This window comes from Strix uralensis, chromosome 23, assembly GCF_047716275.1.
Source record: "Strix uralensis isolate ZFMK-TIS-50842 chromosome 23, bStrUra1, whole genome shotgun sequence".
Classification (NCBI taxonomy): Eukaryota; Metazoa; Chordata; class Aves; order Strigiformes; family Strigidae; genus Strix; species Strix uralensis.
In genome coordinates this window covers 8910033-9047665 of record NC_133994.1, presented here as the reverse complement: position 1 = coordinate 9047665, position 137633 = coordinate 8910033, and the positions used below count along the sequence as shown (strand labels likewise).

The 137633-nt window shown below is 51.6% G+C and overlaps 8 protein-coding genes and 1 long non-coding RNA gene across 17 annotated transcripts; 4 read left to right on the top strand and 5 right to left on the bottom strand.

Annotated features, from left to right (window-relative positions):
- Nucleotides 1–24527: 24527 nt before the first annotated feature.
- Nucleotides 24528–53430, bottom strand: CDC42 (cell division cycle 42). Of its 4 annotated transcripts, none has more exons than XM_074892987.1 (7): nucleotides 53352–53396; nucleotides 40558–40639; nucleotides 39930–40072; nucleotides 34572–34644; nucleotides 32012–32121; nucleotides 31707–31904; nucleotides 24528–25955 (listed from the first exon to the last, which is right to left on the bottom strand). In XM_074892987.1, the coding sequence occupies exons 3-7, from the start codon at nucleotides 40032–40034 to the stop codon at nucleotides 25866–25868; spliced, it is 576 nt and encodes a 191-aa protein (XP_074749088.1). In that variant the 5' UTR covers nucleotides 40035–40072; nucleotides 40558–40639; nucleotides 53352–53396; the 3' UTR covers nucleotides 24528–25865. The 4 variants fall into 4 exon arrangements, with proteins under 4 accessions (XP_074749088.1, XP_074749089.1, XP_074749087.1 ...); XM_074892988.1 differs by lacking the exon at nucleotides 40558–40639 and adding an exon at nucleotides 48887–49129 and having other exon boundaries at nucleotides 53352–53371; XM_074892986.1 differs by lacking the exon at nucleotides 40558–40639 and having other exon boundaries at nucleotides 53352–53430.
- A 5114-nt stretch (nucleotides 53431–58544) lies between these two features.
- On the bottom strand, nucleotides 58545–62260 carry C23H1orf50 (chromosome 23 C1orf50 homolog). Its single transcript, XM_074892985.1, has 4 exons — nucleotides 62102–62260; nucleotides 61066–61152; nucleotides 59733–59864; nucleotides 58545–59066 (listed from the first exon to the last, which is right to left on the bottom strand). The coding sequence occupies exons 1-4, from the start codon at nucleotides 62258–62260 to the stop codon at nucleotides 58884–58886; spliced, it is 561 nt and encodes a 186-aa protein (XP_074749086.1). The 3' UTR covers nucleotides 58545–58883.
- Nucleotides 62261–62432: 172 nt separating this feature from the next.
- Nucleotides 62433–70181, top strand: P3H1 (prolyl 3-hydroxylase 1). Its single transcript, XM_074892984.1, has 15 exons — nucleotides 62433–62911; nucleotides 63393–63545; nucleotides 63774–63963; nucleotides 64427–64558; nucleotides 66081–66220; nucleotides 66942–67031; nucleotides 67141–67193; nucleotides 67541–67662; nucleotides 67834–67961; nucleotides 68067–68162; nucleotides 68290–68440; nucleotides 68948–69065; nucleotides 69277–69352; nucleotides 69476–69616; nucleotides 69697–70181. The coding sequence occupies exons 1-15, from the start codon at nucleotides 62456–62458 to the stop codon at nucleotides 69820–69822; spliced, it is 2172 nt and encodes a 723-aa protein (XP_074749085.1). The 5' UTR covers nucleotides 62433–62455; the 3' UTR covers nucleotides 69823–70181.
- A 2386-nt stretch (nucleotides 70182–72567) lies between these two features.
- On the top strand, nucleotides 72568–77521 carry CLDN19 (claudin 19). 3 transcript variants are annotated; one of them, XR_012632073.1, is made up of 6 exons: nucleotides 72568–72790; nucleotides 74039–74203; nucleotides 75136–75223; nucleotides 75657–75803; nucleotides 76674–76792; nucleotides 77135–77521. XR_012632073.1 is itself a non-coding variant. In XM_074893165.1 (5 exons), exons 1-5 carry the CDS (start codon nucleotides 72568–72570, stop codon nucleotides 77184–77186), a joined length of 675 nt encoding a protein of 224 aa, XP_074749266.1. In that variant the 3' UTR covers nucleotides 77187–77521. The 3 variants fall into 3 exon arrangements, 2 of the variants coding, with proteins under 2 accessions (XP_074749266.1, XP_074749267.1); XM_074893165.1 differs by lacking the exon at nucleotides 76674–76792; XM_074893166.1 differs by having other exon boundaries at nucleotides 76674–77521.
- Nucleotides 77522–82772: 5251 nt separating this feature from the next.
- LOC141954031 (claudin-16-like) lies at nucleotides 82773–85911 on the top strand. Its single transcript, XM_074893105.1, has 5 exons — nucleotides 82773–82886; nucleotides 83191–83293; nucleotides 84760–84924; nucleotides 85076–85267; nucleotides 85820–85911. The coding sequence occupies exons 1-5, from the start codon at nucleotides 82773–82775 to the stop codon at nucleotides 85909–85911; spliced, it is 666 nt and encodes a 221-aa protein (XP_074749206.1).
- A 2570-nt stretch (nucleotides 85912–88481) lies between these two features.
- YBX1 (Y-box binding protein 1) lies at nucleotides 88482–98407 on the bottom strand. Of its 2 annotated transcripts, none has more exons than XM_074892685.1 (8): nucleotides 98096–98407; nucleotides 97678–97741; nucleotides 94026–94059; nucleotides 91857–91946; nucleotides 91332–91634; nucleotides 90900–90982; nucleotides 90528–90805; nucleotides 88482–88865 (listed from the first exon to the last, which is right to left on the bottom strand). In XM_074892685.1, the coding sequence occupies exons 1-7, from the start codon at nucleotides 98250–98252 to the stop codon at nucleotides 90559–90561; spliced, it is 978 nt and encodes a 325-aa protein (XP_074748786.1). In that variant the 5' UTR covers nucleotides 98253–98407; the 3' UTR covers nucleotides 88482–88865; nucleotides 90528–90558. The 2 variants fall into 2 exon arrangements, with proteins under 2 accessions (XP_074748786.1, XP_074748787.1); XM_074892686.1 differs by having other exon boundaries at nucleotides 90528–90793; nucleotides 98096–98404.
- Nucleotides 98408–99771: 1364 nt separating this feature from the next.
- LOC141953850 (peptidyl-prolyl cis-trans isomerase H) lies at nucleotides 99772–114285 on the bottom strand. 3 transcript variants are annotated; one of them, XR_012632022.1, is made up of 11 exons: nucleotides 114184–114285; nucleotides 113654–113718; nucleotides 113002–113025; nucleotides 112451–112495; nucleotides 111970–112012; nucleotides 109286–109378; nucleotides 107639–107726; nucleotides 106833–106873; nucleotides 104770–104856; nucleotides 102630–102764; nucleotides 99774–101952 (listed from the first exon to the last, which is right to left on the bottom strand). XR_012632022.1 is itself a non-coding variant. In XM_074892738.1 (10 exons), exons 1-9 carry the CDS (start codon nucleotides 114247–114249, stop codon nucleotides 104788–104790), a joined length of 534 nt encoding a protein of 177 aa, XP_074748839.1. In that variant the 5' UTR covers nucleotides 114250–114285; the 3' UTR covers nucleotides 99772–102764; nucleotides 104770–104787. The 3 variants fall into 3 exon arrangements, 2 of the variants coding, with proteins under 2 accessions (XP_074748839.1, XP_074748838.1); XM_074892738.1 differs by having other exon boundaries at nucleotides 99772–102764; XM_074892737.1 differs by lacking the exons at nucleotides 99774–101952; nucleotides 102630–102764 and adding an exon at nucleotides 102976–103177.
- Nucleotides 114286–125578: 11293 nt separating this feature from the next.
- Nucleotides 125579–129973, bottom strand: LOC141953930 (ankyrin repeat domain-containing protein 26-like). Its single transcript, XM_074892876.1, has 7 exons — nucleotides 129810–129973; nucleotides 129462–129622; nucleotides 128937–129025; nucleotides 128188–128700; nucleotides 127338–127490; nucleotides 126263–126439; nucleotides 125579–125910 (listed from the first exon to the last, which is right to left on the bottom strand). Exons 1-7 carry the CDS (start codon nucleotides 129971–129973, stop codon nucleotides 125782–125784), a joined length of 1386 nt encoding a protein of 461 aa, XP_074748977.1. The 3' UTR covers nucleotides 125579–125781.
- Nucleotides 129974–132585: 2612 nt separating this feature from the next.
- LOC141953882 (uncharacterized) lies at nucleotides 132586–134548 on the top strand. The gene is made up of 3 exons (XR_012632029.1): nucleotides 132586–132771; nucleotides 133688–133864; nucleotides 134217–134548. It is a non-coding gene; the product is annotated as an uncharacterized LOC141953882 (long non-coding RNA).
- The last annotated feature ends 3085 nt before the right edge of the window (nucleotides 134549–137633 follow it).

Sequence of the window (137633 nt, the reverse complement as noted above, 5' to 3'; positions counted from 1 at the left end):
CAGGCGCTCTCCTCCTCGTCTCTTGCAGGTATGCCCAGGATGTTTCTGCAGCCTCAGGGGTCCCAGAGATGCGGCCACAGAGAAACCCCATCCTTGTGCCTGTGCTTGGACCTCAGGAGCCACGAGCTCCCCTAGGCTGGCCTCCTCACCTGGCAAGACATTCCTCCCCCCATCCCAACTCTGACCATTAATATTTCCTCAAGCGCATGAGCAAGGCACGTCGTTGGCTGGGTGAGTCTTCACACCACTGCAGATCCCCAACCTGCCCTGGGTAACGGCTCAACACCAGCCACACGGTCCAAAGCAGCTAAATCATACATCAGAGGTCCTCTCCTTCCAGATTTCCACCAGCCACAAGGGAAAGCACAAATTGCAAGCCTTAATTAGAATCAGTTGCTCAGCAGTGCAAGAAAAAAAAAAAAAAAAACACAACACCCAAAACGCCTCAGCGGCTGTTGAGCCCACTTGTCCCTCCCGGCTCTCTGGTTTAGGATTGTTGTTGCACTGTCACAGCTTTGCTCCCGTAACTGCAGCCACACAAAGCAGAGGCAAGACAGCATAGAAACATCCATGTGAGCTCCTCCACACGCACACCACAAGCGAGAGCTGTTACAGCAAGGCATAACAAGAAGCAACAGCCTGACTCTTCAGATGTCCCAGTCTCCCTGAACTGGGTGGTAGCCAAGCCTAGTCCATTGAGAACGTGTCACCACTGCCTCCAGCCCTTTCCAAAAGAAGGCTATTAAGCAGGGTTGCAAAGCAGGCAACATAACCTCCCTTCATAAATGACTAATGGTGTACAAACCAGGAACCGAAACCACAACAGCTGGTCACCTCTGTCACCTGCCTTATCATCCCCAGGTGCCCAGAAGGTGGTCTCACAGAGACATGCACCCTTTGCAAGAACAGCACCACTGCTCACGAGGCAAGAGCTCAGCAGAACTGTGACTTCTTCCCCACACCATAAGCCATCAGCTTCTCCAGTTCCCATCCTTCAGTCTGCAAGATGGTTTCAGCTACATGCATGTACAAGCATTGCTTTGCTGGTCCAGAAACAAGAGAGGCACAGTCTGCTCCCACCACATGTCAAGGAACTGTCAGGAAAATTGCCGTGGCCAGGAAAAGATGTAGGACACCAGAAGTGCTACCGCATCTTCCCTCTTATCTACAGTTTCCACCAAAGAAACCTGAGACTCAGCACCTGACAAAGCAAGCAAGTTACAGACTCAAAACCTCAACTTTTCTGAAGGAGAGAAAGTTGGTGTATGGAAGTTTATCAGCAAATGGCTCTTGAACCCAAGAATTAGAAATGAAAAAGGGAGTTTTCAGGCTGCTTCTGAAAAAGATAGTTCAGGCACCCTGTTGTACTGCAGAAAGTTGCTTGCTGAGCTACTGTCCAGGAAGTTGTGCAGAAAATTAAATGTGGCAGCATTATAGATGCCTTCAAACTTGAAGCTTGGCTATAAAACAAAATGTCCAAGAAAGACCACAGAAATACAGAACACGTTCAGAGCAGTGCCGAGGGTCAAGGCACTGTGGTTTATATGCAGCTCAGCTAAAAGAGTGAAAAAATCTGGAATTCTGCAAAAAAAGGAACATCAATATTCATGTTGCCTCACAGAATTACCAGGGGTAACAGACCCTGCACAGACAAACTGAGGCCAACCACAGGGTGACCGTCAGCTTGCAGCCACTTCCAAGGACACCATGAAGATATTCTGGAGTCTCTATCTGCAGCAGGATATTTAACTTATTTTGCATGGTAACAACCCTCTCCAGGCTCATGGGGGGGTAGAAGAAATGCATCTCAGAAGGCTTCATGGTGCAGCTTTCAATTCTAGAGCAAAGTCCTCTCTCTAGAAAGTCAGAGGCAGGTGAACTCAAGCACTTCATTTTTTACTTCATTTACTTCATCAGCAACGAGCCACACTTCCTTCCACCTGGTTTGCTTTGTTTTGGAGCAAAAGGCAGCCTTGTTCCAAGTCCATCAGTAGACCTCACTAGATCTAAAGTAATAAAGACAAGTGGGGAATGAGCATGGAAGAGGACACCTTGCAGCTCCAGGGCTGCCTCTCACATACATGGAAGCTGGTGTGATGGTCCCACATCTTTACTGTTTCATCAAAGCCAAGAGAAGGAGGACACCAGGTCTGGATGCAAAGCAGGATGAATGAGTAACCAACCGGACAAAAGGAGGAAGAAAACACACAACCCACGGCACAGCAGGAAGATGGATACTCTGAAGGGGACTGGGACCACAAGGGGGACAGACAGGACCCCCAGAAAGCTGTTAAGAAAACTGAACTTTGAGACAAACATGGGGAAAGGCAGAACAGGCACAGTGAAACGGCAGCAGTGGCAGCCCTGCAGATAGCTCATTCGGGACTTGGCCTGGGACAAGTGCTCTGCTCTCTGTGGCCAGCTGGAAAATCTGCAGCCGTTTCATTTCCACCAAGAAACCTGGAACATCTGGGAGGGGCTCAGGACTGAATTAGATGCAAAATAAATCAGTCCTTTGTGTATTTTTTTTCTCAATAAAGTCACTTCGCGATCTCTGTTTTCCACGTGCCACAGCTAGGAAAAGTCAGGCTGATAAAGCAGCACCCTGGAGTCCTTGCTCTGGGTTGCCAGCAGATTCAGGAAGTCAAAGCATCAATTGCACTCCACGCTTGGGCTTTTTCCTTTTACCTTCTCTTGGTTAGAAAAGGCTGGTGCATATTGTTGTACCTGCAAACCACACAGAGGTCTGAACACAATCCTGGTCTCCTTGGCGAGTGCCAAAGGCACGGAAGCCCTGATAAGAGAGGGCAGTCATGCAAGGGGAGGGACAAAGATGTGGCTGAGGAGGAAAATGGAGATTTTGGAGCTGGGGAGCCTGTCCAGACAGAAGGCCCAGGACAGAGGCAGTGGTGGAGGTGCTGCAACTTCCCCAAGCCCTCTCTGAATTTCTCCAGCTAGCATGAGCTGGAAACCTCCCAGAACCGGGCAAACAGCCCGGGAGAAGCTGAGCTCTGGACTAGTGAGGATGATGCCAGCAAAGCAGATGAAGACAAGGTTGTAAAAGCCAGTTAAGAGTGAGGGCAGTGGGACAAATCTACTTGAAATCTTCCTGCACGGCTCTGGCACAGTTTTACAAGCAGCCCTTTGGAGGTGCCCAGGTTCTCCCAGCAGAGCAGTTTCCCAGCTACATCTCCTGCATCTTCCCATGGTTCCAAGACCCACCTGCCCGTGTGCTTCCGCATGAAGAAGATCCCCCAATGCTATGGAGGCAAGAGCAGAAGTAGATGCTCGGTTGGGTAGGTGGAGAGGAGTTGTTTTTCGCTGCTGGAGAAAGTGCTCAGCCCGTTGGAGATTTGGGGGGAACCCAGTTCTGCCACGGGGTCGAGCACACACAGCCCAGCGCACCGGAGGAGGAGGGGAAGGATCCCGGCACTCGGTCAGGGATGGTCCTGTGCATTTCACAGGTCATTTGAGCACAACGGCCATTTCCAGGGATGTTCTCGGGCACGGTAACAGACTCTGCATATGTTTTTCCAGCCAAAACTCGCTCGGGAGGGTCTGTTCTGCGCCCTGATACAGCAGAGGCCCTGAGCTTAATTCTGAAAGTACAATGAAAATCCCCTCTAATAAACAAATTCACAATGCTCCTAATAATGCCAACCCATTTTTTTTCCTTTGTAGCAACCAATGGGGAAGCCACCTCAAGCTGTTTTTTCCCCCATCCTATTTCTGTCTCCATCTCCCATTTCCTTCTATCCAATATTACCTTCCAAATTCCAGCTCTGATCCTCGGATAATTCGAACATATTGCATTGCTTTACAAACTGTGTTATTTTATCCCTTTCACCTGCCACTTTTCTTTTAGATAAACACTCATAACTCCCAACATATCACTTTAACTCTTTGACCGTCACTGGAAATTGAACCAGCCAAGACTTTCACAGGGGAAATTCTTTCCTCTCCTTTTCTTCTCTGTTTTGTGCGTTAAGCCAAGCAAAATCTCACCTGCCTTAGCACTGTCTTCAGATCATTTTCCTTAAGCTCTGCCTAATAATTTCACCAACTTCTAGGGTTATTGTATCTGTCCAAGCCAGCCTTGTGGTGTAAAGCTGTCTTAATCACAGCTCCTTGTTGAGGGCTACTTATTTCCTGCCCCAACCATCACCTCTCTGAATTTGAAGACCCTGAGCGGTGCACAGGATACTAGATTTAGATACAGGCATGCCCCCAGCAAAGCAGGCAGCTGACATGTCTCACATCCATTTCCCATCCCAGTGCAATGGGCATGGACAGCACCATGAGCCGGAGCTGAGCAAAACGCTCCCAAACAAGGAGCATATTCCTGGTGCTCCTTCCATATCACTGCCAGAACTCAAAGTCCAGCCCTGCCTTGTCCTTGCTGTTGGACCTGAGCTCAGAATTACTCCAACATCACCTTTTGTACATCAACAGCGTCCTGCTGAGCCAGAAACAAGCCATGCTGGAGCTGGGGAACAACAAAAACATGAGGCAAAGGGAAAAACTTGTAAGCTAGAAATCTCTTTTTCCCCTACAAACAAAGATCAGGAGCATTCCATTCATCATTCTCACATGCATCACGCAGGGATCCCTGTTCAGTTCCTTAGGCTTAGCTCTGCCTGCCCTCCTCAGGACCCAGATCCACCTCCTGCAATCATGGGATCAGCTAAACCACCATCCTTCAAAACATCTGATCCCCTCAGTCTTCCCAACATTAACTGCCCTAAAAATCTGTTGTCCTTCCCCAGACTTCTTTCTTCAGGACACTGGACCAAAGGGGTCGTTGGTTGAAGTCTGCTAAGACAGGGGTTTTGCAGGGACACCAGTCGCCTTGCACAGAGTCCCTGCATGGCTCAGAGCTGGTCAGAACCAGCATCGAACGTCTCCCTCTTCACCCTGCAGCAGCTGGACCCACACCGAGTCCTGCTGAAAATCCCACCTTGGCCAAGTGCTCCTCACGGCTGCACCACCGTGGCCAGCAGCCCGGGCCTCTGCCTCCCACGTGCCTCACCACCACCGTGTCCTCAGTTTGGGTGTCATCCCAGCCCAGAGCAGCTACGGGAACATGTCTTGCATGGCGCAGGTGAGGTGGTGTGAAGAGAAGCTACTTGGAGCACAACTTTCTTGCTCTCATGAGAAGGTATCTCCTGGTATTTACCAGCGGATGCAGTGTTGTCATCTTTGTGCAGAGCCACCTTCATCATCCTTCAGACACCATTTTGAGGGCAAATGATCACAACAGGAGGGTCTTGGGAGGTCCTACGCTAATGCAGACTGACATCCCGGCCCCAGCGCTCCACCATGGAGCCCACACATTACATCCCCTTCCCATCAGCACCGCTCAAAACCAGAACTCAGGAGCCACCAGTGGGACCAGATGGAGTAAAGCTCTGCCACGAGGGATAGCTGGTTGGAAACACCTCATGGTTCAGGGGGGACCCCCACAGCCCTCCAAAACCTGCTGCTGGCTCCCTTGCCATGAGCCTCAAAAGGCTGCCGGGAGGCGCCTGGGTTAACAGGGCTGCTCCACAGAGATCCAACCCGCTCAGCTCGGGGTCACAGCCTATCTGTGTCGCAATGTCTCTCTGAGTCATCCGTTTCCTCCCAGTCACCGAAAATGGCCTCAAAGTTTGCACAGATGGTGCTTAATCCCCGTTTGGACAATGGGCGTTTGGGTTTTTTAAACGACAATTACTAAATGAAAGCAGGGGGAGGGAGGGGAGGCAGCAAGGGGTGGGAGAGGGCACAGGCAGGACTGCAGGATGGAGGCCAATGGCACAGCGAGCCGGGCACTGCTCGGCCTCCAGCAGGGATGCAGGTGCAGGACAGGTAGCCTGGTTTAGCCCAGAGAGGCTCAAAACAACAGTCAATGCTGAACGTCAGAGCAACGAGGACCAGGGGACCATGTCCACCCCAGGGACCTTAGCCTGCCTGTGGCTTTCTGTCCTTGACCTGGCCTAGAGCCCTCTCCCTGCACAGCACCCTGGGGGTGCCATGGGTCATGAAAGATGGTGATAGAGTTGGTGGCTCCTTCCTAAGGCCAGGAGAGCATCTGGCAGCACCTCCTCCTGCCCTAGATCCCCCCAGCTCTGGGAAAGGACATTCCTCCCCACCACAGACAGACAGCTGATGCTGTGGTGAATTCTGCTGCCTCAGAGAGTGATGCTGAATGACACCGTGTCCAGCCTGCAAAGGGAAATGCTCAGCACCCTACGACATGCACCCAGGGCTTTGGTGCTGACATGGCTGGAGGACCCAGAAACGCTCTGCACAACATGCAGGGTGGTGCTTTCAAGGTCTCTCCTCTCCTGCCTGCACTCGGCTGGACTCACATCAAGGTGGGGGAACCAGAGCCCTTTGCAGCACCATGCCAGCCCCAAAGCTATGGCAGGACCAGGTACAGCACAGGTTTAGGGATGGAAGGGGTCAGCCCATGCTTGAGCAAGCGGGAAGCCCTTCTACAGGGCAAAATCCTCCTTTCCCACCACTTGGAGCACTGGGGGATTTGCATGAGAGCAAAACTGGGCTGAGACAGGGCAAAGTCAGCAGGGCTCAGCATGGGGATTCGGGGCAGGGAAAGCCTCTTCCCTGCCAATTCCCCCTCTCCAGCCCAGAGGAGATGATGGGGGGCAGGGAAGGGGGTTGCTCTTTCCCCACCAAAAGCAGAGCATCGCATCTCAGTCCTGGGACCCCCAAGCAGCTGGGTCACGGCCGAAAAACCTCCGCTTCCTGTGGGTTAAGTGAGGCTGATAGAGCCAGGAGAGGGGAGATATCGAGGTCTCCAGAGCCCCGAGCAAAGCAGCACAGGGCCAGCTTTCCTCCCCGGCTGCGCTCACTGTCCCCGTCACGCGTCCACGTCCGTTTGACAGAGCCCTGCACTTCAGAAGCAATTAGCAGCCGAGTTGAACTAATTCCCTGCGTGGTGGGTCCAACACAAACAGCGCATGCTGGCCTGCGCCCCACACCTCCGCGCACATTCACCTCTGTTTCAGAGGGCCAGGGTGTCCCTGCCAAGAGCAACACAAATAACCCGCTGCTTCTCCAGGTTAAGAGGCAGCCCTGGAGGGCTGGAGCTTGGTGGCCGGGGCCATGCACACTGCTGCCGGCTCCTAAGCCAGCAGAAAAGCAGCCTCTGTTAACAGCTCGGGTCAGGACGGAGGCAAGCAACAAGGATTTGTGTATGTGGTCCTTGTCCCGGGGGGCCTGGGGGGGAGAGGCGTGAGGTCTGGGGGCGGGTGGCAAGGGAGTCTCGAAGCAGGGAATGGGAGAGGGGGGTTTCGGGGCAGAGGGGAGAAGGTACTTGCAAACAGCACCTGCGGGGTGTTTGTCAGCCCCTCAGAGGCTCCAGCAGCTGAAATAACAACTTGGGGAAGGCGGGGGGGAAATGCTGCTGGGCCCCCCCTCACCCCAGCACCGATCCCTGCTGCTGGGCTCGGGCACTGCTGGGATGCAGGTCGATGGGTCACCGTGGGGATCGCCTGATCCATTCTGGAGCCAGGGATGTTCCTCGGCTTGGTGACAGCCCCTGGCAGGGTTTTGGGACTCACCCCAGGGCTCCTGCTTCTGTTTGAACCTCACGATGCTGCAGCACAAGCAGGGTTGCCAGGCTTTTCTGAGGCATGTGGTGATTTCGGGTTCAACATGTTTGCAGAGTTAAAATCGGTCCCCGTCTCTCCAAGGAGAGAATGCAGGACACGTCTCATGACAACAAAAGGACCCAGGCTGCTCTCCAGGAGACAAACCCACTGATGGCTGGAGAGGGAGATGGCAGCAAATCCTCCCCCTTGGCATGCCAGCATGCATCGGGCCAGCTCTGCTCGGAGCCCTTTGGCACAGGGCACCAGACAGTCGCTGCCAGCCCAGGATGCCACCCACACAGCCCCGAGCAGGTCAGGGCTGCCCACCTTGTGCAAGCACGCTGAGACAGCCCCAGGGCAGCACACAAGGAGACGTGTTGGGAGTGGTGCAGGAGAGCAGCCGGTGGCATTATGGCAGCGCTGAGCACCACACCGTGTCTTGCTGGAGGTCAGCATGTACTGGGGACCCCAGGTGGCATCAGAGAGGCTGTGACCCCCATGTGCCAGGTCCTCCTCGCTGCTCCTGTAGTTGGGGGCGTATTTCTCCCACCCATCATCCATGCCAGGACATGGCTCAGATCACACTGGAGGCACCCACCGGAGGAGAGGAGGTGACACCTGCATCACCAAGCAGCAGCCCCAAGTCCACATCTCCCAGCCAGAGACAAACCCCTGCCTCTGCGGGGTCCCTTCAAGTACACTCAGGCAGGGGCTTGGCTGCCCATCCTGCCCGTGGTCCCCCAACCAGCCCCACGGACAGCAGAGGGAGGGGTGACCACATTCCCCCCCGCAGAAGCCAGGCTCACACAGGGGCCTGGCCTCTCTGAGTCCCAGCACGCACTCTAAGAGTCCCTTTGGCCCGCAGACGCTCCGTCCTCTGCTGCAAGCGAAGGTTTGTCCAGCTCCGGCTCTGTCCAGCCCCTGTTGCAACGCGCGGCCAGAGATCCACTCCAGCAGAGCAATGCCTGGCTCTGGACATGTTCCCACACACGCTGCAAAATCACAGCCGCTGCCCCAAGCAGGCAATGAAGAGGTCCCAGGGTCAAGCTATTAAGCCTCCTATCTGTTTAAACCCTTAAGCTGTCCTGTGATCTTGGCCAGGCATCCCCGTGCCGCAGCCCATGGTGGGGAGGGAGAGGGGGGTTCAGCAAACGATGCCTCGTGCAAGCGCCCCAAGGAGCCAAGGACTGGGGGCTGCCAGGACTGGGGGGGGAGTGGCAGGAGGCGGAGGGCTTGGGGGGCTGCCAGCGGGCTGGGAAGGCCCCTCAGCACAAAGCAGCCCCTTTTCCACCTCTGCCCAGCCCTTGGGCTCCTTTCCACCATGCCTGCGTGCGCCCAGCAGCTTCCAGCCCCTGAATGCATCTGCAAAGCCGTAGGAGAGGAAAACGTGAGGGGGCCAGGGCAGAGGCTGGCGGATGGATGGGGCGGATGGATGCAGGTTTTGGCCTCAGTGGAGAGCCAGGCAGCTGTACCTGGCAGGACCAGGCTGTTCTGGGGCACTCACCCCAGGCAGCAGGGCTTGGCCCGCTGCTCAGTGGCTCCTCTGTGTATTCCGCTGCTCCGCTGTACCCAGTGGCTAAGGATTCGGTTGCTGCCACATCCCCAGGGTCTCGTCCTCAGCAGGGTGGGCCAGAGGAGGAAAGAAGCCATAAAATGTGAAGCATGCCCTGAGCCAGCTACCAGTCCAGTGCCAGCTCATTTTGGGAATGTTGTGGAGGCAGGAAAACTCCTAGGACATCTACCCACCAGATCTCCAATCTACCCCTGCAAGGTCTTCAGGGACAAGTAAGGAGCCACAGAGGGACAAACACCCAAAAGCCAGGAATGAACAGAGCCTGCCCTGCAAGCTCCAGCCCAGCTGGGTCTGACCCGCCACGCTCTGCTGCCAGCAGTGCGGCCAAGCAGACTCTACCCAGTGTCACCAAACCCACAGATAGGACACACCAAGCATATTGCCACCCACCGATGTCCCTTGAAACCAGGGACCTGCTGCACCCACTGCCCAGGAAAGCATGGATGAACCAATGCTTCCATTTTGTCTTGGCTCCCCAGCTGCCAGCACCACCCCAAAACAGAGGAGACCTGCCCAGACAACTCCAAGATGCCAATAAACAGCCATTCAGCCAACATACAGCCAGGTCTCAGCCTCTGGCGTTGGCTGGGGTGTGGGTCTCTGGTACTTCAAGCTCTGACAGCACCCGGAGTGACCAAAATGATTCTTTTTGTTGCTGCAGCAACATCATGACAGATGTAAGTGCTTGTTCTGTCCGTGTGTGTGCTTCCAACCAGCCTTCAGGAGGGAAGCAGGCAAGGAGCCAGAGCTGGCAAGCTAAGCTAGCAGGTTCAGGGGCTTTTTGGACAGAATGGTGTCAAAAGACTGACAGACCCAGCTGCATACCAGAGCCTGGGACTCTGAGCTGCTCCCAGAAATGAAAACACAGTGATGCAGACCTTCCTAAACCAGCACCCCAGTCCCAAGACGTTCCCATGGGTCATCAGAGCCAGCAGAAGCTCCTCCAGCATGGTTTGTTCTCACAGAATGACAGAATCACTCAGGTTGAGTCCAACCCTCAGCCCGACTCTACAAAGTTCTCCCCTACCCCACATCCCCCAACAGCTCATCCAAACGACCCTGAAACACATCCAGGGATGGGGACTCCACCCCCTCCCTGGGCAGCCTATTCCACTCTCTGACCATTCTTTCTCTCAAAATTTTTTTCCTCATGTCCAGTCTGAACCTCCCCTGTTGCAGTTTAAAGCCGTTTCCTCTTGTTCTGTCACTAATCCCCTGGGAGAAGAGACCAGCACCAACCTCTCTACAACGTCCTTTCAGGGAGCTGCAGAGAGTGATGAGGTCTCCCCTCAGCCTTCTCCTCCTCACACTGAACAGTCCCAGCTCCTTCAATCGCTCCTTATAGGATGTATAGGATATATAGGATATATATATTTATATTCTCATGTTCCCCCCTTACTCATCCTCATTCTCCAGGACTCCAGGATCCCAGTGTTGGTCTTCAGATACAGACATCATCCATGGAAAGATGCAGGATCGCTTGGGTACCCGCTAGAGAGCCTTAGTCCCCTCAGCTTTCTTGGGGTGTCTTGGGGGGGAGCCGCTGAGAGCAGGGGTCTGGTGACGAACACAGCACATGGAGCCTCCTCTACAACTCCAGCCGTGGCGGGACCCCCAGGCTGCACTGTGCTCCCTCCAGCCTGACATTTGCTAACTCCACCCAAGCCAGTAATAAACCGCATCTGGCACAAATGGGGAATAATACGGCTGTAGCTCTTGGGCTTCATTATCTGCACATGATTACATCTCCCCCCTTGAAGGCAGGGGGCAGGCAAGGAAGGGACTGGAAACCCAGCTTCGCTCACAAGGCCTGCGCAGAGCAAGCCTGGAGGAAGTCCTGGGCTCTGGGGTTGGGCTGGGCCTCCTGGCAGGCAAGGCAAGGTGGGAGCCAGGCTCACCCGCACCTCCAACAAGCAACAGCTGCCCTGAGCACCACCACACCGGCCATGCACCTCTACGAGCACACATACGAGTCCCTCCACAGATGGAGAGCTGGGAAAGGGTGAACAGCACTGCTGGGTGACTCAAAGTGATTTCAGAGACTGCAGCCACCTCAGAGGTGCCCAGGGCAGAGACGGACAGTGCTCCATCCCCCTTCCAATCCCACCACGCTGAGGCAGTGCCCTGAGGCTCTGCACTTCAGGAAGAGTGGCCAAAACCTGAGCCAACCTCCCCCAGCACCCTGCTCCGCATAGCTGGGATGTCCATGACCAGATCCCCTGCTCCCTTTTCACAGAGTCACAGAATCATTCAGGTTGGAAAAGCCCCTTGGGATCATCGAGTCCAACCCTCAGCCCGACTCTACAAAGTTCTCCCCTACACCACATCCCCCAACAGCTCATCCAAACGGCCCTTAAACACACCCAGGGATGGGGACTCCACCCCCTCCCTGGGCAGCCTATTCCACTCTCTGACCACTCTTTTGGTGAAAATTTTTTCCTAATGTCCAGTCTTTTGCAGGCTGACTCCCACACAGGACACAAGCAGCGGGTTGAGCGAGCACCACACTCATTTTGCAGTGTGCTGTGCTAATTTTTAAACACCACAAGAGTAAATTGAACCTTTTGCAGAGCTGGAGCTGACCACGTAAACTCAGTTATCTTTAGCAACCAAACCTGCAATCTCCCCAGAGAATGAAATCAGGTCTGTTAGACCAGGACTATTGTTTTCGAACCCAAATTGCTGTCGGTCACAGGAGGGGAGAGGGGGCAGAGATTGAGATAGTTCATTGTCTGGGTGGGTTTGTTAGAAACAATTTGACAGATTAACCCACCCTGGAGCCAGGCGAGTGAAACTAGAAGGGAGCAGACACTTATAATGAGTGAGGTCGAGGCAGGAATCAAATTCCAGGTGCTCTCCCTGCAAAGCCTGCACCATGCAGCGGGGCAGGGACCCTGCCGCAGGGGTCTGAGGAAGGACTAGGGTACAAAGTAGGTGCCGCAGCATCACACTAAGGCTTTCCTGGATTCACAGACAAGTTCATCACTGAAGGGCAACGCATGCACTCCATGCATGCCCTGCTAGCACTGTGGACACATCACACAGCCAGACCCTTCCTGTTTCTCCCAGGGTTAGAAGTGCATCTGAACACCCACCTCAGTCTCAGCAGGCAGCCCCAGGGCAAATCATCCCCCATCACGTCTCCAGACAGGGCTGGGGAGCAGGACAGGCTTGATCAGGGCACAGGGTCAAAGCTCACATTTACAAAAGCTCCCTCGAGCAACACAGTCCCATCTTCAAAAGTGATACTGCTTTCTAGGCACAGCAGCTGAGCTCTGGCCAGACACCACGGCCAGATTTTCAAAGATATTTCAGCCTCTCAAGATACAGATTAAAGTCTTGGGAGGGTTTTCAGAGGCAGTTCTCTGGGCAGTTCAGTACCTGCATCCATCAAGCTCCCAAATTACTCAAGCATCTTGAAGAAGTCTCCCTTGGCAGCCACATCCCCAGGTTCTCTGGGCTGCTGGTAGCAGCTCTTCCATATCACGAGACATGCCAGCCCAGCAGACTCAAGCTTCCTTACTTTCAGGAAGCAAAAGATGCTCTCACTGTTTCACTGAACCCTCAAAAAAAAAGTCCCAGCCCACAAACCTGAGCAGCATCTTCACTTCACGCCAAGAACATGAGAAGGTCCAGAGGCCAAAGCTGGGAGGAGGCATCAGCCTGGTGGCAGTGTCCTCCCTGGGAGAAGTTTTCCCCATCCCCCTTGGCAATTTTGTTCACCAAAGAGGCCAAGCCACCCCAGGTTCACCAGGGTTAAGACATTAAGGGACAGAGAGCAGCCCTGAAGGCACATCTACAAAGAGGGATGGGGTGTCTGGGCAGCATCACAGCTGGTACAAGCTTCTACAAACCCCAGATCAGGGCACCCAAGAGGGGCTCAGCCCTTTCTGCCCACTGTCCTGTCTCCATGCAGAAACCACCCCGTGGAGACACAATTTCAGGGCAAAGAGGCGCTTAGGATGAGCTTTCCCCGCAGCCAGGGAGATGCAGGGAAACCCAGGCTGCTCAACACAGCCCATCAGTGGAAACAAACTCCCCCACCAAACCCCCTCGCGCCTCTCCTCTTCCTCCCGATCCTCTCTAAACCAGGGCTGGGTTCATCCGGAGGAAGCCAAAACCAACAGAGCCGAGGCTGCTCTCTGCAGTCCGGCAGCAGTCGGAGCCCAGCTGGACGCTGCTAATTCAGCCACGCTCTGTTGATGGCAGAGCCCCGGCGCAGTTGTAAACAGCTCAGCAGTTTGTACACTCTCCAGTATTGATGTTATACAAAGGAGCTGGAAATGTAAATGATTGCACTAGACCTACAGCCGGTGGCTGCTGGTGCAGACGGCCCCCAAGAAAAAAAAAAAAGTATCTCCAGCCCACTCCTTGGCACTGCAAACAGTGGCCTGACTCTGGCCAGGAGCGGAGGAGCAAAGCTTTTACGTGTTTGCCATCTAGTGGGCTTGGGAAAGCCTGCACAGAGGTGCTGCCCTGCAGTGCGAAGCCTGGCCAGCGTGCAGGACTGGACCAAAATCTCTGCGATTTGGCCAAGACGGGGCTGTTTGGTCACCCCTCAGCCCACCGATGCTTTGCAATGGTGTCAAGGCAGGGCAGTGGACCAGGACCTTGCAAAGCATCCTGCTGATGAGACCCCAGCTCTGGAGCCAACACATCCTGGGACAAGGCAACAGCCATCAGAGCAAGAGGTCTGTACCTACGTGGTAGAAGCCTGAAAATCCACCCCAGGACAGCTGAGGTGGCCACATCCCATGAAAGCAAGGATGGCACCTGCACTACATCTGCTTCACCTGTTCACAGAAAAGGCTAAATGTTATTTTTAGTAATAATGTTTTCATTTTTTCTATCAGTGGTTTCAAGGGAAAAGGGTTTAACATTCCCACTGTGCTCCCAGCCAGCCTGGCCACCAGCTCAATTAAAAATCATTTGGGCTGCGTGGACCCAGATAGGCCTGCTGGCCCACAGCCCACTGCACCATCTTTAGGATCATAAAGAAAAGGGGACATAAAAAGAAAGAAAAACACATGATACTATGTAACAGCACTAACAAGTAAACCGTTTTCATTTTCATCCAAATAATAATTCCTAAGGAGGAAAAAGTTTGTTCAGCTGTAGATAAGGTTGAGCAAACATAACACTAATCACTTTTACTTCGCCTCTTGGAAAAGACATTACAAGAGTGTCACATTTGGGGGAAAAAAAAAAACAAAAAACCAAACAACAAACCACAACAGTACCGACTCTCAGCCTCTGGGAAAGCTCTGAAGAACTGGTGCCACTTCACTCCCACTGCTAGAGGGGTTTCAAAGTCTCGCTGTAACCCCGAGCAAGCAGCCAGCTCTCCCCACGCCTGCTCAGGAGGCTGCAGCAAGGCCAGCCCAGCTTCGGCAGCACATTTTCCCCCTCCAAAAGGCTTCAAGGACAGTGACCCCAGGGGAATCAGGGACACAACTGCTGGCAGATACTATGGCACGCCGAGATGTCTGCAAGAAGGCTTGAACACACGGGATCTGCTGCCTGGCCCCATCTCCTGATGTTACGTGCCAGCATCTCTCCATGCTGCTCCATAAACAGGTTCCCCCCTCCAGGGAAGGGGAGACCTAATAAGAGACAGCTCAAAGGGACAGAAGGCAAATTGGGGGCGAGGGGAAGAGGAAAGGAAGCTGCGGAGAGAGGGATAGACGGAAAGGGAGAAATTGCAGAGGGTATGAGACAGGTGGAAGGGTTTAGAGGTACAACAGAGAAGAGGAACAGGGTTAGAGGATACTGGGAAGACACGTGGGGAACCAAGACACGGCAGAAGACTGTCAGTGGAAGAGGGAAATCAGCAGCTTTCCCCTCCTCTCCTCCAGCCTCCCAGGGACAGTTCATTGCAGGGCAGGGCTCACCTGGGATTAACTGGAGCAGTGACACCCCCTTTGGAAACACCAGGCTTGTCCTAAACTGCTCCTTTCAGGTCACCAAAAATTTGCCAACTAGCCCACAAGGAGCAGGAGATAATCACCCACATAAAAGGGGATACCTTACCCACCCCTGCGATCCCATAACTAACCCAGATATAACATCCCCACAGGATCCACTCACACCAGAGGCCAGGCTTGCACCACCTCCCTCAGACCCCCGTGCCCCAAGCCCCCTCCAGCTTCACCCACAGCTCTGGCAATGGTGCCACAGGCACCCCACAGGAAAACTGAAAGCCTCCATGTCCCAGACACTTGATTTGATCCCAAGGAAAGCCACCGTAAGCGGAGGAATGGGACAGCACCGTGGCTGACAGGACACCACTGTGAGGTTAGCTGCACAGGCTGGAAGAAGCCCTGTGCTGAGCAGCAGTGAGAAATTCCAGATTATTTCTTGCAGCCAGCTCAGTCCCCACGCAGTCCCCTACTGCACGTAGGTGACAAATTACCATCTTTGTTATTTGAGCACATACCAAATCAGGGTGATCAGTATTTGTCAAATAAGGGAAGAAAAAATAGATTGCGCAAAACATCTCAAGGTTTATTTTAACAGGGCTTTAAATATCAGTCAGTCCCAGGTTCATAAGCACCTCTTGGGACGGTTGGCCCTGGTTTGCTGTAAAAGACTTATTTTTCTTTTTTTCCTCCTTTTTTCTTTTCATTAATTCAAAGGAAATTAAAAAAAAAAAAGCCTCCAGGGGCAGCAATAAGGATGCCTATCCCATTGGAGGACAAACACTGAGCAATGCCAGCTCCACAGTATAGCAATGACTTCTTAATGACTTATCTTGTGCTTGCCCTCACCTCCATGTGAGCCCAACACAGGCAGCAAAGCCTAAACCCCTACCTGTACACGGAAGGCAACACTCCTCAACCCCCAAGCAACGATGGGGCCAGCCTTGCTTCACCCTGCACCAGCGTGCAGAGCTCCTAGGAGATGCCAGCTTGCACCACGGATGCTCTTCACACCAGGCAGAGCAGAGACTGGCACCAGCCTTCACAGCTGCTGGTCTCCCACCAGCGTCAGGTGTACTCACAGTGTTCATGGAGTTCGGGTACCAACAGCAGATCCAGTGCAGCAGCCCAGATTTGAGATAAACACACAGCTGGCCATCCTCAGAAGAGGTTGGTGGGCTCATTTCTTTGCCCTCAAATCTGAAAATCACCACAAGTGCTCCCCAGTCCTGTAAAAATTGTGCCTACAGCAAGCGATACCTGCCTGGCTTACCCTGAGAGCTCCTGATGCGGAACACGAGTGGAGAAATGCAGTCGTGGAAAAGGCTTTTTCTTGTGCTTCAGAGCCAGATCTTTGGGTGCTAGAAAGCTGTGATTGCTGCTACACGCTCTGGTGAACTAGACTGAATGAAGGCAGTGCAATACAGGACAAGCTTCAGAGCTACCCACAAGAAAATCCTGATGGTGAGCAAAGGGTTTAATGCCACAGCAGTTACGCCCACAGAGCAGGAGCCACGAGTGTCCCGTTCCTGTCACACAGCAATGCAGTGTGCCTGGGGAGCTGAGCAGACCCCTTCCTCCCCAGGTCCTGACCCAGGGCCAGGACAAATTCATAATTGAATCAATACTCGTTAGCTCACCCTCCGCTGGCACAGAGGCCTCCTAAGCAGGGATGTGCCATAACCACCTCCTGAGCTGCCAAGTATCCCCTGCTGTCGGTGACAACCTCAGCAGCCACCTGCACATCCCAACATTGCCACCACTCGGGATGAAGGCGGAGATGTGCTCCAGGGTGGGCCGGCCAACATCTCTTAAAACCAAACTTTGAATAAAACCAGAGAGCAGCAACCACATAACTGTACCACAGCCTCAGCTCCCACCCGCTTGCCCTTCTGACTCCTCCTGCTTCTGCTTTTCAGAAAGCAGAACAGCTCTTCCTCCACAGCCACTGTCACCCAGGCACAGAGTGCACCCGAGACCTGGCCCTCCTCGCAGGAAACAAGGAGTAGCCTCTTGGTCGCCAGCACGATGCCTCAGCAGTTTCTAAAATTGGTGCCCAAGTCAGACACTGCCCAGGAGAAGGGAAGGAGCCAGAGCATGTTTACAGGGCCAGCTTTTCACACACCGTTAGCTCCTACAGAGGATTCAAGCACCCCCTTCACCCAGCACAGCCCTGCACCTCCACTGCACACACAGAGCCCGCACAGGGCCCGAAAGAAGGAGCTGACAGCGCTGGCTGGGCTGAAACACTCCTCGAGGGCCAGAGCAGTCACTTACCTCGCTCGGGAGCCGTCCGTTCAACTGCTGCAGGAAGGTGCTCATGGCCAGCTGCCAACTGCCGTTGGGTGTTTCTGGTTTTGCCCACGTTAGCCCCGCATTTTAAAGGAATTGCTTCTTATCCTATGCTGGCCTTTGGATGTAAGGAAGGTACACAGCCCAGAACTGGGACAGGCAGCAAACAACTCAGAAACCATCAAGAAAGAGTAGCGCACCCCGCTGAGAGCTCCGAGAAGTGTGTTGCGCTGTGCTGGCACCTCAAGTTCCCCTTGGGTACCAAATTGTGAAAGGTGGGAGTGAGGAGATTTGGGAAACAAATGACCAAGCCAGGACTAGCCACAGAGCAGGAGTGCAGGACTTTTTGAAGGCTCCCACCTGATGGGAAGGGGAAGAGAAACACCTTCAAACCAGCAAAGCATCATGAAGGAGGGGGCAAGATACCTACCTGCTTCACTGCTGCTGCAGCTCTTGGCAAGGGACCCTCCCCACTTACCTGATGCTCCCAAAACATTCAGGAAGGGCCAAGAGCTGCGAGTTTCCCCTGGGTAAACTCCCTGTAGCGTAACCATGTCACCAGGCACACAGGGAGGTCACATCTATGTGAGAAATAGCACCTAGACTCTAGCTCTCGTGCTAAATTCAAGGAAGATGTATGCAGCACTCTGCTTACTACCCATCCATCCTTCCAGGGTGGTATTGCAGATAAAGTAACCATTTCCCTCTGCATGTGAGAGAGAAATCCCCTCCCCATGCAGTCACAGGTATGCTTTGGTGAGCACTATCACCCCAAAATAAGAGCTGTTGATGTCCTCCCACATGTTGAGTTGTTGACAGGTTTTCAGCATCCCAGGCTTGTACAGAAACCACTTTGATTCAGGAAAGAGGAGCCAGACTTTTCAGCAGCAACCTTTGCAACTCCGCTGGGATGTCAGCACAGTACCTGCAGATGCCCTAACACCTTCATACAGCTCGGCCACTGTAACTGCTACCAGGGAAGTATCAGCCAACAGGCAGACACACCACACAAACCCGCACAGAGTTTGTCCAGCTCCAACCAGTATCTGCAGTGAACGTACAGATGGGGCCACTACTCTCCTTGTACTGTGGGGTGTGGGCTTTTTGCCCATACACTTACAACTACATCTTTCACATGGGCAGTTCTTTAGCTTGAGAGGGGCAGCAAATAGACACACAGGAGGAGCAAGCAGATGCACACACACACATTCCATATGGGCTACCCAACCCTCCGAGTCCCAATTTCTTCAGAACCAAGCAAAAAGCTGGAAATTCGAAGCTATCAGAAGGGAGTATTTTCACACATGCAAAAAGCCTAAGTCGGGAATGTGAGATGTAGAATTGAACTAGACATTTATCATTCACACAGTTTATCCCAGCACAAATACTGATGGCAAGGGATTAAAGGTGATTGTAAACCTGTGCTTCAGAGCTCAAGCCCATCTCTTATCAGAGAGCCCATGAAGAAGCTGCTCCAAGGCCTTTAGCCTACATTTTCCTGCTCCAGTACTCCACCTCACCCTGAAACATCCAGCCACCACCCATGCAGATACCAAGCTGTGTGATCCTTACAGCTGATTCGTTTCGTCCCTCATCAGGCTTTATTAGCAGCACACATGACCCGGGTACCGCTGCAGGCCACCCTGGAGGCCCAGAAGGCTGCTGGAGTCCAGCCCACCATGTCCCACCCTGCGGGCTCCTGCTCCAAGCGTGGCTCAGCTCCGGAAGCTCCCTGGGTGTGGTGCGGGGAGCGCTCAGTCCAATTTGCTGCAGAGGCTCTTACGAGCAGCTGACGTCAATAATGCAGGCTGACTTTCCATCTCAGTCCTTCGGTCCGAAACCACCAGAGGGCAGCTTGAAATGTAACCATTTACAGGCTTGGTCACATTAAATCTTCCATTTCTGAGCAGTGAAACCTGCTTGCCCAGCTACTGCCCCACAGTAACTTAAGAGACACCCCACCACAGGCTCTCAGCCCTTCCAGTGGGCTTCAGGTGCGATGAGATGACTGCTCAAGTCTCAGGGAAGCCCTCTTCTCTGCTGCAAAGCAGTCCCAGTGGCCTGTCAGCACATCTGGCAGAGGGTCTGTGGTGATTTGGTCCTTAGCAGTATGCTCTCAAGGCTGACCTTGACAATTCAGACCCAAAACCTCCTTGGGGTAAGGAAAAGACTTAAGTAATTTCTAGGGACCACTAGATTAGGGGTGACCAGACAAATACCCTGCCATTGTTACTCTCAAGCTCCAACAAAGCTGAGAAGCAGGCAGAGGGCAGCAGCACCAGGTGAGGTCTAAGAAAAATACAGAATCCATCCCCAAGAGAGTCCTCAGAATCAGACAGGAGCCCTGCTGCAGCATCAGGAGTTAGTGTCACTCCCCTGCCCCTCATCCAGGCTTCTCTGTCTGAGCTAAAGCCAATTTATTTTTTCTCTAGGCTTTTTATCCTGGTCTAAGCCCATGATAAATGGTATTTTTGTCTCACCTCACTATAGCGAGGAGTTGGTCAGTTGGCACCAGCTTACAAGGGAAGGAGAGGGAGGAGGTCCAGGACCTGGCAGTGTTTATGACGGGGCAGCAGGATCTCTAGTTAAGATAACCTCGCAGCTGAGCTCAAGCCTGTGCCCTGCTACCAGTTTCTTGTGCAATCCTGGACAAGTCATTTAGGGCAGGAGTTCACAGGAGAACTCCAGCCAACCAATGACTCCCCGCTCATGGTTTCTTTTTTCCCAGGCTGGGTTTCAGGAACTGATTCAGCTCACAAAAAGAGACAAATCACCACCAGGACTAAGGTAACATGCACAGACAGGAGCCAGGGCCTGACCCTTTCACCAGATAGAACTAATTTATTCTTAGTTTAATCACTTCAGGATTATTGTTTACAGTTTTTGAAGCAGTACTTTCCTCTTTCATGCTTGATCTTCTCTGTTTTACTACTCGCTAGCAGGAAGGACTGTGCACCCAAATGGTGACTTGCAGTCCTCAGACAGGAGACCAGGGGTTGAAGAGGAACAACAGTGAGAAATGCTTCTCAGAGGAAGCAGAGTGTGAGCCAGGGAAAGCAAAGCAACGCACCTCCCCAGCACAGGACCCCACAAGCACCCCACGTGAAATAGCTGCGTGGTGAGTGGCTGGTGCGTGCAGTTAACGCAACAGGAAGGCTGGGTCAGGGGCAGTGCTGACAACAGCTCTCTCAAATCCCACTCAAAGTCTGTTTTTAAAAGGAGGCAGCTGCTACCAGCTGCAAAATGAGACCTAGATGGTGGCCAAGAAACAGAGGACACTGCTGCCTCTTGGGAACATGCCAAAATCATCAGTCTGTTTTTAGCTGTGTCTACAGCAGCAAAGCGCAGAGACAGCAGGAGCAGATCTGCCAAATGAAACCATACCCAACAGCAACACTGTGAGTTTTTCAGGGGTCCTTTCAAACTAACTCTAGCCAGGTCCCAAAGACCCAAACTCCATTCGCTGCTGAAGGACAATATCCATTTAAATTTTACCTAGTAAAAATCCAACTAGCACACTCCAAAACCGCTCTGGGATGCAAAACAGATCACATCAAGTACAGACAACTCGGGAGATTTGCACATCAATCTGACCTAACAATAAAGTAGCTGCACCTTGTCAAACCTCCCTTCTGGGAGCCCCTTAAGAAAGGATGAGCAGACAGACGTAACCCAAGCAGAGACAGGGAAAGACGTAACCCAAGCAGAGACAGGGAACAATGAAGAGGACCATTCCCAGGTCAGATGAGACAGCACACTGCCTTTCAGGCACCAGGCAGCTTGCCTGGCGGTGTACCACAGCCTGGGCAATGCCATGAAACAAACCGCTAAGGAGTTTGGGTGACTCAGTGGTGCTGGTAAAGATGCAGTTGCTCCCAAAAGCTCTTCTCTCAGAGGTCTTATCAAATGTGCTCATCTTTCCTTACACGATATCCTACCCATGTTTTAATAAGGGCCACACCTAAGTAAGCATAATGCACAGCGCTGATGGCAAGAACTAGCACATTACTGGGACTGAGAGGAGGAAAGAATATGGCTGAGCAGATGAACTCCCTCCTGGGAAAGCTGCAGAGCTCAGCTGGTCTCACTGACCTCCCAAATGCTGAAGAAAAGACCACCCTAGCTGCATCTGTTGTTCAGCAGCACCTTCCAAGGCATAACGTAGTTTCTTTGCCATTACCCCACAAGGAAACAGGCAAAGGAGACCAAGACAAAGCTCACATCTCCAACATGTTCCTGATGGCACAGCACAGGGAAGCTTGGAGAGAAGAAACAGCCCCCAGTTTAAAACCAGTCTGAGTTACAGCAGCCACGCAGAGACCATGCCTGCACCACGAGCTACAGAAACAGCAGGGTTAGATTAGCTTAGACACAGCGGGAATTTCCACATATTAACTAAATCAGCAAGGGAGGGACTGAACATAAAGGTGTGCTTAAGTTATCTCCTGCTCAGGAAAGCAACCGCTGCCCTGGAGCACTCTTCCCACCAGTAATCAACCCTGGAGTCCAACCTCTTGTTTTGGATTTCTGATGCAAGTACGTCCCTTACAACAGAGGCAGGACTTTTCTCAACATTAAGTACCTGCCTATTGAGCCGATAGTCCTCAACTTTCATATTTCAACTCTGTTGACAACAGCACAGTGGGAAAACAAACTGATTCATGCTATTTGTCACCACAGCATACACGTGTTTACCTGATACAGCTGAACTGGTCAGACTGTGTGCACATTCCCTCCTCCTCCCTAAGCCTCTGCATCAGATCTGCTCTCCTACCTCCTCCCTTGCAGTCATTTTGGATCAGCTTGACCATGGAAACCAGGCAGTAGAGTCCACTAGTTCAGCAGGAAAGTATCCTACAGGATGTTACATTTTCATGCAATTAGTGACTATAGGTCTCCCTATACAGCTGAATGGAGCTAACGTGAAGGATGGTGTGGGAACACACAGCCAAGGCAGGGAAAGGGGATGATTATTGCTTCAGAGGCAACAAGCAGCTGATACAGAGCCACTTGTTTGGAGTAGCCAACAGAAGCAAGAGCTCCACTCACCACCTGCTTTTAAGCAAAACTGATTTAGTATTAGGAACTGGAGGTTCACATGAGAGCCAACCAAAATCCAGAAATCACTAACCTATTCCTTATGCAAGAAGAAGTGGCTGTTTAGTAGAAGTGTTACATGAATAACCAAGACATTTCATTAAGATATCGCTGTGCATCCCAGCTTTTAAAACAAGAAGCTGCTCTTCAGTGCCCACGCAGCCTTCAGTCCTTAGAGCAATTTTAGTATGATTCTCGGATGCCTTACCACAGAGATTTCTGGCCCTTTACAAGCGACACGATTAACACATGTAGCAGTTGGTTAAGCAGCCAGCCCAGACCTCTTGTACTATTTGTGCTAGTGAGCTGCTATGGGTACCTCAGGAATCCTCACAGGTGATAAGGAAGCCAACCCCAAGCTGTGGGTGCACCTTCGAACAGGCAAGTCCTCTATTGCAAAAGCAGTAACATGAGGCAATCCCAGCTCACACCACATACTTGCCACACTAGTATCAAGGGAAATGCCAAGTATTCCCACCTGCCTCCAAGTCCTTTGCTTTCAAACCTGCTAGCTAAAAATGGCAGCCCCAGAAGGGGAAGAAAGTGATGTTTCTCACTGGTTTTGCCCATTTTGCATGCCTTCACACAGGGAGGAGGCAGTCCCCAAGGAGCTCTTCGGAGCAACTCATATAACCTGACAACACAGAGCAAGCACATCTCACACACCCAGCTCGAGAGAGGCCTCACTACTGAGCTCCAGAGAAAAAAAGGCATGGTGTGAAAAAGCCCATGAGCTAAGCTGGTTTTGCTTGTTTAACCAATTCCAGCATCCCATCCTCTCTCTGGACTGGGACAGCTATGTACTAGTGGAGTCATGGAGCTATCAGAGCAGACTTCTGCAAAGTTAATGCAATACAGAGAGGAAGGAAGCAGCACCACTCTTTGAAAAGGGTGTTTTTCCATCATCCAACACCTCCAGGATTCCTTCCAGAGCAAGTTTAACCTCGTGACACCAATTTAACAGCACAGACTTTATTGCTTAGCCAAACGGACCTGCGTGAAAGGACTGCCCCAAATCACTGCCATAAAAACATATGCAGAGAGACCAGACAGCTACAGGCAACCTCCACGTAAGGATGAATCCAAGACAGAAAAAGCTTGACACACTTGTGCTTAAAGCACAAGTCCTAAAGGGTTCTCCCCCCACTTCAGAGGCAGTTTTCTGCCTGATTTCATACAGGCAAACCCTTGGTCACCAGTCTTGCTGCTGGCTTTAGACATATGAATTAGGTTTAGCTATGAGAAGGTGCAGAAGTCCACTTCAGCCTGCTGCAAGCTCACAGAGCAGCCACCAACACTCAACTGTCACCAGACATTACAAGTACCAGCAGAACTTTCAGCTGCAAGCCACAGACCTGCAGCCAAGCCTCCCCACAGAAGACAGCACTTAAAAACCGTACTGCAAAGTTGAACAGCAGCTCTAATCACTAAAAAGAGTGAAAAGCACACATTTGACCCTGAGCTTCTGGATTACAGCACTCAAGTCAGGTTCTTAAAATAAAAATGACCTTTAATGAGGCTCTTCGGAATGTGTTTTAATAATTAATACAAGTTATGCATCAACAGTGTAAGATTGCACTGTTTCTTATGAGAACTAACAAAAAGGTGTAACAAATTCTGTGTGTTTTTGAGAGGGAGATAGGTATGATGTCATTTGACCCTTTAGGGTTCCCTGCCAGTGAACAACAGGAAACTTCCACAAAGACTAGCTTCTTGACAGAAGAGGTGTAAGAGCCCAATAACTCCCCAAATCCAACTTTTAATATTTGGGAACATGCACAACAACGAGTATTCCTTTTGTTAAAAACCACAGTGCCCTCCCTTCAGAGTCGGGTATAACAGCAAAGACATTGCATCAAAGGTTAGAGCAACCTTGACAGAACTGAGCCCAGCAGAAATGAGGGAAGACATGAACTGACAGGATTAAGCATTAAGGAAAGACCCAAACTAACTTGAAAGGAGGAGAGTGGAGCTCGCAAGGGATAAAAGCCATATTTAAAAGTCCTTCACACTCAAGAGAAAGGCAAGGGAAATAACTACCCTCAGGCAGGCTTGTGAAGATACTTGATGTTTAATACATCTGAAAAGAATGCATATACAAAGAACTTACACATGAAAAAGCATTGGTTCAACACTAATGAGTCTACAAGAAATCAGAATTTTGGAAGATGGAGGAGATTCCCTAAGTCTTAAAAAACTTTGAATTTGCAAGCCAAAATATATTTTTGGTAAAATCCCTACAACACTGCAGTCAGTCTACGTAAAGACCCTGCACACAATCCTCAGTGGACTGGAGCCCATCTTACAGGTTCAAGGTTACTTACGAGCAAAATGCAGAAAAAGAGGATTCCCTTAACTGGTCCCTGTAGGGTGCCACACTGAACACTAGAAACCCCTCCCTGCAGCTCCCTCCTACTGACACAGGTCTATCTTTCCACCCCTCCCTGAAGGATGCCAAGCCATCCAGTAAGAGATGCACCACCAGGACCAGCTCCAAAACTCATCTTAACATACACCAGGTCCTTTCAGTGTCCAAACAGCAGTGTCTATGCTGGTCATTGTAAGCGTTTCTCTAATAATTAAGGATTGGCAGAAGATGAATTTGTTAAAAGCCAACTGAATCAGTTGGGCATGCTTAAAAAGGTACAGTTATTTCTTCATCATGTGACAAAAAGCTTATGATGTCAAAGATTAAGGAAGAGACTGGCAAGCTAGTTTCAAGTCTGATGGTGCATCCAGAGAAAATGATTCTCGTATTCCTAAGGCTTCATAACTTAGAGGATGGGGTAGAAATTTATGACCTGCACAGTGGAAAGCCAGGGGGAAGAGATACAAGGCAACTTCAGAGGAGATGCAGATACATTTTCTACACTCCTCCTTAGAGGAGCACCAGCTTGGGACATTTTACTTTCCTGTATTTGTCTTTAGTACTAAAGTCTGCTCAAACCCAGGCTGCTGGCTGGCTGCAGAACAGCCCTAGAAGTTCTTGAAACCAGAACCGAGTCCTGCCAGACTGGCATAAGGGACAAGGCTTCAGTAAAACAGCCTAGAATTAGTCTGTTACAGAAAAAGTCATCACAAGCATGCCTGGATTTTAAACAAAAAAAAAATTAGAAACAGTAAACAAAATAAAAAACTAGTACTGATCAGTGTTTTCTGATAATACATAATTACTCAAAATTAACTAGTTTAACTGAATTGAGGGAGCACTGGGGAATAAACACTAACATTCTCATCTCACACAGGGATCGTGTGGGGGAGATGGGAGTGCAGGGCATTTGTCATTATTGCGAAAACAAATTTTAAAATTTGTATCTTTAGTTTGATTTAAACATTGCTTTTAGTATGACATCAAACACCAGCTTTGCAGAAGGGGCTGTGGAGGGACGTTCATAGCAGCACACACCTGCGAGTCTTCTTCGGCTCCGGAGGCTCCAGGGCAGCCAATATCGCTTCGTCAAATACATTCTTTAGGCCTTTCTGAAAAGGGGCAAAGAGAGAAAGGGGCAGTCTCATTTTTGAGTTTTCACACAAACAAAACCACAGAAAGTCAAGTGGCAGACAAACCCCTCTAACGACGAATTGAGGTTTGCCATCTACAACTCCCAGAGCGTCCTCTGCTCAGCGAGGCTCTGTCCAAGCCGCACTGCTGCCGTTCGCAGGTCCTGAGCGCAGCGTCTCATTTTCCCAACAGGAACGCACGTTCTTTGAGACCAGATCAGTATACTTCACGAGAAGCAAAAACACACGTACCAAAGTCATTTCCTTAAGGCAATTTTTATGATTAGTGGGCTACTAACACGTTTCACATGCTAATGACAAAGCAGAAAGTGCTGCATTCAAATGGAAGAGCTCGATCGGGAGCACGCCAGTACAGCAGCGCAGACACCCGTGTGTCGGGGGAGAGAAGAGACAAGGCAAGCATGCAACGATAAATCGGTCCGGTACACGCCCCGGTCAGGCTTCTGGCCCCAAACGCCCGACCGTTAGAAGCAGCCAGGTAGAGCCCAGAAGCTGTGCATGGCATCAGAGAAGTCAAGACGGGAGGAGTACGAAGCGGGTACTGTACATTGCGTTAAGTGGTAAACTGAAGCCAGGAGTGCAAATCGGAATAAAGCTTCATCAGTCATTTATACAAACAACCGCAGTTTTTAATTTCAAAATTTAAAGACAAGCTACAATTTATGTTTTCTCCTTAAAACAATAAAAATCAGAAGCATGATAGTAAGAAGCAGCTTTACATCTTACAGTAACAGGCTTTAAGGATCTATTATTGAAATGAAGAGGTCTACCATGTTAGTGAAAGCAAGAATTTTAACAGTTCATAAAGCAGTAGCAAGTACATTGATACTTCCTTCCCCCCAAGGACTGACAAATACTCCACTACAGCACAGACAGCCAAAGCAATAGCAACAGAAAAACATCTCACTGCACAAAGGAGAACCAGAAAACCCTTCACATTACAGCGTAACTTGCAGATCACCGTTTCATGTACTTTTGTCATGCAAATACAGTTAACAAGAGTCACAAGTAGAAATTGAAAAAAAACACGCATCACTTCTTCCAGTTGAATTCAGGAAGATCAAACATCATGTCTTATTCTTTTGATCTTTCTTTAAATAACGATGTAACCAGATCCCTTCCCCCAACAGCCTGAATTATAAAGCTACCCACATCTGGCAACCCAAGCAGCAGAGAGTTAAGCGAGTCCAGTTCGTGTTCCACAGTCACAATGTTTTACTAAAGGTCTTAAGTATTGTTTTCAGTCCAAGAGCTAATACAGAGGTTGCTCTAAGATGGTAAGCAGACACAACAGCTTTCAGTCAAGGTGGTTTTATTCATTTTTTTAACCAGGTTTCTACAGTAGTGGGACAGAGGAAGCAGCAGCAAGAGGGGAAGGAGAAAGTTTAGAATATACAGCACTTCCTTTTGGGCTGAGTTTCCGGAGGCTCGAGGGCAGCTAGGATAGCCTCATCAAACACATTCTTCAGACCTCTCTACAAGACAGAGGGGAGGAGAAAAAACAGCAGCCAGGTTAGAGGATTAGAGAAAAACAAGCAGATACAAAGAGCATTCAGGATAGACCAGGCTGAATTCACAGAGGCAGTAAACAGATTTACTTTGCAAAAAACAAAGTAGATCCCAGGAGGAAATCTCATTTAGATGACCCAGAAGTCAGAAACAGAACATGTGATGGACCAAGTTAGACAAAGTGAACACCCAGAAGGGCAGAGGCACAAACACAGCAGCAACTGGCAAAAACGCAGGGGTGGGAGGGGCCACACAAGCGATGGTGGTTTCCACTTAACTGCTGAATATACACTCAGGGAGTTTACAGGGGAATAAACACAGCGGAGAGCAGCTTGCCCCACCACAGGGATCCAAAAGGTCAGGTAAACCTTTTGTAGCCACCCACTGTGGATAAGCAAGTACCTCAGATGCACGGACTTACTGCTCCCAACTACCCCAGTGGCAGCTAGTCCAGAGCAAAGGCTCAAACAACTCCTCTGCTTTGTGGATTCAGCCCCTGAATAACTGAAGATCTCCAGATGGCTGGAAAAACACGACTGGGGATCGAAGCAGTACTGCTCTGGTAAGCCATCGTCATCTTCAGACGTTTTGACATTGAGAGCCAGCATGGAAATGGTGCATTTCAGTTATTCAGTTTAGTTATCAAAGCAAGTATAACCACTCAAGTCACAGGAAGACAGAAACGGTGTCAGGGTTGGAGTAACTGAGATCCAACACAGACAAGCAGTCACAGAGCTGCAAGGAGTCTGCAGGGATTCCACCGGAGCACGAAGCATGCGTTGCGTTTGGTATAAGCACAACAGGAACACTGCAGTGTGTTACCACTCCCACGCAACTCTGCCAAGTTACACAGAACACCAGAAGTGAAACCTGGCTCAGTTTATGCTAACTGGACTCGCCTAAATCTACTGTCATGAGTGTGACCTTCACAAATTCAGAACTGCTTTATCCCAGCTAAAGACAAACAGAAACGCTGAAATTATTTCCTCTAAACAATTGTAGTCTGCAAAATTAAGATTATTTTTTTTTTTTATTTAAATCAAATGTAACTGGTTTCTCCCTCACAGGTTAGACTGGATCTATTCCTTTTAGAAGGGCTTTAATCTTGTTTTACTGAAGCACATACATGGGAGATCTCTACGGCAATTCTATCTGGAAGCATTGAAGTCCATCATGTTACACGCAAGATTATACTTGAAAGATCAGAAGGAAATTACCATGCAGAGTCATTCTGTCCATCCTCCCCAGCAACTTTTTTTAAATGAGTTGCAGCCTAGGCTGACAAAAGAGCTAGAGACTTCAGATAAATAATGCCTATGTGAAGTCCAAGTACTAATCAGATTTTCTTTCTCTGAGAATAAGGCTGCAGTATAAGCTCAATTACGTACTGTTAGACTAAGAACCCAGGCAGGGCAAGAATCAAGAAGACAAGCTTCCTTAATTCTCCTACTCAGGGACTCATCTTTTGTTTTCCTGTTGCACAGGAGAAATTAATTTGTTCAAAGAGAACAGAATTTGGGATTTGTTTTGAAGGACCTAGCAAAACACTCAAGGGAAGAGGAGAAAAAAAAAAACATAAAACAGGGACAGAATGGTTACGAAAATGGGACTGGGGTTGAAAGCCTCAATGATACAAGAGTAACCGCATGAAGGGAACTGTGTTTGATACCACTGACACACAGGCCTTGATACTCTGGTTAAAGTAACACGGCTCCTGTGCTGCACTGGGAAATAGGTTGAGCTCTGGCTCCCTTTACACCCTCCATTCATGGACAGTTTAAGACAATTTATAAATCTATCAAAACTGTCAACCCAGCATCAGGGGGGAAAAAAGGAACTGAAGAGTTCTCCCTTGCATTAGGTATTAGCATTGAGCTTCAGACATTTACCTCTTAGGTGTTACAGAAGCAACAATCATTTCAGTGGTTATCTGTTCGTCAGCCACCCTTTCCTAACAGCAAAGCGTTATCCGCTTTTTACAGTGGTATTGGGTACTATTTTGTAGAGAAAGGTTGAAAACAGACATTGAGAGTGCCTTAATTAAAAAAGGGGATTCCATAACCTGAGGAAAGAGGGAGTAGAACTGACTCCTCAGTACGGCAGTCATCCAAACTCAGGGAGAAGATATTCTGTCTTCACAGAAAAGACTCCAACTCAGCCTCTTAGGACTTTCAGAACATCAACTCTTCTACACAGACAAGCAAATTCTTCCTCCCAGGAAAAAAAAAAACAAACATGCTCTGGTTCCATGATTTTATGATTACTTGCTACTGTGGTGTCAAAGTCATTTTTAAATTAGTTGGGAAGGTAAAAAGACACCCTACACTGCTGAGGTGAACTGTGTAGACAGAAGCCAAGGTAAAGAGAGAGTGAACTACCCAGCTGAGTAGTTGACATCAGCTACTACAACATTGCCTTGCAGGTAGGAAAACAACCCTCCTGGCTAGCAAAGCCAGACGACTTCTGTGTTTAGCAAGCTGCCAGCTAGATCGCTGCCAGGAACTCCAAGCAACCCTTCACAAATAATCTACATTTCTGTTTGGCAGCTATTACTGACAGGCTGAGGAAAAAGGTGTTTTGTGAGGGGAGTCAACAATAAATGAAGGAAGAAGAATAGAGCAGATGCAAACCAACTAGTCTTCCAGGTGAGAAGGCTTCTGAACCCTCCTTCCCAGGTTACTCTTGATTCCTAAAACCATCAATAGGTATACAAGCACTAGTGCTCTGGAAGAAATTCAGGCTGAGCTTCCAAGTGATAAAGCTGTTCTCTGCAACAGATACAGTTTAGTCTATCTGGAAGTAAAAAGAATGGATAAACACTGAAATTTTTAATCACATCAACTCTTACGCTGGCAATTTTAGGTGCTTCCATGCAATTTGAAAAACAAGGCAAGTTTAAAGGTACAGAGGAAAGGGTCTCAGTGAGCTATACAGGACAAAGTCCTGGTATATATTTAACCGACTAGCAGGTTCTACAGCCTGGTTCACATCAGCGTTCAGGATGTGCCAGACACCACCTAAAATGGTATTTCAGGACTGAACAGATCCAAGAGAATTACAACTCAGGCACAAATATCCCTCAGCTTGTGTGTGGGCAGCAAGGAAGCACAGCCAAGACCACCTTTTGATCAGGGATCCCCAGGATGAGCCTGTCACAACACCTCCAGTGCTAGTGTCCTGCACAATTCCATTGAAAGCCTCTTCCTTCTCAGCAAACACTCAGGCAAATCTTTTGTTACAAAAAAAAGTCTCAGGATCCCAAATGGAAGAGTCAACATGCAATCAGGGCAAAAGGTACAAGATAAGCAGAACTTCAGGCTTCATGAAGTTTAGCAACAAAGCTTTGTGTTCAAGATACTAGAGATGAATGTACAACAAAACTGAAAAGAGGGAGGGACTTGATACTGTGCACCCCTAGTGCAATGCACATCAGGTGGGGACAAATTCTTTAGAGTAACGTTAAGGAAATTGTTAAAGAGCTGTAGTCAATTCTGCAAAAGTAGGCACACAAGTTCCCGGGGCATCCAAAGTCAAGGCAACACGCCAGCTAGCCAGCCGATGGCTCCCATCCACCCCATCCTAGTATTCCTAATTTCAAGGGAAAGGATAATTGGGTTTCCTGGCCTCTAATTAGCTATTTTAGTTGGCTTTAGACTCATATTCACAAGTTAGCTCACACAACATCACCACATTTGTGTCTCAAGAACTATTTCATTGTTATTTTCTGTTTCAACAGAACTTCCATCTCAAGGCGGACACAGGAAACAGCTCACCACCAACTGCGCAGGAAGAGAAAGCAGGTCCCGCAAGTATGAAGGCTCCTAGTCTTAGAAGTACCAGAACTGACTTTTCTGAGGTTTTTCTTTGCCTGTTGTCTTCAGTGGAGAGTTGCATTCTGTGTCCTAACCCACTTATTGTCTGTAACACTCCTAAGTTTTCAATAGCTATTTTCCTCCAACACAAAAGCAAACATCCTCCTCCATCACCCCTCTACACTATGCCTAACCTCCACAGGCTCATTTTCTTTCTACCACTGCCAACTCCTTGTGCCTTACAACAACAGGACAAAGAGAAAGCTACTGTGTCATCAGCAGAAACAGAGCTCATACCCTTTCACATCCATATTGAGCTGGTTTCCCCCATAACTGAAAAAAAGCATGGAACACAAACAAGCAAAAACGGTCAAAGACCAACTCTCACCTGCGTAAGTGCAGAGCATTCCACGTATTTGACAGCCTTCAGGTCCCGGGCCAGTTTTTCAGCCGTCTCTGGAGTTATGGGCTTCTGCTTGTTCTTGGCAAGTTTCTCAATTGTTGAGGGATCATCTCTTAGATCAATTTGGGTCCCAACAAGCAGGAAAGGAGTCTTTGGACAGTGGTGAGTAATTTCAGGTACCCACTAAAGACACAGAAGACACAGTATTTGTTACTAACCACCTCAGATAACTCCTGACATATTTCCAAAATCACTGCAGCAGCTCCCTTTTTAGGCAGAGTTCAACCAACCTTTTCTTTCACATTTTCAAATGAAGAAGGAGACACCACTGAAAAACAGACCAGAAATACATCTGTCTGTGGATAGCTGAGGGGTCGTAATCTATCATAGTCTTCCTGACCTAGAAGGGGAGAAAATTCACACAGTGTTAGAGACCCAGACCATGAAATACTGCCCTTTACAGGTGGTTAGAACACATATTCCAGCACAATAGCATTACTGTGATTAATCCTAGCTCTTAAGCACGTGCCCTGAACCCAACCATTCAAAGATCCCAGTTTTCAAATCCTCAATTCATTCAGTTGCTATGTAACAACGAGCTGCTTAGAGTCACAGGAGAGCTAGGAAGTCTGATAGGAGTACGCTCTAATAACCTTTAGATCAAACAGCCTCAGACTGCATAACACTTTCCTTGATTGTAATGAAGTTACCAAACATGGATCCAGTTCAGATGAGGTCCTCTGCACCAAGTCCATTCATTAAAAGTATTATGCCATCAAATTTCGTTACCCTGCAAAAACCCTGCAGTTTGGAGGGAAAAAACCAAAGAGGCAGTTTTGTTCTCTAGAACGTTCTGACTTACACTTGTGACCACTTCGTGAAGTGTCCTCCGAGCAGTAAGAGGAGAATGCTGCTGTTACAGGTGAGGGCACACTCAGACCATCCAGCAGCACTCCCCTAAGAATGCACCAGAGTCCCTGCACGGGCTGTACGTCAGGGGAAGCCAGGCTCTTCCCTTTGGGCCCGAAAGAGAGCAGGCAGTCCCTGCAGGGCACCACCAGCCCAACTCTGCTCAGCTCATTCTTAAACCTCCTCCTCCTCAATTCAGTAGCACTCTATTTTTAGAAAGCAAACCTGGCACTAAAGAAGCTGCTGTACTTGCTGGCAGCCAAGTCAGAAACACTCATTCAAAATGCCTCAGATTTCAACCGATGCTCTCTCACCTATCACACAGCACAAAGACCTCCGAGATCTTGAAGGAGCCAACTCAACACTTGGGACATCTCAATGGAGGAAGATCTACAGTGTGAAGATGGAGGTCTAGGCAGGTTGTTACAGCTATCATGCTTAGCTGGACACAGAGGAGCTAGGCACTGACCAAAACACCTCGTTGTGATTAACAGACTACTCCAGAAAGCTTTGTCTTCATAGTACAAGTTCTAAACAAAGACTCTGTGGGTTTTTTTTTTTTTTTCCAATTTGACAGTTATTAATAGTGAGTTTGCCCATTGTTAAGTTCTGTAACTTGTGCTGGCTACTATTTAGCGAAAAGCAGGTGACCTTTAAAGAACAAAAGCCCAGCTCTGAAAGGAAAGCCTTTATATTCACAAGTGCACAGAGTCACCTGCACGCACTAAAGCCACTTGGTGAGTTTTCAAAATGACTTTCAGGGTTACTGCACTCACGTTGATGTGCATATGGATATGCATATCTACACACACACACCAGTTTCCAGAGGACCTCAGCAGGAAAACAGGCAGAAAAGGATCTAACACAGCTTCTACCCATGCAGGTACCAGAATGCTACAGTTAAGACCCATCTAAATACTGGTCCCTACAGCAGCCTACACAGCGTGCGTCAGGAAGGAGCCTCTCTGCTCAACTCCTCAGCCATGAACTAGGGAGTTTGCAAAAACTAACACGTAAATCACATTTAGGAGAATGTGAAGAGAAAATTGAACCTCCAGTGTTTGACTGGAAGCCTGAGATCATTTCATTAATCAAATAAGACATTAATGATGCATCTGTAAGAATTCAGCTGGAAACCTTCAGATTATGCTCTAGCAAGACAATCTGAGGTAACAGCTTATCTAAGCTCTCTGGAAGGACTCTCTTGAAGGATAATTTACAACACCAGATACTGCCATACCACTTTGGTATTATTACAGGTTGGGGACTGGGTAACTAACAGCTGAACCAGTTTTCTTGCTAAATTTTCACGCGTGCAAAGTAATGTTTGTAGCTGTTTAATCCTTGTACATTTCCCCAGCCAGAACCTGAGATACAGTCTAATAACCATAAACAAAGAGGCCTGCAGATTTATTTTTAATTTTAAAAAAGCCTATAGTGAGAGGGCTTACAAAGCACCACACAACATCTTGACTTCATCGATGTTAAGAATCTAGAGACACAACACATGCATATGTTCTAATGTTAGTCATTCTGTACTGATGTTTGGCAAAAAATAGGCTATTTACTGAACAAAACCCACATATAATCCACATTTTATTCAACACAATTTTCTCCTTAAATTTTGTTCAAAAAATAGAAAACCATTATCCTCCAGTTATCACCTAGATCAGAGATGAAAGTTTGAATCTTGTCCTCTGGTGTCACAAAATAAAACAGTTCTAAAAAAAGTAGATGTTTGGGGGGCGGGGGGGGTTGTAGTTCGCTGGTAGTTTTTTTATGTGAACTTGATTTAGCAATTCCTCAAAGGTCAGAAATGAAGAACCAAGAAAGTTTTTTCCCTTTCATTAAAAACCCCAAGACAACTGTCTGTCTTCATGTTCAACACCACCTCCACTAAACCTTGGGCAGTTACAATGACACAAGCACTTGTTTTCTCACCTGCAGTATCAAAGAGGCCTAGGGTGTAAGGCTCTCCTCCAATCATCACTGTTACAGCATAGTTATCAAAAACCTGGTAAGAAAAGAGAAACATTTAAGAGGATGTGTACAAGCCACCTTTCAAACCATCACCCTACTTACCTTGCCAGACCACTCCAACTTGTGTAAGAGCCACCTGCACAGGATAACAGAAGCCATTAGGCTTGCGATGCTATTACCATTAATTAAGGCTGTTACGGGACAATTCAAGAGGGAATAGGGATGCAAGAGCTGTTTCTGTGAGGGATCTGAAGCAAAGGCACACTAGATACGCCACTGCATATAACAGGGTAAAAGGCACTGAACAAAACACCTGCAGTACCTCTTGCCTGTAATTGCGGAGGCTTCCCACATCACCACAGAAATTTCAACCTTCACTGTTGGTCTGACACAGTAAACACATCCCCACAAAGACAGAACTGATAAACTTCAGCCCAGCCCTTCAGGGCAGAGCTACTGGGCTTCTCTCAGGATCTGAGTCCTCTGAAGTTCATCTTTCTGAACTTCTGGGGAATTCAATACAGAGCCCATCTTTTCAACAGGAATTGATCCTCCATCTTTGGAGGAAGCAATATAGTTGATCAAAATCAGTCTGTATCAAATTCATGTGATCTCAATCTAAATGGAGAATCCAGCTCCAGAAGACCAAGTTATATTGTCTCTGTACAGCCTCTGGCACAACAGTCCTGTCCTCCAAGGCAGACCTGCTACAGATCAAAAGCTAACGCTACCAAAAATGTTTCATCCAGTAACTTGTTTACAACATAATTGAGTGTGAGGACCTATCCAAAGCCTTCTCCTTCAACACCCACACACTCAGCATTAAAGAGTATACTGTCTGTGGTCAGTATCCGTAATTACAGTAACAGTTTTATCTTCAGAACTGCAACAGACAGTATTTCAGAAAGTACCTTTGGCAAAAAAATCCTTTCCACTGTAAAAAAAAACCAAACAACCTGTCCCTGCATAATGTCGTGCAAGGTTACTCAGAGACAGCTGAGATCTCTGAATAATAGGGAAGCTCTGCTTCAACACAGAACTGAAGTCTGAGCAGCTCCCACAGCTGAAGTAAACCACAACACTGAAGAGGCCAGCAGTCATCTCAAAAGCTTGGAAGTGAGGAGGGAGGGACATGCAGAAATAAGCAGTCACATGGATATATGAACAGGGTTTTAGTAAGAGTTTAGATCCTTGAAAAAAAATCCCACTAAAAATTGAGTTAAGACAACACTTCAAAACACTTCAAAACAACTAAAAAAGAAGCAAGACAACACTTCAAAGCTGAACTTCCAAGAGTTCAGATCTGTCTCCTTTCTACCTGACTGCCCTGGTTAAAGCTGTACCTGACACACAGAATCATCGAGGTTGGAAAAGCCCTTGAAGCTCCTCCAGTCCAACCATGAACCTCACCCTGACCGTTCCCAACTCCACCAGATCCCTCAGCGCTGGGTCAACCCGACTCTTCAACCCCTCCAGGGATGGGGACTCCCCCCCTGCCCTGGGCAGCCCATTCCAACGCCCAACAACCCCTTCTGCAAAGAAATCCTTCCTAAGAGCCAGTCTGACCCTGCCCTGGCGCAGCTTGAGGCCATTCCCTCTTGGCCTGCCGCTGGTTCCTTGGCTCAAGAGACTCATCCCCCCTCTCTGCACCCTCCTTTCAGGGAGTTGCAGAGGGCCAGGAGGTCTCCCCTCAGCCTCCTCTTCTCCAGACTAAACCCCCCCAGTTCCCTCAGCCGCTCCCCATCAGACCTGTGCTCCAGACCCTGCACCAGCTCCGCTGCCCTTCTCTGGACACGCTCGAGTCATTCAATGGCCTTTTTGGAGTAGTAGTAGTAGTGTAGACACCACACTGATTTTTTTTCAACTTTTCACAACTCAGAGCAACTGAGAAGGCAGCTATGGCTACCTCTCATACTATTTTGGATTAACATTCTGCAAGAGGTTTCAACACTGATCTCCATTACCTGCAGCCCAAACCTTTACACACTGTACTGAGTTTGCCTTACTGAACAACCCAGAAAGTGTCAAGCTACAAATAAGACCTTCAGGCTGGAGGAGGGTGGAAGAGGCATTTCCCAGCGCCTATTCGATATGCCACGACTACTACTTTAAGCCTCCAAAGGACAGGTCAGGATGAACTCATCTATTGCTAGGTACAGAACCAAAAACTGGTATGCTCCACACTGAGGGTCAGAGCACTTGCTTTTTCAGATGTCAGAAGATGGTCAGCAGCTTTATCCCCCAAAGATCTCTCTCCTCATTTTCACCCAGCGGATAGGAAGTCAATAGTATTACCTGTAGCTGCCCTTTAGGGCAATTAGCATGCATTCGCCCTCATCGTTATTTTTATTTTAAGCTCCCTAGCTGCAAAATGCAATTTTAAAATTTAATTTTTTTTTTTTTAAAGGTACAGTCACTATTGAAAAGGTTCAGCCCTAAGGAGGCCAGGGTTACAAGGCCAGCCTTCAGGCAAACCTGGCAACTACAGCCTCATAGCATAATCCACAGAAAATTTCATCCTTAATTGTGCCAGACAGGCTAAAAACCAGAGCAACAATTAGCCCAACAAGAAGTTTCAATTCCTGCCAGTGCCACAGTCTATTACAGCAGGTGGCATGAGCTTTTGTGTTACAGGACTCACACCTGATCTGCCACTACCCAAATGTTGCCAGTGGCTTTCCGTGAACATGTCCCTTGCTGCTTTTTCTGAGAATAGCAATGACATCAAAAACATGCAGGTGACAAACCATGTGCAGTACCAGTATGAAACCCATCTCCTACCGGGAAATATCCTCAAAAAAGAGAAAGAGCTGCAAAACACAGAGCCAAGTGAAAGAAACTAATCTGTCAGTCTGAACTGGTGCATTCTCCAGTGAGTTTTGGCCACATCGCTGCACAAGAACAGCTACACAGGACAGTGGCACAGGCAGGTTACACCAGCCACTCCAGTGCCTGCACACCCAGAGCAGCTCAGTTTGAAGCCAGACTGTTAATAATTTGCTAAAGCATCCTCACCTTGTACTAACTGCTCTGTGCCCTGTACCACTGGACACCGTCAGGGAAGAAAGGTGCCACCTTCCTCTCAGTAGCTGCTGCAGCTGATTCCCGGAGTTGTTGGTACATTGGCCTTGAGCTACCACCAGTATTTACCACGTTCCCAAAATCAGAACTTTACCTCCAGGTTCTCCTCCTGCTTAAACATTTTTGTTAGTTTGAGTCCTACCCACCCTACTCTAGGGTCCTTATTCAGCCACAGACACTCTGGGGACATGAAGGTTTGTCAGCTCTCAGACAGCTTGCTTTCATTTTGGAAACAATGCTAGTTCTTTGCCCATTTATTACTAGAAGTATTAGTTGGAATATCAGAGGTTACTTACCAGTTTCCAGAGTCTGAAATACACCTTTAGGCCATACACAGAATTATCAGTAGGCCTGTGATATCCCCAGAACAGTGAGTTCCTCAAGCCATGAAGTGCAGAGATAAATACTATTCTGAAAACATGGGACAGTTTTAAAAGGCATAAATAAGCCTTAGCACACCTTGAACACACTTTACTGGCAAGCAACTTACTTTGAGTGGCTTTTCCACATTGCTTGTTAGCAGGGATTTATAGCCAGTACTACCATCTGCAGGACAGCAGACAAACTCGCAAGCTTTCAAAATATACACTTTATAACATTTTTTTGCAACATAATTAAGGGTCATTTCACTAGGGGTAAGTATAGAAACATTCACTGCCTGAACTCACTGACCACTTTCATTTTGTCTTGACCATAAAGAATAGCTTAAATAGGGCAAGCAGACTTCCACAGGTTCAGCACAGGATGTGGTTGTCCTAGAAGCCTCGCAGCAGGACATTTGACACCACTCTCAAAAACTTAAGAATGGCAAATAACAGTTTCAAACACAACTTCTCTACCAGTCCATAACAGAGGCCCTCCATGAGAGAGGCTGACCGTGGGTCTCCACGCCTACAACAAAACCCTCAGGTTCCTAACAGCAGCCACTGCATCCAACCTGAACACTCTCAGGTTTAGGAGTTTTCATCTTTAGTTCCCGATCCACAACTAAACACAAACATTTTTGCCCTGTGGAAGTCTGTCCTATCTTTAACAAACCTCAAATCTGGCAAGTTGAAAAATCTTTGGATAGTGTACAAAGCCAATACCTCAAAAAGAGGCAATGACATTCACTGCAAATTCTTTTCCACAAAGTGAGGACATTTTTATAAAGAAGTAACTATTCTGAAAGAGCTATTAGGCAGAGCTACCTGCCATCTCAGAGGAGCTATTTTAAAGTTGCTTTACAATAGCAGAAAAGATTGACCCTTTCAGCAGCAGGTGTTTAATCTCTTTGCAATGCATTTCCAGATCCAAATTTGAGGTACCTAGGCAAACTCTTCAAATCTTACACTAGTAGATGATGTCCTCTTCAGGTCCGTAACAGAGAAAACTAGTAAAAAGAACATCCAGATGTCAAAGTCTCTTGCAGCAATCTCACTAAAGAACCGAGCCACCTCAGTATCAGTATGCTGATCTTGCATATGCAATATTAAAAACACTTTTCTATTGGAAAGATAATACACATGATTCTCACAGGCAGTCAGCAAAATGCTCCCAACTTGATCTTTAGGTAAGTCAAGGGATTCAGAATCTCAGAAAACTGAGGCTGTAAAACTCAAAAAGGTTACTTAGAATTAGTCAAGGACTACACACAAAATTGGCAAATGCTTGACAGTATAAATGAGTGAAACTGCGCAGTCTAAATTCAAACATATTTCTCATGCTTCGCTGAAGTTAACTAGCCACACTGCACAACCTCTGGATCTTTCAGAGTTTCTGATGCTCATTTTTGCTTTGCAAGCGTTAAGTGTACTCACTGACTAGCAGCATAAAATACTACTTTCCCTAAAAATGAAGATGTAGCAAGAGCTGAGATCACAAGCTGGAGAGCAGGTGTTCCTGCTCCTTGCTCTCCACTTAGCAGTCCTAACAACTGCAAATAACCTTGTTCACAGAATCCAGCTGGTGGCCATCAACAAACAGAAGCCCAGATTCTGCAGAGCAGTGAAGCAGCAAGAACAGACCAGATACAGGAAAGGCATCCCAGCACTGCCAGGCAATGCCAAAGATAACTAACAGCAGTGTATCAGACTGATCATTACTTTTCCATGATGTATTAGTTCAGTCTCCAACAGGAAAGCAGGCTGTAACAACAAGTATTAAGGTGTGCACACCATAAAGGGTAGTTCAGAAGGAAACTCATGCTTCCCTACCCCATCATGCCCAAAGAACAACTGGAGCCATTCCCACACTTACCGTTGGTACATATTCCGATGGGAATTTATTTGTTGTATAAGAAATTAAGAGACAGGTTTTACCAACAGCACCATCACCCACGACTACACACTTGATCGTCTGCATAGCTGAAGTCTACTAGTATATCAGCTCCAACAAGAACCCTGAAGAAAAAAAAAAAGATACATATATTTAGATGTTTCTCATGATCACCAGATAGCAGCATATGGCATTGATGAGCTTTGACTGGAGCCTAAACCACCAGCAGCATATTTGGGACCCAAAAACGAGACATTCCTAAATCAGTTGGTAGATTCATTCCCTCCATCACGCACACAATAGGAAGCTGCTCATTTTCATAAGTGCAAATACCTCCTCCCTACCACTAGACCCCTCCCACTGCATACAACTGCCAAACACCATCTAAGACTACGCTTGGCATGGTCACTTTTCTGCACTGGGAAGGATGACTAGGTAAATTCAGTCAGTCTAATATACAGTGGGATTTTTGCCTAGTTACCTAGAGATGGGCAAAAAAGGTCTTTAGGCTTTACCAGACTCTGTTTTTAACGCATGGAAGCATCCAGCCTTACACGCACTGAAAGCCAAAAGTTTAAGCTTGGGTCTTGATAGCTGCTAAGTAACACACATGCCTCCCAAGAGATCTTCCCTCTGGAGAGCACTTCTGTGAAGAAAGCTCAGCAGGAAACACAGCAGTGTGAGCTCTGAAACTAGTTTATGGGATAAAAATAAGCAGGGACAGAAGTAAACATGATGAACTCCTCCTCCCCTCACCTTTTTTAAGGCTAAGTACAGTTCTACAATCTTTTGGTTAAAGTTGCTACTTAACACATACCTTCATTGCCACCTTTGAAGTGGCTAACAGCACTGAGCAGCTCAGCAGGGCATCTGGTTCCCAAGGAACTGTATTACTCTCCAGACATTACAAAATTATAATGCACCCAGCTATTTCGACAGTGTCCCAGCACAGACTTTAGCACATTAACCAGTATTTGCCATCAATACCTCCTCCAAACATTAGTTAACACTGCCAGACACAGCTGCCCTGCATTTATATATCACTAATTAGAAAAAGTACCAGGCCTCTAGCCATTCATTCACATACAGGTGTGAAATCCTGACCCCAGCAAGCCTAAGTGGCAAAGCTCCCACTGACTTTCAACATTTCCATATTATTGGAAGTAGTTTTAATTACAGCAGCAAAGACTTGCAAACTGAGTTACCCCTTGCCAGGGTGGAGGCAGAGGGAACAAGAAGAGACATCCACTGCAGCAAATTTACCCTCAGAATGGTGGCAATGCTTTAGCCTACCAAGGATGTTGCCATGGCTCTCACTTCTGGGTACCTACATTAAAAAACTGAATCAAACCCTACTGAACTATGCATTTGGGAACTTTCAGGGGATTTCACTTCTCAGAGTGACCTTCAAGAAGTACAATGCAATTCCAGGTTTTTGAGGACTCTGGTCAAAGCTAGCAACATGATTTGATACTGCACATCACATCACACTTGCAAGGAAAGGTAATTGCTAGTGACTGAAAACAAACCTTACACCACCAGCCTCTCTTCAGATACTGCAGGGATGCCCAAAGATTTAGACAGAGACATCTACCTGGGTAATAAACATCCTCTAAAGTCCCTAAAAAAAATCTTGTAGGGAAATACTAATCACCACCATTCCTACAAGCCATAGAGAGATCCACAAGTGGTCAATTTTAGGAAATGGCAGCAAAGAGTCTTTGTCAGAGCAGGACACCATGTACCAGCCAGCATCTGGTACGTCATGCACTCACAACACTGCTATCTATACATCTTCTTTCAACATATACAGAGATGAAGGATTGCGTAGGCATCAGGCATTATCACCAACCCTCTCCTTGGTGCTGTATTTCAATATCAAAATAATAGAATCTATTGATGTATGCAGCAGACCTGTTTCACACAAGACAACCAGCAGGACGCCCAGCAAAGCCATATCAACAGGCCCTTCATTAATACTACAAAAAGCTCTGAAATTTGGCCCTGAAACAAGCACACATTTACTCAGAAGAACAAAGCAATCATTTCCATTTCAAAAGATTTTTTTTTGTGTTCAGGCCAGCTCAACTGTTTATATCTAAGTAATATTAGTCAATATTCCCTCAACTGCAAAGGTGCTCATGTAGATCAGTGCCACCAGCACGGCAAGGCAGAACACAGAGGGAAAGTCACACTTTAGAATAAAAAAAGTCACCAGAAAGAAAGCAGGCAATGGAACAGAGCAGTTCAGTCCCCAATTAAGAAAGGCTTCATGCTCAAAACAAAGGTGGAAGGGGATGAGTCACTTGTTCAGAGGATTTTAAAAGGAAAATACATCAAAACAGGTATGAGGCCTAGCTAACCAACTCAAGCACACTCCAAGTAAAACCAGCCTAAATTACCAGCATGCCTCACTAGCCTGCCAGCCTTATCCACACAATAAGGCACCATCATCTGCTTTTTGCTTTGGGATTTGCCCAAACACGGCCATTCAGCTGTGTCACTGCACAGCACAGGTAGCAGCCTTTGCAAATTCCTTTCAGAGTTAATAAATGAAGCATAAAACAACCCTCCACACAGGGCTTCCCAGCCACTTCCTGTATGCTTTTTCAATTTTAAGTGGAATTCATTACACTGCCTACCCCAGCTGAGGACATCCCTGCTCCAGCTGTCCTTGCTCAGCCCAAGTGCTATCACCAGGGGACAAGCACATCCAGCACCACGCAGACACCCCTTTAGACAAACCCAATCTCGCTTTCCACCCTGCCCTCCCCCTGGCAGGCACCTCCTCCTCCATTCTGATTTTCTTCCCCCTCTTCCTGCTCTACCTCCTCTTCTACCCTTTTGCCCCAATTATTTGTATTTCCTCATTTAACCATAATTTGCAGGTTGCACATCTGCTTCAAGACAGCCTTTCCAGAACCCAGAAAGAAGCACAGTAGAGGAAAAATCCAGACTCTGAAGCGCTTCCTATGCTCACTGCAGCATACCAGTCCATGGTTAACTATAAATCTTAAAATGCCGAATATGCACTCATACAAGATAAGCTCACATATGCCTTCATTTAAAGAAGGGATGCGTTTAGTGTTACTCTTTAAAACTCATTCCTCCGGCGAGCATCAAGCAAGCAACAAAACGAAACCACATCAGCTCACCTGACTGTACTGCAAACTTCCCCCGTCCTCCTGCCCTCAGACACAGCCAAGTGCCCACACCGGCTCTGGGAGAGAAGCAGCTGCTGTACTCTGGTAAGGGCTCAGCTCAAAGACCCCAGCTAAGACCGAGCACAAGCTGTGCACACACCCCTTGCACACAGGTTGCATTATTCCTGCAACAGTCAATTCTGACTGTTGCAGCAAATGATCAACTTGATCTACGTAATTACTCATACAGTAGGGAACACCAGCAGTTCAAGTTAAGAGTATTTCCTATAAAAGCACTGCTTTCTCACCCTGCAGCTCAAACCCACACCTGAAGGGATAGCACAGTCTGCATCACCAATTCAAACATGTACCACCCTGCGCTGGGGTGTTAGTGTGAGGTAAAGGCCCTGAACTCAAGCCACAAGCCACCTCTTCCTAACAGCTGATCCAATCCTTTTAAGCTTTCTGGCAGTGGGAACAAAACAGAGGGCAAATAACCCAAGGCCTTACTCTGGAGCATAAAGCAGAACCTAAACTGCTCAACAGGGGACCTGGAAAAGCCCGGGGCAGGCTGGGGTGTTTTTATTTTTTCCTTCTTTCTAAAGGAAGATGTTAGCAAAATTCACCATGAAAAAAATTTCAACTGGCCTACTAGAAGTTCTCTATGTACCAAGCAACTTCCACTTCTCTCACACAGTTGTTTAATTGCCCCCCGCCCCCATTAGACACTTCAGGATTACATGTTTAAAGGACCAAAATGCATTCGAGCACATCTTCGGGTAAAGGGATCCCCTCAGCCTTTTTTTTTTTTTTAATGGATATATAACTTTATCTTTAAATACTGAAATAAGTTAGCCTAAGTTTTAAACAGATTTAGAGTCTTAAGCATAGGCCTCCAAAGTCTTACCCAGTGGGGAAGTAGAGTTGTTGAATAGGTTATTTTACTTGGATTAGTAGGCTTTCTAGATTAGCTGGATGAGCTACTTCATGTTTTCCACTTCTAAGAGGTCCACAGAACACAGCTAAAAACAAGCTCATTTTCAGGGAGCTTAGATGCACCATCCTGGGACCTACTCTCCCATAGGAAAGGCTTTAAAGACACATACATTGACTTGTGGTTTAAACATAATTTAGTCCAATATGAGATACAACTAGAGAATAACTCATCCCTCCCACAACTTCTTTGTGTCTCCCTCCCTCAAAGAGGTTTGGGTTTGTTCCCCCTCCAAAGCAGCCTAATAAAAGGAAGTCTACATATACAACACCCAGCAGGACTAGACAACACTCCAAGTAAAGTATCTAAGGGAACTGAAATACTGAAGTCATCCCGGTTTGAGTGCAGTGAGTGGATTTTGAGCAATGTAATTGTGAGCCACCTGGCCAAGCCCAGAAAGGAGAGCTGATAAACTGGGAATGTAATGCAAGTCAATATGACTTAGTTTTGTTCAACAAGATCTAAAGACTTCTAAAAAAAAAAAAAAAAACAACACTGAATGGATTTAATTTCTCAAACCTCTCTGTATTGTAACTAAAAACTTCAGTGCTTCAGTAAAGCACATGTTAAGTGATCGATCACACTTCTAATATTTTGGGGATTTTAACCTGTTCAGCACATGATCACAGGCGCAGGATTTCACAGAACCCAACAGTATCCTGGAAAACTAGAATCTAGCATTCTGGAAGCTGCAGATTACAAAGCCTTGTAAACTTTGTCAAGTTCATCAGACAGCCCTATTCCAGACTGAACAGGCCCATTTTACAGAATTTTGCTTTAAAGCTCAGTTACACTTTTATGAAAGACAGCTGATCTGCATTTAGGATTAATCCCAAAACAGGGTAACAGAGATGTAAGCATTGCAACAAAGAGTTAACCGAGATCTCCAGTGGGATGTTGTGTACATCAGTAATCCTTCCTAGCCAAAGGAAAATTTGGAATTATGCACTTTCTTCACACAGGCCTGTGCACGCACCAAAAGACACTGACAGATCACCAAAGGCTGAAGAAATCCATGGTACCTACAGCAAGTTCCCACTTACTAAGCACAAGTTGCAAGAAATGCTGTCCCAAATGCACCCTGACACCAAGAGCCACAACCCCTCTTGCGCAAGCCTAATTTTCCCATTTTAATGGCAAGCACATGAAATGTGGCATTACTATGGGAGATTTAGTTATAAAAACTGTCTGTAATTCAGATGATGAACTACTGATCGTGAAGAATTAAGTGAAATTCTGTGGGTCTTTGTACGCAATCAGTGTTCCCTACTTATTCCGAGGTAAGAATCTGCATTATCTTGCCTTCACTCTTGCTGTACATGCAATTTTCAAGTAGAAACCACAAGCCTTCAAGCTTAAGATTCCTTTTATTTTTAAGCTACTGAAGTCTGTTTTCAGGTTAAATGTGTACATTCTCCTAGCCAAAGGAAACCGAGCTGTCAAATCTGTCTACACATCCTGCACTAGTTTCCTGTCGAGCCTCAGCAGCACCACGACTTCCTCTTTCAGGCAGGACTGAAACTGCTGCCATTTCATCACAGGTACCAGTTAAACTCAGCTTGCTGCAAGCAACTGCCAGCCAGTGACCAAGAACCATTTCATGATGCTCTTTAGTATACACCATTAACTCACGAGTCGAAACAACCAGTCCACCTCAGCTTCCAGATCCTGTCTGAAAGCCCGCTCCACACCGCAGGAAAACAGAGCCATTTCTGAAAACTAAGAGTAAGACCTTCCCCCCCACACACCCCAATAATTTAATTATACAGTAAACAGGTTATTCATCTAACTCCTGTGGGCTCAAAGCACTCAGGATTCCACAATAAAAGAACAATATTCACAGGATTTTACATGCTGATCTCTGTTAGCCACTTTTATCCTTCCATGCTACTTTCATATCTTATAAAAACACGTATCTAAATAAAGTATTTGTTTGTATTTGACAATTTGTTCCTGGATTAATCACAGCCATTTCAAGGCACCTCTGCCCCACCATTTCAAGGTCCTTGCCCTCTGCCACCTCCTCTACCCCTACTGCAAAATACACTTTTGCTTTTCAAAGCGACAAGTCTCCCAAATCTGGGGCACCAAAGACAGATAATCAGCTACTACAATCCAAGCAATCAGGTTTTCCCCACCACAGATACCTACCAGCATTACATGAAGAAGGTACTAACTGCATGCCAGTACTACAAACCTGGTGCAGCAAACACTTCATCACAAAGGTCACTGCATACAACACATCAGTTCCCCGCAAAGATCACAAGCCACTAGCGAAGAGACCACACGAGTTCAGCTGTCAACCACAGAGTTAAAAGACCTTGGGCCTCCTGGTGCACTGATGTTGTCACAAACCTATGATGCAAAACAGTGAAAGAAGCCACACTCTGATTACGAGCTGAACTCCAGAAAGTCTAACAGGCATGGAAGACAAAACTGGTTTCAAGAGCAGTACTACCATGGCCAGTATTCTCCTCTGCAGGTGTACAGCAGCCATTTACAGACATGACCCGAATCTCCCACCTTTCTGTCTGCTAGGAATCACCTTCTTCATGGAGATCTCAACCCAGAACTAATCACATCTGCCATGTCTATGCTAGCAATGTGGTAAACAAAATTTAAAAGAATATATTATGCTCTAAAACACCTGGCACCCAAGACCACCTGCCTGTCTTTGCCATAGCTCAGACTACTACAGGCACACAAGCTATATACAAAAACGTGTTTGCTCCCAAAGGTTCCAAGTTGAGCTTAAGGCCTGGGTATTTAATTTCTTAAACAGAGCTTAAAAAGGCTGTCAAACTACAAACCAGCGCAGGAGTTGCACTCCCTTAGAACAAGGCAAATCAGGAAGTCCGAGGCAAAACCTGAAGAACGCAGAAGGGACAGACTCAAGAAACAATCCTGTACCGCATCAGTTCAGGATCCTGAGAAAGATACCCTTCTTAAGCATTGGTTGGTGGTTTGGTTTTTTTTTTAATTGCTACTAACAAGTCAGACAATCCTTTAAATCCTACCTCAGCATTTGCACCCCACAAGGGAGATCTCCAAAACCCACCATTGCTATTCGCTTCATATGGAAGGCGTCTAATTATGAGACATATGGCCAAAAAAAGCTCAGTTGTGCTACAATTCGGTGTCAAGACGAACACAAGAATTTGGGTAAAGATCCAGATGCGCAGCCAGCAGGTCTCAGTCTGAAGCTGGAGAGACTCACAGCAGCAGAGCACACTGGCGGGCTCTGCCTCACACGCCTGCCCACACCCATAGTCTCAACCTGGTGCTGGATACAAGAATGAGAAATGTTTAGGCAGGCCCACAAAAGCGAGCTCTATGAAGAGACAAGGGCTCACCGTCACCATGACAGGCCTAACTTAGTTCTCAGGCTGATGTTGTTCTTGAAACCCACAAAATTTGCTATTATGGGAATCCTCATTTGAGGTAAAGTACGTGTCTGGGATCTCGGAGCACCCCTAAGTCGGCTACTTGACAAAACCTGTGTATCAACACCTCTGTAGTTTTGAAGCTCCCATTTCTGGACAAGTTACTACAAATTACCAAGGAAGTAGTAAGAGATCTCAAAATGCAACTGAGATGAACCGCTATTTTCTACATTTAATGCAACTTTCTTTTTCTAATTATGTAAGAATTGACATCTGCTTTGCACATCTTCACTAAGGCTCCTCACAACAAGCTGGTAAAGCAGAGACATACACAAGATAGGAAGTGAAGACAGCTGGGTGGGGGAATTTTAAACGCCTGAACCTAAGCTACCAGCAGTACCAACATGCTTGAAGTTCTACAACTTCAAAAAAAGAAGGGGAAAGCCATGTCATTGCATTTTAGTCCTAAATTCAAAATTATCAGAATTTAGTCCTACTTCAAGCCGCCCGTGCAGCCCGGTCAGGCAGAGTATGACTCAGCAGGCCCTCTGCTGCCACACCAGTTAACAGGGTGGTGCAAGCACCCGCTTTAGCACTGGCATTGCCCATCTGTCCCACTTCATGGCTCAGAAAAACTACTTTAACTTCACCACAAACTCAACAGAAGAAAGCAAAAGCGTCAACTTCTCTGTTCTTACTCTGATTAAGGTTACACTGTCAAAACCAGCCATCAGCACTGGGAAAACCTGCCCCACATTAAACATCGGGAAGTGTGGGCTTACATTAAGTCCTTTTCTGTCAAAGGCATTTTAATGTTTCATTGTTACTCGTCATTTTCCTACTCTACGGGAAGCTGGTTTACTCTACCACGTAACAAAATCCTGTTCAGTATTTTAATACCACATTAAAAAAACACTACCTTTATCAGCTTAGTTTCACACTGTAAATATTTTTAAAAATGAGCTGTACCTATACTCCTATTCACGTACATTACCAAATCCCAGCGCACACTAGCCTCGGTGTTTCTCTCCCCATACCCATGGCCAACTACATTTAAGAGTAGTAAAACAGACACCGGCAGAAGTTCCTCTATTTTGAGGCACGGTTTTGCATAATGGGAAGCACCCTGCATGCCCACCAGTTGCAAAAGATCACCCCTCATTCCTGTTAAGCTCGGGGGAGCGGGACAGTTGTGGGTGCTCAGGGAACCGTCAGGAGGTGGGGTGTTGGGGGGGGAGGATAGCTCAGGCCAAGTAGCAACACACTGTCCACGGACTAAAAAGATAAAGCGTTGTTAAAAAACATTGCAAAAGCAACTTTTCCCAGGCACAGAGCTATCTTGGTGTTTCTAGCAAAACAAAGCAGCTGGAAAGCTTGCTAACAGCAGGACTGAGGTGGGAGAGGTTGCCCTGCACTCACCTAACCAGAGGAAGGAACCAGAGCAGCTGCAACCACCCTTCCTCGCACAGAAGGCAAAGCCACCCACAGCGCCGCGATCGCCGCCAAGGCAGCAGGACCAAGGGCCTGCCGGGCAACTGGCAGCTTCTCGGTACGGAAATGCAGAAGACACTCAAGAAGAAGTTAACAGCCCCCACTCCAGGACATGGAAGAGGATCCTTCTGAGAGGAACTAAGCCTTTAGCTCAGCATCACTTCACAAGCACTAAAAAAAAAAAATAATTTTAAAAAAAAAAAAAATCAAATCACTAAACTTGACCTAGAGGCTCCTAACACACCAAGGTGAACCACAACCAGAGCATGCCTGCTGTGAAATCCAAGCCCAGCACACAGCCCTCCCACAACAAGCCCTTTTGCATTCAGCTGTTTACCAACCACAGCTGGCCCAATGCAAACAGCTACACCAGTTTATGAAGTGGCAGATGCCTTCTTTCCTTACATCCAAAGCTGCAGGAGCATTTTTGTCATTTTTCCCCCCAAACAGAACACTCATAATTGGCCAAAAACACAGCACAGCATCTTTCAACTTCAGAAAGGCTGAGCAATTCAAAACAGCTTTTTACAAACCAAGACAATTCTGGCAGCCTCAGCTATTGCTGGGAGCCTGGCACCACAAGTGACAGCAATCCTCTCCCGTTGTACAGTCCGCCGCTGGGCCTCAACTAGTCCCACTCCACTACACAGTTTAAGATTTGCTCTAACTCTGTGTTAGCTTGGTAAAAACCTTCACCCTGTTTGGTCTACACTTAAAAAAACACACGCTGATACCATGCAATCCAACCACAGGCACCTAAGTCTTGGTACAGATGAGCTGGTGTCTGCACACCACCTCCAGACAGAAAGGCATTACTTTTTTTATAAAGGTTTTATTTTGTTTTTTCACAAGACAAGAGCACAGCGCACAGACCAACTCTCCTGCTAGGAATTAGGACGTAACATTCAAGAGTATGGGGTGAATTAGCAGCCCAAGACCTTAAAATAGAACACCAGTTTGTAAGAGCTTTTTCAAAACTAAACTCTTTTATAAAAATGTCATTTGTTTAGAAAAGTCAATATATCTCAAGAAAAGAATAGCTGCTTTATTGAGAACAGGACAAACAGTATTCTGAAGTTTTAAAACTCTTTAAACCAGAAGTCACTATCTGAAACTCAAAGGGAAGATTACAAAGATTAATTACAAGACAACAACATTGAAACTCTGATTCTTGTACTCATTATTTTATTGCACACAAAACCCAGTTCTTCCACCCAAAAATAATCTAGAAGATCCCCCACCAGATGCTGGGAATACCTTGTCTTAATGCCATTTCTGTCACTTACCTGAGCACCACCATGAAGATGCAGCAGGGGCTGCAAGAGGCAGCTGACCGCTGCACAGGGGTGGCCAGACACACTCAGGGAGGGGTCACTTTGTGCCAGGCTTTAGACCTAGGGGACACTCTGGTGAAAGGGTTTACCTGCCATTTCTAGGGGTAAACCTTGCTGATGGACACCCTTAGCTATCATGGTGTAAGCTGTTTTAAAGAAGGCTTGAAGGAAGCCACCTAATTAAATGACAGTAGGCTGCAGAAGTGTAAAGGTACTTTAAATCTCTTTTTAAAAGTCAGCATAAAAGCCTATCTAGTCAATAAATTGTTTTATTTGTCATATAATAAATACTAAAAATAGGGGGGTTTTCACCTGCATTTAGCACAATGGGGTGAGATGAGCCAAGGCAGAAGTCTACAATACACTAAATGGTTAAAGAGAGCTTCTTGCTACCTGGAGTACCAGAAACCAATTTCACTTCCATTTAATTTGACAGCATCCTCATCTCCTACAAAAAAGGTGTTGTTCTTTCATCTGGAACAGTCTCAAGTGCGAGGATAACTACATCCCCCTACAATTCCTCCTTACAGGCTACACTCCAGAAGCTAGGATCATTGAAATTCATATGATCAACCCTAATGACGGCATGAAAGCCCAGCTGACCACAAGAGGCAACCAGAGGAAAGAGAGGGCTAAAATACACAAGCCCATAGATATTTTTAAAAGCTGTGAGCACTCACATTAGCATAAAACAGATTACACACACCTCAACTGCAATAATGCATATTCATTTATTGTACAAGGATCCAGAAGCAGGGCTGGAAGCCAGCTACATCAATATGCTGTATTAACTTTGAAGCTTGTAGGTTAACAGATAGCTGTTGAAAAGATTTTAATTAAGATGTCCAGCTGTCTGTGCTCATAAGAGTTGGAAATTTATGTTAGTACTACAACTGCATCTTAACCAGAAGGAACTTTTACATCAGGATTAGCGGTCCACTACATGCTGCACTTCACATGGGCCTTTCGTACGCTTTACAGGAAAGAAGAGCACAGTTGCACACTCATCAGGGAAATCCCTAGGAGTTTCAGATGGGCTCTGTTTCTGTTTACTATTGTTCTTTTAGTAGAAAATCTACAGTTTCCATTTTAGATACTCCAGGACTTCCAGAGCATTTCCATTAAACGGTGAAAACATCATCAACTTCCCAAAACTGACCATCAGTTTCAGACAACCAACCAATCCCAGTGCAGGGCACGTAATGAATTAAAGAGCATCAGTCGCTGGTCATGAATAACCAAGTTCAAAGTATGCAAATCTAATGATTAAAATTTCTGTCCAGAACATGTTACCAAACTGCAAACATGTTTTATCTTGCATCACAGTAGTTATATTCCTTGCCAAGACTTAAAAATCCTCTTTCTCATTGTTACTGAAGCGTACAAGTGAACATTTAAACACAGAATCACTTCCCCAGTTAGCAAAAAATTGAAGTCTTGTATGCATCCATAAGACCTGTTTCAAACATGCATCTGCCCATACTACCTCCCCTATAATCCTACACTAACAAGAAAGAACAGTTTACCAAGCAGAACAACAGATTTTCTACGTATAGCTAATTGAATACAAAGGCTTTCTATCTAAAGTTGGTTTTGCATAAGATCTTTTTGCTAACTGAAAGAGAGAAGCTTTAAGTGCTTTACTGAGTTACTCTGATTAGCAATGAGGGGCTTGATCCAAGTTTTAAATCCCTTCCAAAAAAAAAAAAAAGGATATTTGGGGCACTGCAATTTAACACCTTGAATAAAGACAGCTAGCACCTCCTTTCCTAGGAGAGAAGAAACACAGATGAACAGGAGACAAAGACAATCACAGATGGCCAGACTGAACTACTTCTGACTACCCAGTTGCCGTGTAACATGGCCTCCTCATTACGGCCTTGTCTTCCCCGGGCTTTTGCCAAAAGAGGGTAGCAAAGCCACTCCGGCTCCACCACTTGCAGTACCCACACAGACAGGGCAACAGGAATTCTGACAATTTTGCAATTCTTCACTAAGCACAGGTTTCACAACGCCAGTTATGTTCACAGCTACCTGGCTATACAAGCGTCTCCCACTGTCGCCACCAGCTACAAGCTCTACCCGCTCGTAGGAAAAAACACTGCTGAAGTCCAGATCACTAAAACAAACCTTTAAAACACAGCTAGGTGACACGCTGCTGAAGTATATACGTCTTGAGGAGATTTCAAAGAAGGAGACGTGTATGTCAACACCAACCCTCAGAGCAGTGCCGGCTCCTACCCCAGCCAAAACCCGCAACATCATTTGCACTGTGGGACAGTCTTCAACTAAGCCAGCGACCTCGCACCTAAGGAAGGAAAACCCAGGAAGCGCCTCCCAACTCATTTTCGTGCAGGAACTGACTTTTTGCTGCACATACAGCTTAAGCTAAGCCCTTCACAGTGCCCGCACCCCCGCTGCGGCTCAGCGCTGCTGTGGTGCCCGGCGTTCCTCGCCTGGAGGAGGCCGGAGAGCCCAACCTGCAGCCCCACAAGCACAAGCTGACCCCCGGGGTTTTGCCCCACGGCCCCCGAGCACAGCCAAGCCGCCCGGCGGAGCGGGAGGCCAGAGCAGGGCAGCCCCGGCGGGGAACCAGGCCCAGGCCCCCGCGCTGGCCGATGCACCCAGCGCAGGAGCGGGAGCGCTTCCTGCCGCCGCTCCCCAGCGCCGAGGGTCCGGCCCCCGCCCGCCGCGCCAGGAAGCGGGGGAGGGGAGGAGGAGGAGGCCCGCCACCGCCGCCCCCCGGCAGACCCGACCCCACAAACGCCGAGACCCCCCTCAACAGGCACCGGGGGTGCGGTGGGGGGCTCGGCGCAAGCCCGCACTCCCCCACCCGCCCGCGGCGTTGGGAAGGGCCCCCCCACCCCCTTCACTGGCGGCTGCTCGGGGAGGCCCCACACCCCCCACCCCGCGGGCCCGGGAAGGCGGCTCCCGCGCGGCGGGGCCGCGGGGCCGGAGGGCGGGGACCGCGGGGCCGGGGGGTCGCGGCAGGGCCGGGGGGTCGCGGCGGGGCCGGGGGGTCGCGGCGGGGCCGTGCCCGCCCCGGCGCGGCCGCTCACCTCAGTCTCCGCCGGGCGTTGGCAGCTCGCTGCGGGGTCTCCTCGGCGCAGGCACAGGGGCACGTTGCTCTGACGTCACCACGCAGCGGGCGCCGGGCGGGGCGCGGCCGAGGGGCGCGGCGGGGCGCGGCCGGCAGGGGGCGCTGCGGGGGGGGGGGGGGGGGCACGCTCCGCCCCGCCGGGAGCGGCTTGTGCGCCCCCGGGACCCCGAGGCCCACCGGGGGGGCGGGGGGGGATCCCCCGGGCCGGGCCGGGCCGGGCCCCCCCCGTGCCAAGCAAACACCCCGGGCACCGTGCGACCCCCCCCACCCCGTAGCGGAGCACATGGAGGGCACAAGTTCTCCCCTACAGGGTGCACGTGCACCCCTGCAGCACCCTTAACAAATTCCCTCCGGTTTGTTCTTCCCTTTTTTTTTTTTTCTGCTTGGAGCTGAAGCTGAAACACAAAGGACCAAAGAGCTGCGACTCCTCTTGTTGAGATCCATCCTTCGCTGCCCAAAAGAAAGGGCCTGATTCTCAATTAATCCTCGGGGCGCGATGTCAGGGCGCGATGGTGCGTGGGTGCTTCCCGGCAAGATTCTCCCAGGTCCCCGTTGTCCCCCAAAGGGAGAACAAAAGCCATCCCCAAATTTTATTAACCTTGCTAGATCCGCTGCACGCCCCCCAATCCTGGGGAATTACAGATGAGGGGTTTATCAGCAGCAATGAGCTAATTCACACTGCCATCCCAGCGGGGCTTTTACTGAAGTCTCCCTGGGTGGGCGACGGCCCCGCAGTGCAGGGGATGTTCACAGGGGTTATAACCAAACACCCCTAAGCCCCCCAGATAAAAGGAAATGTTACCCTTCAAGAACAAGAGCACAAGAAGAAAATCTCCGGGCACTACCAATTTGAGAAGCAGGAACCAAAATCTGCCCTGAAACAGAAAACTTGTTTAGAGTTAATTTTTAAAAGCCAGGAAGACCTGTCGGTCTTGCAGTGTGGCTCAAGGAGGAAGCAGCAGAAACCCTGTGGTTAAAAATCCCTGCTGCGAACAGCTGAAAACCATCTGAAAAGGCTGAAAAACCCCCTCTCTATCATTTTCATTTTTGCCTGCAGTTCCTGGCCCTGCTTCAGTGCCTCCTGCAATTTTAGCACGTCTGAGAGATGTTTTCCCTCACTCAGTTATCGTTCATGCCATTGAGCCATTAATAAATCCATCTCTCAGGACCAGAAGAAGACAAGAAGGCTCACAGCAGCCCTAAAAGTCAGCAAGCGTTGGCTCTGGGGAGCATCCAGGAGAGGATCAGACGCTAAAAGCATCCCTCTGCCGGCCCTTTTAAACGAGCCCTGGTTTATCTGCACGTCCAAAGATGGAGCAAAAACTGCTCTGCCCAACTTTAATGGTGTCAGAAGCCCATCTGTGTCTCCTCCTGCAAAGACTGTCCATCCCTGGGGATTTCAGAGCAACCATTGCCCTCAGACCACATTCAGACCACTGCCCTGAGTGCTCATTGAAGAGCAAAGGGAGAGGAATATTTTCAAGATTAATTTTCGAGATGAAGCCATAAATGGAAGTGGTCTTGCAAGAGATGGCTGATTTTTAACCTTTTAATCTGGGAAATGCATTATGTGCTGCAGCTGGAACAGCAGCTGCAAGCCTGCAGCCCCTGGTTCTGCCTCGTTCACTCCTTACCTACGTGATTGTTCTTCCAAGCAAAGCAGAGGGCCCAAGCTCGTCTAAATGAAAGGCTTAAAAAACATGTAGGAGCGAGACATGGCCCGTACCTCATCTGCAGCCAACCTCTGCCCTCCGGCACCACATCCTGCTGACTCTTCCCAGCTGATTTTTGGATTAAAACCTTGCCCCATCGAGCCAAAAACCCATAAAGGCAACGGCTCCGTAGAGGCTGAGATGAACAGATGAGATTGTGAATCTGGAGGGACTCGAGGAGTCCTCCACCAAGCACCATCTCCTCGGTCTTCCAGAAACTCATCCTCGCTGCAAGTGTTGCAGGAGGCTTCAGCTCATGTTTCTGCCACCGGCTCCATCCTTGCTCACTTTCCAGAGGACGGATTGCTCGGCTCTGCAGCAACACCTTCCACTATTTCTGACGTTGCCTCAGCTCTTTGGGTTTAATTAGATCAAAAACCAGACAAAATGGCAGCACTGGGCGAGCTGTTTTGGAGGAACCAGTCAGTGTTTTGGGGGAATGATTCCCCTTTTCCAGCATCACCTCCCACATGGTCCCACAGCAGGACCATTCAGCGGCCACATCCCCACTTCCCACAGTGCAGAGAGCGCTGAGCACGAGCCCACTGTCTCCATGTCTTGCCTCTTGATACCTTCTCTATATTTTCATACAAAGCTACAGCCTTAGTGGTTTTGCTCTTTTGGGGAAAATCCAAGCAAAAGATTTTCCAGTGCCCAGAGGAACTGCAGGACACCTGGGCGTTATGGGATACAGAGGGTCAGGGGTGTTTGCTGGAGATGTAGGAAAACACGTGTGAAATCCCACCAAAGGCCAGTGCGTGAAATCACAAGCTTATGGAGGTCTACAAACATCTCCCTGATCCCCTTGTGCATGTCACTGTACAGATTTTAATGACGGGAAATAGAGATAAAACTGGGGCAGGAATCCCCTCTTCCCAGAGGAGCATAAATCAACACATGCAAAGATCTCTGGCGTTGCTGTAATTAGCACCATGGCAAAGCCCATGCAGTAATTAACTTTCTCCCTTCCAAGTTGAGATTTAATAACATGCAGTAAAATAAGACCTGGGGCGATGAAACAAGCAGGGGAAAAAACCCATCAATTTAGACACTTGTGACTCGATAAGGAATGAACTATACTCTCGTCTAATAATAATACATTGCTTTTAATCTGCCCTTGTGCTCCAAGTGAGCTGCGTAAAGGTGCTTGAAATGTCCCACATTGACTCCGGGGACCAGGTTTCTGCCAATCAGAGGCTCAACCACGCTTGGATGGGGCTGAACTACTGCATCTGGCAGAGCTGGGAGAAGAAAATCGAGGACAAAAAAAATCCTGGGCTGCCAGGAAGCTTTCTCAAAGCTCCCATCCCTCTGCAATCTGAGCAGGGAACAGCTCTTCCCACGGGGAAGGGCAGCAGCCTCAAGCATCTCTCAAGGCAACTCCCAGGGTGTGCCGGGGGTGTGGGGATGAGAAGAGAGGGAGACTGGAGGCTGGAGGGGACGCTCTGCCCTGCCAAAGGGGTAGAAACTGCAGCGATGGCAAGAGCCAGTGATGGTGCTGATCCCCACGGGTGTCTCAGGGACCTCCCTCCCCTTGGCAGAGTCACTGCAGCACCTAAGCTGAAGCAGTAGGTTCAGACACTGAGATGGAAAGGCACGAGTCGAGCGTGACCTGGGAGAACATGGTGTTGCAGCCGCCTCTTCTGCGGGACTCCACTGGGGCACCCAAACCCCTCCCAACTGCAGGCGAAAGCCAGGAGGAGGAGGATACTCTGGGGACTTGGTGTAAGACGAACAAATCAATGCTAGAAAGAGAACAAGGAAGTTTAGAGGAGTCAGAGGTTCTTTTGAGAGCGTGTACATGAACTGATCCAAGCCTGATGCGTAGACTTAGCCCCAAGTTGTTTCAGGTGTCACCCAGCAGAGCTGAAGGCAGCGGGGTCTGCCTCAGCCGTGGGTAAGGAGAGACGGGGCAACACCTGGGAAGGTCACTTGGAGCTGAGTGACTGTCTGGAGCAAGCAAGCCCCAGGAAGGTGAGTGACTGCTGCACCCAAGACCATGCCGTGGGGAAGAGAGGACACAGCTCCTCCACCAGCACCTCGGAAGCCCGGAGAGCCCGACCACAAACGCAGGTGGAGGTGGTGCTTCTTGGTGGACCCCAACCGCGAGTGCACCTCCACCCTCGGCAGGCCCATACCCCTGGCTCACAGTTCCCCTTCCACAAACGGTCCCCAACCCTCACACATCGCCAGCAGAGGAGGAGGCCGAGGCCGGTGTGCACGTACAATGCCTGGAGCAGCACAGAAGGTCACTACCTCGTCATCTCAGGGAGGGGAACAAGTCACAGGAGGATCTGACTAGATCAGATGTTGCACACCAGGATCCAACCCGGACACCTCCTTCTCCATCCCACCTTGGCTCCTCAGAGGAGCAGGCGAGCTCCTGGAGGAGCCCTGCGTGGCTGGGGAGAGGACAGCTCCTCAGCACCTCTGATCTTTGTCTCTCCTCAGTTCTTGGTGGAAAATGAAAGGCTGGAGATGTCCTACCAGCCCCGCATGCCACCGAGTCTGCGTGGTAAAGCCAAAGGGATGCTTGCCATGCAGAGAGGACACGGGGCCTGTTCCGGAGGTACATTTGAGCTCAAGATGGATTTATTTTACTTTTTCCACTGCTCTGGCACAGAGGCATTCAGTGTGCCTGCACATTTCTGTCTCACCCTGGCAACTCATCTGCTCAAATCCAAGGGGAACACATGAGGACTGGGAAACACCTTCTGAAGAGCCCCTGAAGCCTGCATGGCACTTTGCACAGAATGACAGAATCATTCAGGTTGGAAAAGACCCTTGGGGTCATCGAGTCCAACCCTCAGCCCGACTCTACAAAGTTCTCCCCTACACCACATCCCCCAACAGCTCATCCAAACGACCCTTAAACACATCCAGGGATGGTGACTCCACCCCCTCCCTGGGCAGCCTATTCCACTCTCTGACCACTCTTGCTGTGAAACATTTGTTCCTCATGTCCAGTCTGAACCTCCCCTGTTGCAGTTTAAAGCCGTTCCCTCTCGTTCTGTCACTAATCCCCTGGGAGAAGAGACCAGCACCAACCTCTCCACAACGTCCTTTCAGGGAGCTGTAGAGAGTGATGAGGTCTCCCCTCACCTTCTCCTCCTCACACTGAACAGTCCCAGCTCCTTCAATTGCTCCTCACAGGATTTATTCTCCAGGCCCTTCCCCAGCTTCATTGCCCTCCTCTGCACTCGCTCCAGGATTTGAGGATGCTCTTCCCAGAGAAGAGAGCTCCGGGTCACCTCATGTGCCAGACTCAGGGGTTCGGACCAGCTGGGACAGAGACCAACAGACTCAGGTCACAACAGACCCTTCCACACATGGTTTCGACTGCTCTTCCCAGGCCACAGAGCTTCCTAAATATGTGCATTTTAACAAGGGGCAAAATCCAGCCCTGAAATCATTACCTGCCACAGGTAGTCACAGGGAGGTACACCAGAGCTGGACAGGTAGGATGTATTTTATGGCATTATCACATCTGCCCCAAGCATTTTTGCTTTTTGCCCCAAGCCCTATTGGAATTGATTCCACCTGATATTATCTGCCTCTCGCTACAGCTTGGCCTAAGTCAAAGAAATAAATTACTCAATTACTAGAAAATCCAGTAAGACTGAATGCAGAATAAGACTCGTTAAAGCACAGAGAAGTACTGGTGGCATGAGCATTTTTTGCTCCTTGGTCTCTTTCCTTGCCCTGCCTTTGGCAGCATGCAGGCTCTGTGTGTCCTCACGCAGGGACTCTGCGCAGGGGGTCCCATATAGTCACTCGTGTCACTTGGTCAGGCCCTGGAAGTTGGGCTCTGTACATGGAGGCAGTGCTGCCTGACGGCTCAGCAGCTTGTCCAGGATGTTTATTTCAGCATCTCGTCTCTCAATGTCCTCAAACGGAGTCCAGGACATGTCGTGCTGGAGCTTATAGGCACCGAGAAATTCATGAGGACTGGTACCCCATTCCTGGAGGAGAAAGGAGATATTCACATCACTGCTCAGCTTCCCTCGGAGCTGGGCTGTGCTGTCCCTCAGCCCAGCCCCTGCCCATGCTGGATAGCCCTACCACCTTTGAACTAGTCCAGTTATGTGACCATCCCATTTTCTAACCTAAAAATAGCCTCATGCAAAGAGGCTTGGGGATACAAGATCTCCCTGACCTGCACAGAGCTCAGTGCTTTGCTCTGAAGCCTTCACCCTGCACTTAAGAAAATGGGTGGCCTGGAAGAAGGATACCTCCAAGATCACCCCTACCAAGCTGTAGACAAACTCACTCCCTGGGCTGACACCCCTGAGAAAACCACACTGCCAGACAGCCACGCTGGACAGGGAAGGCCCAGGGCACATTTGCAGCTCTTTATTTCCAGAGAAAGAACTGCAGGGACTGAAAGGCAAAATTCGGGTCCACACACCAAAGGTTTTCTTGCCCAACATCCACCAAAATCCAAGAGAACTTCATCGTATGGCTCTTACACCAGCAGAGTAACTCAGACTAAGGACAAACACCAACTGAGCAGGGGCCAACAAATGTCCCCAGCAAGCTGGTGCTGTTGTCTGAGGTCCAGAAGTGCCCAAGCACCAGAAACATGGTTTTTTGCCCTCCCTGCTCCCGTAAGGGTGGTAACCACTCACCTTAGGAGACAGGATGGAGAAGTATCGCTGGCCACTCTCCCGCCTGTACATGTAGTAAATGTTTCCTGGCTTCTTCACGAGGTTGCAGGCCACGTGGTGCAGATCAGCATCTCTGTTAGCTTCATCCAAGACCTAAAACACAAATTTAAAATTTCCACACTTGAAATAAAACGACAACATGCTATTGCCTCTCAGCCAGAGATACATCACTTGACACACCACTCACGAGGCCTTGTCCTCCTCAGTGCACATCTGGCTTCACACAGCACATCTTTACTCGCCCCAGGAAGGAGATGCTTTCCAAAGAAATAAAGTTTTCTCCAAGTTTCCCCTGTCAGCTGGACCTCAGAGCTCCTGCACCCCTCCACGGAGGTGGAGATACCTCCAAGCATCAAGGATCTCTTCACCACAGCCCCAGGTTCACCTCTGTGCCTGACCCCACCACGTGCTGGTCTCATTCCTTGTCTCTGTACACAGCTGCCGGACCCTGTGGGCTCCCCTGCTGCAGTCCCCGCGTGAAGGAACAGCAAACAAAGGGGAATTCATCTCCCCAGCTCCACCAGCTGACTGCTCCACAGCTCCAGCTCCACCAGTTAACGATTATATGACGTAGCGGCCTTGATGGCAGCGGGCCAGTCGCAGTGACTGGCAGATCCTTTCCCACTCAGGCTCTGAGATTTCACCCCCAAGGGTGAAGTCTGAACTGAAGACGACAGCCGAGCCCTGCTGGGCTTGCTGCCGCGGCCACCTGCTCCAGCAAATAAGCTGGGACAAACTGGAAAGTCAAGCCCATTATCAGGTAACAGCTCGTCTCTCTCAAGGGCTCAGATCCAGCCAGAGCCACGTTGCACCCCGCTGCACCAAGTCCTCCCGGGAGCACAGCACACCCGCTACGGTGACAGGAGTCATCTGTCCCAAAATCAGCCATCTCTCTGTCCTTCCTGACACCTGAGCTGCTTTTCACTACCTGCCCTCGCTCCTCCGCCTTAAAAGAGGACTTGGGAACGCACCAAAAACAACCCTCCCCTGTCCCCAGATGATACCAGACAAAAAACCCTCCTTATTTTCCCACTGAATCTTCTCTGCTTGGCTCCTGGCCACGATTCACATACAGGCCACAGCTCTTCCCAAATGTCTGGCAGTTAGGAGAGATGCTAATCTCCCTCCCTCACAGAATCATTCAGGTTGGAAAAGTCCCTTGGGATCATCAAGTCCAACCCTCAGCCTGACTCTACAAAGTTCTCCCCTACACCACATCCCCCAACAGCTCACCCAAAGCATCCTCTGTAAGCACAAGGCAACAAGCCTGCCCACCTCACAGATGCATCCTCACCTTCCGAGCCTGCTCCTGCAAGTACCGGATCTGCTCAGCAATGACGGTCAATTTATTGCAGGCATTCGCTCGGATGAAGTCGTCCGCCTGTGAGGAAGAAGGAGGCTTGGTCAGGGCAGGGAAGAGCTGCGGCCCTTCGGACCTTGCCATGCTGGGTGTGTGCTGGAGAAGTGACGGTCGTGGCCTCGCTCAAAGCTTTAATGAGGCTGTGGGGGGTGCAGGAGCTGCCCCGTGTGCGGCCGTGGCATCCCCGGGCAGTGAGGTGACAGCCGTGGGACCGGGCCAGGCGCAGGGAGCTGCCTGCTCATGCTGGAAGGGAGGGGAAAGGAGCAGCAGGACATACTGGGAGGCACTAGTGGGTAGTGGGATACACTGGGAGCAGGCAGTAGGACTTCCAGGGAAGCGCTGAAGTGGACTGAGAAGCTCTGGGGGACACACACAACTAGGACGCATTACTGGAAGGCAGTGGGAAGTACTAGGAGGCACTGGGATGGACTGGGAAGGGCAGAAAGACAGATCAGGAGGAACTGGGGTGGACTGAGAGGCACTGGGATGGCCTGGGAGTGACTGAAAGGGGAATAGGACATATCAGGTGCTGGGATGGACTGGGAGCACGGGCAGTCGGACACACGGGGTGGGCTAAAGGCAGTGGGATGTATTGGGAGGCAGTAGAGCATACTGGGGTGGATTGGGAGCTTATTGGTGTGTTCTGGGAGTCACTGGGGGCAGCGAGGCACAGCGGGAGGCACTGAGGTGCCATGAGAGGTACTGGAGGCACAGTGTGGCGTACTGGGGAACACACCGGGTACTGGGGCGTACTGGGAGGAGACAGTGGGATACGGCGGGAGGCACCACGGGACACACCGGGAGGCCGCCGGTGACACCGGAGAGCAGCGGGACGTACTAGGAGACACCAGGGCCACCGCCGCCGGCTGAGGAGGCCCTGGAGACGGCCGGGAGGGAGCGGGGCACCGGGTACCCGCGCGGGCCCGGCCCTGCCTCCGCCATCCCGCCGCCGCCGGGGCCCGGCCCTCACCTGCTCCACCTGCCGGGCCAGGGCCACCAGGTCCCCGGGGTCCCCGACACGGGCGGCGCGGCCTACGCTACCCTCCACCAGGGCGAGGCCCGCGCCGCCGCCGCCGCCGCCGCCGCCACCGCCGCCGCCGCCGTGCTCCGCGCCGCCCTCCGCCGCCATTCCCGGCCCGCCCAGCCCCGCCCCTTCCGCCTCACGGCGCGGCGCTTCCGGCGCGGGGCTACCGGGTGGAGGGGGCGTGGCGAGGCGGAGGGGGCGTGGTCGGTCGGGGGCGTGGTCAGGCGGAGGGGGCGTGGCGCGGCGCTCCGGTGCCGGTTGTGGGCGGGGCCTCGGCGGGCGCGGCCCCCAGGCTCGGCCATGGCGCTGCTGCTGCCGCCGCTGCTGGCGCTGCTGGCGCGGGCGGCCACGCCGCCGGAGCCGGGGCCGGGGTCGGTACCGGCCGAGTTCCCGCTGCCGGCCCAGCCCCCGGACGCTCTGTTCGCCGCCGGTGCCGAGGCGTACGCGCGGAGCGATTGGCCCGCCGTGGTGCTGCAGATGGAGCGGGCGCTGCGGGCCCGCGCGGCCGTGCGCTCCCGGTTAGCGCGGTGCCGCCTGCGCTGCGCCAACGCCACGGCCGGGCCGGCGGAGGGCGCCGAGCCCCAGCCCGACCCGGTGCTCCGCGACCTGCTCTTCTTCCGGGGGCTGCTGCGCCGCGCCGCCTGCCTGCGGGGCTGCGGGCCCGCCGCGCCCTCCCGGTACCGGCTGGGCGACGAGCTGGACCGCGAGTTCAGCAAGCGCAGCCCCTACAACTACCTCCAGGTCGCCTATTTCAAAGTACGGCACCGGCGGCGGGACCGGGAAGGGCGGGGGGCGAGTCTGGGGATGGCGGGACCGGCAGCGACCCCGGGAAGGGAAGGGGGTGTCCCGGTGCGGCGGGGTTCAGGCTGGGCGGGATGCCCGGAGGGGTCCCGGGATCGGGGGTATGGTGGGGTGGGACCAAAAGAACCGGGCGGGGGCGATCCTGGGCGGGGGGGGTTGTCCCGGGACCCGGGAGGGGTCCGGCTGTCTGCCCTGGCGGCGTGGGGGGTCTCAGACGGCGGCCCCGGGCCCTGCCCGTCCCTCCCCTGCCCCCCCCGCAGTGCCACGTCGGAGCTCGCTGGAGCCGCCCCCCCCACACCAGTCACCGCCCTCCATCCCGGCTGCGGGACCCCCCCGGGCCACCGTGCTTCCCCCGGGGGCGGGGGTCCCCTCCACACCCCACGGGGTGTCCGCAACGGGGGGCGGCCGCTGTCTCACCCCATCGCACCCCTCCCAGATGAACCGGCCAGCGCAGGCGGCAGCGGCAGCACACACCTTCTTCGTGGCCAACCCCGGGCACCAGGAGATGAGGCAGAACCTGGAGTATTACCAAGCCATGGCGGGTGTCCGCGAGGACGACTTCACTGACCTGGAGGCCAAACCCCACATGGTGAGACACCCCCCCCCCCCCACCTTAGGCAACCCCTCCCGGAACACCCATCCGCTGCTGGACCCAGGCAGATCGCTTGAGTCTGTTGGCTCAGCAAGCTCATGAGATGCCACCTTGGTGCTGTGAGGCTCTGCCCTGCGAGGACAAGGTGCCCCAGCTGCTCTGTCGCAGCAAAAGGGGCACTGAGCCCCCCCCCCGCCCCCGTCATCATTTCTCATCCCTCCACAGAGCGAGTTCCGGCTGGGCGTCCGGTTTTACACGGAGGAGCAACCAGCTGCTGCCATCCTGCACCTGGAGAAGGCGCTGGAAGAGTATTTTGTGGCGGACGCGGAGTGCCGCGCGCTCTGCGAGGGACCCTACGACTACGAGGGCTACAACTACCTGGAGTACAACGCGGACCTTTTCCAGGCCATCACAGGTGGGAGCCGTGCGTGCTGCGTCTCATCTCAAGAGCTGGGGACAATCCTGGGGGGGGGGGGGTGGTCCCCAAAGACATGCGGTGGGGGGGGAGGGTCCCCCCAAAGAGGGCAAACCCCATCCTGGGTTTCACTAGGAGGAGTGTGCGTTTGCCTGTGCTCAGCACTGGGGGTGATGCCCAGGAATCCCCCAAATTCCAGAGGGATATGGCAAAACAGGAGAAGGGCCAGCAGAGGGTCACCAGGACACAAGGGTGGGAGGCTGAGGGTGGCCACTCTGTCTCCAGAGAGCAGCACAGCCCCACGCAGAGGTGGGCAACCACCATCCTTGAGGGTTTCCACCACCAAAAAGCTGGCAGCAGCCCCACTGCGAGCAGGAGGTTGGAGTGGAGACCCCTCAAGGTCCTGTCCACCAGCCCTTGGCTGACCACAAGCATGTTTTGGTTTGTGGTTTTTTTCCACCAGATCACTACATGCAGGTGCTGAGCTGCAAGCAGGGCTGCGTTACGGAGTTGGCCTCCCAGCCTGGCCGGGAGAAGCCCGTGGAGGATTTCCTGCCCTCACACTTCAACTACCTGCAGTTTGCCTACTACAACAGTAAGCAGCTTGTTGCTCCGTCCTCCATTGGCCGTCGGCACTGAACATCGTGCTCTGCACGGGCTGTTCTTCACAGACTCCCAGAACGGTGTGGGTTGGGAAGGGACCTTCAGAGATCATGTTGTCCAACCCAAAATGCAGGGACATCTTGCACAAGATCATGTTGCTCAAAGCCCCCTTTGACCTGACCTTGAACACTCCCAGTGACGGGGCATCCACAACTTATCTGGGCAACCTGTGCCAGCGTCTCACCACCCTCATCATAAAAAATTTCCTTCTTATGGCCAGCCTAAACCTACGCTTTTTCAGCTTAAAACCATTGCCCCTTGTCCTGTCACTACAAGCCTTGGTAAAATGTTGTCTCCATCTTTCTTATAAGCCCCCTGGCTGCAAGAATGTCTCCTTGGAGCCTCCTTGTCTCCATGTTCAACAACCCCAACTGTCCCAGCATTTCTTCAGGTGTTCAATCCCTCTGACCATTTCTGTGGCCTTCTCTGGACCTGCTCCAACAGGTCCATGTCCTTCTTGTGCTGTGGACCCCAGAGCTGGGCACAGCTCTGCAGGTGGGGTCTCCTGAGAGTGGAGTAGAGGGGGAACATCACCTCCCTGGACCTGCTGGCCACACTTCTCTTGATGCAGCCCAGGATACGGTTGGCTTTCTGGGCTGTGAGTGCATGTTGCCAGCTCATGTCCATTTTTTCATCCACCAGTATCTCCAAGTCCCTCTCCCCAGGGCTGCTCTAAACCCATCCAGTCCCATCTTTACTGATACTGGCAGAGGACCTTTCACTTGACCTTGGTGAGCTTCACAAGGTTCACACAAGCCAGCCTGAAATGTTCCGCAGCAGATCTGGATCTCGCTGCGCCTGGCTGCAGTAACCCTCCACGTCACTTTAGATGCTCGATTCCTGGGCAGCTTCTCTTTCCGAGTGAAATAACAGCCTAGAGAGGTATTTTTTTTTTTTCCTCCTGCCAGCTATCCACTTCTTGCTCCAAACCACAGAGGCACCCTCCCCCTCTAGAACAGTTAGTTATAACCCAGGCAAATATACCCAATTTTATTTTATTTTTTTATTCACCTCCTTAGAAAAATCTAAACTGTTTCTGCGCAAATTTCTCCAAAAGGAGGGGAAAAAAAAAAATGTTCAAGAAAATTGAAAGGCTGCAATCCTGTAGATGAAAGTGGGTCAGGGTGCTTAAGTGGCTGAAAATTGCAGGTTAGCCTGGAAATGGTTGGGTCTTGCTGCCTGAAAATAGGCTTTGAGGTGTTTTCCAAGCAAGAAAACTACCCAAGCAATGGCCCTGATTTCTGGTGAGGTGATTTCTGGAGGCAGGAGAGTGCCTTGGACTCTTAATTTTGCCTTTGTGGCAGGAGTAATCTTTGCTCCAGGGTATCATCTGCCCTACTTAGGAGACCTTTTGGAGAACAAGCCCTTTCTCTCTTGTTTCTTCCCCATATCTGTGTTTGTTCTGTCTCTGATGCTCTCGGACGTGCCGTTAACAGCCCCATTTCTCTTTGCAGATGGGAATTACGAAAAAGCCATTGAATGCACCAAAACCTATTTGCTGTTCTTCCCAAACGACGAGGTGATGAACCAGAATTTGGCCTATTACACCGCTGTCCTGGGAGAAAACCTGGCAGGACCCATCCAACCCCGAGAGGTGAGTGAGCCATTCCAGGGACATCTTCTCCCCTCCTTGGGGAACTTTGTGGAGGTTTTGGGGTCTGCTCTGGATGGGTTTTCTCTGGTCCAGCCACCCTTCCATGGCAAGGTGGAGAGGAATGAGTGGATGCAAGACCCAACAAGCTGGAAAATGGCTGAGAGACTGAAAAACATCCCTGGCAAAATATCTTTGGCCAAGTGAAGGCTTGATGGCTTGCGCAAACCGACCGACTCTTGTGGGAGAGGTCTGCGAGAGGCAGACAGACTCTTTAGGAGGATCTGAGCCCGCCTCTGCTACACACTTCCACAACTGAAGTGAAATTACTTGAAAATGAGAGGATTTGGCTTTAAAATAGCTGGATCTGGATGCTCGGGTGCTGCCTGGGAGGTGGTAGGCAGGGATGGAGGTCTCTGCCCCACGTCAGCTGGAGCATGGAAGGGAATCTGCTTCTGAAGAGCTTCCTGCAGGAGGGACACACATGTGCCTGTGTCTCCCCCGTCCTCTCCTCAGAGCTTGTTCACACAGGACAGGGAAGTTCATGCAGGATGGGGAAAGCCACTTGCTTCCCGGCTGCCAGAGGGACCGGGAAACCAGGGCTGCGGGTCTGGAGCAAGGACCATGGGAATGATGTAAACCCTGCACCCTCCTGCCCTCGCTCGGGGTCTTTTCAGAGCCCTTGTGCCGTGCCCTCACCTCTTCTCTCTGCCCCTCGCCCCAGGAGATCCAGGCTTACCGCCAGCGAAGCCTGATGGAGAAGGAGCTGCTCTTCTTCAGTTACGATGTCTTCGGCATCCCCTTTGTGGACCCAGTGAGTGCTGCTGGACCAGGCTGGATGCAGCGGCCACATGGAAAGGGGATGAGGGGTCTGTGTCCCAGCCAGATCCTCACCCAGCTCCTGATGTTCTTCTTGGCTGCAGGACACATGGACACCCGAAGAGGTGATACCAAAAAGGCTGCGAGAGAAACAAAAGTGAGTGCTCTCCCAAGCCACTGGCCAAGCCTACCCAATACCAGTGGGACATACCCCTCTTCCTCCGTGGGGTTTGGACCAAAGGCTGTGGCCGTGGAGCTGTTGCCAGGGAGTTTTTTTTCACGTTGGGGCTGGGAGATGTTGCTGGAGAGCAGAAGTTTGCTCCACATCAGCCTTCGGGGTGATGGGGATGCGTACGTCATCCCAAGCAGCTCGAGGTGAGGGATGTGTTGAGATGAGACTCTCCAGCCTTGGGCTTTGTCACCATCCCCTGGAGACAACTGGTGCCCCTCGTTCCCAAGATGGGGACAGTGGGGCAGTGGAGTTGATGGCTGCTGTGTCCCCAGGGTGGAGCGGGAGACGGCAGCACGCATCTCGGAGGAGATTGGCAACCTCATGAAGGAGATCGAGACGCTGGTGGAGGAGAAGGCCAAGGAGTCTGCGGATATGAGCAAGTTCATCCGAGAAGGTGTGGAGGGCCAGAAGGGGAGGTGGGATGGGGACCTCCATGTCCCCTGCTGCCAGCTCATGGTCCCTCCGCGTGGGAGGTGGCAGGAGCAGGTGGCAGGATCACAGCTTCCCCCAGTGCCGTACCCCAGCATTGGTGGCACCCATCTCTGTGTCCTCCTTTGTGCCACAGGTGGCCCTTTGGTGTATGAAGGAGCCAGTGTCACCATGAACTCCAAGACCCTGAACGGCTCCCAGCGTGTTGTGGTGGACGGAGTCCTTTCTGCCGAGGAGTGCCAGGAGCTGCAGAGACTCACCAACGTGAGCGTGGGGATGGGAGGAGCGGGCAGGGGTGGGGCAGGGGATGATGAAGAGTCCCATCCTGCAGCTCAGAAGTCAGACTGGTAACGCTGATTGGTTTTGCAGGCAGCTGCCTCAGCTGGAGATGGCTATCGTGGGAAGACATCTCCTCACACCCCCAGTGAGACCTTCTACGGCGTGACTGTCCTCAAGGCCCTCAAGGTTATGGTGCCTGTGGGGAGGGGGGAGAAACAGGCTGTGGAGATCAGGGAGGGAGGGTCTGAAGGCAGCTGCCTGTGCTTGCCCAAGCTGCCTGGGGCTGAGGCCGTGTCCTGTCCATCCCCTACAGCTGGGCCAGGAGGGCAAGGTGCCCCTGCAGAGCGCCTACCTCTACTACAACGTGACGGAGAAGGTGCGGCACATGATGGAGTCCTACTTCCGTCTGGAGGTCCCGCTCCACTTCTCCTACTCCCACCTGGTGTGCCGCACGGCCATCGACGGTGAGCGTGGCCTCGGAGGAGCACAGTCTGAGGAGAAGCAAGTCTCCTTCAGCCTCTTGTCCTGTCTGGGTCCTCTCCAACAGCTGGGGTGGTGTGGTCTTGGAGCTTTCTTTGAAGACCACTTTGCTGCTCCCTAACCTGCTCCTTTTCCCAAAAGGAAGGTGTGGGGAGCTTGTCCCTAAGGCTGGTTTGGGAAGATGAGCAGCTCTCTTGGTTGCCTCCAACGGGGCAGGTGGCTTCATGCCATACAAGATTTCAGCACTCAGAGGCTTTTGGGATCGGGTGCTGGGAGAGGCTGTGTCTGGAGGGCCATGGAGGTGCCATGGGACAAGTCAACCGAGGCTTGCACCACCCAAATGGCCTCTCATGGTCCATACCCCAGCAAGTGGAAGGGCTTTAGGCTACAGGAGACTTTCTTGTCACCTCCAAGCATGTGACATATGGAGACAGACCCTGGTCCTGCAGGGTCAAAGGGGTCCTGACGTGCCAGGTCTCGTTCCACCCTAGAGAAGCAAGAAGGCCGGAGTGACAACAGTCACGAGGTGCACGTGGACAACTGCATCCTCAACGCGGAGGCCCTGGTGTGTGTGAAGGAACCTCCAGCCTACACCTTCCGGGATTACAGGTACGGGTGGTGTCTGTCAGCCAGAGCTTCCCCACCTGAGGGCACCATGGCTTGGTGGCACCTGGGTTGGGAGGAGTGTGGTGGGAGGACAACCCAACCTGGGCTCTCCTGCCTCTGGCTCTTGCCATGGTGTTGGGGGAGCTCCAGACTCGTCCACTTGCTGGAGCTCTGGAGATGGTTGTCACCTTTGCTTGTCCCTTGCTTCCTTTAGTGCCATCCTCTACCTCAACGGGGACTTTGAAGGAGGAGCTTTCTACTTCACTGAGCTGGATGCTAAGACCGAGACTGTAAGTAGCTCAGCTCCTTGAGGAACTGTGTGCAGCACCAAACCCACCACCATCCCCTACGCCACCACGAGGGATGAGGTTGGGTTGGGGGGGACCAACTCATTGCCTCACCCACCATCACAGGCGGAGGTTCAGCCACAGTGCGGCCGTGCCGTGGGCTTCTCCTCCGGTTCCGAGAACCCCCACGGGGTGAAAGCTGTGACCAAGGGCCAACGCTGCGCCATCGCCCTCTGGTTCACGCTGGATCCTCGACACAGTGAGCGGGTAAGCTCCCTCCCCAGCATCGGGTGGGGTTTTTTGGGGGGGACAATGGCCATGCTTATCCCCATGGGTCTGCCCCACAGGAGCGAGTGCAGGCAGATGACCTGGTGAAGATGCTTTTTGGGGCGGAAGATGGGGATTTGCTGCAGGAGACGGAGCCAGAGCAGGAACCACCGGCTGCTGTCGCAGTGGGGAAGGATGAGCTGTGATGTCCCACGGCGACCAGGATGTCCCTGCTGGGACCAGTGACGCCAGCGTTGTGGCTTCAGGCTGCTCAGCTGTGGGGCTGCCAGACAGGCCCCCCCTCTGCCCCAGCTGCCGTGGGACGGGGAATTGGAGGAGGCCCTGCACCATCCCTGTGGTACCCAGTGTCCCCCCCTGCGGGGCTGACCTGGGGGTATCCCAGAGACTCTGGGGGGGTGATATGGGGGACGGGGGGGAATGCTCTTTTAGGGGTGAGGACCCGGTGCCATGGTAGCAGACACGTGCCTTTCCGCTCAGCTGAACCGGCGGCTGTTTAAGTGCCTTCTGCAGAAAATGGGTGAATAAAGACGTTTTGTTTTTTTTTTTTTAAGCTGTCGCTTACTGAGCAGGGGCCTGGAGGCTGCTGCACCCCCTGCCCTTAGCTGTCATCCCGTGTTGGGACACATCCTTCCCTCCTTGCCAACATTCACCCGGAGGGTTTTGCAGCCCTGCAACCCCGGGAAGGTGTTCTCTGGGGACAAGGGGGACTTTTTGGGGGGCAAGCAGGTCCCAGGAGCACTACAACCTCTACGTAAGCTGCGTAGCATCCCCTGGACTGTGCTCCTGCGGCGTGGGAAGGGACCAAGGCTTCCAGGGAGGAGGGAACCGTCCTTGAACAAGAAGGACATTGAGCACCGTGGCACCCCCCAAACAGGCCCTCGAATTGTTCCCGCGTGTGTCTGGCCCCGGTCATTACCATAACCATCTGGGGAATGTGAGTAAATAAATCCTGCCCCACGCCTCCGGAGCCAGAAACCCCCATAATATTTGGAGAGGGCGTAGGGCAGGTCCCGTTCAGCATCGGGGAGGGAGAGGGGGGGTCCTGGGCCATGGTTCCTCCAGGATGAAGGGATGGTCCCACTGGTGGTTGCCCACCATCCCGGTGTCCGACCCCGGCCGGCTGCGCGCGTGAGCAGACTGCTGATGAGGCCGGGGTGGTTAACGATTGCCAGGTCCTGGGGCTGCCGCTTGCTCCGTGTCACCGGGGTGGTGGCATGTGTCCCCCCTCCACCCTGTGTCCCCCTCCTGCAGGGGGAATGCCACCGTCAATGGTGGCTCTTGTTAACGCCGCGGGAGGTGCCTGGATTCCCCCCCCGCTGCCCCATGGAGAGGCGAGGGTCAGGCCTGGCGGCGTGGGGGGCACGATCAGCTTCCCTGCTCCCCTGCCAAATTCCTGGAGCCACCCCCGGGGCCTCTGTGGCTGGAGGCGGGGTCCTGGCCCCCAGCAGGGGTGCAAGGGGTCGGGGATGGGGTGGGGGTTCAACCTCCCCCAGTCCCCCCTTCCTGCCTCTCTTGGGGGCCCCCATTTTCCCCAGCTCCCTTCACTGTCATTGGAGGGGTCCCCATCTCCCTCATGACTGAAATGTCCCCCCTAGGACCCAAGTAGCCCCCACGCCCCAAATCTTCTCCCCCCAACCCCCGCCCCGACCCCCGTCTTCCCCCAAGGACTCAGATCTCCCTCCCCAGCCCCAAATGCCCCACCCTCGGCCTCAAATCCCCCCCTCCAGGCTCCAAATCTCCCCCTTCCAGGACTCATATCTCCTCCTCCAGACCCAAATCCTGCCCCCCCCCCCCAATCTTCCACCTTTGACCCAAATTTTGCCCCCAGGCCCCAAATCTCCACCTGAACCCAAATCTCGCCCCTACCCGTAGTACCCCAGTCCCCCCCAGGACCCAAATCTTCCTCCCAACCCAAATCTTCCCCCTCCCGGTACCCCAATTCCCAGGACCCAAATCTTGCCCCCCTCCCCCCCCGCCCCCCAGTACCCAAATTCCCCCAGGACCCAAATCTCCCCCTGAACCAAAATCTCATCCCCCCAGGACCAAAATCTCCCTCCACCACCACCACCACTACCCTCATCTCCCCAGGCCCCAAATCTCCCCCTGAACCAAAATCTGCCCCCCCCCCGCCAGTATCCCAGTCCCCCCAGGACCCAAAGCTCCACCCCAACCAGTACCCCAGGCCCCAAATATCTCCCCCCCACAATATCTTGCCCCCCCCCAATTCCCCCCCAGGACCAAAATCTCTCCTCCAACTCAAATCTCCCCCCCCAGTACCCCAATCCCCCCCCCCCAAGCCCCAGATGTCCCCCCACGGACCCCACTCTCCCCCTCCTGCACCCACTGTCCCCCCCCCCCCCCGGCCGACTCCTCCACAGCCCCCTCCCCCCAGGACCCAGGTCTCCCCCTCCAACCCGGATCTCCCCCACCCCCCCAATACCCCAATCCCCCCAGGACCCAAATCTCTCCCCCCACCCCAAGTTTCACCCCCCCCTCAGTACCCTGATCCCCCCAGGCCCAAATCTCCCCCTGAACGAAAATCTTATCCCCCCAGTACCCCAATCCCCAGGCCCCAAATCTCCCCCCAAACCAAAATCTCCCCACACAGTCTCCCCAGGCCCCAAATCTTCCCCCCCCACTCCCCTCCAGGACCAAAATCTCTCCCCCCACCCAAATCTCCCCCCCCCCAGTACCCCAATCCCCCCCCCAAAGCCCCAGGTATCCCCCCACGGACCCCACTCTCCCCCTCCTGCACCCACTCCCCCCCCCTCCACAGCCCCCTCAGCCCCCCCCCGCCCCATCTCCCCGGGGGCGTGTCCGGGGGGGGGGGGGGGGGGCGTGTCCGGGGGGGGCGTGGCCTCGGCGGGGGGCGTGGCCTCTGGGGGCGTGCCGGCGGCAGCGGCGGCGCGGGGCAGGGCGAGGCGGCGGCGATGGGCGGCGGGGCGCGGGAGCTGGCCGGGTACCTGGCGGCGCTGGGCGGGTGGGTGGCGGCGCTGGCGGCGGCCGCGCTGCCGCAGTGGAGGCAGAGCTCGTACGCCGGGGACGCCATCATCACGGCCGTGGGGCTGCACGAGGGGCTGTGGATGAGCTGCGCCGCGCAGAGCACCGGGCAGGTCCAGTGCCGCCTGCACGACTCGCTGCTCTCCCTCGACGGTGGGTACGGGGAAAGGGGGCGGGGGCCGGGCCGGGGCCCCGTGGGGATCAGCCCCGCTTCCCTCCGTGGGGCTGAGCTGCCCTTGCGCCCCTGCACGGCTGAGCCCCTCTGTGGGTTCGGACCCCCACCTCGATGGGGGGGACCCCTCTATGGGTTTGACCCTCCCCGTATGGGTCTGAGCCCCTCTGTGGGTTTGACCCCCCTGTATGGGTCTGAACCCCTCTATAGGTTTGACCCCCCCCTGTATGGGTCTGAGCCCCTCTATGGGTTTGAACCCCCACCCCGATGAGGGGGAGCCCCTCTGTGGGTTTGACCCCCCCCCCGTATGGGTCTGAGCCCCTCTATAGGTTTGACACCCCCCCGTATGGGTCTGAGCCCCTCTATGGGTTTGACACCCCCCCCCCGTATGGGTCTGAGCCCCTCTGTGGGTTTGACCCCCCCCCCGTATGGGTCTGAGCCCCTCTATGGGTTTGCACCCCCCCCGTATGGGTCTGAGTCTCTGTGGATTCAAGCCCCCCCCCCCCTCCTCAACAGGTCTGTACCCTCTGCCCCCCGAGTGTCCCCGTGGGTCTGAGCTCCCATGGCCCCTCCAGTGCTCTGAGCCCTCGGCAGGTCTGAGCCCTTCTTGCACACCCCCCCCAGCCATGGCTCAGAGCCCCCCCTAATGCACCTGAGCCCCCCTCAAAAGGGTCTGAGCCCCCTTTACCCCTCCACTGATCTGAGCCACAATGCAGGTCTGAGCCTCCCCCCCCTCCACCCTGTGGGTCTGAGCCCCTCTTGCCACCTCCCAACCCCAGGTCTGAGCCCCTCTTGTCCCCATGGGTTTGCTCCCCTTCGTGTGTCTGAGACCCCCCCCTCGGCCCCTGTAGGTTTGAGCTCCAGGGTGGGCATCACATCTGGGGACTGACAGTGCCCCATGGGGACATCATAACCCCTCGGGCTGTGCATCACCCTTGTGTGCCGCTGCGGACGAGGTGTTACCCAGCCCGGGAAATCACAGCGAGGATGACTGTGGCAGGGAGGAAGGTCAGGGAAGGCGCTGGGAGAGGTGCTCTGGGGTGAGCTGAGGTGTCCCCACCAGCTGTGCGGGGAAGGGGTGACACGGGAGACATGCAGCGAGGACAGGGTTAAGGGCAGGTTCATCCCCCGCGTGGGACAAGGTGACCTTGGTTTCAGAGATCTGCTGTGGCCGAAGGCACACGCTGGCAAGCGGCTTTTCTTCCCCCCCCCCCCCCCCGCCGTTACAGTTCACATCCAGACCTCCCGGGCTCTCATGGTGATTTCTCTCCTCCTGGGCTTCTTCGGCATCATTGTGAGCGTGGTGGGCATGAAATGCACCAAAGTTGGTGAAGAGGATCCTGTTACCAAGAGCCGCATCGCTGTTGCTGGAGGTGTCCTCTTCATCCTCTCCGGTAAGGCGGCTCCAGCCTTTGCACCTCTCTGATAGAGACCTCAAACACCTTTTAAAAGCTGTTTGATGGAGGAAGGGGAGAGGTTTGGTGATGGGCTGGGGGTTCAACGTCTGATGACTAGTTGAAGTTGTCCCTGCTCATTGCAGAGAGGTTGGACTAGACAACCTTTAAAGGTCCCTTCCAGTCACAGAATCACAGAATCATTCAGGTTGGAAAAGCCCCTCGGGATCATCGAGTCCAACCCTCAGCCCGACTCTACAAAGTTCTCCCCTACCCCACATCCCCCAACAGCTCATCCAAACGGCCCTTAAACACACCCAGGGATGGGGACTCCACCCCCTCCCTGGGCAGCCTATTCCACTCTCTGACCACTCTTGCTGTGAAACATTTGTTCCTCATGTCCAGTCTGAACCTCCCCTGTTGCAGTTTAAAGCCGTTCCCTCTTGTTCTGTCACTAATCCCCTGGGAGCAGAGACCAGCACCAACCTCTCCACAACGTCCTTTCAGGGAGCTGTAGAGAGTGATGAGGTCTCCCCTCACCTTCTCCTCCTCACACTGAACAGTCCCAGCTCCTTCAATCTCTCCTCACAGGATTTATTCTCCAGCCCCTTCCCCACCTCGTTGCCCTCCTCTGCCCTCGCTCCAGCCCCTCGAGATCTCTCTCATACTGAGGTGCCCAAAACTGGACACAACCCTCCAGGTGTGGCCTCACCAGTGCAGAGCACAGGGGGACTGTCACCTCCCTGCTTCTGCTGGTCACACTATTTCTAATCCAAGCCAGGATGCCGTTGGCTTTCTTGGCCACCTGGGCACACTGCTGGCTTGTGTTCAGCTGCTTGTCAATGAGAACCCCCAAACCATTTGGACCATGGTCCAAACCGTTCTATGATTCGATGTCCGTCTGTTCTATCATTCCATGATTTTATGTCCAGGTCTGTGCACATTGGCCGCCGTGTCCTTGTATGCAACACAGGTGACCTACGAGTTCTTCAGAGAGAGCACTGTTCCCATCAACGCCAGGTAAGAGCCCGGTGGTGGGAATGCTCTTTACCTGAATCCCACCTTGCCCCTGCACTTCCCATAGGATCTTCCCTTGCCGCCAAGGTTGCAGGCAGATGTTGCACCTGGGGTGGGCGACCACAGCTGCCACGTTGCAGAAGATCTCCCCAATGCTACAGCTTTAGTCACTATCTCCGCCAACTTTGTGCTGAGACAGAGCAAGAGCGCTCACGTGGAGTTTCAGCCCAAGGGAGGATTAAAGCATGGGGAAACCTCATAGCTGGATCCAACCAACATGAAAGATGGGGATGGCCAAGGAGAAGAAGAACCAACATCTGCCTTGACGTCGCCCGTAGTCTCATCAGGGCTTCGAGCATCCTTGTGCCCATCTCAATTTGCCCCTCTGCCTTTTCTGCCACCCCCCCATGACACTCGCCTCTGTTTATTGCCGCAGGTACGAGTTCGGCTCGGCTCTCTTCATCGGCTGGGGGGCCGCCAGCCTCACCGTGCTGGGGGGCTCCCTCCTGTGCTGCTCCTGCCCTGCCAAGGAGCGCCGAGGACAGCAGTACTACCGGCAGTCGCAGCCTTCGACGGCTCGGGAGTACGTCTGACCCCTAACCCTGCCCTCCTGCCGCCCAGCACCTCCCTCCCCTCCCAAAAACAGGCAAGACCCCGGTGCTCCCACCCCGCGTGGTCTCTGGATGCCCTGTGAGAACTTTCTTCTCCTCTTCATCTTCCAGGTTTCAGAGCCATTTGCAGCACCATCCTCTGAAATAGGGGTTTTTTTGGGTCGTAGCTCCCACATCCATCCCTGCCAGGCTCCCCCCCCACCAGGCAGGTTGGCCCCCCCGGGGTGGCCGAGGCTGTGGGTGTCTGGACCGCGTCCGTCTGTCACGCAGATGCTCTGGAGCGACGGGGTGATGCCGGTCCCGCGGGGGCACGGTGTCAGTCCCGCGGGGGCGTGCTGCACAGAAGCGCTTTGTGCCGTGACACCCCCGCCTCTGCGTCCCGGTTTTGGGAGCAAAGCTGGCGCTTAGTTCTCCCGGGTCGAAGCTGCTGCCCACCCCCATCAGATCCAGCCCAACCTGGGGGGCTCGAGCGTCCCCGCGCCTCGCTTTTGGCAGAGGGATGCTTTCAGGGTTGCAAGCATTCCCCTGCCTCATTGCTACCCAAAAGCAACATTTTTTTAAATGATTATTAATTCTTGACTTGAGCCTGGTGCTCCAGCTGAGCTCTGCCAGCTAAAATCTGCTCTGGGTTTATTTCTCACCAGGCACAAGTATGTGGCCTTGTTAAGCAGAAGAATAAATGGCGTTGGGCAAATTAAAGCAGGCAAAAAGGGGGCTTTGAACACAAAGCAGCGGTTTGTTTTTATTTTTGGTGCCCAGCACAGCTATTTCAGGTAGCAGATGGACAGACACGTGAATTTTGATGCCTCCCCTCTGTGTCCAAATCCCTCTTCCCCTGACAGGATCCCCCGGAGCGGGCAGTGAAGTCCTCAGACGCTGATGTGCTAATTGCCTCCACCTCCTTGTACCTCTCTCGACTACTACTAACTGCTCTGCAAACACCGTAGCTCCAATTTCACCTGTAAATCCCCCAAAACCCACCCAAACCCACCCATCCATCCATGTTGCATGTGCTATGCCACCTAACCTGCAGGAAAAAACAGTGGAAATGATCCAAAGAGCTTGATTACATATTTTTTATTATTATTTTATTTTTTTAATCCCAATTAGCTAAGTAGCTGATTTTTTTAAATTTTATTTTGCTCTGTTTTATTTTATTTTCCTCTATTTTTTTTTCCTCCTAGTGTATGCCCATGTGCTGCTTTGGGTCCTGGAGGGGAAGCAATGCTATTTTTGCCCTGGGGGGGGTTACTTTCTCTCTCTCACGCAGGACTAACAGCCCTCTTTCTCTTTTAAATTGCAGACCCCCTGTAAAAATGTCTTCTTCACCCATCAGGGGAGAGCAGTGCTTGTAGTCTGTCTTCACCCATCAGGTGCTTGGTTGGCTGAACCCAATTTACAGGGTTCCCTTCCAAAAATACACACCAAAAGCTACTGCAGTGAGGATTGAAAAGGAAACTCGTGCTTTAAAAAAAAAAAAAAAATCAATCAAAAAGGTGTTTTTATATATCAAGAGCACAGTGTTGTGTAGAAGAATGTTTTTATTCTTTTAATATAAAGTTGCATTAACTTTTCTATGGGATGCATGGCCGTGGGAATGGGACTGGTTGGGATTTTTAAATGCATTTTTTTGCTGATTGTTTGTACTAAAATTTGTGACTCAGTGGTATTAAATATTTCCAATCATGGGCATCTTTCTACAACTGTCTCTTTGTTCTTCCCCCCCTTCAAAATCTGGGCCAGTCCCCTGCAAGTGACTCCTTTGCTGGGTCAGAGCAACTTCTGCCTCGTGGTCCAGGCAGGAGATGAATGTTTTTTGCCCTCCTGGGCAGGTGCTAGCTAAATATCTTGAGTCTTTTGCATGTGTTGCTCTCGAAGGAGGGGATACAGCCTCCAAAATTGTTCCATTTAAGGCCAAACCCACGGAAAAGCCCAGATGTCCCACGCAGCAGGGTTGCACCCAGCATCTCGTGCTTGCAGCCACCACTTGGCCCCTCCACAGGGCTCTTCCCCAGGCTGAAATGCCACCAGCATCCTCCTCTTATTGCCCCTCTTATGGACCCTCAGAGCTGAGCTCTCCCTTATTTTCTCCCATTTTCTGTGAATTCAGAGCTGGTTTGTGCCTAATTGGGCGCTTTGCTAATTTAAACCGATTTTTGCTTTCCCCCCTCTGCCCAGTGCTTGGTTTTCCTCAGGGAACAGTTTTTGCATGGCTGCTGTCTTGTCTCAGCATCCTCATCCTGCCCACAGCACCTGGTCCATAAAAACATCCCATGTCACCTCAAAAAGCAGGGATTTGGGGTCCTCGGTGGCTCCTGTGACATCTCCACAGGTCACCCAAGGGCTCCCTGGGGATGGACGCCTGGGCTGGAAGCATATCAAAGCGGGGGGGTTGGGAAAATAGCTGAGCAGCAATAATGTGTTCGGGGGTATAAAGGCCCCCACTGTCCTCTGGACAATCCCTCGTGTGTTTTGCACAGGGCAAAGCGGAATAAAATATGGCAACGGGATGCCGGGCTCGCTGCAATACGTGGGATCTGCCTCCGTCCACATCGCATCCAGGCGAAAACATGTGGTTTTTTCCCCCCAACACACTTCTTTTATTAATAAACCCAGTATGATGAACAATATTTAGGCTTCTGGTCATACCTCTTGCTTGCATCCAAAACCCTGTGAAATAATACTCGTTTTAAATGGGTAGAAATGAGGGAAAAGGGAAAACTACTCCCCAGATGCCAAGATAGCAGCAAATCTCACCAAATTGCCACAGCACCAAAATTCCACAGAAATAATAGAAAAAAAACCAACACCTTTTTTCCTAAAAAAAAAAAACCCCAAACAAAATTATTAAAATAATTAAAAAAATCCATTTGAGTGCCCCTTGTTACATTTAGCATGAAGCTGTTTCTGTGGCAGCGCTGCCCTTGGCTGGGGCCCCGCAGCTGGTCCACACGCAGAGGGGCTTTTCTCACGCTCCTGAGCTGGGACTGGTTTAATTCAGTGGTGTTTTTATTCATTTTTATTCATTTTTATTCATTTTTATTCGTTTTCCTGCCCCATCAGCATCTACTGAGTGCTCTCCACCTCTATGAGATGGTCCCATCAAATAAAACCTCTTCAGTTCTTTTCGTTCTCCCTTCCAGCCATAGCAGGTTTCCCCTGCACAACATGTTCTAAAACACAAAGATTTGGGTCTCCTGTGAGCATCATTTTTTTAACATAGGGGTTTTACAAACCTAGTGGGACATAAGATCTGATTTTCACCTTCATTAACCAGGGGAATGATCTTAATTATTCAACTACGGATAGAGCTGCCCCTCTGCTTACACCTCTTCTGCCCCCCAAAAGGTTTCAGTTGAGAATTGACAAGGCAGATTATTTTGATATATAATAAACCGACTGTTTAGATAAGCAGAAAATAAAAATAAACCTATTTTATAGCTGTCACCAGGGCGTGCAGCTGCAGTTTTGTACTGCTTGGAGTGACACCGGAATTTCACGTCATGGATGTCCAAGTACCATAAATTCCTGAGATGTAAATGTTGGAAAATGAAGGTACACAAACCCTCCTGGATGTGTTCAGCACTAATTCACAGTTACATGCCAAAGAATTGGACCTGCCATGTGCCAAAATCCTGGGAAAGCAGGATAACCCAAAATAAAGCCACAGCAATTGCACACATCAAGCACCTGGGTGCCTCTGCGGGGCTGAAGCTCAAGGATTTGCCAAGACCCTGGTGCATTGCCAAAATCCCCACAGTTCAGTGCTGAAGAGGATTATCTAGAGGGGACAAAAAAAAAGCCTAAAAAAATATAATCCACCAAATGGAAATATGGATGTGTTTTCCATGGGTCTGGGAGATGAGGGTGTAGCAATGTCTGAGAGCCGTGGGGCACAGCTGATCCCGGGGATGCTCAGAGGATGCAGCAACACGATGCTTTGGGAGAAAACAAGAGCAAAAGCAATTTTTTTTCAAATAATAGGGGATCAGGGAACAAACCTGAAGTTTTTCGGGCAGCTCCAACTGCCAGGCAGCTGGGGTACCACTTTCCAGGGTCACGAAAACTTCTTTGGGGGGCTGACCAGACGCCTTAACTGAGCACTGCAGTGGTTATCACTTGCTTACCACTTAATGGGGGGATATTAAAAAAGGGTCTTAATTATTGGCTGCATGCCTGGCCAAGGGTTTTTAATTTTTTAACTATCCTTCTTGCATTTTAGCTTCTCTCTTCAGCCTCCTCCACACCTCTGACTCTCTTGCACCCATTCTGGGGACCTGACATATCTCAGGCCACTCACTCTTAGGCATTAATTAAAAGGTCTAATTAACAAGTGTGGGATATTCGCCCAGGACACAGAGTCCCCCACCCAGGGAGTGTTCCCAGCGGGCTCCCACAGGTTTCCCCATGTGATATTTTTTTGGGAGGCTCCATTTCCAACTTATTACCGTTTTAACGGCAGGGATGCCCATCACGCCGTGGAGCACAAAGCCCACGTGACGTGCCTTGGAGAAACCTTAAATAGCCCAGCACAGGCTCTGGCAGGCGCTGCATTCCCCCAGCTCCATCAGGTGGGTCAGGATCGAATCCCACTGGCACTTGAAAGCCTTCAAGACCCACGTCCCCAGCCCCAGGAGACAAAGAGCTTTTGCCATCGTCCCACCCCAGAAAGGATGAGCCTGTGGTGAAGGTAACGCTCCCCACCCCCAAGCCCCTTTTTATTGCTAACAGGGTTTCGAGCTGGTTTCCACTGGGATTAAGGATTTCTTTCTTTTCTTTTCTTTTTTTCTTTTTTTTTTTTTCTTTCTCATATAACTCAAATGGCTGAACAGATTTTCTTCAAAGGCTCCAAAACAGCCAGAGTCTAGTGGAAAAAAATAAGCTTATGGAGAGTTAGCTCAGAAGGGAGCCTGGGAAATTAAAAAAAAATATTGTAAATTGGGGTCTAAGAGCCTGACTCTTAATAAGATACACTCTCAGAGTGAGGCTGTTGAAAATTCTCAGAGAGACGGGGTGAGTGGTACCTCTGGTCCCCGCGATGTCCCAGGAGGAGATGTGGTGGGAGATGTTGCACTCTGGGTGTGGGGACCATGAGCCTCCTTCCCACCTCTGCCCCACAGGGAAGCCTGTGCCATGCCAGAGAGGGCAGCATCTGGCTGAAGGTCACAAACCTGGTGATGCTGAAGAGTCATCACCCTACAATAATCAACCCGTGCAGCTCAGAGACCCACCTGGTCTCATTAATTAACCCACTCATGGAAACACCTCTGCCCAAAGGGCTGTCACAGTGCTTGCAACTTCAGCTCCTGAAATATTTAGCATCTTGGGTTGAAAAGCATGGCAAAGCGGGATTCATGTCCAAGCTGTGGAGATCCGATGTCCTCTGCTCCATACCTTGGGCACAGCTCCCCTCTCTGCAAAGTCCGTCTCTCTCTGGCAAGGATGGAAAACAGATGATCCCCCCTCTTTTTGTCTTTGGAAAGTCTTGGCAGCACTTAAGGTCACCGACATCAAGCCCCAGCAGCCCTCATCCACCTCTGTAATGGGAAATGCTTTCTCTGGGCTTGCCACTTGAGATTAGGACACCTCCATGGGACACTTGCTTGTGCTCCAACTGGGATGTTTCAACACTTCATTGCTTCTGTTGGAGAAAAAACAATCAAGAAAAGGCAGGTGATCTTCCCACCGAATCACATGGCTGCAGGGGTGGAGGTGTTTAAGGGCCGTTTGGATGAGCTGTTGGGGGATGTGGTGTAGGGGAGAACTTTGTAGAGTCGGGCTGAGGGTTGGACTCGATGATCCCGAGGGGCTTTTCCAACCTGAATGATTCTGTCATTCTGTGATTCTGATCAAGAAAACCTCAGAAGGACTTGGGAGTATTAGAGGATGGAAAACTGACCGTGAGCCAGCAATGTGCGTGCGCAGCCCAGAAAGCCAACCGCGTCCTGGGCTGCATCAGGAAAAGTGTGGCCAGCAGGGCGAGGGGGGGGATTCTCCCTCTCTGTTCCACTCTGGTGAGACCCCCCCTGCAGTGCTGGGTCCAGCTCTGGGGGCACCAACATCAGAAGGACATGGACCTGCTCGAGCGGGGCCAGAGGAAGCCACAAAGATGCTCGGGGGGCTGGAGCACCCCCCTGTGAGGACAGGCTGAGAGAGTTGGGGGGGTTCAGCTGGAGAAGAGAAGGCTCCAGGGAGACCTTAGAGCGGCCTCCCAGGACTGAAAGGGGCTACAGGAAAGGGGGGAGGGACTCTTGATCTGGGGGTAGGGATAGGACCAGGGGTAATGGTTTTAAACTGAAAGAGGGGAGATTTAGGTTCGCTATAAGGAAGAAGTTCTTTAATGTGAGGGTGGTGAGGCCCTGGCACAGGTTGCCCAGAGAAGCTGTGGCTGCCCCCTCCCTGGAAGGGTTCAAGGCCAGGTTGGACGGGGCTTTGGGCAACCTGGGCTAGTGGAAGGTGCCCCTGCCCATGGCAGGGGGTGAGACTGGATGATCTTTAAGGTCCCTTCCAACCCAAACCAGTCTGTGATTCTACGGTCAGGACACACATGCTCAGATCACAAGTTTTGACAATAGTAGTCATTTGACAATGGTTTCCAGCAGTTTTTGATTCCCAAAGGGCAAGTACTAATGGTTGGCAACTTTGAATGGTCTGTTTGGAAGAGAGGACATCTAGATCGCAACCCGATGTGCGTTTGTCTCCATTGCAGAACGAATGTATCCCTGAAGGCCCTGTCTACATGCAAACCTGGTGGCCCAAACTCAGCTAAGGTTATCGGAACATTTTGGCAGCACTGAGGACCATAAGATGGGGCCCAGATGATTTATAGGTGTCCAGAGGACACCCTGGCCTAGGTGGCACTTTGTGCTTGGTGGGTCTGGTACCTGGGAAGTGGCCAGAGCAGAGGTGGCGGATGTCTCTGTGCCCTTGCAGGTAACCCCATGAGCACAGCCCTGCAGATGACGGCGTTCGGTCTTGCTCTTCTCTCAACCTTCTTCCTGCTCCTTGCCACATGCACCGACTGCTGGATGGTGAACGCTGATGACAGCCTGGAGGTGAGCAGAGCAACCATGTTCAAGTTTATCAGCTGAGCGCAAGGTGGGTGCCTTGATATCCATGGGGTTGCACCATGACTCCACGGGCTTGGAATGGGGACGTGGTGGGACAAACCCACTGCTTTCTGCATGAGTTAGAGGATTAGAAGATTAGAGAAATGTGGGGCAGAAGGAGGAGACAGGGAGCAAGGTGTGGGTAGAGAGTCACTGGGACATGTCCTGCTGTGGTGGTGAGAGCCTTAAGATCTTCTTGCTGGGGTCGGTTTTGGTGCTTTTTGCTTGAGTGTCTTTCTCCTACTTCCAGGTAAGTCACAAATGCCGGGGGCTTTGGAGGGAGTGTGTCACCAACATGCAGGACGGGGTCAGGACCTGTGACCAGTATGACTCCATTTTGGCTGACCATCCAGGTAAGCTGGCATGGCCTGGAGACACTTTTAAAGTTCACAAGTTTTCCCTCTTCCCTTTTTGAGAAGATGATCCTCGTTGCAAAGGGTTGACCTTCATCAGTTAGCAATGCAGGCCCAGGGCTTCTCTTGGTCTCCTGCCCCATCAGCACAGCCTGGACAGCAACCCATGGTTCAGGCAGATCTGCTGTGGGGTCACCAAACAGGACGGAGGCTGTGAAGCTGTGCCACCTCAGAGCAAAAGTGTTTTGGCACGTAGAGCCCAAGCGCAGCTCCTGCCCCCTGTTGCATGGTGGGATTTGCAACCCCGTTGCATGCAGGGGTGAAGACCATTCCCACTGGCCAAGGACTTGTGTCACAGAATCACAGAATCGTCTAGGTAGGAAAAGACCTTGAAGATCATCCAGTCCAACCATGAACCTAACATTGACAGTTCTCAACTACACCATATCCCTAAGTGCTATGTCAACCCGCCTCTTGAACACCTCCAGGGATGGGGACTCCACCACCTCCCTGGGCAGCCCATTCCAACGCCTGACTACCTGTTCTGTAAAGAAATGCTTCCTAATATCCAGTCTAAACCTTCCCTGGTACAACTTGAGGCCATTCCCTCTTGTCCTATCACTTATTACTTGGCTCAAGAGACTCATCCCCCCTCTCTGCACCCTCCTTTCAGGGAGTTGTAGAGGGCCATGAGGTCTCCCCTCAGCCTTCTCTTCTCCAGACTAAACCCCCCCAGTTCCCTCAGCCGCTCCTCGTATGAGATATGCTCCAGACCCTGCACCAGCTGTGTCCTCAGCTCACAGACAGTCATGTTGTGGTATGAAGACTTCTCTTGGCCTGCACAGGACACATCAAGCCCTGCACAGCAGAACCTTTGTCCTGTATAGGGTGATGACATGGGACAACACAGGTTCAGGCAGTGGAGACGGGAAGAAGAAGTCAACATGGACTATGTGGGGCTGCTGTGCTGCTCCAGGGAAAAAGCTGTGTAGGGAGAAGTCACATTGCACACAGCTGGTGATGTCAACCGTGCCAACTGTCATATTTTTCACCGCTATGTTGACATTTGCTGTTCAAAACACCAGCTACGCAACTTGGAGGAAAAACCAGACAGTTTGGACAGCAGCACCTTCTGTCCAAGTCTGTGCAAGAAGGTCTTGAGTAGGTGACCACATTCCAGGTGCTGATTGGTGCACCATAAGTTGTTTGGTTTCATGAGCTGTTCTAATAACGGGCTTAGTAAGTCCTGTTGCAAGGTTTCGGGTGAGCCTGGTGAACACCTGGCCTATGGCAGATGGCAGGCATGCGGGTGGTGGGTGCAAAAGTAGGTATCTCTGATGATCATGCCCACTGGTGAGCTGGGTGACTCTAGCAGGGACACAGGCAGCAATCTGGAGTGGGGAGACCAGTTCCTCTGACCATTCCTCAGTCCCCTTTCTGTTTTGTTTTTTTTCTTCCCTGCCCAGTGAAGATCGTGGTGACGCGGACCCTGCTGATCACAGCAGACCTCCTGGCTGGCCTGGCTTTGGCTACATTGCTCCTTGGGCTCGACTGCATCAAGTTCCTGAAGGAAGATCCTCGTGTCAAACTGAAGATGTGCTACGGGGCCGGTGTCATCCTTGGCGTTGGGAGTGCGTGGCTGGGAGAGCTTGGGGGAAGATGGACTTCATGTCCCACGGGGAGCAGGGGGGTGCTGGGAGCTAAGGGCACCCCCTCAGAGGGGTCCTGGGGAACATTGTGGGGGTTGTATGGCTCTTTCTTAACCAGCCCCATTCCTCCTAGGCATCCTGGGACTTGTGGGCTCCGTGTGGTACGCGGTGGATGTCTATGTGGAGAGGGCCATGTTGGTGTCGCACAATATATTCCTGGGAGTCCACTACGACTTTGGGTGGTCGTGTTGGCTGGGGATGGCTGGCTCGATGGGCTGCGGCGTGGCATCCGTCCTGCTGACTTGCTGCATCTACACCTGCACAGGTCAGTCTGCCCTGCCCCGCCCCACCGTAAGTAGCTTTCTGCCCTGCAGGGATGTACCGGGGGTGAAGGACGAGCTCAGAAGGTGCAGGCGCTTCTCGCAGGGTTCAGCCAAATCAAGGGGAGCCCCTTGGTGGGGGAGGTTGGGTCATGCCAGGCAGGACTGGGCTGAAGTGAGGACCCCGTAAGGGCATGGAGTGGGTGCAGAAATGCCCCATCCACCTCTGTGGGACCTCGAGGTCCTGGTGAAGGTGTGTTGACATCTACTCAAAGCAGTGGCCATGCTGGAGCTGTATCACTGTGACCAGCCAAAGCTTGAGCCAGTGGCCGCAAGGCTGTGCCAGTGGCGATGTGGCCACCCCACCATCAGCGACGTGGGGTAGGTGACGCCTCGGCAGACACCATCCCCGGCCTTTATGCCCCCTGGGTGGAAGTCGATCCCACAGCACCGGCTGTGTGGGTTCATTCCTCCTGCCCCGTCCCTGTGCCATGGCCCCCCCCCCGAGCCCCTCGGCTGTTACCGGCCATGACACAACCCCAACTCTTTCCTGGCAGACCCTAGCAGCCGCTGGCAACCCCCAAGGCTTCCCCAGCCCCGGGGCCGAACGGCCACCAGCAAGATGTACGCCATGGACTCACGTGTGTGACGGGCAGCAGCACCCCCCGCACCTGGCCCCGCTGTGGGACGCCCTCCCCTCCCCAGCCTGACCCATTAAAGCACCATTGCCTGTACTGGGACATCTCTGCCATCGCTTCAAGGCTCTGACTGCAGGGTCCACACAAGCTGGAGCTTCGGTGGCTGCAAAAAAGCAAGGGTGCTGGAGAAGTCACCTGTAGCAGAGGTTTTTTTCCCCACTTCCAGCCAGGTTTCACGAAAATAAACCCCAGAAAAGTGTTGCTTTAAGAAAAGATGCCCCCCAAGTCCCCTGGAGAAGCCGTTAGGACACTGAGGGCAAAGGAGCTGCTCTGACATTGCTCAGCTCTGACACTGCTCAGCGCTGCTTTGGAGGAATTTAGTGGAAAAACCTTTTCTGCACAGAGCAACACTGACACCACATGGCTGGTGGCCCTGATCACTCACACCCCAGCCCTGCTGGGAACCGCCCCTGCGCTCAGAAAAATTGGCAGCACAAGGTTTGTATTTACAAACTGGGTAAAGCCTGAAGCGTCCATTAACGTTGTTGTGGGGCGACGACTGGAGGAACGGTGTAGCCATAGGGGTCAGGCACGAGTTATCAAGTGCCAGGACAAGAGGGAACGGCCTCAAGCTGCGCCAGGGCAGGGTCAGACTGGCTCTTAGGAAGGATTTCTTTGCAGAAGGGGTTGTTGGGCGTTGGAATGGGCTGCCCAGGGCAGGGGGGGAGTCCCCATCCCTGGAGGGGTTGAAGAGTCGGGTTGACCCAGCGCTGAGGGATCTGGTGGAGTTGGGAACGGTCAGGGTGAGGTTCATGGTTGGACTGGAGGAGCTTCAAGGGCTTTTCCAACCTCGATGATTCTGGGATTCTGTGAAGGTGAGCCCGTTTGAAGCCTAATGGAGGTGTTCTACCTGCAAAGTTGGGTTTTTAAATCCACACAGAAAGGGAATTCAGTTTTCCAGGTGAATTGTTATCCTTCTTGACTTGCAAACTGTCACAGAAACAAACCAGAATTCAAACCCACCAACAATCCCCCTGCAACTGCTGACTGCTTAGTCTCTGTACTGATCCCTGACTTCCCATCCAAGGTTAGCACACGGAAACCACGTCAGCGCAGGGAAGCTGGGCAAAAAGCTCCCCGAGAGGGGCTCTGTGACCCCGAACAGCAGCAAAACAAGCCCCCAGCCCGAGCAGACATCGCTGCAGGGCCACAGCCCGTCCCCGCAACGGGGATGTGCAGAGCACGGGCAGCAGCACGGGCAAACACCCCCAAAGCAGAAGAGTTTCAAGGGTCCTCCCAAGCCGTTTGTCCCCAGGGAAGACGGGGACATCGTTTCCAACCTCACACGAAGCTGGGAGGCAGCAAACCTGTTGCTTTATGGCAGCTCCCTTCGGGTGCGAGGCAAACACCACCAGCCAACCGCCCCGTCCTGCAGCGCGGGAGCGAGTCTGCCCGGGGTATTAGCATAGGTTAAAGCAACGCCCCAGGGACCTGAAAAATGAAATCTGATCACTGTGTGACAGAAATACAGAGCAGGCCAGACGGTTTGCTGTTAAACAGCAGGACGGCTGTGGCCCAAAGGATGGACAGCTTACAGCTGGCACGCCTGGAGGGTTGGCAGCCTGTTAGAAGGTGTTAGAGAGCAAAACTTGACAGCTCTGTACGCTTAATGGCTGGCGCTTGAAAACAATTAAGGAGAGGAAGCGTCTGCATGATCCGAGGAAAGCTCTCAAAAGCACATCCCCCTCCCAACCGGGTGCTCCTCGGCGGCAGCCGCATTCCTTACCGGTAATTTATAACCGGCGTGAGGAGCAGCCAGCCCCGGGAGCAGCAGCAGGAGCTCGGCCGCGGGTGGCTCTGCCCAGCGCAAGGTCTGAGCCCAGCAAGAGCTGGTTTTGCTGCCCAGTGCAGCTATTTCACTGCCCCGCGGCCCCGGCGTGGCAGCCAGGCGCCTGGCCACTCACCCCAGGGACACCAGCCATGGGTCACCACCCGAAAAGCCATCCAGGTCCTCCAAGAGGCAAAGCAGCCCCCACAGAGCCGAGCGCGGCCCTTAAACCAAACCCACACACGAGGCTGCTGGTGGAGGCTCTGGACTTCAAACCCAGCCAGGAACCTGCATTTCCACTGGTTTTGCCTCAATTTCCCTTCCCACACAGCAGGAGCACAGACACCAGCAACACTTGAGGCAATTGTAAAGACACACATCTGTGTTGTAGGAAGTCAAGAGCAGCTGTGCTCTGCGCATCTCCAGTAGCACATTTGGGGGGGTTTTGTGGTTTTTTTTTTTAAGCACCCCAGTTTTGTGACATATTCCAGGGGGACGCAGCTGAGCTGCTCTTGGGAATGCCCCCGCCTGGCACTAAGCACCTCCCCTCTTCACCCTCCAAGAGCCTTGCCACTCACTTGCAGTAGAGCTTAATCACTTTTGGATTTTTTAATATTTTTTTTCCCCCCCCGCATTTTACACCAACAGCCTGTAAGGTAAAGAAATAAAGCAGTCATTTTTTTCCCCAAACCTTTTATGAACACTTAAACCCTTTCATACAGCAGTGGGTTTAAAACAACCAAGCACACAAGGTAATTCTTTAAGACCTTTATTAACAGATGCTTGCAGTTTGACTTGAAAAAATCAGGTGTATATTTCATACAAATTAAAAATGAGGTTCTTAAAAATCTCAACTTGACCAGATATGAAACAATTTAAAAACCTTTAAAGGTATATTGAGAAAAAACAGGCTTTTAAAAAACATTGTTTATCGTTTCCAAAAGGAGACTTCTTTAGATAAAAATAATAAAAACCCCATGCTGCATAGATAATGCAGATAGTTCTAGTAATCTGGTCAACAGCAAAAAGCAAGCACTTAAGGTCTTCAGTTCCAATTCTTTTGTTCATTTCTTATTGCTGGAATTTCATTTTCTTTTCTTCTTCTTCATTTCTTAAGTCTTTTCTTTGATGACTAAACTGAAAAAGAGAAAAAACACAGAAAGGACCATCAGGCAGGTGTGAGGCTCACACAGGTGTCTGGTCTGCCAAGATTCACCTGCAATTCCCCAGCTCTCCCTGAGCTGCCTTTCGCACACACACACACACACACACACACCAATTCTTACCAACTACAGCTCTTCCATCAGCCCACCAGACCCTCACCATCAGCCCACTTTCAGCCACCAAAACTGCCACCTCCCACGCAAAACAAGTGCAGAGGACTCCAGAAAGAGAAGACGCTCAATTTAAACACCATCTCCACCCCTCCCCAGCCCGTTTTGGGACGGGGTCTGCAGACACACACAGCTCAGCGCTGCGGGACCGGCACTCGCCACGCAGCTGGAAGCCCCGAGCCACCCCCGGGGAAGGCACAAGGACAACTGAAGAGCTTCAGAAGCGGCCGAAGAGCAGAGTCCTACCTGCGCCTAACAGGCAGCTGGGCTTTGGTAAGCCACTGCCCAGACCACAGAAACCACAGTTTATATTCTCCGATACTATCCACAGACAGAAAGAGCAACCAAGTGTCCTCTTGGCGGTTCTTTGAAGCCCACGATATTGGGAATTCATCCAGCTTGTGTTAACCACCACGATGAACACCAGGATAAAACCAAGGCTCTCATCAAGCACAAAGCCCTGTATCAAATAATCCCTCTGCACAATGAAACCAGCAGCACCTGAGCCCTCAGAGGAGCCCCTGAGCTCTCACAGCTGGGAGCTGCTCCCCATGCCCAGCTCCCCCAGTCCCTGTTCATCCCCATAACGGGACCATTCGAGCCCAAATGCCTCCTCCCCTTTGCCCACCCTCCAGGCAAGGAGTGAGACGCTAAGGAATGGGATATAAACTCTGGTTGAGAGGAAATACAGAGAGAGAGAGAGGAAGGACAGACAAGGTGCCAGAAAAGAAGCAGAACAAGTAGAAAGAGTCCTAGCAATGAAAATATTTCCAAAGTAGCAAAACTGACCACCAAAAGACAGCACCAGACAGGTGCCACATCACAGCCAGTCTAACAAAAACATTTTAACATGGACCTTTACACAATCCTCCCAAGCAGCAAGTCACACCAGTATCGCAGTACTTCAAACACAGGCACTCTGGATGCTCCATAGAAAGGACCGTATCTACCAGTTTTTCCAGGACTTAGTTTAGATAAAAAGCTGCTACTGAGATACTCCTGTAAATTCTGCACCAACTTTCTAGAAACTAACGCCTAAAGGTCCTGATGCTGTTCACTTCCCCTTCGGGACCGAGCAATAAAAGCTCAGACACTTACAGAGCCCAGTAAATCCCAGTACCTGTTTCTCCTGGCTCCTCTCAAGGCACTATACCAGCGCCGCTGGAATTACTGTTTCTGGGTAGATGAAGACTGCTGTAAACCTGAACCACTAAGCACAGCCAAGACCAAGATTAATCGTATTTTAGGCAGTGACTTCATCAATGAAAACTAAAGCCTGATAACCGAGTCCTCCCAATCAATCAGCATTTGTACAGCAAAGCCTCACAGTTCGGATCTGCAAGCGTGCTCCCAATGCACGAGCAAGAGCAGGCCAGACCTTGTAAGGCGAAAATTAAAGGAAAGCATCAAAAGACAATAAAAGTCAGTGATCAAATCCTATCCCCGAGAACGTCCAGACACGCACCCGGATGATGGTAGAGATGGTAAGCCGGTATTTACTCAGCCCCGCCCTGCTCGGCCTCGGGAGCGGACGTGTTCTCAGCTGGTGGTTCGGCTGTCTTCGTCTCTTTGCCATCTTGTGGTTTAGGGTTCTCTGGGCGTCTGCGTCGGTAGTTGAAGTTACGACGGTACCGACGTTGAGGTGGCTGCTGACTTTGGGTCTCATCCCCTTGGTTCTCTTTATCTTCTTCGTTCCCATCCTCTCTAGGCTGTCTTTGACGAGGAGGACCCCTGAAAGTTAAGCTAGGCTTTAACAATGCAGCATCTGACCATCGCCATGTTCTGTCTCTGTTGCTAAAAGGCAAGGTGAAAGAAAAAAAGTTGATCTGCGGCATACCTGCGAAATCGTGGTCTATAACCTCGATACATGTTCTGCCTGACTGGTCTGCCTTGTTCTCCTGCACCCTGGTTGTCAGCACCCTGGAAGACATTAGGCAACAAACCATCTCAGGCACATGCAAAAGCCTACTAATGCCACAAGCTCGCCAAGGCGTGGGGAAGAGAGCGTAAGGGGGCTGTCGGGTTCAGTCTGAGGAGCACAAGAGGACACACCACAGAGGATCTGTGTTTCTTCCCATTAAACATGTAGGAAGTTAACACAAATTCCAACACGCTGTTTTTTAAAAGCTGTAACATTAAGAACTTCAGCTTGTCAAAATCTGCTCCGATGTCTCTGGTAAGGTTTGGCAGCAAGACGAAACAACCCAAATATCTACAAAAAGCTGCATCCCATCACCCTGCTCCAAAGCAATCAAGCTTTTTTTGTTACCTCCACTATCTCTCCCTGCACGGGAGGGTTGGAATATTGTGGTCGACGCCCGTAGGGCCTACGCATATAGTAAGGTGGGTACCGCCGCCTGCGATAGGGACGGCGTTGCTGGGCTTGACCTTCTGGGATGTTCTCTGCTCCTTCGTTCTTTTCCCCACTCTCACTGTTCTGGTAGTTTTGCTGGTAGTTGCGTGGAGGACCCCTACGACGTGGATATCGTCTGTAATGGTTACGGTCTGCTGCGTATTTACTGCCTTGCACTGGAACTCCACCAGGACCTGTAACATTAGCTGCCTCCGCACCCTAAAAAGCAGGGATAGTGTTGAGTCAACAGTCAGCATCACATCAGTTAGAGCATAATATAATTTAGTACTGAGCAACAATTTACATCCCACATTGTAAAGCAATGAAAAACCATTCGTCTCCTCGGATGTCATCAGGCACCAACTCAAGCCACAGGCACCACACCAAAGCCTGCGGACCAAGTCTTCCGTGCACACTCCAACACCCAAGAGATGTGTTTACCTTTTCTCCCTCAACCACATCAAACTCCACGGTCTCTCCATCTCCTACGCTGCGGAGGTACTTCCTGGGGTTATTCTTCTTTATGGCAGTCTAACAAGATAACATGGCAGAATTACATTTACTGGCACAGCATGAGAATACTACTTAGCACATATGAAGACTTTTTTTTTTTTTTTAAAGATTAAGGAATTTGAGTATTTATAATCTTAGGAGAAAGACCTGTACTCCCGAAAAAGCAGTTAAACCACTGTAGAAATCCAGGAGGCTATAAAATGTACCTGTATCACTAAAGTTCTGGCCTATCTGAAGCGTGCAACAGCTTCACCATTGACTGGAAACATCTGTTAACATGCTGTCTGTGAGCTGAAAAAGCAGTTTGAAAACAAAACAAAAAACCAAACCCCACAATACACACTGGCCGTACTACTCGTAACCAGAGTTTAGCATTAAACACCCCCACAGTATTTATACGTTCCTCTGAAGTATACACACCAATATATAAGCCTTCCCAATTATACACTCAGAGTCCCACACCACCACAGTGTGCAGTAGCCTACATGTCCCAAGCTGTGGAAATACACTGATGGACAGAAACCAAAAGATTTCTTTCCCCAAGGCTTACAATACCATCACTTCAGCCACGGTATTTACCAATTAACCACAAATCTACTCCAGCTGTGTATTTTACACCAAGGATTAGGCCTTCCAAGATGTCAGCACCAGACAAACCTTTGCATCAGTATCTGCATGTTAAATGACATTACTAGAAAACACTGAATTTTCTGTGCTATTCAGCAGTGGATTAAATTTTTGACAGATGAGTTAATGCTCAATATGCACCGCACTCAGCCACATTCTGCTTATCAAACACTTTAACCGAACAAGTTACACAAGTGTGTGGCTGAGTAACAGCTCTTCATGAGACCCAAGCTTGATAGTGGGGATGGGAAAAAGCACACACAGCCAGAACTCCTCAAACAAGCTCATTTCTTTCAGATTAGGCCCCTAAAATTGTTTTATCATGAAAATTATTACATCAAAACACATCACTGCCAAACTGTGCTTTCAGAAACATAGACAGTAGTTACATGACAAGTCCTGAAATCTGACTTGTCAGTCAAGGTCACCTACAGGTTACCCTACTAGCAAGTTGAGTAATAAAGTCTGAAAGTTTTCCTTCAGGGTATATATTCCTGTCTCAGTACACAGAAACACGGTAGAGCCACTTGGCCTTTCTCCACTGCCCATTACAGAATAACCTTTTATAAACAAATGCCTCTACATTTTAATAGCAGGTAATTCAGACACAGCACAAGGAAGAAGCTGAGCGCTGGCAAATCAAACTCAAGTCAAAACACTTCCCAGGGGTTACTTTTTCCTCCCTTTTATGTTTACAACACCAGCAGTATATCTCTAACTCGAAACAAAAGAACAATCCATGGACTCCTAAATGCCAGAAATAAACCATGCTCCACTAAGAACTCTTTGTGGGCTGCTTCACAAGAGATCCTAAGACAGAAAGGGTAAAAAGCACATTGCTGATCACAGCCTTACAAGTCAAAGGGCTAAACTAAGGTCAACCTGCTCCATGAAATAAGCCACAGGTGTGGTGGGCAATCTCATCCTGGACTAGTTTCCAGAGGTTTACATGCTCACCATACATTATATCTAAGTGTACATATCTGTTAAATTGAGAAAGTACCTATTAAAATGTTTGCAGACTTTCATTGAAAGCCTGGAGCAATAAATTCTATAGAAGTTTGGCCTAAAAAAAATATCCTCACTGGCACTTCATCCCTATTACAGCCCAATTAATTTCTGTCCCTGATGCACACTTTTCATTTAACTTTATTTTCATATGTTACTTAACAACTGCATGAATCCACAAGGCAACTTAACTGGACTTCAAACGGTTATTCCCCAAGCCAGTGCAATTTTCATCACCACAATTTTCATCAGCCTGCTCATCCCCCCATATCTCACACCCTCATGATGGATGTATGTGGACATACAAACCCCCAGCAGCAGGCAGGCTCTGTCTACCATCCAACAGCAAGAAACAGTTGTTTCTGTGCAAGTGACAGCTCTCTTAGAGCTTCAATCCTACCTACGTAGGTCATGCATAGCACATTTCAGAGGTAACACCTTTCAGCTTCAAAGAAATCTTACCTGATGGACAAACACATCTTCCTTGGTGTCATTCCTGCAAGACAACAGGAAATTGAAATTCATGTATGAAATGCACAGTAAATTAAAAATTCAGTTGTTTGGGGTGGGGACAAAACAGGGATCTGTCAAGACAACCAGCTTTCAGCATCAGCCTTGCCACTCAACCTGCTCTCAACTAGTCCCCTACTAGCTTACTGCTTAAAGTAGAGAGATTTTTCAGGTAGCCTATGCAAGGTTCAGAGCACACGCTGAAGTTGCACGTGAAAGCACTCTTCCTCCCTCCTGCACACCCCTCTACCCTGCACACCCCACCGATGGAGATGTTTGAGAAGAACGAACACCTGACAGTGGCCGGTCAATCATTTCTGGGAGAGCTCTGTGTGGAAGATCAGCTACAGCAATCTCTGTGTTGGGCTGCAGGATCAGGACTTGAGCCTTGCATGACCTCTCCAGAGTTACATCCTTCACCTAGCTGACCCCTGAAGGCAGCAGGTTAGTCAAGCTGCATTTGTGAGCACAGAGAGGGAAGAACTTGGGTTCCTCCCCTCACAAAAATCAGAAAACAGCTGAATTCTGTACCTACCAGTACATCCTTCAGCACGATACAGCTTCCACAATTACCAGGCTGAGGCCAGACAACCACAATATGGTACCAACTTAAGTCAGAGAAGTTTCTGTTCTGCAGTGAAGTTACAGCTGGAACAGCCTCTGGGCTGGTTTGAGAGCTCTACGTGCAGTTTCCACCACTCATAACAAACTTAGGGCCATACATCCAAGCTCGCATCATACCAACTGAACGTCACTATTTCGTTAGTCTGTGGAACGGTTTGAATCAAGAGCAAAGTGGCTTTTTTTTCCCCGAATGACTGGTTAAAGACATCGCAAAGCAAGCTGGTGTGAAAATGTGCTCAGAACTGGAGAGCTTACAGGTATGGGTAACAGAATAAAGAATTATTTTTTTTTAAAAGATAAAGACAGGTGTTCCTCACTACTGGATTTAAAATGCAAGGATTACAATTAAGACTTTTCCAAAACCTCAGTCCAAGCTATGGCTATTCTGTTAGCACCAGTAAAAATAAGTCACCTTGTTTCCTCACGGAATCGATGCCTACAAGCCTCAAAGGTTACTGGAAAAAGGTAATCAAAAGGCAACAAAGCAGAGCCAGTCTGATCATCACGAGGCAGTTTATCTCCAAGGCCCCATGATGCAGCATCCAGAAGCCCTTGCAAAGCCTGAGCCTAAACACTTTCTTCTTTGCAGTCTCTTATCAGGTGCTCTCCAAAAGCTGAAAGCCTTCAGAAGAGCCCAGTAACAGGTTTTCAGCAAAAATGTTTAGCACCTTCCTTCACTCTCAACTGAAAAATGGTGGTAGGAAGCGCTCATGGTCTGTGCTCTGCAAGTGTGGACACTCCACGCTCTTGCCCAAGTCTGATTTGGGCAACCGTACCAGGTGCTTGTTTTCAAAGTCCTTTTGAAAATGCAGTTTCCATTTAAGAAGACATTGGAGGTTTGGATCAATGGATGACTCAGTTACACAGATGTAGCTCAAGGTGTATACACAGTTTGTTAAAAAATATACAGGTCAATTTTGAAGCCCAGTGCCTGCCACATGATTCCTGATGCTGTTTTCCAGCAAGCCCATCTAGAAGCAGCCAGCATACCGCTGCTTGGGTGGTGCAACAGTAATAGTGGTCGCTTCCTCAAAGAAAACTGGAAATAGTACAAGAGAAACCCACATTCTGAAGGACTAACAAGCCATTTCACTTATCTTTGCACTACATTACTCTCCCTTCAACATATTTAATCCATAAAAATTAAAAAAAAGGTATCAGACAAGCAGATGGATTAAGAAAACAGCACTGTTAAGTCCAGCAGAGCGCTAAATACAAAGTCAGATATCAATGTGCAGCTCCAATTATGGTAAGAGGACCAAGTCAGTGGCCTGAACATCCATTTATTATTTTGACAACTGTGAGAAACAATTGACAGATACTCAGGAATTCATACTAGTATTAAAGAACAGAAATGCATTTCTAACATTAAAAGAACACAGGAAATATTTGAAGTTAACGTGCACCCACACCTAAGCTAAATTTTAGTTCCAAAGCTAATTTTAGCTGCAAGCAGACCCGGCTGAAGCAAAGACAAGCAAGGGCGGGAGCTCCCGCAAAGTTTCCCTTGCAGCAAGCCAGAGAGATTCCAGACTTGAGGAAATGTCCTCCAGTTCGGTTCTCAGGCTGCAGCTCTCATCTCTTGATAACATGAGATCACGCTGGGTTTCTCATTAAAAATGGCAACCTCAGGGATTAAACAGCTGCCAAATTAATGACTGGGGAAGCCATTCGGATGTCTTAACTAGCTGCTGTTGCTTCCTTGCTTGACTCACATCACTGAGCATTTCCACTACTGAGGGAAGCAGGAAAAAAGCCTTCCCTAGAGGTAGTTTGTGGCCTATGACTTTATACGTGCTTACAAAAGCCAAAGATGCTAAAGTCTACAGCACCGACGACCACACGGCATTTAACATTAAAACCTACATGAGGAATGCAAGCTGGGCAGACTCAAAGTCAAGTTTATAAAGTTGCAGATACAAAACCAATTAAGGAGCTTGGCAGACACTTAAGACCAGGTCATAAGGTACACAGACACTTAAAAAAAAAAGCGCTGTATGTAAAATAAACCTAAACAAAAGGCCCAATAAAAGCACTACTCTTGCTTCCCTGAAGAGGGATTCCCCAACTCTTCTGCCAAATTCTGAAGCTGTGGCTTTGAAGTACCAGGTGTTTAAGGGGGACAGTTCTTTGGAATATGGCCTCTGCAGAGTAACCCACTGGGAGGCCCTCCAGAACTGAGGGGTACCAGAATTGCCCATTTTCCCAGAACTGGTTTGCAGAGCCATTCCAGGACTCCTCCACCAGTGGACAGCCTCATTGATAAACCTATTTTAAGTATTTACACAACTCTAAGTGTCCAAATTTTTCTTTCAACCAACTACAGCCAGAAAAAGAATCTTCTAGGCACTTGTTTCTTGAGGCCCCCTTATACGCTCCAGTCTTGCGATATAAAAGAAATCTGAATTTTGCTCATTTCCCCGTACACGTAGTGTTTCCTCAAGAGAGCGTGCTGTTAACTACCAAGCACTCAAAGCAATTTTTGCTTGTATTGAGGAGACCGAACTTCATGCAGAAGTTTAAACAGGCATTTTGCGTATGCTAACAGCTAGCAGCAGACTTTTATGCCCTTAAAATCAAAGGCCCAAACCACCATTAAAAAAAATAATCTTAACGTAAGAAATATCACCATGAAAATAAATCCACTAAGAGAGAGCAAGGCTGTTACTAAGACTGAAGTACTAAAAAGCCAACTCAATAAAAACCGAGGGGGTAGGAGACCCTAGGAGGGAGGTAGGGCCCATCTTATCGGTTTGTTTTGCCAAGTGTCACCAAGCAGGGTGACAGACGTGACAAAGGCGTTGCCCCCGCTGCCCCGGAGCCACCCGCCCCGCTCCCAGCAGCACGTGTCACCCAGGAGCGCTCTTGATCTCGGGTCCAACGTCTGCAAGGCCCGAGCACAAGCCACCCCCACCCCGAGCCCTCTCCCCGGTGCTCCCCGTGGCGGGGCGCGGAGCGGCCGCCGCCCCCAGGCCCTCACCTGTTGATGAAGCCGTAACCGTTCCTCACGTTGAACCATTTCACTGTTCCCAAAACCTTCGTTGCTGAGGGAAGGTGGGGAGGGGGGAGAGAGGGAGAGGAGAGAGGAGAGAGGCGGCGGCGTCAGGGCGGCACGTGGCGGGGCGGCGCACACAAAGGCCCCGCGTGGCGGACATTTTGAGCCGCCCCGCCCCCACCCGCCGACACGCGGGGCCCGGCGGCGCGCGGGAGGAGGAGGAGGAAGAGGAGGAGGAGGAGGGCGCCCAACGGCCGCGAGCGAGAGGGCGCGCGCGCCGGGAGGAGGAGGAGGCGGCGGCGCGCGCCGCCCCTCAGCGATGGCGGCGGGGTTGGGGGGGGGGGGGGGGGGTCGCGCCGCTGCCGAGGCCTCCCAACCGCCGCGGCCCCCTCCTTCCCCTCACCGATGACCTTCTTGTCCCCGCCGGCGGGAGGCGCCGCCGAGGCCAGGCCGCTGCCCCCGTTCCCGGTCCCGCCGTTAGGCTTAGAGTCGGCGGGGGCGGCGGGGGCCGCCGCGGGGACGGGGGCGGCGGGCGGCTGGGTCTCGGCCTCGCTGCTCATGGCGGCGGCTGTTCGGTGCGGACGGTGGTGGTGACTGGCTGTTTGCGCCGCCTCCCGCGGTGTGATGGTGACTGAGGCCGGCCGTGGGGGGGCTGCTCCCTGCTCCGGGCTCGCTGAGCTCCGCTCTCCGCTCCCGATACCGATCGAACTGGCCACAATGGCGGCCCGCACCGGCTAGCCACCCCGCGCGCCCCGCCCGCGCGCGACGCTATTGGCCGCTCGGCCCGCCCGTTAAGCAGCGAGCGAGCCCATTGGCTCGGCTTCTCCCGGTCACCGCCCGCCACCGAACACTTATTGGCGGCGGCACCTGCCTTTCCTCAAGAACCCGCGCCCATTGGCTGTTCCGGCCGCGGCTGCCAGGCTCTCTTTTCTTACCGGCCTACCCGGAGTCCCCGCCTCCGCACCCTGATTGGCCGCCGCCGCTGCTCCCGCCCCCAGCAGGCCCGACCGGGGAAGTGCGAGTGACCATGTGGTGGTTCCCGGGGCCGCTCCGTGCCCCCCGCCCTGGGAGCATCACCCCCCCCCGCCGGTTCCTTCCGATCCGTTTTGCCCCGGTATTACCGGGGTTCGGCCCAACGGCCGCGCTGGCGGCGTTCCCCTCGCTTAAAAGACACGGGGCAGAGCGCTCGTGCGGGTGGCCCCGCTACAAGGGCTGGGCGCAGCCCCACCGCTCCCCCGGGGCCCGCGGCTCCCATTAAGAAAAATAATAATCAGAAAGAAGGAGCCCGGGAGCGTTAATTAACGGTGGGAAATGACGGATCTGGAGACATGGCGTAGCTGCTTAAAATATGTAATTACGTGCCGTGAAAGCGTTGTCATCAGCCTCCTGAGAAACGGCGTGCTGCGGGGAGCACTGCGCCGGCGGGTAACGGCTTGGCCCAAGTGCCACGGTCGGGGCCTGAAGTGGGGTAGGGGCTGTAGTCTAACCCCCCTCCAAGGGAGCAGGCAGCCCGGTCTAACCTCCCTCCAAGGGAGCAGGCAGCCCGGTCTAACCTCCCTCCAAGGGAGCAGGCAGCCCGGTCTGACCCCCCTCCAAGGGATCAGGCAGCCCGGTCTAACCCCCCTCCAAGGGAGCAGGCAGCCCGGTCTAACCCCCTCCAAGGGAGCAGGCAGCCCGGTCTAACCCCGCTCCAAGGGAGCAGGCAGCCCGGTCTAACCCCCTCCAAGGGAGCAGGCAGCCCGGTCTAACCCCCCTCCAAGGGAGCAGGCAGCCCGGTCTAACCCCCCTCCAAGGGAGCAGGCAGCCCGGTCTAACCTCCCTCCAAGGGAGCAGGCAGCCCGGTCTGACCCCCCTCCAAGGGATCAGGCAGCCCGGTCTAACCCCCCTCCAAGGGAGCAGGCAGCCCGGTCTAACCCCCTCCAAGGGAGCAGGCAGCCCGGTCTAACCCCGCTCCAAGGGAGCAGGCAGCCCGGTCTAACCCCCTCCAAGGGAGCAGGCAGCCCGGTCTAACCCCCCTCCAAGGGAGCAGGCAGCCCGGTCTAACCCCCCTCCAAGGGAGCAGGCAGCCCGGTCTAACCTCCCTCCAAGGGAGCTGGCAGCCCGGTCTAACCCCCCTCCAAGGCAGCAGGCAGCCTGGTCTAACCCCCCTCCAAAGGAGCAAGCAGCACACAGAGGTCCTGAGCCCTGTGCCAGGCCTCCTGGTGAGGTGGGGAGAGGGTCTGGGGTTTGCCTACAGAAATGTGGGACCTGGTTGAGGTGCTCCTCGAGCCCCCCCTCCATGCTGGAGACAGGCAGCTCGGCTGTGCCTCTGCCTTCTCTGCCTGTGTTTGCATTGCTCCCCAAGGAGCTCCTTTGATTGCACCTGCCTGAGTAGTGACTCAAGATAAATGCCTCCTAATTGAGCCATTTAAGAGCCAGGCTGTAGCCCCAGGTCAGAGGCCTCTTAAAAGTCTTGTCTTTAATTAGCCTTTTCCCAAGCATCCTGTCCTTCCCCTCCCCAGAGGAAGGGGGAGAGGCTGTGGGGCAGCTCCCCTTACCCTGACCCCTTCTTCCCACCCAGGCAGTCAGGAAAGCATCACTGATGGATTCTTTATCTTGACAAAGCCCTTCTCTAACGACCACCTTTCACCTCTTTGACTCCATTCCCTGTGTTTTCACCTTACAGCAGCTCAGAGAGATCCAAGATCTCTGCTGGATTCCCCAGAGCAAAGGTCCAGGGGAAACACAGTGTTCTTGTCCACCAAGTTATTTTTCCTTGGGCACTTGAAAAACATGGATGTTGGCCACAGATTCATAGCCCTGTCCTTGGCTAGGTCATTCCTCCCACATAAGAGGAGGAAAAGGTCACCAGCAACCACAAAAAAGGTCTCTGGGAGCTGACCCATCACTCCACCATCTTTGCAACCAACGTGTATGCCCTTGGGATCAGCTCTTATGGCATCACCCACAAATTACTGCCAATTCCCCCATTCTAGTGCGAAAAATTGAAGCCAGGGACCTGGTTTCCCACATTACACCACGGTCAGGTGAGGGGCTCAGATGGGGCCAAGGTCGACACACCACAAGAACCAGTGTGGGTTTACAGACGTAGGTCTTGTCAAGCTTCCTGGTATCTTTTCTATGAGATCACCAACCACCTAATGAAGGAAAGAGCTTTAAAACAATAATACAATCCTGCAAGGGATCTGCATCAGGATTGTGACCTTAAAACCAGAATGGTATTAAAACTGGATGATGCTCAGTAAGTCCACTGAAAAATAAGTCTTAAAATATAATGGCAAATAAGGAATCCACCATGCAAGAGACCTCAGAGGGAGAAAACTGGGGAGAAAACTTCAAATCTCAGTGATGAAGCCTGTGAGGATGTCAGTCAGGGCCATGTACCTACAGAAGAAAACGTGGGCCACCCAACAGCTAACAATGTCTTTGGGGTGGGTAACACTGCGGGCCCCAGAGGCTAATCTGATCCTCAGATGAATAAAGAGGCAATCAAACACTATCTCCAGTTGCAGCATTCACAGCTGGAGGAAGACACTGGAGCTCAGAGAAGATCCATCATCTGCTCTACAGCAGGAGATTCCAGGACTTGTTACACACAATGTAACTGAAGGGTTACTTCATCATGGGGGACTTAAACCCAAAAATGTGGTCTTTGAGAAAACTTTCAGCCAGCAGGTAAGGAACAGCAAGATACGCAAGGCAGAAAGGTGAAACTCTGCACATTCAGGGTCAAAGAGAAACATAACAGGATATAATTAGCCACTGAACAACTTTCAAAGAGGTTGTAATGGATTTACCACTGTTAATTAATTTGGGGAAGCTCTGTGACCCCTGCTATGCAGGAAGTGTGACTAGCTGATCACGGTGACAGAAATACATCAGGCTGAGAAAATGCTGCTGAACCTGGACCCAGAAAGAAGCTGGCTACCCTGGTGAAAAAGTACAGTGGATTTGGGTACCCGCAGCCAGAACTGCAAACCTCAGCACTGCAGCTGGCAGACAGAGCTCCCTCAAGCTGCCCAGAGCCAAGCTCCTGCCTAAACCCCACAGGGAAGGGCCATCTGGACACGTTTCCTGAGGAGGACCAGCAGCTGAGTTTCTTTCTGGTCACCTCTCTCTCACAGCTGTCATCTGGCTCGTTTTCTCCTCCATATTGGGAATCTTCATCCCTCATCTCACAGGAGAGCCCTCTGCAAAGTCTTTTTGGGGCTGGAGAGGAAAGGGATGGTGTGCTTTGTGTTTCTTTCATCACCTGATGTTCTGCAGGTACAAGAAGGTGAGATGCCTTCAGCTGGAGAGAAGCAAAAACGAGTGTCCTCACCAGCTGCACAAACCCAGGAATGGAGACCTGGAAATCCTGACAGCCAGAGCTTCAAGGACTTTAAACAGTCACGAGATAAAAGAGCACACCAAAGCATGCCTGCAGGATCTGTCCTCCAGTAAACCAGCACTTGCTATCTAGCCCTGGGTAACGCACAAGCTAAGCGTAGAGCACCCCCCCCCCCCTCCTGCTGCCCAAGGAGTGATGGGATGTATCCGGATGGGAGGAAGCACCTGCATGTGACAGAACAGACTCTGTCCCAACTCCTTTACGTTTAATCTGCTGGATGAGAAAACTCACGCTGTAGCCCAGCCCCAACAAGTGCTTTCTTGTCCCCCAGCAGGTAGGTGAGCTTGCAATCTGATTCTGGGAGAAAAAAGTCAGTTTTGCCACTATCCTGCAGCTGTGCTCTCTGTAACCCTGCAGGATAAAGGAGACCCTATTTCTGCTGCTACAGCATAATAATTCCCTGCTTCCCAGCCCAAAGTCCTGCTCTAACACCCTTGTAGCACCCGGGTAAATTCCTGTAGCACCCATGGCACGTAACACCTGTATGGCCTAGTGCTGCAATGTGTCAGGGGAGGTTTTACAAATGCTTGTTTACAGCATAACTCACCTCAGAGCCCAGCAAACTCACGGTGATGGAAACCTGTGCCATACCAATTCCTCGTGCCTCAGTAAGGCTGCACGTAGAAAGGTTCTGGAGATTCCCAAGATGCCAAACACCTCCCTGCCAGGCAGCCTTAGTTACCTGCTGAGGAAAGGAGCTGGTGGAGCACAGCACTGCCATGCTCCTTTCACCCTTTCTTCCCCATTTTGCAAATGCCCAGCAGCAATGACCCTCCATACCACGCACAGTAAATGTTCCTACTGAACCTGATAAGGCACGTTGCTGAAGATGCCATAGCCCTTCTTTCCTGAAGAATCTGTTCCCAAGCATGTTAACTCATGTGCACTGCACGCATATTTAACAAAATTCTTTATTTACATTTCAAAACGTTAAAAAAAACCCCAAACCCAAACATCGATGCCAATTATTAAATAATTTCAGGAGAATGTCAAAAGCACGGATCTGGCCTGCGGAGAGGACTAGGACAGTGGGAGAACTGGCTGGAGTTGGAACTGCATGGAGCCAGCACAAACCTAACCACCGGTGAAGGAACACTGAAACAAAGAAGAAACAGGTCCAAAATGCTGGACAGCCATTCCCAACTCATCCTGCCACAGCAAGACTGTGCAGTGACACTGGGTCCTGCGACAGCGATTTTCAAGTGAGTGCTACTTGCTGCATGCACTAGGTCACATCAACCCTGAGCTAGAGAACTCGGGAGTCCTCCTGGGTCTCCATGCCAGGCATCTGCATTTACCTCTGAACTTTCAATCAACAGTTCCCGTTTCTCCTGGATAATTTCAAAGGATCTTGACAAGTAACTGATTTAGCTGTCTGAAGGTGGAAAGACACCCTAAGGGGCAGCAGAGTGCAGAAAGGCACTTCCTAAGGCCTGGCTGGAAAGTAAGTGAAGTGACACCAGCCTCATACCTAGAAATGAAAAGCTTCCAGTCTCAAGTTGGATGTTGGCCAGAGATCAAGTACTCCAAATAGAAATCACCCATAAGTCTGGGCCTGAGGACAACCCTAAAGGGGAGCCCACCCATCAACACGGGTGTCTGCAAGAAAGCCTGTTAACAAGGTTGTGCCTATCTTCAAAAGCCTATAAATGCCACCAGAAGTACCAGGGAAATGAAACAATTACATTCCCTGTTGTCACTTCATCAAATAGGAGGAGCTCCCAAGAACCTGAAGCACTGCAGATCTGAAAGACTTTATTATGGAAGCAGGGACGCGTCTTCACGGATGTCTATGGAAATCATTTAATGGAAGGTCAAAAATTGTGGGGATTTGCTTTTGTCAGTGCCTGCCTGCCTGCTGAAATTTGAAAAATCAGCAACCAAAAGGCTAATACAGCAGATTTTTGACAAGCTGCAGCCTGACACATTGAAATCTAGACAGATTTGTTTAAATGCTTGTGTTTTTTACGGTGAAGTGGGCAGACAAATGGAAACAGAGTACTGTATGTTAGCCTGAGCACTGCCTTGAGCCTACTGGTTTAACCAAAACGAAGCCTAAATAATAGTACATGCTGGAAACATCTCCCTTCAGATGACAACAGTGGTTATTTTTTTGAGTTAAGGTAAGGCTATGTATGGTAATTCCTTGGCCCTTCAGTGGTGGCAGTCCTATGGCTGTACTGAGCAAAGAGGCTCAAATCCTTTCTTTCTCCTTTTCTTGATCCCTGCCTGCCCCACACACGGATGCTCTTGTTTCTGTAGCAATCAGAGAGTTCACCAACCTGCATGTCAAAGTAAAGCCCCCTACCCCGCAGACTGCCTGGGTACTAACAGCTGGAGCCCTGCTGCAGTTCCCTTGCACCCACTGGTTTCTAAAGCCGAGGCTTCAAGGCAGCCTAACCCCGTCCAAGACAGAGCTCCCACAACCCCATCTTCCCCTTGATTGCAGCTGCAATATCTTATCCCTCTAGTGCTGCCTTTGGTGTTTGTGTAGCTCGGAGGGAAGCCAGTTCAGGGAGTTTTGCTGGCAAAAAACTATTCCTGTTAGAGAAGCATTTTCTGGTGTTTCACTGAGCTGAGTCAGCTCTCTGCAGACTCAAGTGAATGTGAAAATAAGGCAAGAGAAAAGCAAGGAGCACAGCAGCCCCGAGTTCAATTGCACTGGGTGCCTGTGAAGACAGACTTACCGCATTTGTTTCATTGCTTTACATTTCCCCACACTGAGAGATCACAACCGGCAGCTTGGGTTTGTTATTTGGACCCGTAGGCACATTCTAGGGACAAACAAATATATAACGTTAAACCTTAAAAAAGCACAGCAAATCCAGTGAGTGACAGGTACTTGAAGACTGGCTACGAGATGTCTGTACAACATCAGGAAAAGGGAAATATAGACACAGCTCTGAGTAACATAGAAGCACCGTTACGCATTTTGGCAACAGATCCGGCCATAAGCCGGTGAACTCCTTCTCTGCACAGAGGTCTGGGATACAGACCTGAGCCCGATCCTCTGAGTGGGAGGGAAGGAACAGAGCAAAAACTGGAGAGCTCCTCATGAGACACAGCAAGCACCACGTCACTTGAAGCTGCTTTGGCTTAAATCATTAAAGTTACTAATGACAGCTGCAACACGCAAAGCAAACTTGTATTTGTACAGAAGGGGAATCCAAATAAGCAACAGTCACAAAGCTGCCCTCGTTCTGAACCCCTCGTTCTGCTGGACTTGGCTGCTCTCTCACCAGTCTCTCATTTCCTTTCATTTCACAGAATCACAGAATCGTCTAGGTTGGTTGGAAAAGACCTTGAAGATCCTCCAGTCCAACCCTGAACCTCCCCCTGACCGTTCCCAACTCCACCAGATCCCTCAGTGCTGGGTCAACCCAACTCTTCAACCCCTCCAGGGATGGGGACTCCCCCCCTGCCCTGGGCAGCCCATTCCAACGCCCAACAACCCCTTCTGCAAAGAAATCCTTCCTAAGAGCCAGTCTGACCCTGCCCTGGCGCAGCTTGAGGCCATTCCCTCTTGGCCTGGCGCTGGTTCCTTGGCTCAAGAGACTCCTCCCCCCTCTCTGCACCCTCCTTTCAGGGAGTTGCAGAGGGCCAGGAGGTCTCCCCTCAGCCTCCTCTTCTCCAGACTAAACCCCCCCAGTTCCCTCAGCCGCTCCCCATCAGACCTGTGCTCCAGACCCTGCACCAGCTCCGTTGCCCTTCTCTGGACACGCTTGAGTCATTCAATGGGCTTTTTGGAGTGAGGGGCCCAAAACTGAACCCAGTAATCGAGGTGCAGCCTCACCAGTGCCGAGTACAGGGGCAAGATCCCTTCCCTGTCCCTGCTGGCCACACTATTTCTGATGCAAGCCAGGATGCCATTGGCCTTCTTGGCCACCTGGGCACACTGCTGGCTCATGTTCAGCCGGCTGTCAATCAACCCCCCCCAGGTCCCTCTCTGACTGACTGCCCCTCACTGTAGCGATGCACAAAGCCCGCACACCACAACCCTCCCAGCAGTGCTCCTGGCGAGGAGGGCTAGCAACACATGGGTTACACCACGCTGCGCAGCTCCTCGCACGTGGCCTTTTCTCAAGGCCTAACAGCTGTCAGCTCTGTATTTGCCTCACTTTTTAGATGTAGATCAGAGGCCCTTGTGCACATTATCCCATGCATGTGCCATGAAGTTAGCGTCGGCTGTCCTGAAGAACTCGCTGTTATTTCTTAAATCTACTCACTATCATGCCATGACACCCAGTCACAACACTGGCAGCAACCACCACCCCTGAGCATATTCATCTTCAGCCCATCAGAAGATTAGTTTAATTTTTCTTATTAAACATGCTGATCACGGATCAGCAGAACTGATGATTTAGCATCCACTGAATAATCCCAGGCAATGGCACAGAAGTGATCTGCTTTACACTCTTGTCTGAGTTGCTGATGGAACAGCTTTTCACTTCAGCTTCCTGAACAAATGCAAAGCATTGCAAATAGAGCCACAAGAACACAATCCCCGCTCAAAGACTAACCAGCAACCACAAGAGCATAGCATTTCTAAAGTCAATCTATATGACAGCCTTTGCCTCAACAGATTTTCTGCTATTTTATAACGATGAACACCGATAATACCAGTTATCAACACTGGTATTCCCTGGTATCCTGTGAGCAGACAGCAGGAGAGAACAGAACAACCCTGGTTAACCCTCTACGGGACTTTCCAACGTGGACATTCACAGAGAAATAGGTGAATTCAACTTACTTCAATTTTTCTCATGACCAACAGCCCATCGACAATTTTACCTAGAATGAGAAAGTTTATCCACTTTAGTATGGCCAGTTTTAACCTTTGCTCCCCCCCATCACAGGTACAGGTGGTTTTGTTCCTCCTAAAGAGTCTTGTGCAGTGTGTAGCTAGTGGGCACTTCAGGGTTTGTTACCAATCTCTAAAGTAATAAAGGAAACAATCCCTCTGAAAACATTTTCCACATTCAGATTTTTTTCCCATCGCATGTGTTGGAATCTACATTTTGAGATTCCAGCTGTGCTAAAATACAGCACCACCCACCTCTCCATCAACACCACCTTTGCAATGTGTTGTAAAACAGCAATGAATGATACCAGTGTTACTTAAGAATTGGAGGAAGTTATAAGTAGGACATCAGCTTAAAGGCTGGCCTTGAAGTCCTACAGCCCAAGTGGCAGTACACGAAAAGTTAGCAGATGTGGTTTCATAGAATTACCATCTAAAAACTCTGCTGAAAGCTCAGTCCTCTTGGACAGTGGAGAAGAAAGGGATCCCTTCACCCACCTGGGCCTTCCGCACTGGCACAAGGACTTACGTAGTAACACAACACACCGATCAAGGACCTGACCTGGATTAAAGCTAACCTGGGAAAAATAAGTTTTGTTTCACCAGTGATCCATCTCAGTACTTGGCTGCACAGATACCTCCGCTAGTGCAAGCAAGGGAGGAAGAACAAGCAGTCCACAGCTGTTTATTTGAGCAGCTGCCAGCCCAGGGAGTGTCCATGAGCTGGTACGCCAGCCTCTGCTGCAGGTACTCACCGAACACTACGTGTTTTCCATCCAACCAGTCACATTTAGAGCACGTAATGAAAAACTGACAGCCGTTGGTACTTGGACCACTGTTTGCCTGGGGGTTGAGAATGACAAAACACAGAAAGGGTACAATTTAAGACTTCCCCAAACTGAAGGCAGACGTGTCTCACGTAGGAAAGAGCTGCTGCTCTAGACCTAGCCTAGCTTATGTTTAGCTTATTGCTACACAAACCAAAGGAAGCACGATACACCTCTGCAGGAGAGCGGCCTGTGCTGGGACGTGGCACGTCAGTAAGTCTGGTCATGCCAGCATGCGCATGAGCCACGTCACCAACTTTTTATTATGCTTCTACATGTTCAGCACAAGACTCTGCTGACATCTGGGCTCTAGAACACACTCTTGAAAAAAGGCTGAACTTTTTGGTGACGAGTACTTACTGGGTGAACTACTGTCCTGGGGAAAACGAAAAGCCAGGAACCAGCAGGACAAAAAAAAAAAGCAGCTGATTTCACTATTTGGAAGGTGTTCTCAGAATAAAACCAAAAAACCCCCGTGTCCGTTCTGATGATCAAGATGAGAAAGGTAACAATCGTATCGGCATGGGGCTCACAGGAACCATGTGATGCAGATGGGAAATTTAATTCACATCCGAGCGCAACACCCAGAGCATTTGCGCTCTGCTAAGAAAACCCCTCTGCCACACTTCAGTCCACTTCAATTCTTCAAAGCTCTGTTGACCATCAGGTAACACTAAAGCATCTTTCTGAACTGACAAGTGAACCGGGCAAGCTTTGCAGCTGCAGGACAGCACAGGGCATGGTCACAGTGGATTTTACTTACTGCCAGACAGAGCCAGCTTGGGAGGGATCCAGCTGGGACAGACATGGTTTGGCCCAGCAGGACGACGCCGGAGCCATGGCCCTTTAACACAAAGCTGGCAGTACGAGGGTGGATCCCTTCTCCCTCACCACGGTACACGGGTTGCTTAGTTGTGTCACGACACCTCGTCTGGGGCCGCGTTTTGAACTGGGTGAATAACTAATCCAAATGGTGAATGCTCTCAGCAAGTGGTTTTAAGGGCAGGGCAGCTGCAGGAGCTGGGCAAGAAGCAGCTGTGGAGAGGAACACTGAAGCACTGGCTCCACTTGCTTTCCATTGCAGAAGCCAGTGTATTGTCCCTACCAGACAACATGCAATGGTTGCAGTTTTTCCTACAATGTTGAACAGGAAGCCTATGTTCTAAAAGATGCCATGGTAACACTGCTGTGGCTTTGAAACTCCCAAATCTCTTTGTTTCATCCTTGCTGAGGTCAGTGTTTGATAACACTATGAAGGAAGAAGAAAACACCACCGCTTGCCACTGTATGAAAACTGTTAAGAATCAAGCAACTCTCAAAGCTCATCAAACAAAGCCTGCCCCAGCACTTCAACAGGTAAAAAAGAAAGGATGCTGCAGGATCAGGACTTGTGTCACTCAACACATTAACCCATGAGGAGCCTTCTAGCCAGGAGTTACAAAGCAGGTCTTTTAGACCTTGGATCCAACGCTGGAGATTTCTGTCGTCTGGCAAATAATTTATAGGCTTCGGAAAAGGGCACAGAGAAAGTACCAAAAGCTTTTTAGTCTTAGAATATCTCTATTTTATACTCACCATAGAGAGCAGCCCAGGAGCAGAGTGTTTCAGTTTGAAGTTTTCATCTGCAAAAGGACCCCTGTATATACTGGCTACCCCAGTGCCGTCGCCCTGCGTGAGAGAGGTGCCCGGTCAGCCACAGCAACTGCTACGGAACAACTCAATTTAAAAATTAAATTTAAAACACCCAAGCAAAAGGACAGGGTTAAACCCAGCCTGAAACGGGTGCTGTACTGCCATTTGCACGCACCAGCAGTGAACATGTTCAATGTTTCATTTCTGAAGAGGATCAGGGACTGGTTTCTAACTCCACAGCACATCCTTTGCCATCCATATGTTGGCAGAAACCCATGGAGGTGGTAAGGATCAAGTTCAAGCCTCCCAGAGAGAGACAGAGGCTACAGATGGCTTGGGATGGACCCACCTGGCCTCAGCAGGGAAAGGGGAAGGGACATCAAAGTAGGGGCTGGTGTGACAAGGAAAGTGGTTGCGTGGAAAAAGTTGGCTGATGCTTCGTTATTTCACCTTATTTTCTGTGATTTTACAGGAAACAGGGAAGTGATCTCACTGTTCAGCAAGGACAGTTTCTGAAATATGGAGCTTCTACCTTTTGCTGTACTTCTACCAAGTCAAGACATCCTGTACTTAACTACAAGTCCCAGCACTCAGACTTCAAGACACTTCTAAATTAAAGCAGCGTGGCCCCTAACAGCTGCACATTGCAAGCTTTGACTGCTCACAAATTTGTAATTTGCAGAAACCTGACGCATGGTTCAGGCAAGACACGTAAGTCGTGGCACGGCTGAAAGGCCGCCCTGCCCTTTGGTCTGGGGTTGCAGAGACACTCCTGTGTATGACACCAAAAGGACTCAGCAGGGACCCTTCAACAGAACGGCCTGACAGATGCTGCAGTGAGGAACCCTTCAGGGAAAGCTGCAGAAGCAATGCAGCCTGGTATCTCTGGCACACTCAGTTACATCTCCTATTCCAACAGCCACTTCCCTGGGTTGATTTCACAGAATCACAGAATCATCGAGGTTGGAAAAGACCTTGAAGCTCCTCCAGTCCAACCCTGAACCTCACCCTGACCGTTCCCAACTCCACCAGATCCCTCAGCGCTGGGTCAACCCGACTCTTCAACCCCTCCAGGGATGGGGACTCCCCCCCTGCCCTGGGCAGCCCATTCCAACGCCCAACAACCCCTTCTGCAAAGAAATCCTTCCTAAGAGCCAGTCTGACCCTGCCCTGGCGCAGCTTGAGGCCATTCCCTCTTGTCCTGGCGCTGGTTCCTTGGCTCAAGAGACTCCTCCCCCCTCTCTGCACCCTCCTTTCAGGTAGCTGTAGAGGGCCAGGAGGTCTCCCCTCAGCCTCCTCTTCTCCAGACTAAACCCCCCCAGTTCCCTCAGCCGCTCCCCATCAGACCTGTGCTCCAGACCCTGCATCAGCTCCGTCGCCCTTCTCTGGACACGCTCGAGTCATTCAATGGCCTTTTTGGAGTGAGGGGCCCAAAATTGAACCCAGTCATTGAAGGGCGGCCTCACCAGTGCCAAGTCCAGGGGTAAGAGCCCTTCCCTATGATCATTTCCCCTCCCTGTGTCACTTCAGCCCCATTTCTTCTGCCTTGCTGCAACCTGCCTCCCTTCCCTGCCTTTCTACTTAACATATACATTCTTTAGGAGACCAAACTTAAGAGGAAAGTAAGATACCAGTAACATACCACGTGCAGCTCCACATCTTCTGCTCTGCTTGCCTAGCCCTTGCTTCTTTTCCCCCTATTCTCTGAGGTTTACTCTCAGCTCTGAGACAGGAACATATACCCATTTTTAGTGGTCAGTGTGACTGTCCTTGCTCCTCAAGTGCCACTCTAGTAAGTGTAATTCATAAATAACAAGTACTGGTGCAATCTGTAATGCTTGCTGAGCTTCAGTGGAAGTAATAAAGTCCACTGGGACAGTTGAGCAGCATCACAATTAGTGACTACCTAAAAGTCTGGTGTGGCTGAGCCACCCGCTCTGCAGTCAATTCTCTCGGTGACTTTCACACAACAAAGCATTATCAATTTTGTACCAAAAAAGCTTTATCATCCACCTCATGTTTTGAAACACTTCCACAAAGGAAATAATTTTACTGGGTCCTAGGACAGTGAAGAGACCCTGTGGTCCTCGAGGCTCCCCCATATACTCTGCTTATCCCTAAGTCAGAGCACGGGCACCACTGCGGGCACAAAGTCTTTTCTATTTTGAGACAATTCACTAACAAACAGTTAATTTTTATTTAACTAGTTAGTTTTTATTTAACTATACTTTGCACTAGACACTTGGTTCTGTACCTAGGGTCTCTCTCCAAAGAGCTAACAGAAATTTGCATGGTTTCTTGTTTGGGGGGACAGGAGAAGGAGGAATGACAACACAGTACAAAAAAAATAAAACTCTTTCAAGTTTGAAAAGCCTCTAGCTGTACTGCCATGCTTTTTTTAGAGGGAAAAACTTTGGGAAGGAGAAGCTACGCTCACCCAAGATTTGGTTTCAAGTACGTTATAGTCTGTGGCAGTAAGACAGCAGCAATTGTAGGAGGAATCCTCCAGTGACTACTGAGTACCGCAAAAGAGAGCCAACAGATCCCACAGAGCAGCACGGACCCTTGGAAACAGCTGCTTAATGTACCACGTAGGAAAAGCACAAAAGGAATAGAGCAGTACTTACGTTTACAAAGTCACCTCCTTGGATCATGAAATCCTTTATTACCCTAAAGAAGTAAAACAATACTCAGTTCTCAGTAGACAAATGTCTCAAGAAGCTTCGCACGGGGCAAACAGGAGTTCTGCCTCGCTGCACAGCGACAGTTATCAGCCTCTGTGAATGCTACAGTCTAAAATCTGCAACAAAGCTTAACTACTCGTTGCTGTTGGGTAATTTGGGACCCATTGCTGCTCGAGCAGGGATAGTGATTAGAGGACAGATGCCAGAACGTGATCTCTGACCTGACACCCCAGGCACGGGGGATCCCTCCCAGTGACCCCAGCGTACACACCTGACAGACCCCCAAATGCCCCAGAGCTACACAAGGACGGTATCAGCCAAGACCTACAGATGCCTCCCGGACCAATAATGCCCGAGGCAGCTCTCCAAACCACATCTAGCTCAGGCTGCTACTGCAGTGCCTAAACAAAAGCAGAGGAATTACCTGTGGAAAGTGCTTCCTTTATAACCTATAGGGACACCATCCTTCCTGCAAGGAAAGGAAAAGGAAAATCATTGCAACTTACTGCACATCCCAACACAAAACCCTCCCAGGAATTCAGAGTCCCAAAGGCTTGTCCTACACGTTACTACTGCCTTGATATACCACCCCGTGCTGCAGCCTGGCTCCCCGCTGCTGCTACCAGAGGCAAAGGCAAACCTCGAGTGGCCTCTGCCCGCTAAGTGACACGGTTCCCTACAACACCCACACCAGCACCTTTAGGGGATCCCACTGCCATCTGCAGCACGAGCAGGCGGGATTTGCAGACAGGGCTTTTCAGAGCACCCTGAGCACGAACAAAGTCATGCCCAAAGGGAACAATCTGCCACCCCTGCGACGCACCGAGCTCATCACAACTTCGTCAGAGCGGTTTTCTGCAACTCCTTCATGTTGTCCTGGCAGAGTAAGAAACGCTTCCAAGTGAGCCTTCCTCCTGCTCACCCAGCCCTGTTTCTCTGAGTAGGCTACTTTAAAGGACCCCGTAACCCGCTTACCTGAATTCACCCGTACAAAACTGCCTGCAAGACAAAAAAGAGAGCAGAGCGTGAGGCACATCTGCCCCCGGAGGACACAGAGGGCTGCATTCAGCCAACATGCACTGACTGGTGTGCAGGAGTGCCCTTGCTGCACCGGGGATGACCCCAGTGCCACGGAACCGGCAGCAACTCCTCCCTACTGCCATTTTAAAACAGACTGCTCTGCTGCCTGCAGTTGAGGAGCGCAGATATTTAACACCGAGGCCGTGAGGGGCAGTGAACGTGGAGCAGACCCCGTGTTTCACAGAGAACAGGGTACATCCATCTCTGCCGTGGCAGCGGGACGCCCGAGCGGTGCATCCTTCAGTCAGCGCCAAGAGACCTGCGTGGCCCTGCCGTTAAGGTGCGGCCTTTTCCAAGGGCACCGAGCGCTCGAGAAGCTCCGCAGAGGGAGCAGAGCGGGACCGCAGCCCTTCCCCTTCCAGCCAGGTGCCCTTCCCCAGGGGATCAGGGTGCTCACGGCCGCATCTCTCTGGGAACGCAGAGAGGAGCAAAGCAGTGCAGCGCCTCTGGGGGGACTGGCCACTCTGCCACCTGAGCCATTCCTGCGCCCAAAAGTCTTCACAGCCCCCACCCGGGCCGAGCTGCACAAACGCCGCCTGCTCCTCACCTGAAGTTCTCTGCTGTTTTGGGTACGACGTCGGCGAACAGCTCGATCTTCATGCGGCCGACCTCCTGGGGAGACGGGGCCGCATGAGCCCTCTGGGCCCCTCACACACACACACACACCCCCCCCCCCCCCAGCCTCCCCCCGCCGCACCCCCCACCCCCTGCCCTGCAGCCCTGCTGCCAGCCCTTCCCCCCGCGCCCCTGCAGCCCCACAGCCCCCGACTGCCCCGCACCTCCCTCCCGCTGCTCCCCTCCGAGCGCTTTCGGTCGCCCCCCGCCAACCCCACGACCAACACTCGACCCCCCCCGCACCCCCCCACGTCGCTCCTACACCCCCAGGGAACCCCGGCACGTCCCCCCGCCCTGCACCCCGCCACCCCCCTCCCGGAGCCCCCCCGCGAGCCCCCCCGCTCCGGGCCCCCCCGGCTGCCCCCCGGCCCCTGCGAGCCCCGCACCCCCGCCCCCCCCAGCGAGCCCCCGCAGCCCCTCCCGCTGCCGCCCCCGGCCCCGCCGCGCAGCGCCCGAGCCCACCTGCCCGCCGATGGTGACATCGAAGAAGACCACGGGGTTGGTGGGGTTGGACGCCAGCACCGCCATGGCACGCGCCGCTCCCGGAAGCGGAAGTGCCGCCGGAAGCGGAAGTGCCGCCGGAAGCGGCGGCGGCAGCGGCTCCGGCCCCGGAAGTGCCGGCGGGGCCGGGCGGGGCTGAGGCCTCCCCTGGGCGCGGAGCCCGGCGCTGCCGCGGAGGGCGGGCGGCGGCAGCGGGCAGCGCGGCCCCTCGGCCGGCATCGCAGGGGGCTGGGGGCCCAGCAGCGCGTTCCCTGCGGGCCCAGGCGGCCCCGGCGCCGGCCCTGCGGCCGTTCCTGCCCCGAGGCGCCGGAGGCCGCCGGGAGGGTGTCGGGAGACGTGGCGGAGGGCTTGGAGCAGCGGGGTCCGCGGGCTGGGCCGGGCTGTCCTTCAGCCCTCGCGGGCAGCTCGAAGCTTCCCAGAAGCAAAGCCCTTCTTGGCAGGGCCCCCTCCGTCCCTTGGTGCCCGCCCCGCCGGGGAGAGCCCTGCCTGCGCCCGCCGGGACGGGTCCTGCCGCGGGGACTTGCCCGGGACGCTCGGCAGGGCCGGGCCTCAGCAGGGCCTGGTTCTCCAGCCCCGTGCTGGGCTGGGGCGGCCGCAGGGCGGTGCACGGAGGGCACAGAGGGGTCTCCAGTGCCCAGCGGGAGATGGCCGTGGGCTCTGGCAAGCGGCACCTGAGGAGGAGGTGTTGGCGTGCATCAGGGGGATGAGACAAGGAGACGAACGGGCAGAGTCCAACAGAACTGCTCAGCAGGAATTCTTGGATGAGCAGCGCTGGGGGCGCCCTGGGGATTCTCCGCCATACGGGCTCCCAGGAATTAGCGAGGGACAGCAGTTTACATCCACGCAAATCACACGCATCCATGGGATTTCCTGGAAAGGGGTTTCTCATGACAATGAGTTCCTGGAATTCATTTACATAGTCTGGGCACGCGTAGAGAAAACAGGGTGCGGGTCTTTGGTGGTCGAGGGAAGAAGTAAGCAGTCTTCTTCACGGCGTTCACTAGTTGACCTTCTTTCCAGCGCGTGCGCTGTGAAGTAAAGTCCAGGTGCCGCCTTCCTAAATCAGCAAAATCATTTTCCCTGTAACGGGGTCTCTGTGCGTCTTTGTTCGAGCTCCCCTTATCTCATTCTAGGGGTTGCCCAAGTGTCCGCTGAAGGCCTTGAGTCTGCTCTCGGGGATTTCCGTGGGGAGCCTGACGAGCGTTTCAATCTTACCTAAACAGGCAAAGGGACATCAGGAAAGAGTTGAGGACTCGGGAGTCCTTGAGAAAGAAATGAAGGAAAACACATGCAAAGCTTGTAGACCAGCTGTATTGAGGGAATCCAGCTGTACTGAGGGAATCCAGCCTCCTCAGCCAGAAGACAGAGACTGGGAGAAGGACCCCCCCACAATCCGGGAGGAGACAGTCGGTGACCTACTGCATCACATGGACACACACAAGTCTGTGGGACCGGGCGGGATACACCCGAGGGTGCTGAAGGAGCTGGCTGGGTGCTCGCCAAGCCGCCTTCCATCATTTCCCAGCAGTCCTGGCTGAGCGGGGAGGTCCCGACAGATTGGAGATTGGCCAATGTGACGCCCATCTATAAGAAGGGTCGGAAGGATGATCCGGGAAATTACAGGCCTGTCAGCTTGACTTCGGTGCCCGGGAAGCTGACGGAGCAGCTCATCCTGAGTGCCATCACACAGCACGTGCGGGACAGCCAGATGATCAGGCCCAGTCAGCGGGTGTAGGAAAGGCAGGTCCTGCCTGACAAACCTGATCTCCTCCTACGACAGGGCGACCTGCTTATTGGGTGAGGGAAAGGCTGTGGGTGTTGTCTGCCTTGACTTTAGCGAGGCCTTTGACACCGTTTCCCACAGCATTCTCCTGGCAAAACTGGCTGCTCGAGGCTTGGATGGGCACACGCTGTGCTGGGTAAAAAACTGGCTGGATGGCCGGGCCCAAAGAGTGGTGGTGAACGGAGGTAAATCCAGTTGGCGGCCGGTCACGAGTGGTGTCCCCCAGGGCTGGGTTTTGGGGCCACTCCTGTTTAACATCTTTATTAATGATCTAGACGAGGGGATCGAGTGCACCCTCAGTCAGTTTGCAGACGACACCCAGTTGGGTGGGAGTGTTGATCTGCTCGAGGGTAGGGAGGCTCTGCAGAGAGACCTGGGCAGGCTGGAGCGATGGGCTGAGGCCAACTGGGGGAGTTTCAATAAGGCCAAATGCCGGGTGCTGCCCTTGGGCCACAACAACCCCCAGCAGCGCTACAGGCTTGGGGAGGAGTGGCTGGAGAGCTGCCGGTCAGAGAGGGACCTGGGGGGGATGGACAGCCGTCTGAACAGGAGCCAGCAGTGTGCCCAGGTGGCCAAGAAGGCCAGTGGCATCCTGGCTTGTATCAGCACTAGCGTGGCCAGCAGGGACAGGGAAGGGATCTCACCCCTGTGCTCGGCACTGGTGAGGCCGCCCCTCGATTACTGTGTTCAGTTTTGGGCCCCTCACTCCAAAAAGGCCATTGAATGACTCGAGCGTGTCCAGAGAAGGGCAACAGAGCTGGTGCAGGGTCTGGAGCACAGGTCTGATGGGGAGCGGCTGAGGGAACTGGGGGGGTTTAGTGTGGAGAAGAGGAGGCTGAGGGGAGACCTCATTGCCCCCTACAACTCCCTGAAAGGAGGGTGCAGAGAGGGGGGACAAGTCTCTTGAGCCAAGGAACCAGCGCCAGGCCAAGAGGGAATGGCCTCAAGCTGCGCCAGGGCAGGGTCAGACTGGCTCTTAGGAAGGATTTCTTTGCAGAAGGGGTTGTTGGGCATTGGAATGGGCTGCCCAGGGCAGGGGGGGAGTCCCCATCCCTGGAGGGGTTGAAGAGTTGGGTTGACCCAGCGCGGAGCGATCTGGTGGAGTTGGGAACGGTTAGTGTGAGGTTCATCGTTGGACTGGAGGATCTGTGGCCTTGTTCAGTTTTTCCTTGGGACTTGTGGCTGGGCCTGCCCTCCTGCTTCCAGAAAGCCACGCCTCAGGGCTCAGCTTGTCAGGGGTCTCTGGAAGGGTGCAGGGGTGGGTCACCAGAAAGGCACATCCAGGGCTCCGGAGATGCCCTGAAACACACACCCTGTGAGAATGGGACACCCTGAGGTGGGGCCGTACAGCCCCTCGTGTGCGACAGGGAGCCCGCGGTCCTTTCCCTCTGCCCGAGGGAGGGGAGACTGTGCACGGGGAACACCGGTGTATTCCCCCGGCCCTTGTGGTGCGGGGCCTCTCCTAGTCGGGGTTAACATCTGCTCCCTTCCAGCCGGCAGCTCCGTAGACCTAGAGAGCAGGAGGTACGGATTAAACATCCTGTCCCTGGGTGTCATTTCTAAAGAGGACGTATTTGTATCTATCTCCGTGCTCCCCCATTTAGTCATTTCTCCACATGTTCCAATTGCATATCTTGGCAGCTGGGGCACCCATCACGCCTTGCCTCCTGCCCCAGTGGTACCTGCACTAGCGGGAGGGGAGCAGAGCCCTGTCACAGGCGGTGGGGACAGCCCTGAGCCGTCCCCTCCCTGTCGCAGCTGGCCCCTCCTCGCTGCAGCTTTGGTGCGGAGGCTGTTGCCTCCCCGGAGCCAGCTCTGCTGAAGGCTGCCAGAGGCTGCCCTGTCCTAGTGTCACTCTTTCTCCGTTTCCCCTCTTGGCCTGTTGCACTTTGGGGCAAAGGGTCTCAAATGTTGTCGATGGTACTGCTGGGTCTCCCCGTGCGCTGGTGCCACTGCAAGCAGGGAGGGGCAATGGGCACCGCTGTGTCAGAGCTACCCCCTAAGAGCACATCTGCAGTCAGGAGGGATCTGTTCCGTGCATTGCCTTAGGGTCAGATTCTTCTTTTGAAGCTGGGCCTAAGAGGAGGCCCAAGGAACGGCACCTTTGAGGGGCCTAATGCTTCCCTTGGGTCCCCTGTGGGCTTGAGGGGGTGAGCACCGAGTGATCTGTCAGAGTTTGGGGCCCCCTTGTCAGTGACTGGTGGAGACAGAGGCTGGGGGTGGGCTGGGAGCTGCGACGCAGGAAATGAAAGAAGGTCCCAGGTGGACTCACCCCAAGGTAAAGCGTGAAATGTTATAGGCGTGCGTGCAAGGGCTCTTCCCTCCCAGGAGATGTGGTGGGGACCCAGCGGGAGATACGGGGAAGGGAGACTGAAGAGGGAGTCGTGTCATGGTCTGGATCACGCTGCACATACTCCCTGAGCACCTCCAGCAGCCCCAGGCCCCTGAGCAGAAGTCCTGCCAAGCAGCTGACGAGCAGCTCCCCTCCATTGGGTGTCATCAGAAAACTCCCCAAGTGTGCGTTCTTCCCCATGACTCAGATGGTTAATGAAGATGTTAAACGGTGCTGGCTCCGCTGTCGACCCTCCAAAAGATGTGACCTTTGCCAGTTGAGCTTTTGCAGGAGCATTTGATCCGGGCACCCTACACACTGTTTCGCACCTGGTGTCAGGGGGCAACAAGGAACAGCTTTCTTTTCATTTGTTTCTGAGAACTCTTGCGATATCCGCCATCACCCAGAAATGCTTGTCGGAGCTCTTTAATTCTGCCTGTTGTCCTGGTTTCAACCAGGATGGAGTTAACTTTCATTGGAGTATTTCATACCATGTGATGTCATGCCCACAGATATAGGGGGCCCGGGCTCTCTCTGGAAGCACGAGAATTTGGGTCCGGCCCGGGTGTGTGTTGCTGTGGGGGCGGTCGCTGCGCTCGGTAAGCCACCGCTGCATTTTACCCGTTTCTTTTTGGACGCACTATTGGTATGTTTGTTCTCTTGTTATATTTAGTAAATTCCTTTTTTATTCAACCTACTAATTCTCTTCTCTTTTTTTTGTCCCTCCCCTATTTCACCAGAGTGGAGGGCGGGGAGGTGAACAGCCGGCCACGTGGTGTCTGGCTGGTGGCTGAGTTCAAACCTCAACAGTTTTTGGTGCCCAACATGGGGCACTGAGGTTTTTTTGTTTGAGATAACAACAAAACGGGTAAAATGTGGATTGCTTGGCTCCTTAAGATCTTATCACCTCATTTGCAATACGTGTTTCCCATGCTGTTGCTCACCTTCCGTGTGAGGTGGGTTAAGATTTTGTTTCTGTTGTACTATGTGATGCTCATCTATGATAGCGTGCAGTGATTGGCCCTGGGGCTATTTACAGCTGTGTTTGAGAAATCTGGGGAGTTCAAATATCTTTGGAATGTTGACATAAACATGGTTGCCGTGCTGTTAGGAGCTAGCATGTTCCTGAACGTGGTTCTGGTTTTTGTTTATGGTTAAGCAACTATTTAGGAATATCACTTGGAAACTACCCCAAGGTTGGAGAATTATGAGTGGCTGGGGGTGTGGAGTAGAATGGGCAAGTACCTAGAACAGTGGGCACCTCCAGTGTATTGGAACTTCACTCTTGCACAGGTGCAGAATCCTGAGGAACTAGTGGACTATTTGGAAAAAGTATGTTGTCAGCCGGGTAATTCCAGAGAGGCCCAGCTCACTGCAACATGCTGGGGCATAGCCCACGCTTACCGGGTGCTATTAAACACTGTTCAGCACTCTCAAGAGGAAGAGAAGGGCTCTGCACCTGGTAACCCAGTAACAGAAACTGCAGCCACTACAAGCCCGAGGACAGGCGCTGCAGCTGAACCAGAGAACTGACCCGTGATGGTGTCAGTTGCTCCCATACAGAAGAAGAAATACACAAGAAAATCCCCTCGTGGTGTACAGGGTGATGATGAACCAGGCCCATCACGAGAACAGGAGGAGGAGGCAGAGCCAGTGATAGTCACCCAGTCCTTGTCCTTGAGTGAGTTGTGAGACATAAGAAAAGATTTCAGGCGCCATCCAGATGAGCAACTCGTTACCTGGCTGCTGTGGTGCTGGGATAGCAGGGCCAGTGGCATGGAACTAGAGGGCAGGGAGGTGAGGCAGCTGGGATCCCTGTCTAGGGAAGGGGGCATTGACAAACCCATTGGAAAGGAGACACAAGATCTCAGTCTCTGGAGGTGACTTCTGTCAAGCTTGAGGCAGAGGTATCCCTTCAAGGATGACTTGACATGTCGACCAACTAAGTGGACCACTATGGAGAGAGGCATTCAATACTTGAGGGAGCTAGCTGTGCAGGAGGCAGTTTACTGTGACCCAGATAATGCGCGGTGTAAGAGTCGGTCAGAAGATCAGCATTATCTCAACATTGTCATCAGGGACGTGGACAGTGAGGTACCTGACAACGGCCTGTTTGGAGCGCAGTTGCCGATCCCTGGAGTGGAATGTGGTGCAAAGGCTCCTGAATGCAGAACTGTGTGGCACAGGCAGTGCAGTGCTGTTCTCCTGAGCACTGACCTGAGTGGTGCAGGCAGTGCAGTGCTGTTCTCCTGAGCACTGACCCGTGTGGTGCAGGCAGTGCAGTGCTGTTCTCCTGAGCACTGACCCGAGTGGTGCAGGCAGTGCAGTGCTGTTCTCCTAAGCACTGACCCGAGTGGTGCAGGCAGTGCAGTGCTGTTCTCCTGAGCGCTCACCCGAGTGGTGCAGGCAGTGCAGTGCTGTTCTCCTGAGCACTGACCCGTGTGGTGCAGGCAGTGCAGTGCTGTTCTCCTGAGCACTGACCCGAGTGGTGCAGGCAGTGCAGTGCTGTTCTTCGGTGCCTGAGCCGTGCAGTACAAAGAGTGCTGTGCTATTGTTCGGTACCTGGGCCTAGCCGGAGCTGTTAGAGATAATTGCATAGCCATTGTCAAAAAAGATGGATCGCAACTGTTGCCATAACATCGATGAAGAAACTTTGCTTCATTATAATACCAAAACATACCTCCTGGTTGAAGGTTACCCACCTCCAAGACTGACCACACCTCGGACACTCCCCCTGTGCACGCGTGATGGCCTCACTTGAGAAGGGTGGAGAAATGATAAATTGAATTCTGAGAAGGGCGGAGACCCCTGAGGCAGAGGAGGAGCAAGGTGTGTTACTGAGCATAAAAGATGACTTCTGGACAACGAAAATGGGAAGCTTCCCCACCAAGGACCACGACGATCGACGACGCAGCATCAGCTGGACCCGGGACCGTTAGGGTGTCGTGAGATCAGCGGTGGTAGCTATAACCTCTCTCCCTCCTCTCTCTAAACTTAACTCTACTTTCCTCCTTTCTTTCACCCATCTCTATTGCGTGCTGCTTCACAGGCAACACGATAAAGTTTCACTGTTTGATTACTGCTATCCCCTTTGGTGTTGGTCACCTTAATTTTGCACTTTCGAGATCGTAGCAAACGAACCATCACGAGTCCACCGAGTGGACCGTGACACACGGCTACCCACAGATCCAGATGAAGTCCGATGCACCCGGCCCATGTGGAGGACTTTGGCACGGAGCACACCCTCATCATATGCCAGTGCATTAGCAGTAATGGACTGGACAGACAAAGAGGGACCAACAGTGAATGAACTGGCTCGCCGACTATGACAATATGAAGAAAGTGTCTCTTCCCCCATCATCGCGGCTGTGAACAAATTATCTCAAGATTTCCAGCAACTTAAAGAGAACATGTCCTACTCCCCACCTGCACGGACCAGAATCTCGGCTATTAGGAGCAATCATTTCTCTACTCGAGAGAACCGGTACACACCACGGGGGAAGCCGTGGCATCGCCTGCGTGACCATGGAGAAGACATGAAGAAATGGGATGGAAAACCTACCTACCTCCTAGAAAAGCGAGGATGTGAGCTGGAGGGAAGAACAAGTACAGAACGTGGTCCTTTCAGGAGAAATGCTGCTCCGGTTTCTAGTAATCAAGTGCCCAAACAGAGCAGAAAGTTCGACTTTGCTCATGATCCTATGAGAAGAACTTCTGACTTGTATTCACAAGAAGTGAGTGATCAAGATGAGGCTGAAACCCGTGCACACCACACTAACCCATTTGTCGTTAGCAGGTATTATGACCAACATTAGAGGGGCCCTGCCTCCAGCCAGGCGGAGGACGGGGACAACCGAGTTCACCTGACTGTGTGGATTCGATGGCCTGGCACGTCTGACCCCCAGCAGTCCAAGGCTCTAGTGGACACTGGTGCGCAATGCACCCTAATGCCATCAAATTATAAAGCAGCAGAACCCGTTTGTATTTCAGGAGTGACGGGGGGGTCTCAACAGCTGACTGTATTGGAGGCCGAGGTGAGCCTAAGTGGAAAAGAGGGGGAAAAACACCCCATTGTGACTGGCCCAGACGCTCCATGTATTCTTGGCCTAGATTATCTCAGAAGAGGGTATTTTAAGGACCCAAAAGAGTATCGGTGGGCTTTTGGTATAGCTGCCTTGGGAACAGAAGGAATTAAACAGCCGTCTGTGTTACCTGGTCTATCAGAGGACCCTTCTGTTGTGGGATTGCTGAGGGTTGAAGAACCACGGGTGCCAAGTGCCACTACAGCCGTGCACCGACGGCAATACCGCACCAGTCGAGACTCTGTAATCCCTATCCATAAACTGATTCGTCAGCTGGAGAGCCAAGGAGTCATCAGCAAGACGCGCTCCCCCTTTCACAGCCCCATATGGCCAGTGCGAAAGTCTAACGGAGAGTGGAGATTGCCAGTGGACTATCGCGGCCTGAATGAAGTCATGGCACCGCTGAGTGCTGCTGTGCCAGACGTGTTAGAACTTCAGTATGAGCTAGAGTCGAAGGCAGCCAAGTGGTACGCCACGATTGATATTGCCAAGGCATTTTTCTCCATCCCTCTGGCAGCAGAATGCAGGCCACAGTTTGCTTTTACCTGGAGGGGTGTCCAACACACCTGGAATTGACTGCCCCAGGGGTGGAAACACAGCCCCACCATTTACCATGGACTGATCCAGACTGCACTGGAACAGGGTGAAGCCCCAGAACATTTACACTACATTGATGACATCATTATATGGGGTAATACAGCAGAAGAAGTTTTTGAGAAAGGGGAGAAAATAATCCAAATCCTTCTGAGAGCCGGTTTTGCCAGAAAGCATAGTAAAGTCAAGGGACCTGCACAAGAGATCCAGTTTTTAGGAGTAAAATGTCAAGATGGACGTTGGCAGATTCCAATGGAGGTGATTAATAAAACAACAGCGATGTCCCCACCGACTAACAGAGAGGAAACACAAGCTTTCCTGGGTGTTGTGTGTTTCTGGAGATTGCACATTCCAAATTACAGTCAGATTGTCAGCCCTCTCTATCAAGTGACTCGGAAAAAGAATGATTTTGTATGGGGCCTGGAGCAGCGACAGGCTTTTGAGCAAATTAAACAGGAAATAGTTCATGCAGTAGCTCTCGGGCAGTCCGGGCAGGACAAGATGTTAAAAATGTGCTCTACACTGCAGCCGGGAAGAACGGCCCTACCTGGAGTCTCTGGCAGGGAGCACCAGGGGAGACTCGGGGTCAACCCCTGGGGATTTGGAGTCGGGGATACAGAGGATCAGAAGAGCGCTATACTCCGACCGAAAAGGAGATACTGGCAGCATGTGAAGGGGTCGGAGCTGCTTCAGAGGTGATCGGGACTGAAGCACAGCTCCTCCTGGCTCCCTGACTGCCAGTGCTGGGCTGGGTGTTCAAAGGGAGTGTCCCCTCTACACACCGTGCAACTGATGCCACGTGGAGTAAATGGGTCACGTTAATCACACAACGGGCTCGAATAGGGACCCCCAGCCGTCCGGGAATATTGGAAGTGATCACAAATTGGCCAGAAGGCAAAGATTTTGGAATGGCGCCAGAGGAAGAGGTAGCCCGTGCTGAAGAGGCCCCACCACATACTAAACTACTGGATAAGGAGAAGCGATGTGCCCTGTGTACCGACGGGTCCTGTCGCATTGTGGGGAAACTTCGAAGGTGGAAGGCAGCTGTATGGAGCCCCACACGATGGGTTGCTGAAGCTGCTGAAGGAGAAGGTGAATCGAGTCAGTTCACAGAGGTGAAAGCTGTCCAGCTGGCCTTGGATATCGCTGAGCGAGAAAAGTGGCCGGTGCTCTGTCTCTGCACTGACTCATGGATGGTGGGAAATGCGCCGTGGGGGTGGTTACAGCAGTGGAAACGGAGAAACTGGCAGCGCAGAGGCAAACCCATCTGGGCTGCTGGATGATGGCGAGATATTGCTGCTGGGGTAGAGAATCTGCCTATGAAAGTACCTCGTGTAGACGCTCATGTACCCAAGAGCTGGGCCACTGAAGAACATCAGAACAACCAACGGGCGGATCAGGCTGCCAAGATCAAGGTGTCTCAAGTAGATCTGGACTGGCACCATAAGGGTGAACAATTTATGGCTCGCTGGGCCCATGACTCCTCAGGCCCTCAGGGAAGAGATGGAACGTATAGATGGGCTCGTGACCGAGGGGTGGACTTAACCATGGATGCTATTGCACAGGTGATCCATGAATGTGAGACATGTGCTGCGATCAAGCAACCAAACGGTTAAAGCCCCTTTGGTATGGAGGACTATGGTCAAAATATAAATATGGGGAGGCCTGGCAGATTGATTATATCACGTTCACTACCATGCAGCAGCCTCTGGGAAAATTGAGCGATACAATGGATTGCTGAAAACTACACTGAGAGCAATGGGGGGTGGAACTTTCAAACACTGGGACGTGCACTTAGCAAAAGCCACCTGGTTAGTCAGTCCCAGAGGATCTGCCAAGCAAGCTGGCCCTGCTCAATCAAACCTCCTACATACCGTGGATGGGGATAAAGCCCCTGCAGTGCGCATTAGGAATGTGTTGGGGAAGACCGTCTGGGTTACTCCTGCAGTGGGTAAAGGTAAACCCATGTGTAGGATTACTTTCGCCCAAGGACCTGGGTGCACTTGGTGGGTAATGCAGAGGGATGGAGAAGTCCGATGTGTGCCTCGGGGAGATTTGATTTTAGGTGAGAATAGCCAATGAACCGAACTGACAAATAACACTGTTATGGCAACTGGTGCCTTGCAACATCCCCATGCCACATGCAAAGCCTCCTGCTCCACCGACTGAGCCAACTCTGCCTCATTCCTGCGGCCTTATAGACTGTCATGAGAGATGGAACCCGAAGTTATGGACTAAATGAACTCAGCAGACATTGTGGAAGGATGGCCCATAGACTAAGGGAGTGATATCTGTGAGACCTGGGAAAGAAGGGGGTGGTGATTCCTTAGGATGTATTTGGAAACCTGAGCATAACGTCAGTGGTATGGAATAAGGGGTGGAGACTGTCCTGGTTTCGACCAGGATGGAGTTATTTTTCATTGGAGTGATGTCATGCTCACAGATATAGGGGGCCGGGCTCTCTCGGGAAGGCGCGGGATTTTCGGGTCTGGCCCGGCTGTGTGTGGCTGTGGGGGCGGTCACCGCGCTCGGTAAGCCACTGCTGCATTTTGCCCATTTCTTTGTGGACTCGCTATTTTTACTTTTGTTCTCTTGTTATATTTAGTAAATTCTTCTCTTTTTTTATTCAACCTATGAATTATTTCTTTGTTTGTCCCTCCCCTATTTCACCAGAGAGTGGGAGTGGAGGTGAACGGCGGGCCACGTGGCGTCTGGCTACCGGCTGAATTCAAACCTCAACACATGTGCACAGGCCAGGAGCAGGGCGCTCAACTCCTGCTTGTCCTTTGCTCTGTCCAGCTCGAGAGCCTGCGCTCTAAGATCTGCTCCAGGTCGTTTCTCCAAGAGGCGACAGCGGTGTTGATCTCTTCTACTCTGGCTTCAGCGGCTGCCTGTGCCTACAAGAGAAGATGCAACTTCAAGAAACAGGAAGACAGAGACAATGCCCACCCCTCTCAACAAACCTGCTCTTTCCGCCGCTTTTACAGAAAAGCTCTTAAACAGCCTAAACGCTGTCTGCACGAGGAGCAGCAAAACGGCTGCGTGTTTTTCACGCGCACTGGTGCCACGACACACGACACACAGACTCTGGCGCAGCCTTTTGCAGCTCCCCGGCTTCCCTACGGGAAAGCCAAACCCACAGCACTAACAAAGAGAACCACGTGCCCGAGACAAAACACCTAAAAGTCGTGACCGCAGCCACAAATGGACGCAATGCCGACCACAGATACAAATGGAACATGAACTGACCTCCAAAAGTAGACTCAGATATTGCTTCTCTTCCGGCGCTGTTGTGGTGTGACCCGCGCCAGGAGTCGCCAAGCGAGCTGACAGAGTTGTCTCGATCCGTCCCATCTCCTTATTTAGAGCTTCGAGCTGCAGAGATTTTTGGGACTGCAGCTCCAGCTGTGCGGAGAGTTCGCACGCCTGTATGTGGGGAAAAACAATCTGCCTTGAGCAGAGGGGTCTCAAATCTCGGTGAAACTCCATCCAACGGATGCATCGAGATCATGGCTGTCAGTGCCCTGAGTTTGTATTTCAACCCAGGGAAAAGGCGCTTGGATTCCTGAAAGTAAGTGCGCCTTTCAAGCCCTTGCCAACAAGACTGCTCCAGCTTCCACCCGTCCCTCCTTTCCAGAAAGGCTCCGTGGCAAAGGCGCTCCACTCCTCCTGCAGCATCATAGCACGTCCGTGCCTCTGGAGATGCTCTTTGGCATTTCACCGCGGTCGCTGCCTTTCATTTGGCTTCCACCACGCTCCTGTCGTGCCCCGTCCCTTCTCCCACGCACACCCCTGTGCTAATGGCTGGGGAGGACAGTGCAGGGGGAGGGACAAGAGCTTCAAGGCCTTCCTTAGAGGGAGGGCGAAGCCTGGCTTATGAGACAACGGCAAACCAAGGTCACTTTCCTTGCCCCCAACCACCACTGCCAGGGAACTAGACACCATCTTTGTGCAGAGATCAACAGAGGAAAAACCTTGCAGGGAGAACAACCAAGACCAGAGACATCAGGGGGCACGTGGCTTGTGGTTTCATCTCACGGCCACAACGTTTGGACGGTGTGGGAACAGAAGCGAGACTCGGAAGAGCACAGCTGCTTTGTTCTTCCCCACCCACATGCTGCCCCCAAGCCACTGCTTTGCCCCTCAGCCTCGAAACAAGCCCCCTGAAGAGCCGCATCAGCTTTGCAAGGCGAGAGGGCAGGAGAAAGGAGCTAAAAGCACCCTCTAGTCTGACGCTCGTGACGTCCACAGACAAATCTCTCCTGGATTTGTTCCCAGAATATTGTCTGCTGAAGGAAAAGAACACTTCAAAGACTTGGCATACCTTGGCCTTAGCCTTGTCCAGGTCCTCCTGCAAGCGGGAGTTCTCTGCCTTCAGGCGATTGCACTGGTGCGTCGAAGCGTTCAGTGCAGTTTCTGCTGTGTGCTGCTTTCTGACAGCATCAGCGAGCTCTCCTTGCAGCTGTGCCTCTGTTCTCTAGGGAAACAACGACACAGGAGTACAAATTAAAAGAAGCCCAAGTGCGTAGTTTTACTTCCAGTTACTAGTTCACAGGCCGAGATCACTTTTCTAAGTGCATCGCAAAGCAAAGCCATCGCATCCACGGGCAGAAGAGGGCATCTGCACAGCTGATGGTCTCCAGCCACCCCTGGCGAGTGAAGACAACTACAGAAATGTCATCTCTTGGGGAAGATTTCTGTCTCCCAGCACGTTCTCCTCGGAAGATGCCGAGACTGTGCCTTTGTGGGGTTTGGCTTGTTCCTTAAGTTAATGCTAAAAGCTAACGGGATGCCAACGCGGGAGCTGTCGTTGGACTGCAGCCCTTTCTCCAGCGACCCGAGCCAAGGCTTCCTAGAGCCAGCTCTGTGTATCATCCTTCCCGCCATTGTTCTGCTCCACAAACGAAACCCAACGCGGGCCTCAGCGTTTCTACGTACGTGTGTGTCTATAAACATCTCAAGGCTTGTCAGAACCTTCCGCGATTCCAACAAACCCAGCGCAAAACAGAACCAAGCCGAGCGAAGGACTCCCGCGCACGGACCGTACACCTGCTGACTTTTAGAAGCGCCAGACAGCCTTGGGAACTGCTCTCCTTTAAGTCAGTCTTGGTCAGCGCTCACCTCACCTCTTTTTCTACCTTGTCGGCCTCGCATGTAGAGGCACCACCACTCACCATTTGTTCCGGGAGGTTGTTGTTCTGCGCGTCTCCCAGCTGCTGACGCAGCAAAACGTTTTCACTTTGGAGCTGGGCCAGTTGGTGCTGCAGCTCTTCTGCCTTCTTGATGGCATCTTCTGTCTTCTGCTCTTTAAGAAGGCATACACCATACCACTCCAGGCTTAGACCACACCAGTGCAGTGTCTGCCTCTTGCTCTCTTGTAATTCTCTTTCTGTCTGGTCTAAAGCCAATGTCTTTTCCAAGAGGGCATTTTTCAGTTTCTCCACTTCCTTTTCCAGCCCATCAGCTTTTCTTTCGGCTTTGCTCAGCTGCCGAGACAAGCTCTTGTTTTCTTCTCGCATCTCAGCCATGTCCTCATGGAGCTTTCCTTGCACGCGAAGGCATTGGTGACATTCTCTCAGAAACACTTGCCCATCGACCCTTTCAGATGGCTGATGTCTCCCAGGGCTCAGGTGGGAAGGGAATGAATCTGACCCCACCGTCGGTATTTGGGCTCTGACATCTTCTGCCTGTTCAAAGTTGAAGAACACAAATGGACAGCACTTAGGAAATCAGCTCAAACCAGGAGGAAGCAGCAGCATTTCATACAACCAGGCGAGGACTGTCAGCAGCTTGACAGCAGATTATCAAAGAGTTTTCAATAACTCTGCCTTAGACATTATTCCTGGAAAAGTCTTGCTTTGCAGTAGCATGGAACGTAATCCTAAAAGGAGGACTCGAATTGAAAATCTTTGGTTTGGCATACCTCCTGCCCAAAGCTCTTGCTCTCCTTGACGCCTTCTTCATCTGATGGCGACGTACGGACGGCCGACTCCAAGCAGGCGGCATGCTCATCTACATTAAAAACACACGTTTTTGAAACCAGAGTGAGCTAACACAGCTCCTTGATGCCTACAGTGCTTTCCCAATCATCGTGCTTGCAGAGACAATCCTAGCACAGCCACACACCCCAAACCCAGGGGGACTTGTCAAAATGCAGATTCCAGACACGTCTCTTCTCCTGCTGGGGAATTCGTCTCCTCTAGCGCACACGCCTTTTCCGTGTGCCAGGGGGATGACGGCATGGCTCAAAGTGATCAGAAATGAGCCCCGAAGGAATGAGCGTCTCGAGAATTCTGCTTTCCAGGGACAAGGCCTGGCAGTGCACTTTTTCCTGGATCATCAGCCACACCACATCATCCTTTCCAAATGGCCCGTCTCCACGGCAAGCCGCCAGAAGGGCAGGCGACAGCCCTTCTCCCCATCCCTCCTCCACACCGGAGAGTCCTACCTGCTCTCCGCAGGGCGGGTGCACGCCGCCTCGCTGCAGCAGCTGCTGCCCCACGGGGAGCGCTGGATGCTGACACCCCTTTGCCTTGGCCTGGAGCAGCTTCTCCCTTCTTTTCCCGCTTGCTGGGGTCCACAGGCCGTGTGCTGCCACTGCGCCTGCGCCTGGAGAGACAAAGAGCAGAGCCAGTCGTAGGCACAGCTCACGGCAAGGAGAAGGGCCTGTTGTTGCCCGCCCTTTCCGTAGTGACCTCCCTCGAGGACGAACACCCACAGGCACAAAGCTAAGCCCCAGGGGAGGAAAAGACCCCGGAGCTTTCCGGGCAGCGCCCGCCTGCCTGCGCCCCGTTACCTGTCGGCCTTGTCCCGGCAGTCGGTGTCGCGCTCCTCCACCAGCAGCCACGCTGGGACCAAGTTGCCGCTGGTGGCTGCACGGTGCAGCTCGTCCGAGGCCTCCGGCTGGAGCTCATGGCCACCGCTGCTCCTGGAGGACTCGGGACCCTCCCCTGCCCCCATGCTCCTGGCCTTCCTGCACAGCCACCGCCAGATCCTCCTCATGGCCCGGCGGGGATGGGCACTGAACCACCTCCCCTCGCTCATCCCTGGGGAGCGCTGCCAGGCAGGACTTAGTGGGCACTGCCGGGTGCCGGCTGCCAACAGAGGAGCCAACCCCAAGGAGTGGCAGGGCACGGGCAGCTGCCTGCGGGCTGAGCCACCACCAGCAGCGATGGCAGCACCAGCTCCACCAGCACCCACACCAGCAGCACCAGCTCCACCAGTGCCACCAGCACCATCCCACTGGCACAGCACTGGCAGCACCACCAGGTACTGTGTGTGCAGGGCCTGGGACAGAACCCCTTTTATTGGGGGCCGTGCGCTGACATCATAAAGGGCTCAATGGGGGCTGGGAGGGGCCCGGGTGCTCAGAACCTCTCTGGGTGTACACAGGCCACGTTGCCAAGGGAAACAGCCCCTGGCGCACTGTATCCAGGGACACAGGGTTGCCCAAGTCCAACTCTCCAAGGCTCCCACCTCCCTGCATGCTCTGTGGGCCCCTGTCCTTGGGGTTGGCTCCTCTGTTGTCTCTGCCGATGTCCCCAACTGCACTTCGTGGTGACCAGGGTGCCCCTAAAGGTGCACGAAGGAGTCCAGCTTTTCAATCTATCCTAAACAGACAGAGGGACCTCAGGAAAAAGTTCAGGAGTCAGGAGTCCTTGAGAAACAAATACAGAAAAACACAAGCAAAGCTTTCATACATCCATCACAGTTTACTCTTCATAACTGTCAGAAATTCATTTGTTTGAGCCCTTGCATTCCCTTTCAGTGGCCATCAAAGTCCCTGTGCAGCCCTTGACCCAAGGCAAGGACTCGGCCCTTTTATTCAAGAACATCAACATCCTGCTGTGCCGAGGAAGGAGAGTGGTCTGGAGGTTCTCAGAAGACCCTCTGCGAGATGGGATCAGACAGGGATCCTGGCTAATGCTTTTCTCCAGGGACGTTTGGTACGTTTTCAGTGCTCCCTCTAGCTCCTTTGCAGCCAGGCTGTTCCGGGCGCCGCCTGTGGCAGAACCCTTTTTTCTACAGGCCTCCATGGCTGCTTTCACTCTCCAGAATGGGGCAGACAAAGAATTTTCACCAACTTTCCTGAGTGTTTTCCACCACTTTAATAACTCTCCGTCAAAATGTCGCTGTCGGGCGGAGTTGCCCCAGAAGGGATATCCCAGGCTTCGCTGACATTTGGCGGAAGAGCAGATGTCTGGGGACAATCCCCACCAGATCTGGTTTTACGTTCGCTGGTGGCTGGGAGAGAGAAAGCAAGATCCAATGTTAGTTCTAGAGCAGAGCGAGCCCACAAAGTCAATGGACAACTATCAACTGCGACAGGACGCTGTGAAGGTCTGGAGAGATTTAAGCCCACAGAGGAAACCAGAAAGAATGAAAGGGACACACGCAACAGAGGAAATAAGATTTTCCATGTCTGACCATCAGGCAACTAGCTTTCTAAAGCCCGCGAAAGAAACTCCAGAGGAACCATTGTTATGAAATTCTTCTCTGGAGAGCCCGCTCCCTGTTTTGGGTTTCCACCTAACAAGACCTGCTTTATGCTCGGCGGGATAAGCAAGCAACTTCTCTCTCCTGGTTCCACGTCACCAGGAATTACATGGAAAAGGCTTCCGCTCTTTCAGTATCCCAAGCAAAACCCAACCGTAATCCCTAACCCACCCGAGCACTGAAGAATCACACCTGGAGCTGCTTACCTGAGCCCAATGGGTTTACGCTCGGTCCCCTGGTCCCCTGGTCTTGCTCACACTCCGCTTTCTGACTGCCGTTGCTCCTCCTGGCTTCTGCAAGCCTCTCATTAGCCCTGTGAGAAATGCAGGAGCGTGCAAGAACGACTGTTGCTCATAGTGGCACCAAGTGGTTCCCAACCCCAAGGACAGCCAACCCCAAGGACAGGGGTCCACAGAGCGTGCAGGGAGGTAGGAGCCTTGGAGAGGTGGCCTTGGGCAACCCTGTGTCCCTGGATACAGTGCGCCAGGGGCTGTTTCCCTTGGCAACGTGGCCTGTGTACACCCAGAGAGGTTCTGAGCACCCGGGCCCCTCCCAGCCCCCATTGAGCCCTTTATGATGTCAGCGCACGGCCCCCAATAAAAGGGGTTCGTGCCCAGGCCCTGCACACACAGTAACCTGGTGGTGCTGCCAGTGCTGTGCCGGTGGGCTGGTGCTGGTGGCACTGCTGGAGCTGGTGCTGCCAGTGGAGCTGGTGCTGCTGGTGTGGGTGCTGGTGGAGCTGGTACTGGTGGAGCTGGTGCTGCCATCGCTGCTGGTGGTGGCTCAGCCTGCAGGCAGCTGCCCGTGCCCTGCCACTCCTTGGGGTTGGCTCCTCTGTTGGCAGCCGGCACCCGGCAGTGCCCACTAAGTCCTGCCTGGCAGCGCTCCCCAGGGATGAGCGAGGGGAGGCGGTTCAGTGCCCATCCCCGCTGGGCCATGAGGAGGATCTGGCGGTGGCTGTGCAGATGCCCTCTTCTGCCCGTGGATGCGATGGCTTTGCTTTGCGATGCACTTAGAAAAGTGATCTCGGCCTGTGAACTAGTAACTGGAAGTAAAACTACGCACTTGGGCTTCTTTTAATTTGTACTCCTGTGCCGTTGTTTCCCTAGAGAACAGAGGCACAGCTGCAAGGAGAGCTCGCTGATGCTGTCAGAAAGCAGCACACAGCAGAAACTGCACTGAACGCTTCGACGCACCAGTGCAATCGCCTGAAGGCAGAGAACTCCCGCTTGCAGGAGGACCTGGACAAGGCTAAGGCCAAGGTATGCAAAGGCTGTCAACATGTTCATGTCTTTGAAGTGTTCTTTTCCTTCAGCAGACAATATTCTGGGAACAAATCCAGGAGAGATTTGTCTGCGGACGTCACGAGCGTCAGACTAGAGGGTGCTTTTAGCTCCTTTCTCCTGCCCTCTCGCCTTGCAAAGCTGATGCGGCTCTTCAGGGGGCTTGTTTCGAGGCTGAGGGGCAAAGCAGTGGCTTGGGGGCAGCATGTGGGTGGGGAAGAACAAAGCAGCTGTGCTCTTCCGAGTCTCGCTTCTGTTCCCACACCGTCCAAACGTTGTGGCCGTGAGATGAAACCACAAGCCACGTGCCCCCTGATGTCTCTGGCCTTGGTTGTTCTCCCTGCAAGGTTTTTCCTCTGTCGATCTCTGCACAAAGATGGTGTCTAGTTCCCTGGCAGTGGTGGTTGGGGGCAAGGAAAGTGACCTTGGTTTGCCGTTGTCTCATAAGCCAGGCTTCGCCCTCCCTCTAAGGAAGGCCTTGAAGCTCTTGTCCCTCCGCCCGCACTGTCCTCCCCAGCCATTAGCACAGGGGTGTGCGTGGGAGAAGGGACGGGGCACGACAGGAGCGTGGTGGAAGCCAAATGAAAGGCAGCGACCGCGGTGAAATGCCAAAGAGCATCTCCAGAGGCACGGACGTGCTATGATGCTGCAGGAGGAGTGGAGCGCCTTTGCCACGGAGCCTTTCTGGAAAGGAGGGACGGGTGGAAGCTGGAGCAGTCTTGTTGGCAAGGGCTTGAAAGGCGCACTTACTTTCAGGAATCCAAGCGCCTTTTCCCTGCGTTGAAATACAAACTCAGGGTACTGACGGCCATGATCTCGATGCATCCGTTGGATGGAGTTTCACCGAGATTTGAGACCCCTCTGCTCAAGGCAGATTGTTTTTCCCCACATACAGGCGTGCGAACTCTCCGCACAGCTGGAGCTGCAGTCCCAAAAATCTCTGCAGCTCGAAGCTCTAAATAAGGAGATGGGACGGATCGAGACAACTCTGTCAGCTCGCTTGGCGACTCCTGGCGCGGGTCACACCACAACAGCGCCGGAAGAGAAGCAATATCTGAGTCTACTTTTGGAGGTCAGTTCATGTTCCATTTGTATCTGTGGTCGGCATTGCGTCCATTTGTGGCTGCGGTCACGACTTTTAGGTGTTTTGTCTCGGGCACGTGGTTCTCTTTGTTAGTGCTGTGGGTTTGGCTTTCCCGTAGGGAAGCCGGGGAGCTGCAAAAGGCTGCGCCAGAGTCTGTGTGTCGTGTGTCGTGGCACCAGTGCGCGTGAAAAACACGCAGCCGTTTTGCTGCTCCTCGTGCAGACAGCGTTTAGGCTGTTTAAGAGCTTTTCTGTAAAAGCGGCGGAAAGAGCAGGTTTGTTGAGAGGGGTGGGCATTGTCTCTGTCTTCCTGTTTCTTGAAGTTGCATCTTCTCTTGTAGGCACAGGCAGCCGCTGAAGCCAGAGTAGAAGAGATCAACACCGCTGTCGCCTCTTGGAGAAACGACCTGGAGCAGATCTTAGAGCGCAGGCTCTCGAGCTGGACAGAGCAAAGGACAAGCAGGAGTTGAGCGCCCTGCTCCTGGCCTGTGCACATGTGTTGAGGTTTGAATTCAGCCGGTAGCCAGACGCCACGTGGCCCGCCGTTCACCTCCACTCCCACTCTCTGGTGAAATAGGGGAGGGACAAACAAAGAAATAATTCATAGGTTGAATAAAAAAAGAGAAGAATTTACTAAATATAACAAGAGAACAAAAGTAAAAATAGCGAGTCCACAAAGAAATGGGCAAAATGCAGCAGTGGCTTACCGAGCGCGGTGACCGCCCCCACAGCCACACACAGCCGGGCCAGACCCGAAAATCCCGCGCCTTCCCGAGAGAGCCCGGCCCCCTATATCTGTGAGCATGACATCACTCCAATGAAAAATAACTCCATCCTGGTCGAAACCAGGACAGTCTCCACCCCTTATTCCATACCACTGACGTTATGCTCAGGTTTCCAAATACATCCTAAGGAATCACCACCCCCTTCTTTCCCAGGTCTCACAGATATCACTCCCTTAGTCTATGGGCCATCCTTCCACAATGTCTGCTGAGTTCATTTAGTCCATAACTTCGGGTTCCATCTCTCATGACAGTCTATAAGGCCGCAGGAATGAGGCAGAGTTGGCTCAGTCGGTGGAGCAGGAGGCTTTGCATGTGGCATGGGGATGTTGCAAGGCACCAGTTGCCATAACAGTGTTATTTGTCAGTTCGGTTCATTGGCTATTCTCACCTAAAATCAAATCTCCCCGAGGCACACATCGGACTTCTCCATCCCTCTGCATTACCCACCAAGTGCACCCAGGTCCTTGGGCGAAAGTAATCCTACACATGGGTTTACCTTTACCCACTGCAGGAGTAACCCAGACGGTCTTCCCCAACACATTCCTAATGCGCACTGCAGGGGCTTTATCCCCATCCACGGTATGTAGGAGGTTTGATTGAGCAGGGCCAGCTTGCTTGGCAGATCCTCTGGGACTGACTAACCAGGTGGCTTTTGCTAAGTGCACGTCCCAGTGTTTGAAAGTTCCACCCCCCATTGCTCTCAGTGTAGTTTTCAGCAATCCATTGTATCGCTCAATTTTCCCAGAGGCTGCTGCATGGTAGTGAACGTGATATAATCAATCTGCCAGGCCTCCCCATATTTATATTTTGACCATAGTCCTCCATACCAAAGGGGCTTTAACCGTTTGGTTGCTTGATCGCAGCACATGTCTCACATTCATGGATCACCTGTGCAATAGCATCCATGGTTAAGTCCACCCCTCGGTCATGAGCCCATCTATACGTTCCATCTCTTCCCTGAGGGCCTGAGGAGTCATGGGCCCAGCGAGCCATAAATTGTTCACCCTTATGGTGCCAGTCCAGATCTACTTGAGACACCTTGATCTTGGCAGCCTGATCCGCCCGTTGGTTGTTCTGATGTTCTTCAGTGGCCCAGCTCTTGGGTACATGAGCGTCTACACGAGGTACTTTCATAGGCAGATTCTCTACCCCAGCAGCAATATCTCGCCATCATCCAGCAGCCCAGTTGGGTTTGCCTCTGCGCTGCCAGTTTCTCCGTTTCCACTGCTGTAACCACCCCCACGGCGCATTTCCCACCATCCATGAGTCAGTGCAGAGACAGAGCACCGGCCACTTTTCTCGCTCAGCGATATCCAAGGCCAGCTGGACAGCTTTCACCTCTGTGAACTGACTCGATTCACCTTCTCCTTCAGCAGCTTCAGCAACCCATCGTGTGGGGCTCCATACAGCTGCCTTCCACCTTCGAAGTTTCCCCACAATGCGACAGGACCCGTCGGTACACAGGGCACATCGCTTCTCCTTATCCAGTAGTTTAGTATGTGGTGGGGCCTCTTCAGCACGGGCTACCTCTTCCTCTGGCGCCATTCCAAAATCTTTGCCTTCTGGCCAATTTGTGATCACTTCCAATATTCCCGGACGGCTGGGGGTCCCTATTCGAGCCCGTTGTGTGATTAACGTGACCCATTTACTCCACGTGGCATCAGTTGCACGGTGTGTAGAGGGGACACTCCCTTTGAACACCCAGCCCAGCACTGGCAGTCAGGGAGCCAGGAGGAGCTGTGCTTCAGTCCCGATCACCTCTGAAGCAGCTCCGACCCCTTCACATGCTGCCAGTATCTCCTTTTCGGTCGGAGTATAGCGCTCTTCTGATCCTCTGTATCCCCGACTCCAAATCCCCAGGGGTTGACCCCGAGTCTCCCCTGGTGCTCCCTGCCAGAGACTCCAGGTAGGGCCGTTCTTCCCGGCTGCAGTGTAGAGCACATTTTTAACATCTTGTCCTGCCCGGACTGCCCGAGAGCTACTGCATGAACTATTTCCTGTTTAATTTGCTCAAAAGCCTGTCGCTGCTCCAGGCCCCATACAAAATCATTCTTTTTCCGAGTCACTTGATAGAGAGGGCTGACAATCTGACTGTAATTTGGAATGTGCAATCTCCAGAAACACACAACACCCAGGAAAGCTTGTGTTTCCTCTCTGTTAGTCGGTGGGGACATCGCTGTTGTTTTATTAATCACCTCCATTGGAATCTGCCAACGTCCATCTTGACATTTTACTCCTAAAAACTGGATCTCTTGTGCAGGTCCCTTGACTTTACTATGCTTTCTGGCAAAACCGGCTCTCAGAAGGATTTGGATTATTTTCTCCCCTTTCTCAAAAACTTCTTCTGCTGTATTACCCCATATAATGATGTCATCAATGTAGTGTAAATGTTCTGGGGCTTCACCCTGTTCCAGTGCAGTCTGGATCAGTCCATGGTAAATGGTGGGGCTGTGTTTCCACCCCTGGGGCAGTCAATTCCAGGTGTGTTGGACACCCCTCCAGGTAAAAGCAAACTGTGGCCTGCATTCTGCTGCCAGAGGGATGGAGAAAAATGCCTTGGCAATATCAATCGTGGCGTACCACTTGGCTGCCTTCGACTCTAGCTCATACTGAAGTTCTAACACGTCTGGCACAGCAGCACTCAGCGGTGCCGTGACTTCATTCAGGCCGCGATAGTCCACTGGCAATCTCCACTCTCCGTTAGACTTTCGCACTGGCCATATGGGGCTGTGAAAGGGGGAGCGCGTCTTGCTGATGACTCCTTGGCTCTCCAGCTGACGAATCAGTTTATGGATAGGGATTACAGAGTCTCGACTGGTGCGGTATTGCCGTCGGTGCACGGCTGTAGTGGCACTTGGCACCCGTGGTTCTTCAACCCTCAGCAATCCCACAACAGAAGGGTCCTCTGATAGACCAGGTAACACAGACGGCTGTTTAATTCCTTCTGTTCCCAAGGCAGCTATACCAAAAGCC

Bases quoted from the DNA above. Each gene is read 5' to 3' on its own strand.
- YBX1 (XM_074892685.1), bottom strand. From the start codon at position 98,252: ATGAGCAGCGAGGCCGAGACCCAGCCGCCCGCCGCCCCCGTCCCCGCG. The intron at 90,983-91,331 runs GTAACAAAAAAA...AATGTCTTCCAG, and splicing joins TGCAGGGAGAGATAGTGGAG to GGTGCTGACAACCAGGGTGC. The intron at 90,806-90,899 runs GTATGCCGCAGA...GTTAAAGCCTAG, and splicing joins TATAGACCACGATTTCGCAG to CTTAACTTTCAGGGGTCCTC.
- LOC141953930 (XM_074892876.1), bottom strand. From the start codon at position 129,973: ATGGGGGCAGGGGAGGGTCCCGAGTCCTCCAGGAGCAGCGGTGGCCAT. The intron at 128,701-128,936 runs GTATGCCAAACC...AACTTTGAACAG, and splicing joins GCAAGAGCTTTGGGCAGGAG to GCAGAAGATGTCAGAGCCCA. The intron at 127,491-128,187 runs GTGAGTGGTGGT...TTGTTTCCCTAG, and splicing joins ACAACCTCCCGGAACAAATG to AGAACAGAGGCACAGCTGCA.
- CLDN19 (XM_074893165.1), top strand. From the start codon at position 72,568: ATGGGCGGCGGGGCGCGGGAGCTGGCCGGGTACCTGGCGGCGCTGGGC. The intron at 74,204-75,135 runs GTAAGGCGGCTC...TTTTATGTCCAG, and splicing joins TGTCCTCTTCATCCTCTCCG to GTCTGTGCACATTGGCCGCC. The intron at 75,224-75,656 runs GTAAGAGCCCGG...TTATTGCCGCAG, and splicing joins ACTGTTCCCATCAACGCCAG to GTACGAGTTCGGCTCGGCTC.
- LOC141953850 (XM_074892738.1), bottom strand. From the start codon at position 114,249: ATGGCGGTGCTGGCGTCCAACCCCACCAACCCCGTGGTCTTCTTCGAT. The intron at 112,013-112,450 runs GTAATTCCTCTG...TTACTTCTTTAG, and splicing joins AAAGGAAGCACTTTCCACAG to GGTAATAAAGGATTTCATGA. The intron at 104,857-106,832 runs GTAAGTTGAATT...GTTTGTCCCTAG, and splicing joins TGGTCATGAGAAAAATTGAA to AATGTGCCTACGGGTCCAAA.
- CDC42 (XM_074892986.1), bottom strand. From the start codon at position 40,034: ATGCAGACGATCAAGTGTGTAGTCGTGGGTGATGGTGCTGTTGGTAAA. The intron at 31,905-32,011 runs GTTGGTTGAACT...CTGTGTCTTTAG, and splicing joins TTGAAAATGTGAAAGAAAAG to TGGGTACCTGAAATTACTCA. The intron at 25,956-31,706 runs GTGAGAGTTGGT...GCCCCTTTTCAG, and splicing joins AATGCTCTGCACTTACGCAG to AAAGGCCTAAAGAATGTATT.
- P3H1 (XM_074892984.1), top strand. From the start codon at position 62,456: ATGGCGCTGCTGCTGCCGCCGCTGCTGGCGCTGCTGGCGCGGGCGGCC. The intron at 67,663-67,833 runs GTGTGGAGGGCC...TTTGTGCCACAG, and splicing joins GAGCAAGTTCATCCGAGAAG to GTGGCCCTTTGGTGTATGAA. The intron at 67,962-68,066 runs GTGAGCGTGGGG...TTGGTTTTGCAG, and splicing joins AGCTGCAGAGACTCACCAAC to GCAGCTGCCTCAGCTGGAGA.
- LOC141954031 (XM_074893105.1), top strand. From the start codon at position 82,773: ATGAGCACAGCCCTGCAGATGACGGCGTTCGGTCTTGCTCTTCTCTCA. The intron at 84,925-85,075 runs GTGCGTGGCTGG...CATTCCTCCTAG, and splicing joins TGTCATCCTTGGCGTTGGGA to GCATCCTGGGACTTGTGGGC. The intron at 85,268-85,819 runs GTCAGTCTGCCC...CTTTCCTGGCAG, and splicing joins CTGCATCTACACCTGCACAG to ACCCTAGCAGCCGCTGGCAA.
- C23H1orf50 (XM_074892985.1), bottom strand. From the start codon at position 62,260: ATGGCGGCGGAGGGCGGCGCGGAGCACGGCGGCGGCGGCGGTGGCGGC. The intron at 61,153-62,101 runs GTGAGGGCCGGG...TCTTCCTCACAG, and splicing joins TGGCCCGGCAGGTGGAGCAG to GCGGACGACTTCATCCGAGC. The intron at 59,067-59,732 runs GTGAGTGGTTAC...TTTCTCCTCCAG, and splicing joins TCTCCATCCTGTCTCCTAAG to GAATGGGGTACCAGTCCTCA.